We start from the raw sequence: 140,863 nt of genomic DNA on the forward strand, positions 1-140,863 counted from the left end.
TTCCTTCCCACCCGGCGGATCTCGGAGGAGCCGGCGGCCAGGAAGCCGCTCTCCAGCCCATCTTTTCACTGCTTCATCGAAGGACGCAGCCCTTCTCCCCGAATCCGCCCCGCGTGTGCAGCCACGTAGACCCTTCCTCCCTCTGACTCCAGCGGCGGGCCGTCGGGTTCGCTGCTTCCCGGCGGGCGGGTCCGAGGGTACGGCGCCCACGGCTCCTCACCTTCGCGCGCCTGTGGCCCCGGCGCCAGGTGGCTCCCGGGCGGACGCGGAGCTCTGGTTGGTGCAGACCGACCCGCCGCTGTGGGCGAGCCGCCTGGGGACCGCGGCGCCACACAGCGCTTCGCTGCGCCCTGCGGTCTGGTCGCCACCACCTCGAGACCGCACCCACACGGGCCACAAACAGTCGAATAAAACGGTTGCCTCGTGGTGATAACCCCTTTAACCTGGGTTGTAACGATCCCATTCGTGGTCCGAGAGCTCGGGACCACGGCCGTTGCCGAATCCCATCGCCGCGGTGCAATGCCGCGCGGGTGCGGCGCGGAGCCCAGAGCGCCGGCACCGCCTGACGGCCCGCCTGGTGGGTGGAGGGAAAGCGGCAGAGAGCAGGTGGCCGCGGCCGGCGGGGGGACCTGCGCTGGCCCGGAGGCCTCCGCGGTGCGGCCAGCTCTGCCCAGGCCTTCTGGATGCGTCCTTTTGAGGACTGGCAGTGATTCGTCTGCTGACAGCATGAGGTCACCACACAAGCGACGGAGGGTCAGGGTCCCAGGGGAGGCTGAGCCAAGGGTGCTGATGCCTAGAGAGGGCACAGTGGGGAAGAGAGTGGGAGGAGGGAGAGATGGTCTGTGCTGCCCCTTGAGTGGCCTTCCTGGCACTTCACTTCCCCCTGTGGCCGCTGGTCAGGAGCGAAGGCCTTTGGAAAAGGCTAGAGCAAGCTGGCTGTAGAGAAGCAGATCGTAAGTCCCTCCTGGCAAAGTCGAGTGAAACCTACAGGAAAAGCAGTAGCATGGGGCAGGTCCCCCCTCCCTCAGGGAGAGGAGAGCCAACCCTCAAAGGGAAGCAAATGCGGCAACAGGATGGGGGCTTAGTTGGAGGAGGTGCCCCATGAGTCTCTCAGGTTGCCCACCCCTGTTATGCCCTGGGCACTGGGAGCCTGAAGGTGGGGACCTTAGAGCCCAGAGGGGCAAGGACCACCTAGGCCACGGACTGCTCCCCGCTTCCCCAGGAGGGCTGCTGGAGCTTTCCAGGGCCTGGCCTCAGAGCACTGGGAACTGACTGGAGGGGCTGGGGCAGGGGATGATTCCGGGTCACGGAGCTGGATGGCAGGGGCAGACAGATGGACCTCCTGCCTGGGGGAGACCCCCGTGGCGCCTTCTCCTGGGCTGTCTGGCGCCACCGCTGAGAACTCCAAGGACACCGGAGGGTGGCCCAGTTGCTGGGCAGCTCAGCCCGGGAGCGTCTCTTCCACCCAAAGTCCCAAAGGCAGGGGGCAGAGACAGGTTTCCGAGGGGGCTCAATTTTGTTACAGAAGTGACCGTTTCAAGCACCGAATGACCTCTCTCTCTGGGCTCGAGAAGCACACCCAATAAAGTGTCCTTCCCCCATGCAGCAGGCCCCTGTCTTCACCCTGCAACAGGCCGGCTGTAGAGATCCAGCCATTGGAATAAGCTTTCAATAAGCTTTCCTTAAGAGCCCATAAACTTGGGCCCTGAGCTGGCACTTTGCCCACAGGTCCGAGTCCCCCAGCTCAAGAGAGACTGCAGATGGTCCAGGGGATGAGGCCCAGGCCAGAGAGCCCTGTTCCCCACCTGACCTTGCTGGGCTGTCTGGCGCCAGTGTTTTGTTTTGGACAAAAGAAAAAACCCCTATGTTAGAGATGGCTCTCAACTCCAGTGCGGGAAGGGGCAGTGGACGCAGGGGGCCACACAGCTGGCAGCCCCTTGTGCCAAGTGAGTGGCCAGTGGGCTCTGCCTTCCCGACTCCTGGCTTTCGGTTGTCGCGAAGGCCCCAGAACTGAGCGACAGAGGATGCAGAATCCCCTCTTCCACCTTAGGCCCCTCTCCTCCCTGACCTTGACTTCCCCTAAGGTCTTGCTGGGCCTCCCTGTCTGGAGAAAGTGGGGGCTTGAGAGTACAGCTCGCAGACCCCAGCTCCTGCCCACCTGCCCACCTGCCCCTGGCCAGCATTGGAAGGTGATCCAGGAGGGGGGAGACGGTGCCCACCATAGCCCATTACCAGAGGAGAAGCTCGGCCCCAGTGATCACAAAGCAGCAGCAACTGTCCAGAAAACGTCCCTTTTTATTCCATACGCAAATAAGTAGATTCATTAAAAAAAAAAAATGTCTTCGCCAGGATAACCAGGGGCTGCAGCCCAGGAGAGAAGCCCCAGTCTGGCCCCGTCTCCAGAATGGACAATCTGAGAGCAGCGCCACCTGGAAGGATCCTCACCCCTTCCGCTCCACAGGGGCTCTCCTCCTGGGACTCTCTCTCTGCCGGCCCGAGGTTAAGGCCATCAGGCTGATCACCGTGCCCCGGAGGCCTGCTGTCCTGCCCATGCACAGTCCCAGGCAGGGTTGTCCGGGTTGGAGAGTGGTCACCTCCGTGAAGCACCTGGGACAGCCTGGATTTGCTGTGGACTGCGCCCCGCCGCTGGCTCCGGCGGGGCAGGGCTGGATTTGCTCCCAGGTTGAGGCCTGTCCCCGGGGGTGGGGGGCTGGGGGAGGCCCTGGGCTGCATGGCCGACTGTCTCTGTGATGCTCTCTTCCCAGCGGGGATCCAGCCTTGCGACTGTTTGGGGAGCCACAGTCACCTGCGTCTCTGTTACATTCTGGACGATCTTCCGATCTTCGGACAGGGGTTCGGCTCGCCCGGGCGGCAGCCTGCGCTCCCCGAGGCGCAGGAGGGCCAGGGGAGCGTCCCTGCCCTCCCTGACAGACGGCCCCCTGGCGCCACCGCTGCCGCCTCGGCCCGTGTGCGCGTCCGCAGAAGTCCCCACTGGCCACGGGGAGTGGGCCCGGCCGGCCGGGGGCTCACACCAGGCCGGGCATCTGCGCCCGCAGGAAGGGCACGGAGGCGGCGGCTGGGAAGGCGGCCAGCGGGTAGGCGAGGGCCCCGGAGAAGCCGAGCAGCGGCGGGGGCGGTGCGGGCGCGGCGGGCGCCAGCGGGAAGGGCAGCGCGGCGGGAGCTCCGGCGGCGGCGGCGGCCGGGGTGCTTTCGTGGTAGAGCACCGGCACGCGGACCAGGCGCTGCGCGCCCGGCGGGGACAGGCTGGCCGCCTCCAGCTCGGCCGCCAGCTGCCGCTTCCACTTGTTGCGGCGGTTCTGGAACCAGATCTTGACCTGCGTCTCGGTGAGCTGCAGGGAGGCGGCCAGGCCGGCACGCTCGGCGCTGCTCAGGTAGCGCTTCAGGTCGAAGGTCGACTCGAGCTGGAAGACCTGGCTGCGCGAGAAGACCGTGCGCGTCTTCTTCTTGCGGCCGCCGCCCCCGCCGCCGCCGCGCGCCTCCCCCGCCGCCGCCGCCCGGGCCTCGGCCAGCTCCGCCGCCTCCTCCGCGCCGGCTGCCGGGCCCCTCGCCGCCAGCTCCGCCGCCTCCCGCTGCACCGCTCCCGGCCCGGGGCCCCGCGGCCAGGCGCCCTCTGCACGGCCCATCTCCTCGCCCGTCTCCGGTGAGTCCCGGTCGCTGGCTGCAGGGGGAAGAGGAGGAACGTGGGTTGGTTCTGGAGGCTGATCCCCCGGCCCTGTCGCTGAGGCCAGCTGCTTCCCCCGTGAGGTCACCCACAGCCACAAGCGGGGAAATTGTCCCCACGCAGCCCCACCCACGGCAGATCTCACCCTGGGACCGGAGAAAGGCAGAGCATCTGGAGGTGAACTTGAAGACCTGAGCGATGCTCCAAACCAACACGCTGGCCACACACTCACGCCCAGAACCGCGCATCCACACGGAGGGCGACAGAGGGAAGACGGAAGAAAAGGAACACAAAAACACAAACAGAAACACAGAAAGAAGACTGACTCCCTTAAACAGTGACTTCGAATCAACACACACAAAAGCCCCGGAGGTACACCTCGTGGAGAAAAGGATGGTCCTTCTGAGAAACGTACACACCAGAAACCAGCACAGAGCGGGCCTCATCCCTAGCACTCAGCCCTAGGCCAAGTCCCCCAGACACAGAAATAAAGACTTGCCATGACCTCTCCCCACTCGCGCTCAGGAGCAGATGCGGAATGCCCGCTTGCATAGAAATATTCCCACTGATGGAGAATAAGCAAATGCAAACAATTCCCCAAGCCAAACTCCAACCGGATGACACTGCGAACCTATTCTCCCCCATTTCCTGTGCCCCTAATTCAAACGTCCATGGAGACGTGCCCTCTCTACCCAAAATCACACTCAGAGGGAGCGCAGACAAGGGCAGCTCTGGCTCCGTAGAAACACGCGGCAGCCGCATCTCACCCCAGACACATTGGGCCCGTGGTTGAGCCTGTGGGTTTGGGGCTACAAAAGCCCACAGAGGGTCCCTGAGCTCGTGTTCCAAGTACCAAGCTCCACACAATCTCCCAGAGGAGACGCCTCCCCCTCCCCAGGGCTGGCAAGGGATGATGACTCCAGGTGAAAGGGTCTGCCCAGGACCCAGGTGCTGGTCCAGATTCCAGGCCCAGCTCGAAAAGGGCAGCCGCCTGACTTCCGGGCTCAGCAGGCCAACTCAGGCCAGTTTCCCTTGTGCCTCAGGCTGAGGCTGCTGGACACAGGCCGCAGGTCAGCATTGCGGCCGTCGAGTAGAGCTTGGCCCGGCCAGCCCTCAGAAGGCAGCGGTGAGCCCGCGGTGTGAGCAGCCCGCAAGGTGTGCAAACACCGGCAGGCTTGTGTCTGTAGCTTGGTCCCTGCGCTCCGCCGCTCCCGTGGAGGTGTGCAGATTTGCGGATGTCCCTGCCCAACCCTGGTGGCATGAGCCCTCATGGTGTCCAAAGAGGGGTCAGGTTCCAGGCTGGCATGTGTGCGACCAGACATGGGGGGCCCCCAGACTCACAGAGGCCCACGTGCTGCCACACGAAGCCAAGCCAGGCCTGCCAGCTCTGGTACAAAACAGGGACCCCTAACCCGCATTATACGAAAGAAGGACCGGCTCTTTGGCGGCTGACTGTGGGGCTGCAGCTGGAGAAGAACCCCAGGGACAAGAGGGGAACACATCCCCCCCCCCCGGGAGACCCTTTTCAGAAACACCCCCAGAAGGGCACTACGTCTGATCACTCAATTTCGGGGCAAACACTGAGGCCTGCTCGAACTTCCCGGAAGGGAAGGGGGCAGGGGCCTGGGACCTTCTGGGTGTAGGCTCTGAGATGCGGGTCCCTTTGCGAGGGGCTCAATCCCACACCAGAGAATGGGTTATCCAAGAGGTGAGAGGGGTCTGACCCACCTACTACCCCCCACCCGCCCCCCAGCACTCGTTAACTTTCGCTTGGAGCTGAAAGTATTTCAGAGCAAGAGCCTGGAAGAGTCTTCAGCTGGCCTCACAGTGTGCGCTTGGGGCGGGGGGAGCTGGCAAAGCCTGGGGGCTGAGGTTAGAATAGCTTCCTAGTCCTCTTGCCCGGGGGCTTCCTCCAAACGGCAGGTCCCCAAGGGAGGCAGTGACCCTGGGGAGGGGGAGCAGAACTCAGGGACTGGAATGCCCAGTCAAGAGGGGAGATCGATCCGGTTCCGGGGCTGAGAACCCCCCACCCCCAGACTCGGAGCCCTCAGCAGGGAACAAAGGCAGGGGAGGGGGAGGGGCAGAAAAGAGAGAGAGAGGGGTGGGACTGGGGGCTTCTTGCCTTGCACAGCCACAGCCAAGGGGCTTGAGAGGCCCAAGAGGGAGACCCAGGCCCCTGCCCCAGGCCCTGGCTGCAGCTTGTAGGGGAGATGGGACTTTGGGGACACGGCTGCTGGGGAAAACCGCTGTCCCCCCATCCAGGCCTCCACAACAGCGGCTCCCTCTACTCAACGCCCCCTTCATTTTGCTGAGTCTGACTCTGTCTTCTGACCCTCTCTCTTTCCTTCCTTTATCTTTTCTCTGTTCTCTCCATCACTTATGGGTTTCTTTTTGCTTTTTGTTTGTTTTTCATCTTCTCTTCCCCCCTCTCTCCTTTCTCCGCCCCCAACATCTCTCTCTTTCTTCTCTGTCCTTTTCTCTTCTTTTCTGCCCCTCCCCCCGTGCCCCCTCCCATGGCCTGCCTTTCCCTGTTGTATTCCCCACCCCCCCTTCCTTTTCTCTTCTTAGCTGTCTGTTGTCCCCTGTCCCCAAGTTCCTCTCCAAGGGCTCTCCAGAGCCTGGTGATGGGTGAAGCCCAGAGCCTGCGAAACCTTCTCCCTGCATGGGGACGCTGTCCTGGAGAGTGGGCCTCCAAACCTGCTCAACCCGGGGCTCTGCGGGGGCCCGACACGACCCAGAGCCCCCTACAGACGAGGAGGATGGCCCAGAAAGGGCGCCAACGAACCCAAAGTCCCCGAGCAAACGCTCGGGGAGGAAGCCCGGCCCCCCCCCGGCCCCCGCCTTCCCCGCGCCCTCACTCACTGTCAGGGCTGAGGCCGCCTCCGTAGCCTCCGTGCGACCGCGAGTACCAGCGCGTGGCGCCTCCGCAGCCCAGAGCGTAGGGCGGCCCGGGACCCGGGGGCGGCCGGGGACCGAGGCCCAGCGCGCCCGGCCCAAGCAGCGCCCGGGCCCGCGCGTCCCCGCTCGGCCCGGAGCCCGCGCGCAGCTGTCTCCGCCGCTGCAGCCGCCGCCGCCGCCGCGCCTGCTCCGCGTCCTCGTCCTCAGGGTCGTCTTCGTCCTCCTCCTCGTCCTCGCGGCCGCCGCCGCCCTGGGCCGCGCGCCCAGCGCCCTTGGCCTCGGCTGCCAGCAGGTTCTCTATGAGGAAGGAGGAGGCGCGGGCCGGCGTGGCGCGCCCGGGCTCCGTCAGCTCGTCCGGCATCGCGGCCGCCGGTCCGTCGGGCTCTGCCGGGCTCCTCGGGGTTCCGGGAGCCCGGGGTGCGGCCGGTCCCGGTCCCCGCTGGGGACGCTGGCGCGCGGCTCCCTGGCGCACGCGCGGGCCGGCCCTGGAGCCGCTGCCCGGAGCGCTGGCGTCGGGCCCCGCGGGGCAGGCAGCGGCCTCCGCGCCGGACTGGGCTGGGCCGGGAGCGGGTGCGCGCCGACAGCTGGCCGGGCAGCCGCCTCGCTCGCCTTTCACGTCGCCGCTCTGGTCGCCGCCCGGGCCGGCCCCGCTGGGGGCGGGGAGGGCAGGGGAGGGGCCAGCAGGGGCGGGGCGGCGCGGGCCGGGCGGGCAGCCAGCTCAGCCCGAGGATGCCGCGCCGGCCCCGAGTGCGGCCGCTGCTCGGAGACGCCGCCCGGATCCGGGCGCGCAGGCGGTCGCGCGTCCGAGGGCGGGCGGCCGGCGGCCGAGGCGGGGGGTCGCGGCCAGTCCGGCCCCGCGTGATTCATTCCCCCGGCCCGAGCCACCCGAGCCGGGGGTTGGAGAGGTGGGGCCTCGGCCGCGGGGCCGCCTATTGGCTGCGGGGCTCCGATGAGAAACAGACTGGCCAATCAGTGTCCGGCAAGGGCAGTAATTACCTCGCCGAGGGGAGAGTGTTGGACCGAGAGTAAGGAACTGCGTGTGTGCGCGCGCACGAGTGTGGTGTGTGTGCGTGTGTGCACGTGTGTGTGTGCTTGTATGTATCTGTGTGCGTGTGTATACCGTGGCAGGAAGACCCCGGGGCTTCCAAGAAACAGCAAGAGAATGGGTTAGTCGTTTTTTTAGACTCCGGGTGTCAAGGCTGCAAAATTGTGGCATATTTTTAATATTTACACTTAATGAAATATGCTTTTAATGCCAAATGTAGTGCGACAGAACTCTCTAGTTCTCAGATTCAGGCTCAAAATGTAAGAAAATGCTAGCCCCCTCCCCTATCTCCGGGGCCCTGCCGGCAGCACGCCCGATGTCACACCCGCTGAGCGAGAGCGGGTCGCCACCGTCCCGCTCCCTAGGAGGCCCGGGCCTTAGTGGCGGGCCGGGAGCCACTGCCCCGGCCGCGTAGGTCTTGGGGGCAGGTCCCGACTGTAAAGCGGTGGGGAGTCCCCTCCCACTTCTGCAGCAGGGAGTGCGGTGACCAAAGCGCATCCCGGCCCACGCCGTCGCCCTCGGAGCTGTGGCCACTCAAGAGTAACCTTCTGACCGGCTTCCTCTGGGAGCGGGTGACGGCCGAGTCACCGGACGGCAGCGCGGATGCGCGGGCGCAACAGGCTTCACCGGACGCGGGTTATCGCGGAGAGGTACATCCAGCCCCCCAGTGCCAGCCGAGGGCCGCGACCAACCGAGTGCCGCCCGCCGCCTCGCTTTAATTTTCAGAACAACCACGGTGGAGGGAGCATCAACCCCATCTTCCAGAGGGATAAACAGAGCCGAGGAGAGACCATTCCAGATGGTAAGTGGCTCTGGCAGGCCTGGAATTCCGACACTCCGGGCCTGGGGCCCTTCTGGCACCGACAGCCCCAGAGTCGGATGGGGATGGGAGCGAGAAGCAGCCGAGCAGCGGGGTGGGGCTGAGGCCTAGGGGAGGGACCTTGCCGGCCTGTGGCGCGGAGACAAAACGGTGAGCGCTTCGGGTGCGTCTTCTGGCTGCACAGGGAGCCGGTCACCACCACGCCCCCGTTATCAGCTTACCACCCTGAGCTACCTACCCGCGGCTGCCGGGAGGGACCTCTGGTGCCCAGTGGCCTGGAGACCTTGGGTGGGAGGCGGGCTTTTCTGCAGACTCGAGGACAAGATGCTCGACCCATCTCCTCGCCCTCACATCCCGCCCCAGGAGGGACAAAGATGATCAACGACAGTGACTCACCGGGTGGTTTAACTCCAGCCTGGAGGCGGACGGAGATGGGGCTTTTCCCCCACTGCATGGGTGAGGACGCTGAGCCAAAGTGGGTGAGCCGGGGTCTCAGGGAAGAGCTGTGGTCTCCCAAGTACTGCTCCCTGGGGGTGCCCACAGTCAAAGAGACTCCAAGGCAGAGGTACCCCAGCCAGAGGAGGGCGGGTCAAGGGAAGAAATGACTGCCCCAGTCGGTCTGGGGGAGAAGCACCAGCCTCTGGCTAATCGCAGCATCTAATTCGAGGGTGCTTCTAAGAGATGGAGAAACTGAGACCGGAGAGGGACCCGGATGAAAAGACAAGTGGTGGAGAGGGTGCCTTCCGGATGACCACCTACTACGACATGCAGGTTTCCCTGGGCCTGCCTGTGAGTGGCTCCTGAGCACGTTTCTGGAACCACAAGCCTGCTGTCACTCCCATGGTTTCTGAGCACTTTGAGTGGGGGCTTCCTCAGAGTCTGGGTTCTAATTCTTTCTACTCTGGGCTGTGTGGCCCTGGGCAGGGGGCCTCGCCTCTCTGATCCTCAGTTTCCTCTCCTGTAAACCGCGGGTAGTAAGCACCCCTGCCTGTGCCAGGCTGTTGGGAGTGGAGGCCGGCTGGGCATCGGGCACTGCTGGAACGTCTCCCACTGCCTCTGGGGAGCATGTGAGGGATGGGAGGCGAGGGCATAGGCCGGACCGGGCCGAAGGAGAGTAGGCCTTCCTCCCAAGCACCGGTCTTTGGGGGCTTGGAGGGCGTGTCTCCTCCCCGGGGCTCCAGGGTCCTGGCACTGCTGTCCTCAGGAGGCTCCTGGCAACTGTGGCAGCAGAACTCGAGTGCGTGGCGCGGGGCCTCGCCGAGCAGGCAGAGGGTTGCTGCGGGGAAGCAGGATCACTTAGGGGGGCGTGAAATAGCCGCCCTGGTGCTCACCCAGGCGGCCACCTCTGTGCTCCGTGCGTCCCGGAGCCGGATCGCCACTCTGCTTGGAGGCGACAGGAGGCCGAGTTCTCAGTGGGGATGGTCGGCAGAGGCTTGTCACGTTCAGACCCGGAAGCAGCTCCAGGATAGTATCTGGCAGTCAGGGTGCTCTCTGGAGACTGCCTGTGAAGCCCCACGGCCCTGAGAGGGCTTCTGGTGCTCCCAGGGCCAGAGCCCAAGTTTCTGGTCACCTTCGGGCAGCAGGTCTCCCCAGGCAGAAAAGTGGAGCCATGAAGTCAGCAGGTTGTCACCTCTGTGTCTGTCTCTGAGGCACCCCACACCCCCCAAGCCACAGCCGCCCTTCCTCACTGCCCGTCCACTCTCGTCTGTCCTAATGTTTCGTCCACCGCCACCCCTCCCCTCTGCGGCGGGGCCACCAGAGAACCCCCAGCAAACGGGCTCTTCACAACCACACGGTGAGAACCTTGTTACCTCCTAGCTCCGTGCTGGTGTCCAAAGATGCCCCATGAGCCGGGGGAAGCAGGTTAGTGGGAATACTCCCAAGAGCGTAGATCAGAAGTCAGCAAACTGCAGCAGCCACTGCCTGTTGTGTTTTGTTTTAATAAACTTTTTTCTCTGGGAATAATTTTAGAGAATTCCCGCTTTAAAATTTAAATTTGATCTTCCCTTCATCCTTCATCCCAATTCCATTTGTCCTTACCTCGCCCCCATGCCACCCCACGTACCTGCTCTTGCGTATGAATTTACAGAAGCAGTATTGCTTTATACACCTCTTCCATCTCGCATTTTTTTCACCTTAATGTAGGAATTTGATACTGATAAATGAAGCAATGATTTTCTAACCACCGTGCACTAACCCAACAGTCACAGATGCCTTTTTCTCAGTTACTATGGTCGAATCACACGTTTCCCCCAAACTCAGGGTGTAAAATAACCATTTCTCAGTATCCTCATGGGGTGTATGGATTCGGGTGGCTTTTCTCCACTGCACGGTGTCTGGCCCTCCGCTGCGCGGTGGGGCAGGACTTACCTGAAGGCACTTTGGCTCCTAAATCTGGGGGCTGATGGTGATGTCAGCAGAGGGACCCCTGCCTGGGGCTTCTCTGTGTGACCTGGGCTTTCTCACAACATGGGTTCCCCAGTACGAGTGGGTGTGGGGGGGGGGGGTGTCAGAGGGGGGCGTGGAACGTCGCCTGGGATTTCCGAACCTTACTCCGCTCCACTTCGTTGAGTATATGAAGCAGCCACTGTCCCATTGGGGTGCAAGGGGAGGAACTTGGACCCCATCGCTCCGTAGGCGGATCATCAGATCGTAGGATGAGAAATCCAGGAAAAGACATGTGCCCCAAGGGTAGCTGATCCCCTGTTAGGGGACGTTCAGGACGCTGCCAGCTCTCCACCACTGCAGATCATGTCGGGATGAACAGACCTGCCCATCTTTCCTTGTGGGCCGGAGAGTCGTCTGGGGGTGCGTGCCCCCAGAATGGGACTTCTGGGGGGAAGGGTCTATACGGACTCCGCGTCACTAGTGCTTCAGAAAGTCTCTCCAGAGCAGCTGCATCAGTTTCCCTTTCCTCACGTCTTCGTGGGCACCTGGTCTTATCGGACCTTCGTCTGTGGCGCTGTGATGCACGTGAGAAGGAAATCAGGTGTTTCCGGTGATGATTCTCCGGTTGCTAAGAGGGCGAGGCGGCTGCGCTGTGTGGGCAGATGCAGGCGATGAAGGGGCGGGGATAGTGTTCCTGAGTGGCAGCCCATGGCGGGGGGCGGGGGCTCGAGATCTGGATTCTATTGGATTGTGAAGCCTTCAAGCTAAAGAATAGGGTTCTTAGTTGGCAAAGCAGTGGGGAGCCACTGAAGGTTTTTGAGCTGGGGAAGTGCCAGGACTAGAGCTGGGCCGTGGGAGGAGTAACCTGAAAGCACTAGCGTGTGCAGGGTGAAGGGGCATGAGTCAGGTCCAAGGAGGGTCTCACCACCATCCTAGCGGTAAGCAGCAAAGCCCCAGGAGGATAGTGGCCATGCAAAGGGACCACAGCTCAGGTGTCCACCTGGTGGCGCACAGGCCTGGGCAGGGGGTGGGGTGGGTAGGCAGGGTGGGAGGGAGTCTCAGAACGTTCTTATTGGCTTGTCAGATGGTCCACTCCCCACGTCACAGCCACGTGAAGTGTCCTTGCAGCTGTCCAGATGTGCAGTCAGGCACCAGGCTCCGTTCTCAGCACAGTTGCTGCATCCACTGTGGTCATGAGCAAGTCATCACCCTCTGGGGACCTCAGTGTCCTCAGTGGTAAAGTGGGAATAACAATCCCACCCAGCGCACAGGGCTGGTGTGGGCTTGAGTGGACATAACCATGCAGGCAAGTCTTTGGCATAGATTTAAAATGTTGGCTTTGAAAAAGACCAAATGTTTGGAATTATTTTGGCTGCCTTTTGAGGGTCTACCCACTTCCTTCCTTGTGCGTCTGCCTTTAAACCCTGAAAAGGGGAGGAAGATCTTCACAAAGTGTTCAGTGGATGCTTCCCAGAGTTCCACTCCCTGGGATGTAGTGGGTGGAGGAGGCAGGGGATGGAGAAGGAGGAGGGGGGAGAGGGGGGAGGGGAGGAGGGGAAGGGGAGGGGAGGAGGGGGAGAGGGGAGGAAGGGGGAGGGGGGAGGGGAGGGGGGAGAAGAGGAGGGGGAGGGGAGAGGGGAGGGGGGAGGAGGGGGGAGAGGAGGGAGAGGAGGGAGGAGGGGAGGAGGGAGGAGGGGGAGGGGGGAGAGAGGAGGAGGGGGAAGAGAGAGGAGAAGGGAGGGAGAGCAAGGAAGGGAAGGTGAGCCGTGGGGCAGGGAGATGGATTCGAAGGAGAACAGGAGTGGGGAGGATGGGGGGAGAGGGGAGGGGAGGGGAGGGAGGGAGGGGGGAAGAGGAGGAGGGTGGAGTGGGAGGAGGAAGATGAAGTCCTAGGCGTCCCTGGCGCGCAGGAGGGAGGATCAGAGCCGGCCCAGGGGAGCCCACGGTTCTCAAGGACCCGGGCCGGCGCAGCATGTGCGCGTGGCCAGAACCACGTTCCCGAAGCGCAGGTGACCCCTCCCCAGCCAGTAAGGCCGGGCCAGCCAAGAAGCCCCCTCCCCCGCGGGCTCAGAGCCGCCGCCAGGAGGCTGGGGCGGACAAGAAGACATGGTAACCCCTGTCCCCTGACAAAGCCGTCCCCAGGAGCAGGAAGCTGGGTTGGGGAGGCTAATCCCGCTCCAGCGCTCAGGGCCTTTGCCGGGAGCCCCTGCCCTGGGCCAGAGCCCATCCCCAGCCCTCTGCTCGCCGCCACCCCAGGCTTAATGGGTGTATCGTGTCTTGTCCCTGCTTGGGGGAGGCACCCACCAGACCCCTGTGCCCGCGTGCTCAGCAAACCTTGGCCCTAGCCAGGGGCTCTCATTGGTGGAGGGAACCTTTCTTTCTCTGCAGGTATGTTCCCTGCTCCAACATTTTATTTGGAAAGAATTGGCCACTGAACACCCACACACCCACCATCTAGATACTTCCTTGAGCGTGTTGCTTTCCTTGCTTTGTCACACCTGCCCATCCCTCCATCCATCACAGTAATGTGTGCATTTGGGTCCCAGCCCTGCCACCTGCCAGCAGTGAGACTCGGCGCTGTTCCCTGTCCCCAGGCACCACCTCCTCCTCTGGAAATGGGCGTCATAGGGCTTCTTGCGCTGGAAGCAGTGCCCAAGAAAACTGTGCCACGGATGGACGCTCTCAAGATTGTTTTTTAATGTGACGATACAATCACACACTTGATTTCTTCGTGTGACATCTGTACACTGACTCTGCATTCTGGATGCCGTGTTTTCCTGTCTCAGTAAAGATATGCGAAGCTGTGGTCTCTGAGGCTGGAGTGCAGGAATGTCTGGCTATAATGTGAAGGGCACCGCGAGGTGGGGGCAGGTTTTGGTTTCCACAATGGAGTGCAGATTTATGCTCGGAGTTATCCAAACCACTGAGGACCTTCAGACAGCTCAGGCCGCCCCTGACCTTGATTGGAAGTGAATCGGGGTTGGAGAAATGAGGCTGGAACAAAGTGCTGGGGTGAACACAGTGCAGGGGACCTCTTCCCAGGAGCCGGAGGGAAGTTTCTGGAAACCTAGTCTGGCCGTAATGGGAACCCTGCCAGTCTGGCCGGCTCACCCCTCCAGGTTTTGGAATGGATACCTGTGGCCTAGCGGGGCGTGTTTGTGGAGGGCCCCCAGCTCAGGGTGCCAGCAGGGATGTTTGGCGTGGGAATGGTACTTACACTGCTCAGTTACCCCTGCCAGGGGCGGGGCACATGGGGGCCGGGCGAGGAAGCCCCCTCCTCACCCTCCCCCCAGAAGCAGCTGAGTCCGGACTCCAACAGGTTTGGCCAGCACTTCCCGGCCCGGGGCTTGCCCACGTGAGTTCATCACACTCAGAAACCCTGAAAGGACTTGTGGAGAATGATGGCACTGAACAGATTCACTGCAGCAGGACTCGTGACTGCAAAAACTGAACCACCCTCCCTGAAGGCAGAGGGGAGCGGGTTATGTAAATAGTGGCCCATCTTCATAGTGTCCTGTCATGCAGCTGGGGAAAGAATGGGGTGCTCTTGATAGGGGGCCCTCCAAAGGATGGACTGGGAAAAGCAAACAAACAAGGGTACAGGATGTGCGTCAAAGGTGTGCAAGGGGCGGGGGGTGAATACAAGCAAGTGTATTTATACACATACATGTTATACTAGTTCATTCATCTATGGTTGTGTATGTCCATATCTGTGATGGACAGAATTGTGTCTCCCCAAAATTCATATGTTGGAGCCCTAACCCCCAGTGCCTCCGAATGTGACCTTATCTGGAGATAGGGTCACTGCAGATGTAATGAATTACTACAGTGAGATCACCCTGGAGTGGGTGGGCCCTGATCCAAAATGACTGGTGTCCTTATACAAGGAACGCCCTGCAAAGAGACAGCATCGCGGGGGAGAACGCAGGGCAGGGCTGGGGAGGTGCTGCCACGTGACCCCACAAGACTGGAGCTGACCCCCGACGCTGGGAGAGAGCCTGGGACAGACTTACCCAGCACCTTCAGGGGAGTGCCGCCCTGCCCACGCCTTGGTCTTGGACTTCTGGCCTCCGGACTGTGAGACACTTAGCTTCTGCTGTTCTGAGCCCCCTGGAATGTAGTGCAGCTTCTGGGTCTGTGGGAGGAGGCCTGGGGGCCTGGTGGGAGGCGCCCTCCCAGGAGACCTGGGCGCTGGGACAGGGGCGAGAGGACGTCTCAGGTCCACAGTTTTCACCATTCAGGTTTTGTACCAGGTGCAAGCACTACTTAATTTTTTTAAACAAAGTGGACAAAGTTAAAAGTCTTCAGAGGGATGCCCTGGGAGAGGGGAACTTGAAGGGCATTTGGCAGAGAAGCTGACTGAGGCTGGGGGACCCGAGGCGGCCGGGCTGTGGGACGAAAGCAGAGGATGTGGGGGAGAAGTTCGGGGATCCCAGGGGTCCTCCCGGGCTCAGGTATGCGTGTGATCAAGGCATGGGTGGGGAGAGCAGGTGGAGAGGGGCTGGCTGACCCTCTGAAGTGGGGGATGGAGGGGAGGTCCACGTGGGCGGGTGGTCCCCTGAGGCCGGCATGTTGCCAGGGGTTGCCGCCTTCCTTACCCGAGGCGGCAGGGAAGCTGGGCTCTGCCTCAGGTCCACCCGCAGCCCCTGGACCACTCTCCGCCTCGACTTCCTCATCTGATGGAGGAATAAACGGCACCCAGGCCAGAGAAAGATGTTCAGGGACCACGCTGGCGACTGGCATCCTCCGAGGGCACCCCTGCCCAGCCCCCAGCCCAGGGCTCAGCTCAGAGTGGGCAGAGGCAGCTGGCACCCAGTGGACCCACGTCTTGTGGGGACCGTCACCTCCCTGCCACGGAATTCTTTGCCCGTTGGAGGGGTGAATTTAAAGCAGCAGATCATCTGCACAGAAACCTTCTCCAGAGCTGCTCAGCCGTGGAGGGTTGGCCTGGGGAAGACCCAACAGTCCAACGTGCCTGCACCCCAAGGCCCTCGCCCACCAGCCCATTTCTCATCACAGGGCCTGCAGGAAACATCTATTCTGGCATTTGCAGGGTAAGTTTGATAACTGAAGTGGGAGAAAGATGTTGAGCGGGACTAGGCAAGGCGCAAACTTTGGCTTCCTCCCTGCCCCGTGTGTTTGTGTGCAGACCGGTGGGAGGGGAGCACTCCTGCAGGGGGCCCCCAGATCCCAGCGGGGACTCAGCGGCATCAGACCAAAGGCCCTTCTGCTGGGTCCCCCGCAGCTGCGGCCTGGGCTCTGAGTGTCTCCAGGACACTGAGTTTTGTCTGTGAAACACCAGGGACCAATCCATGGGTGCCTGGCCCTAGCACTAATAAATCAGCACACACTTGGGGGCTCAAAACCACAGAAATTTATTCTCTCACAGTTCTGGAGGCCAGAAGTCCTCAATCAGTATCACTGGATTGGAATCAAGTGTCTGCAGGGCCGGGCTCCCTCTGGAGGCTCTGGGGGAGGATCCTTTCTGCCTCTTCCAGCCCCTCGTGGCCCCAGGCATTCCTGGGCTTGTGGCCTCTGTCTCTGTCTTCACGTGGCCTCCTCCTCTGTGTCTGTGTCAAATCTCCCTTGATCTCCAGCTTGTTGGCATACCTATGATGGCAGTTAGGGCCCCTTGGATAATCCAGGATCTTCTCAAGATCCTTAACTAATCCCATCTACAAAGGTCACATATCAGGTCACATTTATAGGTTCCAGGGATTAGGACCTGTTATCCTTGGGGACATTATTCAGCCCATGACACCACTAAGTCCTCATCAGGCTCCAGTGCAGTAGCTCGGGCCCGGGTCCCTCTATACTTGTTGGGGGCCATCAGTCGTGTGCTCTTTGGGCCTGGGTGAGGCAACCCCAGTGTCTGCAGAAAGTGAGATTTTAAGCCACAACTAAAGTGTTAGCGCACCTGGAAATCAATCTGGGAAATTAATTCAAAGGGAGGGTCCCAAACAATGACTCAGTGTAGAAACCTCCTAACAGGGGGTCATCTAGCTGCTGCTTGCACACCTCTCCTAACAGGGAACTCACTACCATACAAGGTAGCTCATCACATCTTTTCCCGCTCCTACCACTCCCTCCCTTTACTTACACGTGTAATGATGTGCAGAAAGATTGCACTTCTGAGCAGCTAAGATTCCAGCTGTGGGAGAGGCTGGTCAGAGCCTCCTTTGTGCGGTCAGGGACAGGCAGGGGCCAGCAGGGTGGGAGACCCTTAGTGGAGGAGGTGGCCAGACCTGACACATTTGTCACCCAACTCCACACACACCCCAAACCTGTGCCATTGAAGAGGGTGGGGTCGGGTGGTGGCAGCTCTTCTGAATGCTCCACCCATGAGGGGCTGGGTGAGTGGTAGTCTCACTGCCAGATTCCGGGCCGCCTGAACCCCTCAGAGAGAGGCTTCTGGCTACATGTGTCCCTTTGCACGGACAACAAGCCAAGAAGCCCAGCCCCCCACGCCACCCTCTGCTCTTTCGCCCACTGTAGAGCCCCTTAGGGAGCGGATCCTGCATGCTGGCCCGGACTCTGACTCCACTTGACCCCTCGCGGCCTGAGTGGCCACTGTGCTTGCGATTCCTAGCCGCCGGTGAGGTTTCTCTTTGCACTCACCAGCCTGTTCTAGGCACCCCGAAAGGAATCACCTGGCCAGAGTCACGGGGTAGGGGCACGATTGACTGTCCTGTGTCGTAATAAGGCAAAAATCGCTGGAAGCGCTTTGCCAGGTGCGGCCTAGCTCTCTCTGCACGTGCCCCCAGCCGACCCCCAGCACGGAGGTGGCGAATACAGACAGCAGCTGTATATCGCTCTTGAGTAACACTCCAAAAACATTTAGTGTTCAAGGTATCCAACGCTCCCTTCTCGGGACCAGGGGAAGATGTGCTAAAACAAAACATCTTCTTGGACCTGAATCTATAAATAAGCCAGATTCTGCTGGAACGTGTTTGCCTCTTTAGCTGGGAGCACAGTGGAAGTATTCATCTAAGGCTGATTCATTCTGAAGGTTTGAAAAAGCAAAAGCGATTCGGGTCCTGGACGAAAGGTCCTGTCTCAAGAGCGCCACCGTGCGGAGACTTCGGAACTGACTTAAAGGAACAACCCAACACCCCTCTTGGGCAGAGAAGTGGAAACATGGGTTTTGCCCCTCGAAACTCCCCTGCGTCCTCACACCCCGCACATTTTATACGACAAACGTGACATCCTAAAATGACATCTCCAGTATGCTTTTAGGCCCACCACGAGGCAGAACTGAAGTGAGGTTTAAAGATGCCTCTTCTCCCCCTCCCCAGAATGCTTGTTAGACTGTCTCCAGGAGAATTTTACACTCACAGCCAGTCCCCCGGATGCCCAGATGTGCCACCGACGCCGGACAGCGGAAGCTCAGGAAGACCCTCAAGTGGTGGGGGCAGTGCGGTTGCCTGTCCTGGTACTGGACCTGGCCCTCATCCCCCCCACCCCCCGCCTGGTTATCCTCTGCCCACGGACTGTGGACTCAGGCTCGGAGACGTGCAGGCGCTTCATTTATTCACTCAGTCATTTGTTCAGCCGCTACTAATGTGACGCAGTCGAGCATCCAGGCCCTGCTCTGGACAGGAGAGAGCCCAGACAGAGCCAGACCCACCCTTGCCCGCAGGGAAGATAGACCAGACCCTGTGCCATATCACTGTGTAACTGCACCCGAATGAAGGCTGAGATGGACAAGCTCAGGGCACGGGACGGGACCTACCTCCACGTCTCCTCTGGTCCATGCTTTGTGGTCCCGCAGAGCCGGGGAGGAGAAGGGTGCCCTAGCCCCCAGGAGCTAAGGCGGCCTTGAGAATCCATCAAGGATGATATTTATTACCACATCAGACCCAAGTTCAAGAGGCAATGCCCAGCCTGGCCTCTCACATGGCCATCTAGGTGGAATTAGCTCACTTCCTTCCCCCCTCCTTTCTATATCTGGAATATTTCCCTGTTGCCCTCACGGGTGTGAGGATAATCTGGGCCCCAGCAGTCAGGGTCCATTGGAAGGAAGGTGGAGGGAGGTACAGACAAGAATACTCTTCCTAAAACAAGAAACACATGCAGAGGCCAGAGGACTAAAATGTTTTCCCACCAGGGCCTAACTAGCCAGGAGTCATTTGCTGGGGCCCTGGAGCACCACTTTCCTGAATTCCACTCTTTCCCCTTTGTATGTAAGGGGAGTATTACTTAATGAAACGGCAAATGAGAAGGCAGGGGCTGGATGAGGCTGAGAATCAGCAAGGGTAGGAGATTGCAGGGGTCACTGAGAATTTAGTCCAACACAATCCCTCTACGGGAGGGGAAAACGGGTCAGGGAGGAGCAGGGGATGACCTGCCAGTGCCCTGGAGGGCAGACCCCCTATCCTGGCTGGGAAGCAGCCACTCACTCTACCTTGGACACCCGTGGGCCCACAACAGACAGCTGATGCCTTGACTGAATCCAACTGTAAAGTGTAATTCCCATCACAACATTGCAAATTAACTATACTTCAACTATAAAGAAAGAAAGAAAAGAAAAGAAAGAAAGGAAGGAAAGAAGAAAGAAAGAAAGAAGAAAGAAAGAAAAGAAAGGAAAGAAAGAAAGGAAGAAAGAGAAAGAAAGGAAGGAAGGAAAGAAAGGAAGGAAGGAAGGAAAGAAAGGAAAGAAAGGAAGAAAGAAGAAAGGAAGGAAGGAAAGAAAGAAAGGAAGGAAGGAAGGAAGGAAAGAAAGAAAGAAAGAAAGAAAAAAGGAAGGAAGGAAGGAAGGAAGAAAGAAAGAAAGAAAAAAAAGGAAGGAAGGAAGAAAAAGAAAGAAAGAAAGGAAGGAAGGAAGGAATAAAGAAAAGAAAGAAAGAAAGAAAGAAAAAGGAAGGAAGGAAGGAAGGAAGAAAGAAAGAAAGAAAGAAAGAAAGAAAGAAAGAAATTAAAGAAAGAAAGTAATTCCCAGACCGGAAATGTCATCAGATCCCCGCCTCCTGGGCGGTCCCTTCTGGTCTGAGCGCTGATGGGGCGGGGCTTCCAACTAGGGGCGGGGCTTCCACCTGGGGGATCAGCCTCCTCTGGACCTTGCCCCATTCTTCTTCATTTAATGCCCCAGGACTACACCAGGAAGTAGGTGTCCTGAGGGGTGTGCTGAGCTGCCAGTGGGTCACAGCCCCACACCGCATCACAAGGCCAACTCAAGGTCTCTGAAAGCAGCTCAGGTCCCCGCCCCTGCCTGCAAGAAGTCTCTGTCCTTGACGGGAGATACGATGCCATAAGCTACCAAACCACCATCCATCCCCTCGGCCCCCCCCCCCCCCCCCCGCTGCCCGGACTGCGTGTCAGTCTCTGGCTTCAGGATACCCCAGGTTGGTAAACTCCACGCCCAATCGCCACTTTAAGCCTCAGTTTTCTTAATGGAGAAATGGACATGATAACAGAACCGACCTAGCCAAGTTGCTGTGAGAGTGATAGCGCGGGGTGCAGGAGGGAGCCTGAATCCCCACGAGGAGCCAAGATGAGGCCCCGCGTCCGCCCCCTCGCCGGCCCCCGACCCACCAGCAAGGACAGCCCGGATCGCCCGCGCACTGCGGGCTGCACACCTCCGCTCCCCGCCGCAGCTCACGGGGGACCCCGCCAGATGACTCTCCCGCTATTGAGATGTCAATTTGATCCGTGTGGCTGAAAAGTCGTTTCCCAGAGAGAGCAGGGCACCTCTCCCCTAATCCCAAAGGGAGAGAGAGCAACAGAAATCCCGGGGCGGCCGGCCCTCGGGCGCTCGGGCGCGGAGATGCGCGCCCATCCTCGCTCTGCGCAGCGCGGAGGAGCCCAAGGCGCCAGGGAGCGCGCTTTGCCTGGCGGGACCCACCCGGTTTCCTGCCCGACCCCGCGGACACTGGGGAACCCGACTCCTTCCCGCGCCTTCTCCTGGCCGGGCTGACACAAAATGATCCAAGCCAATCGCCATCTCCAGGAAGCAGCTGGAGAGCTGGCTCGTCTGAGCGAAGGACTAGGGGCAGGGAACTTCCATCACCCAGCCCCGCCGCCTGGACCCTCAGTCCCAGGCACCCCTCCCCCCACAGCACCTCGGGGAAAGCTGAGCCCCTGAAAGGAGCTGGTGGCCCCAAGGTGGAGGCAGAGCTGGGCTGACCTCACACCGCTGCAAAGTCACCTAGAGGAGGGACCGCAGGTTCCTCAGGCCACAGTGGGGTGCACCCTGCCTTTCCTCATGGGGTTTCATTTAGCATTTCAAGGGAGACAGCTCTGCAGAGCAGAGTGGAGAAGGTGGGGAAATAAACCAGAAAGGCAAGCCCAGCAGCGGGCCCTTGACTGGGGACCGGCAGTATCCACTTCCTTGGCTCCAAGATGCTTGTCTTGGGCCACTTACTCTGTCCCGCCTGAGGGAACAATGGCGTTTATTAAATTCCTAGGAACACTCCCTGCTTGTGAGGGATCCGGGAGCCCCTCCATCGCTTCTCAGATGCACTTGCTTCTTGCTGCTGTGGGGTCTGGACCCCCATCAACTTGCCTCTATTCTGAGCCCTGTGGCACAAAGCGGGCGCAGGGAGTGGGTGTGGACGCAGCCCCTGTCCGCAGGACCTAGAGCCCCCAGTATCCTGGTGAACACCTGGCTGCTGGGTGTACCAGCCGTGGGGCCCCTGTTGAGTTCAGTTTTCCTTGAACCCTCTGCTGGGTCTAGAGGGAGGTAGGGGTCCTCCCCACCCCTTCCTTCATCCCTTCCTTCCTCCTTCCCTCCCTCCTTTCCTTCCTTCCTTCCTCCCTCCCTCCCTCCCTTCCCAACTTGTCAGAGCCAGGCCAAGTGTAAGCTTTGGGGCTTTAGCTGTGTACGGGCAGGAGGGTCTGCAGACCTGAAACGGAAAAAGAAGTAAGCACACAGGATCCGGATACCTGTGGTTGACACGCAGTCTTGGGCCAAGCCCAGGCTTTGCCAGGAGGAAGCAGAGGTCTGCAGGGTGGTGACACTCACTCATCCAGGGCCACCTGCTGGAGGTGGCAGAGTTAGGATTTACCTCAGGGGACTCTGAGGCCATCCTCCCGACAGCTTCCAGGACCAGACTGTTCATCCCCCTTAAAAGTAAAGGTTGACAGCCACTCCCTGGGGGAAAGGAGGCCGTGGAGGCCAAGAGGACAGGGCCAGCCCCACCCCAAATGTCCACCAAAACGGGAGGGGAACAGATGAGCAAACCCCAGCCAAGCACCCCCTCTGCCTGCGCACTCCACACAGGACCTAACTGGCTAGATGGCCCAACAGAACTCCCTCCCCACAAAAATCCTGTCCCCGCTCCCACTTTACCGGGCAGGGAGTCCAGGTGAGGGGCTCACAAAATGCCCAGACAGGGCTGGAGCCCAGAGGAGGGAGGGTTATCTGGAACTCCACACACTCCCACTGTCTTAATTCAACAGGGTTTGCCAGACTCGCCAGGCCAATTCTGCGTCTCACCACTGGTACCTGTGGCTCCAATTCTGGTCCGGGGCCAATCTGAGGGCTGCCCCAGCGTGGGCCAGGTGCCCTGCCAAGTACGCTGCAAACTCCCCTCCCTGGACCTGACCGTGGGCCCGGCCAGTAGAGGTGTGGGATCCTGGGCTTCCCCAGCCTCCCTAGTGCCGGGGCTGCGCGCGGGGGTTTTTTCCAGGCCGTGCCCAGCGGCAGCGGTGGCCTATCGTCCTGCACCTCCCCTTCCCTTCCCACCACACCGCCAGGCTGCACCAGGGCAGAGGCCAGTCTCAAGCTCGCTTTGGGCAAATGCTGGCCCTGGATGGGGTTCAGTTTCCCCAATGTCAAGCTGTCCCTTGGATTAGGAGGCCTGTTCCTAGTGGTTCTGACTCTCTTGTCGACCCCAAGTTGGGTGTACCCCCTTCTGTTGTGTTTAAGGCTATTTTGCTGAGTGACTGGAGCCTCAGTTTCCTCATTGGGAAATGGGTACAACAATGATCCTTCCCAGGGCTGCTGTGGGGACCAAGTTACCCACCCTCTGCCCGCACGGACCTAGGGGAGGTGGTGGTCAAGGGAAGGGCGAGGCCTGGCCACCGCAAAGCGACAGCCTCACTGGCACCTCCCTCTAGGTGGTGGTGGGGAGCAGGACCTCAGCTTGGAGGGAAGATCCTGCAGCAGAGGCATTCCAGAATCTGAGTCTCAACCTGCCCCTGAAGCCCGGCACCCACACATCCCTGTCACGGTGTCCACTGTCCCTTCCTAGGCACTGTGACCCCAAACCCTGCACCTCCCCAACTCCTGTCCTGCAAACCCCACATCCTGTGGTTGCAGAAAGTGTCATGTCTCCCTTCCCCCCACCCCAAGCAAGAAGAGGATGGTTTTCTTGTCACTCAGGCCCAGCTTGAATGCCTCCTCCTCCCAGCCGCCTTCCCTGACCTCAGAGCGCACAGTGTACATTCACCGAAGTGCTAACTGCCCACCCAGCCCACCCGGCCCACCCCCAAGCTCCCTGGTGGCCACCCTTTAGCTCACCGCCTATCCCCAGGGCCTAGAACCCTGGCCCGCACAGAGAAGACACTCAAAAAATATTTGCTGACGGAGTGAATCTCGGTTGGCGGCTGCACACGTTAATCCCGCAAAGCCGTTTCCCCGTTGGGGGACCCCGGAGCGGGTGGATGGCAGGAGGAGACACTGTCGGCACCGCGATTAACCTTCACAGAGCAGTTTGTGTGTCACCTCCTCCGGGCAGCCCTCCGCCCTGCGCCCCAGCTCTAGCTCTTCCTTCCCAGTTTCCTTTGCCGCCACGCACCGGGCTGCGCCCTCCTCCAGAGTCGGGTTTGAGCTGTTCCCGCAGCGCCCGGCGCGGAGAGCGCAGGCCTGTCTGGGCGAGCGAACCGGAAGTCTGCGGGTCGGGGTGCGGGTTTGGGTCTCAGGCCCTCCTGGGGCTGCGGGCGGCTCAGCAAGAAGCCCAGCGAGGCCTCTGCGCCCCGCGGGCCACCCGGTTTATCGCCCGGGAGGCTGAGGCTCGGCCGGTGCACCGGGGCCCGCGGTCACCCCGCAAGCGCAGGCGCCTTCGGAAGGAGCTGTCCCTTGCCCGGCAGAGGCTGCAGCGGGGCGACCGTGCGTCACTCGCCCTCCCCCGACAACAGCCCGCTCGCGGAGAAGGAAGGCGGGCGGCCGTCAGCCGGAGACTGGCGGGGCCCCGGGGCGGGAAACCAGGCCTAGCAGACCCACGCCGTCCTCCCGCCCCCTCCCGGCCCGGGTCCCGCGCTGGGCGCCGCTGCCTGGGTGCCCAGGGCGGCGGTGGTCCCACTGCGCGGCATCTGCCGGGGCTTCCGTAGCCTCATCTTCCTACCCGTCCTGCCCGCAGCTTCTGCGCATTTTAAGCCAGATGAAGCGCCTCTCTCTGGGTGGTCTGAGTTTCTTCCCCGGTTTCCCTGGGCTTCGGTTTTCTCTCTCCCGCGGGGACACCTATGGCCGCGCGCCACTCCCGGACGCTGCGGGCACGGGCAGGCTGCTCCGGGCTGGCGAACCAAGAACGACCCCAACTCCGTAGGAAATGCTTCCTTCCGACTCTGAGCAGATCGTGTTAGCGAGGGGCACCGGGCAATTTGCTGATGGGACGCATCCGCGGGGACGCAGGCCGGTGACCTCGCGCTGCGGACACGCACTTCCGTGGAAAGCTCCCGGGGGGACACAGCGCCCGCTCCGAGACCGCCCGTCCTGGTGGGAATCAAGGTCCCTAGGCCCGAAGCCCCCGGCCTCACCTGCCGTCCTGTATGAGGCCGGGAAGAGAAGGCGCGGGACCGAGCGAGTAGCCCCCGCGGCGGGGGAGGGAGCGAGATGACTTTTAAGCGCGTGGAAGGAAACCACGCGAGCCGCGTGCGGCCCCCGAGCCAGCGCCTCGGTTCCCGCCGCCGCCGCCGCTCTTCAGGGCCGCTGGTTTCGAGGTATCCACGGTCCGCGGGAGATCTCCTGCCCCTGGCGCCGCCCTCCCCGCCAGCACTGGAGGACCCGGTGCCCCCAGTGACGCAGCCGCTGCCCCACGCCTTGGCCCGCAGCCTATTCCTGTCCCAAGAATGGGTGCTCCCCTAGCATCCTGGGCCTTTAAAATTGGGGTGCGAGGCCAGAGCCGCTTCTGAAACTGGGCATTAGCGCTCTCGCCCTTCCCCACTACCTCCCCACCCCGCGGCCTCCGGGAGGGCTCGCAGCAGCTCTGCCAGGAGCCGCCTTGGGTCCCCATTTCCCTGACGGAGAAACTGAGTCTTAGCAGAGGGGAGGCTGAGCGGTGAGCACCACAAGGCTGCAAGTGCAGGCAGACCGCCCGCCTCAGTTTCCCTCAAGGACCTCAGGTAATAATACCGTTTCTAAAACGGGCCCAGGGTACGTCGCCCGCCGACCACAGCCTCCGCTGCCCGGCACAACCGGAGCGCGGTGGGCAAACCCGCAAGTGTGCCCTGAAGCCCAGGTGGCGGGGAGCCCGGGTCACCCCGACACGGACAATCTGTGCGACGCGAGCCCCCCTCGCCCAACGTGGGCCGAATGTGTTACCAGCGAGAACAGAGTCCGACCTTAACTCCCTACCCCCTACTTGCGTCGTGGCTGTTGACTCAGGGCTCAGGGGCTTCTGCTTCTCCCCTTGGTTTTCAATCCCCCAAATGAAGCCACCATCTCCCACCCTGGCGACCCCGCAGCTTCTCCGCGCTGCCTCAGCTCTGCGGGCCCTGGTCCCTTTCCGCCCGGCCTGCCTTCTGCGGCAGCCGCCTCCTCCCACCCCCGGCCCGACCCGGCCCGGGTGGTCCAGGTCTTACCGCTGCCCGCCCGGCTCTGCGCTCCTGCCACCCTGCGCTCCCGCTCTGGTTTCATCACCCCGGGGCGCCGGGGGCAGGCGGCCAACCCGGGCCTCCGGGCGCGCTTCTGCTCCGGCGGATTATCTCCCTTCCCCCATTAGGCCCCGGCGGGGGGCACCGACTCGCCCTGAAAGCTGGGAACGCTGGATCTCCCCCACCCAGCGCCAGCTGCCTCCGCCACCACGACTGCTTGTTTAACCTTCCCACCGAGCCGTGACCCCGCACCCTGCCAGGCGCTGCCAGCCGGGTCAGGCGGGGGTTGGGGCACCGCAGGCCGAGTCCCCGCGGTGAGTGACAGACCCTCCTGGCGTCCATCCTGCTCCACCTCTGAAGCGCAGGGACCTGGTCGAGGCCCGGGGGTGCCCCAGGCTCGGGGCACCTACAGCAGGGCGGCAGTCTCTCCCCTTTGACATCTTCCCAGGGAACTGAGGCTCCCTCCCCATCTCACTGCCCACAGGGGTGCCCAGATCCAGGCAGCTCTGGCTACAGAGTTCTGTGGCCCAAAGTGAAAATGTGGCCTCTTATTCACAAATTAAGAAGCATTAAGACTTTCAAGGCGGCGAGAGTCAAGAGAAGCCTTCCTGAGCACGGGGCCCCGTGTGGCTGGACAGATCCCCATAAATGCACGAAGCCAGCCCTGCCTCCAGGACCCGGGCCCTCACCAGAGCCCCGCCTGGGGCCTCTCTCAAAGCTTTTCCCTCTCCCTGCACCACAGGGGGCGCGCTGAAAGTGGGGTGGGAAGAGGCAGGGCAGGCGGGTGGGCTGGAGAGAAGCTTGGAGGCCAGGCCAAAGATGCGCCAGCAAGCTCTCTCATGCCTCTGGCATGCGGCCACCACCAAGTCACCCCCAGGTCTCCCCCAGCCAGAGCCGAGGAGGGTGGCAGCTTGGCTGAGCACAGACTGGGGAGTTCGGTCTTAAGGGAGAACCCACTACACACATGGGGTGCGGGGCAGGGCTGGGGACCCAGGGGCTGTGGTCGCGGCCGGCCCTAGAGCCCTGGGCAGCTCCGGGTCCAGCCTGCTTGCTCTGAAACCCCAGTGACCTCAGAGTGCAGAGGGCTTGCCAGGCGGGGTCTGGCAACCTGAATTCAAGGGCAGATTCACTGTGGTCACCAAGGCCCTGGGGAGGTCCGAGCCGCATGTTGACCAGGGCCTACAGTGTGTCAAAAGAAAGTGCTATATTCCTATATTTTTCAAACAAGAGCCCAATGATTGTATAAATGTTAGGACCACCGGAGTCCAGCCACTCCTGTGCATTTCTGGGTGTGTTTCTCCCACGCTCGGAGTTTCACCCTCTGGACGACGGGGACGATAACGTGGCCTCCAGGTGTGGAGTGACAGGCGGGGCTGGGGACACTGGGACCTCGCATCCCCCGGGGCAGCCCATGCTCAATCGTGTATCGATTTTCCCATTTTAACCTCACAGTACCATCATGTCCTTTCAGGAGACCAGGAAATGGAGGCCCAAAGGAGCTGGGTAACTCGCCCCAAATCACTCAGCTGATGCTGGGCCCTAGCTCCATGGACCACACCAGCGAGCGGGTGGGTGCTGGGTTGCGTTCAGGCTGGACATCTTGGACCTGGGGACCCAGTGGGGCTCGAGAGGCCTGAGGGACCCAGGGCAGGGTCTGTAGAGACCCATGGCCAGACCCCTTTAACAGCCTGGGTGGAAGCACCCATTTCTTCTCTCTGCAGACAAGCCTGCCTCAAAGACAGAACCTTGGCGGCAGCTGAGGCCCCGGAGCTCACCCCGACCCCCGGCTGTGCCCGCAGAGCTTGCGCTGCTCCCACACCGGGAGATGCTTCTCTTCTCCGGACTGGGGGATCTCATCCCAGCTCTGCGGGGGGAAAACCTGGCCCAAGAGTTGGCCCCTCTGGGCCTCGGTTTCCCTCCCTGTGAAGGAGTGGGCGGGGCTGTCAGCTTTTCTGACAGCCACAGGATGAAGCAGATGTTTTCCCTGAGATGTTTCCCAAACTCCTCCATCCCCAGGGAAAGGGCGTTGGTGTGCGGTGAACCTTCCACACACCACACCGCCGTGTACAATGCTCCCCTGATGGATGTGGACGTGGAAAGAGTCTCCGGGTTCATGGCGGTTCCAGGAAGCACTAGGGGCATTTGACAGCTGTGTGTCGGGGCTGACAGGGCCTGGGGGTCTTGGAGTCCACTAGCCCAGCCTGATACTCCATCCTTGCCTCCAGGAACCTCGGGAAAAGCTGGGTCCCCACTGGCGGCTGGCCCCTGACCCACCCAGCTCTCCCAGCCCGCGGCTGGGCCACAGGAGGTTGACGGGACAGGAAGCTGGGGTCGTGTGTGCACCTGGGCCTGGACCCCATCGGGGACACCAGTTAGGGATGGAAAGTCCCAGGATGAGCCCCCAAGATAAGCCATCCTTTTCCCGCTCCGCATGGGGCGGTGGAATGGGGTCGGGCGGGGTGAGAAGGATGCTTCTGCAAATCTGGTAACTGAGTTTTCTCAACAACCTCGTGAGAGGTTTAACAGGCCACTCTCCATCCACTGAGCAGGAAACAGAGGCGCAGAGAGGTTAGGGAACTCACTAAGGCCACACAGCAGCGGGGAGACTGGATTTGAATCCAGGACAATGAACTGCTTTCAGCCGCCAGCCTCTGTGCGGGTGCACAAACCCAAGGAGCTTGGAGGTGCGGGGCAGAAAGCCCACCCCAGAAGATGTGAATACAAACCCATTTCCTTCGCGCTTTGATTGATTTCCCTTCAAGAGCTCCTGCGTTATGCAAGGCCTGGGCTCTGAAGGGCAGCCGATTTAAATGGAAATAAGTCCGGGAAAAACAAATCAACACAGCCCCAGCTTCAATTCCCTGGAAAAGCACATCCTAAACTCTGATTAAGTCAGGGCATAATAGGACCGATTTAGAGACAACTTTGCAAAGCTGTCAACCCTTCTCTCAGGGGTCTCAGCTTCGGATGGTGTCTCCAGCATCTCTGGGTCCTTCATAAGATCACTTCCTATTCTGGATGAAAGCAGGTGTTACCAGGGAAACTGGAGGGTTTTTACCTTTTCCCCCTAAGGAGTCTGGTTTTTTTCAAATGAGCACTTTTAGGGATAGTTCACCCAGAAGTGGCTTGGAGGTTTGGAATCTCAGGGGGTTTGAAATCTCAGGCACCAATTTCCAAGTAGCTCCATATTCTCTGCAAAAAGCAACATATATGCCCCTCCGCCCCCCTCCATACATCCCTTCCTTCCTTCCTTCCTCTTTCCCTTTCCTCCTTCCTCCTTCCTTTCCTCCTTCCTTCTCTCAAAGAATCTTTACTGGGTGCCTGGGATACGCCAATCTTTAGTCTAGTTCCTGGGCAGTGGGCAAGCAACCAGGGTCCTGCCCTTGTGGAACTCATGGCCTTTAGATGACTAGCTCACCTCAGGTGGCAGCTTGTTCACTGTGTTCATTTTAGAAACGCAGAAGCTGAGGCCCAGAGAGGTGAAGCGATCTGCCCAAGGTCGCCCAGCAAGTGGGTAGGTTCCTTAACCTGACACCAAACCCTCCCCACCAGGTCCTCCTCTCCAGCTCCTCTTGCAAGGCTCCCCTCCCCCAACTCTGTGCTCCAGCAGGTCCGCAACCGGGCCAGGCTGCCTTTGCACTTGCGGCTCCCCTTCCCCCTCCGTCCTTGGAATTCGACACATTGTTAAAAATCCCAGCCTCACTGAGAGTGTGCGCATCTTCTGTGTGTGGAGATTCTCCAGCCTCGCCCCTGCTCTGTCCCATCAGGGCCTTGGTGTGTCCCTCCCTCCCTCCCACTAACCTGCCCACGGCCCGAGGGCTGACCCAACTCTGTGCTGGACCCCAGCCCCGCGCGAGCACTGCGCCAGGCCCATGAGGCCGTCTTCACTGTAGCCTGGCCAGATGAATGACAGGCCTTTGAAGCAGAAAGGGACAGGTAAGGAAGAGGAGGCATGTCTGGTGTCCCGTGCGGACCAGGATGGCATTTAGGGGTCTCAGGAGAAGATGACCGTGGGAAGGCATTGGGGCCACCTGAGGAAGGCGGTTGACTGGCTGAGGAAGGGAGGGCAGTGGGAGCCAAAGGCAGAGTTTTAGCAGAATGACATTCCCCTCTGCCGACATCATCACCCACCGTGGTTTTAATTAGATTCTGGCACTTCCCAGCGCCTCTTAGGAGCTAAAAGTACTTTGGTTTACATCTGCTGATCAAATGCGGGAGGAAACCCAGAAAAAATAACATCCATATTGTTGTCAGAGCACGTTCTTGGCTCTCGATTTGAGATTAGCATAATATTTGTCTAAGGCTAACAACAGTAAATTTTTCCTGTCTGGAAATGTGTTAATGATATTTAGGAGAAAGTATCTTTTGATGGAGGTGAAGCTGGTTCCTGAATTAAGGTTAGGCTTGCTCAGAGCGATTTTATTTTTCATGTGTTTTCTTGGAGGAATCACAGGAAGACATCTGGGTACTGTTTATCATCATTTTTTTATATTTTAAAAATATGTGCTCCCCCATCCGCAGAGCCACTGAATTATGAGGAGAGTATAGAGCCAGAACCTCAAAGGCTGGTGACATCTTTCTCATCATGGGCCCTTAAAATCCAGTGTTCAATGACTTAGTTCTTTGCTTTCCCACAGGTGAGGAATTACTGAACCCATTTTACAGCTGGGAAGATCGAGCCTGAGGCAGAGTGGCCGGTGGACCCAAGAACGGGACCCAGGTCCCTGCTCTGTCTTGACTTTACTTTCTAAACCAGTGTTGAGCATTTCCTGTCTTCGCTGGAAGGGGGCCCAGCTCTGCTGGGACCGCGGGGCGGTCGTCCAGGCTGGCCGGACTAACAGACACCAGGTCTAGAGCTGGAGTTTTGTCTTCGTGAAATCAGCCGCCGTGAGTGTGTTGGTGTCCAGCTTTTCTGGACCTCACCATTTTCGCTTGGAAATCTTGCCCTGTTCACTCTGATTCAGAAAGAGGGGAAGGGGAGACCAGTCTGACCGTAGCTGAACTTGTCCTCCCCCTTGGCCCCAGAAGGAGCCCTGGGCTGGGGGTCGGTGTAGAGCCCGGTCCCTCCCTCCCTCCCTCTCCCCCTCCCTGTCGTGGGCCTCAGCTTCTATTTCCTCATCATCCGAGGGATGGAACAGGCGTCCAAGATGAAGCTGGCCCCGCGGGCATCCAGTCAACAAGCCCCAAGACAGCGCCAGGGTCCAGGCACCTCACAGGTGGACAGAGGTCTCAGAGAGAAGGACCCTGAGAAGCCTCTCTCCTCACAGATGTGAGATGTCGGCTGGTCGAGTGACCCCTGCCGTGGACTCAAGGCTGAACCCTCAGAGCTGAGATTCTCATTGCTTCCCGACTCACCCCAAACTCAGAGTGGCCCCCTTGACACACCGAGTCTCGCTTTGTGGAGTCTCAGTCTGCAGGACTCCTCGGAAAGTGGGTCTGCTAGGTGCGGGATGCTGGACGCGGCCCCCGCAGAGCGTCCGTGTGACGTAGGCTAAGCCGGTGCTTCCTGAACTCCCCACGCACGGAGACCCCTTGTCTCCGACAGGGGCAGAAACCACACAGGTTTTTTAACAGAGAATTTCCTAGAAAGAACTGCTAACCACGTATCAGAGAACTGAAAGGGCAAAAAGAGACTCCAGGATGCCAGGAGGGGAAACCGCAAACTGGCCTCGGGAGCAGCAGGGGGAGGAGCTTCAGGGCAGGGGTGCGGGAGCAGGGTGACCACACGGGGCAGGTTTCCTCTGCTTGGGTGTCTTCCCTGCAAATTCCACCTAGAAGCTTCCATCACACTGTGAGCTGCCCAGCACGCACCTGGCACAGACCCAGCATTTGCCAGGTGCGTACGGTTCCTGAGGCTGTGGTCGCAAATTACCCCAGACTCGGTGCCTGAAACAACACAATTTTCTTCTCTAGCAGCTCTGGAGCCAGAAGTCTGGAATCCGAGTGTGGGCAGGGCCGAACTCCCTCCAGGAGTGCTGGGGGAGGAATCTTCCTGCTTCTTCCAGCGCCTGGCGACTCCAGGTGTGCCTGGGCTCATGGCCACGTCGCTCCAATCTCTGCTTCCGTCACAGGCCTTCTCCCCTGTGTGTCTGTGTCCAAATCTCTCTTTCTCTTCTCTTAGAAAGACACCAGCCATTGGGTTTAGGTCACACCTTACTCAAGGATGACTTCATCTCGAGATCCTTAATCACATCTGCAAAGACCCTTTTTCCAAGTAAGGTCTCATTCACAGGTTCTGGGGGTTAGGATGTGGACCTATCTCTTTTAGGGGCACCAGTGAACCCCCAAAGGAGTGCAAAGGGACCAATGTGTGATGGCTGCTGAACTTGAGACCCAACTCGGAAGTCATCTCCACCGTGAAGCCTCCCCTCACTCCCACTAACCCCAGTCCCCCTCTCCGCACTTCTTTAGAGCACAGCACACACCTCTGTGATGATATTCATTCATCTACCCATCCATCCATTCTTTCATCCACCCTTCCTTCCATGCATCATCCTTCCATCCATTCACCCCTCCTTCCTTCCATCCCTCCTTCTATCCATCCATCCATCCTTCCATCCACCCTTCCTTCCACCCATTTACCCCTCCTTCCTTCCATCCCTCCTTCCATCCATCATTCCATCCATCCATCCTTCCATCCACCCTTCCTTCCATCCATTCACCCCTCCTTCCTTCCATCCCTCCTTCCCTTCCTCCATCCATCCATCCACCTTTCCTTCCATCCATCCACCCATCCATCCATCTACCCATCCTTTCATTCATCCATCCATCTTTCCTTCCATCCATTCACCCCTCCTTCCTCCCATCCATCCATCCATCTATCCATCCACCCTTCCTTCCATCCATCATCCTTCCATCCATTCACCCCCTTCCTTCCATCCCTGCTTCCATCCATCCCTGCTTCCATCCACCTTTCCTTCCATCCATTCACCCCTCCTTCCTTCCACCCCTCCTTCCATCCATCCATCCATCCTTCCATCCATCCATCCATCCTTCCATCCATCCATCCATCCATCATCCTTCCTTCCATCCATCCATCCATCCATCCATCCTTCCATCCATGCATTCACCCATGCAGTAGCCTCCATTCCACACTTACTAAGCTCAGTCTTTGCCAGGCACCCAGCTGCTGCCGGCCTGGGCCAGGAGCCAATGAGGCAGGATGCCTTAGGAGTTCAGGGTCGGGGGCACCACCAGATCTCTGGCTGTTGGCTATAGACTGTTGCCCGCTCCCCATCTCCCAGCTGTAATTGTTCAGCTTCTCTGGGCTTCTTTCCTTTTCTGTGAAATGGGTTGATAATGCCACCCCTCCTGGTTGCTAGTGACCCCCAGGGCGGTAGTGGCTGATCCCAGGTGCTCAGCAGGAGGCCCCCGTGCTCAGCCTCACCCCCACACCTTTCTGCTCCCTGCAGCGCACCCAGGGCTGGTGCCTGTGTGCCAGCGGGGCTTCCAGGATGCGCCTGGTGGGAGCTGCGGCCAGAGAAGGGGGGACAAGGAGGGCGATGCCAGAGAGCGGCCGCTCTCCTCGGACCTAAGGGAAAATCTCAGACACCCCCAAGTTTCTCTCTGTCTCAATTTCGAAAGGCATCAAGGCTTCAGGCGTCTGCAGCCATTTCAGCCCTAACGGCCCCTCCCATCCCAGGGGCTGCTCGGAGAGAGGCCTCTCCTCTCTGCGGGTGAGCGGTCTGGGCTATTCAGAAACAAATGGCCCGGAGCGAGAATCCCTGCTGTCCGAGGGCTTTAGGATCAGCCGAGAGCGGTGCCCAGTCACGGAGCCCGAGGGGCCAGGTGGGGGGCACGGCTGCCGGCACAGAGGCTGGGCTGGCCTCGGGCCAGCACCCCACCCCGCCCAGTGACCTCAGGGGCTGAGCCAGGGGCTGCTGGAGGGTTCTGGGGGAGGGGAGGGCTCCCCGCTGAACTGCGCTCCAGCTTTCTTTCCCAAAGGCCCGGGCGGGGGCTGCTGATGGATGGCGACGTAATCTGTCCTGAATGGAGTGGAGGGGACCCAGTGGCCCGTGAAGAGTCCCTTTCCGCACCCCGTCCTCCCCACCCTCCCCGGAGTTTTCTTTACAAATTAGAGAAGGGCATCGGGGTCACATCCGAGAAGCCAGCTCAGGGTCAGAGCAACCCATGGGAGCAGGACACGGGGCTCAGTCCCTGGTCAGATGACCTGGGCCAGCTAGGACCCAACCCCTGCAGAAGGATGGGAGCAAGAAGGGGAGAGAGTGCATGGTGGCGGGATTGGGGGTGCAGAGCCAGGATGCGGGTGGGTCTTCCCCAGGGTCCCGCTGAGCGGGACTGGAGAGAGGGCTGGTCTGACCCCAAGGCCCCTGGGCTCCTCCCCCTGGGCAGCAGCTATCTAAAGACAGGAGGATCTAAATGCTAGAACTTTGAAGCAGACTCTTGCGCTAGATTTCCTTGAATCTGGCCTAGTGACTTGCTTTGACCGACAGGCTACAGAGGATGTGGTGATGTTGGGGTCCTGGCCCTCTTGGATGCTGAGACCGCCACGTGCAGGAGCCTGGCCAGCCCCCATCGTGGAGGAGAAGCAAGACTCTTGGACGCTCAGACGGCGCCTGGGGAGACGGCCCCACCAAGACCACGGACCGTGAGTCACTGCGATCACAGCCTCCTGGCACCAGGTGTAGGTAGGTGAGGGTGGTTCTCCCGCAGCAGTAGTTGACTGATAGCTCTCACCTCTTGGTCCTGAAGACTGGGTACGCTTTCCTCCTGTTCCAGGGGCTCAAGGAGCCCTTTGGACTGGAAGAGAAATGTCACAGGTGGAATTGTGTCTCCCCCAAATTCTTGTTGAAGTCCTAACCCCCAGTATCTCAGAAGTGACCTTATTTGGAAATAGGGTCGTTGCCAGGTCATCAGTTAACACGAGGTCATCCTGGAGCAGGTGGGCCCCTACCCAGTATGACTGGTGTCCTTATAAAAGGGGAAATCGGGACACAGACACGACTACAGGGAGGAGGCCATGTGGAGATGAAGGTGGAGGCCTAGGGTGACACAGCAGAAGCCAAGGAAGCCAAAGACTGCCAGCAACCACAGACGCCCGGGCAGAGGCCTCGAAGGTTCTCCCTCACAGCCTCAGAAGGAACCAGCCCTGCCAACTCCTTGACCTCTGACTTCTGGTCTCCAGAATCACATTTCTGCTGTTGAAGCCGCCCAGCTTGTAGCTCGTTGTTACAGCAGCTCTAGGAAACTGATGCGAGAAAACTCAAGTGACCGAGGACGCTTCCAGGCCCCGGCTTCCTGGCATGCCTGTTCGTATTCCCACTGTCCTAAAGAAACAGTCAGGAGAGGGATCTCCGTTCTGAGACACTGTCTCATGGCCAACCACAGGATACTAGGTGAATCAGAGTAGAGATGCCCTTAAATGCATTGCCGAATTTCCAGCAAAATCACAAATGCGTTTACACTTTCACTCTGCAAGGCCGCTTCCAGGGATCTACTCCAGAGGCACACGGCAGTTACAGGAAGATTCGTGCGCACGGCTGTTCTTCGCAGGATGCGTCTTGGTGTCCCGGCAGAGGACTGTTTAATGTTTCCTCCTGAGTTCTTACGTCATTGGCAGGAAAATCACAGAAGTGTTGTTTCTGTGTCGTCATCGCATCTGACCGCATCCATCACTGGGGGGACACCAGCTTTGATCGCTTGATTAAGATGGGGTCTGCCAGGGGTCTCCACTGTAGAGTGACTCCTTTTCCTTTGGAAATCAGGAAGTATTTTGTCGGAGGTACGTGGAGACTTTGTAAATAACCACTCTTGTCATGCTTACAATTAACCATTCATTGCACTATAAAAGCATGGGCCTGCAGATTCTTGTTTTATTTGATAGGTTACAATCTGTCACTAACATAGCTTATTTTGCTGCTCAGATCATCCCATATCTGGCTTCCTTACCCTCCTGGGCTGTGACTTCCCACACTGGGCCCCGGCGCCGCTCCCACCTCGGAGCTGAATCGTTCAGGGCGGATGGGAAGAAGGGCAGGCTTTACCGGCCGGTTCTGTACACTTCCAGCCATCAAAGCCAGCCCCGGCCAGCCCAGCTTCAGCGGAGGGGAGTGGACTTCAACCCGCCTCTCCGTTGGAGAAGCTGCAAGGTCCTGTGGCCACGTTGCCCCACCCTGTAGCCACCAAAGCTAGAGAGTGAGGGGGAAATGAAACACTTTCAGGCAAATAACAACTGAGAAAGTAGCCGCTGACATCATGAATAACACCATCACCAGCCCCTCTCTCAGGGGGCCAAAAGGATACGGTCCAGGAAGAGGCAGTGCCCCCGGCCGGGGCTGGGAGGCTATAATGCTGGGAGCTGGAGCAGCTGCTGGGTTTACGGAGGTGACATTCACATAATGTACAAGTGACCATTCCAGGGTGTACAATTCAGTGGCATTTAGGACATTCACAATGTCGTGCCACCTCCACTTCTGTCTCGTCCTGGAACATTCTCATCATCGCAAAGAAACCAGCACCTATTAGCCGTCACCTCCACCCCCTCCCCCAGCCCCTGGCAACCACTAATCTACTTTCTGTCTCTACGGATTTGTCTATTCTGGACAGTTCACGCTGTAAATGGAATCGTACACCATGTGACCATTCATGATTGGCTTCTCTTACTTGGCAAAATGTTTTCGAGTTTCATCCATATGGTAGCATGAATCAGTACTTCGTTCCTTTTTAAGACCGAATAACATTCCATAGATACGGTATATGGATATACCACATTTTATGGGTCCATTCATCTCTTTCTCCCCCAGATTTACTGAGGTTTAATTCACAAGTAAAATTGTATATACCTAAAGTGTACAAAGTGATGATTTGATATATGAATACATTGTGAAATGATGCCTGCAATCAAGTTAATTAACACATAGGTCACCTCACATGGTTACCTTTAAAAACAATTTTCTTTTGGTGAGGACGTTTAAGACCTACCCTTCTAGCAAATTTCAAGTGTACAATACAATATTAATAACTGTAGTCACCATACTGTACATTAGATCCCTAGAACTTATTCATCTTAGAACTGAAAGTCTGTACCCTTTGACCTGCATCTCCCCAATTGGTCCCACCCCCAGCCTCTGGCAACTACCATTCTCCTCTCTGATGCTATGAGTTTGACCATTTTTTTTTTAGAATTCACATATAAGTGATACCATACACAGAAAAGTATTTGTCTTGTTCGGTCTGGCTTATTTCACTTAGCATAATGCCCTCCAAGTTTGTTCATGTCGCAAATGGCAAGATTTCCTTCCATTTTATGGCTGAGTAATATTCTATTATATATATAATATACATATATATATATATACAATATTTTATTTATCCATTCACCCTTTGACAGACGCTTAGGTTGTTTCCACATCTTGACTATTCTAATATGCTAATGCTACAACAAACATGAGGATGTGGATATCTCTGCGAGATACTGATTTTGTTTCCTTTGGATACATACCCAGAAGTGGGATTGCTGGATCATATATATGGTAGCTCTACTTTTAGTTTTTTGAGGAACCTCCATATTGTTTTCTATGGTAGCTGCACCAATTTACATTCCCACCGACAGTGCGTGAGGGTTCCCTTTTCTCCACATCCTTACCAATACTTGCTATCTCTTGTCTTTTTAATAATAGCCATCCTTACAGGAGTGAGGTGATATTTCCTTATAATTTTGATTTGCATTTCTCTGATGATTAGTAATGTTGAGCACCTTTTCATGTACCTGTTGGCCATTTTATATCTTCTTTGGAAAAATGTTTACTCAGGTCCTTTACCCATTTAAAAATTAGATTATTTGGTTTTTTGATATTGAGTTATATGAGTTCCTTATATATTTTATATATTAACCCCTTATCAGATATATAGTTTGGAAATAATTTCTCCAATTCCATAGGGAGAAATGAAATGCCTTTTCATTTTGTTGATGGTTCCCTTTGCTGGGCAGAAGCTTCTTAGTTTCATGCAATCCCACTTGTTTATTATTGCTTTTGTTGCCTGTGCTTTTGGTGTCAGATTCAAAAAATCTTTGCCAAGACCAATGTAAAGGAGCTGTTTCCCTATGTTTTCTTCTAGGAGTTTTACAGTTTCAGGTCTTACATTTAAATCTTTAATCCATTTCAAGTTAATTTTTGTAAGTGGTGTAGAAGAGGTGTCCAGTTTCATTCTTTTGCAAGTGGATATACAGTTTTTCCAACACCATTTATTGAAGAGACTATCTTTCCACATTGTGTGTTCTTGGAAGCCTTATCATAAACTAATTGACCATATATGTGTCAAATATGGGTTTATTTCTGGGCTCTCTATTCTGTTCCACTGGTCTATGTGTCTGTTTTTAGGCCGATAGCATACTGTTTTGTAATATATTGTGATGTAGGGTAATGTGTTACTTTACCATAGGTTTGTAAAATACTTTGAAATCAGTAAGCATGATGCCTCCAGTTTCATTCTTCTTTCTCAAGATTGCTTCAGCTGTTTAGGGTCTTTTGTGGTTCCATACACATTTTAGGATTTTTTTTCCTATTTCTGTGAAAAATGCCAGTAGAATTTTGATAAGAATTGTATTGAGTCTGTAGATTGCTTTAGGTAGTGTGGCTATTTTAAGAATATTAATTCTTGCAATCCAAGAACAGAGAATATCTTTCCATTTATTTGTGTCTTCTTCAACTTCTTTCATTACTGTCTTATAGTTTTCAATGAACGGACCTTTCACCTCCTTGGTTAAATGTATTCCTAGGTGCTTTGTTCTTTTCAGTATTATTGTAAATGGGATTGCTTTCTTAATTTCTCTTTCAGGTAATTTATTGTTAGTGTATAGAAATGCAACTGATCTTGTATGTTGATTTTGCATCTTGCAACTTTACTGAATTTGTTTATTAGTTTTAACGTTTTTTTGGTGGAGTCCTTAGGATTTTCTATATATAAAGTCATGTCATCTGCAGAGACAATTTTACTTCTTTTTTTTCCAGTTTGGAAGCCTTTTATTTCTGTTTCTTGCCTGACTGCTCTGTCTAGAATTTCCAATACTATGTTGGATAAGAGTGGTTCGAGTGGGCATCCTTGTCTTGTTTCTTTTTTTTTTAATCTTTTTTTTTTTGGCTGCGTTGGGTCTTCGTTGCTGCGCGTGGGCTTTCTCTAGTTGCGGCGAGCGGGGGTTACTCTTCATTGCAGCGCAGCGGCTTCTCACTGCGGTGGCTTCTCTTCTTGCGGAGCATGGGCTCTAGGCGCGGGCTTCAGTAATTGCAGCACGCAGGCTTAGCAGTTGTGGCACACGGGATTAGTTGCTTTGCGGCATGTGGGATCTTCCTGGACCAGGGGTCAAACCCGTGTCCCCTGCATTGGCAGGAGGATTCTTAACCACTGCGCCACCAGAGAAGTCCCTCTTGTTTCTGATCTTAGAGAAAAAGCTTTCAGCCTTTCACCATTGCGTATGATTTTAGCTCGGGGCTTGTATATGTAGTAAAGGCCATATATATATTATTTATATATATGGCCTTTATTATGTTTAGGTACATTCTTTCTACACCTAATTTGTCAAGGGTTTTTTTTTTTTATCATGAAAAGATGTTGAATTTTGTCAGATGCTTTTTCTGCAACTATTGAGCTGATCATATGATTTTTATCCTTCATTCTGTTAATGCTGTGTATCACATAGATTGATTTGCATATGTTGAACCATCCTTGCAGCCCAAGGATAAATCCCACTTAACCATGGTGTATGATCTTTCTAATGTGCTACTGAGTTTGGTTTGCTAGTATTTTGTTGAAGAATTTTGCATCTATATTCATTGGGAATGCTGGCCTGTAATTTTCTTTTCTTGTGGTGATCTTGTCTGGATCTGGTTTCAAGGTAATGCTGGCCTCATAGAATGACTTTGGAAGTGTTTCCTTCTCTTTGTTTTTTTTTTTTTAGAACAGTTTGAGAAGGATTGGCATCAATTCTTTTTTAAACGTTTGGTAGAATTCACCAATGAAGCCATCTGGTCCTGGGCTTCTCTTTGCTGGGGGATTTTTGATTACTGATTCCATCTCCTTACTAGTTATAGGTCTATTCAGATTTGTTTTTTCTTCATGGTCCAGTCTTATTAGTTGTATGTTTCTAGGAATTTATCCATTTGTTCTAGGTTGTTTAATCTGTTGGCATATAATTGTTTAGTAGTTTCTTAATGAACCTTTTTATTTCTGGGATTTCAGTTGTAATTTCTCCTCTTTCATTTCTGATTTTATGTAGGTATGTACATATATGTGTTTGAGTTCCTGCCACATAAACTTTTGAGCTTTAGTTTCTGCCCAAGTAATACAGAGGTGTTAATGTCACCAGCTGTCACAGGGCAACTGGGGCAATAAAATCAAATGCAGAGTGCTTGACTTAGAGAAAGCAACTGGTAAAAGTTGCTATTCACAACTGATGGTATTTCCCACTAACATAAATTGGACACTTAAAATGTGCTCAATATTCTACATGCATTTGTCTGTTTAATCTTTTTTTAAAAAAGCTTTTTTTAAAAAATTAATTTATTTTATTTATTTTTGGCTGTGTTGGGTCTTTGTTGCTGTGCGTGGGCTTTCTCTAGTTGCAGCGAGCGAGGGCCACTCTTCGTCGCGGTGCGCGGGTTTCCCATCGCGGTGGCTTCCCTTGTTGTAGAGCACGGGCTCTAGGCATGTGGGCTTCAGTAGTTGTGGCATGCAGGCTCAGTAGTTGTGGCATGCGGGCTCTGTAGTTGTGGCATGTGGGCTCTGTAGTTGTGGCGCACGGGCTTAGTGACTCCGTGGCATGTGGGATCTTCCCAGACCAAGGTTCGAACCCGTGACCCCTGCGTTGGCAGACGGATTCTTAACCACTGCGTCACCAGGGAGGCCCTGTTCGTTTAATCTTTAGGGCAACCTCATGGGGGTAGATGCTGTCAAGACTCACATTTTGAAGACAAGGAAACTGAGGCTCAGAGTGGGTAAGCGACTCGCTCGAGACCGTACAGCCAGTGAGTGGCCAAGGCAGGACTCAAGGTAGGCAGTGTGGAGCCCAGGCCATGACCACTGTGCTGTTAACCGAAGTCTGAGCGGAAGACGCAGAAGTGAAGTTTCGCACAGCAGCTGCTGGACGAGGCAGCCGAGCCCTGCCGGTAACGCAGCTTTTGCTCATCGGCGTTGCTCAGACGAGGCCTGGAACGCCTCAGTAGTTATAACGGCCACTTGCTTTTTCCACTTACGGCATCTCCAGGAGAGCCTGCCTTGCCGGGGCTTGTGGGGCTGGCACATCTCTGGGGCAGGTACTTTGGGCCACGGTTCTGGGGAACTGTATTGGCCCAGGAAGTGAGGTTCTGGCCAGTCCTAGGACCAGGTCCCTTCTCAGAGCTGCGTCCCCACTCCACACCAGTTTGCTCTCCATCTTGCCCTCTTGGATCTCCACCATCTGTTCCCTCCCCAAGGCGCCAGGTGAGCTGGTGCTCCTCTTGGTGGGGGGGAGGGGGACGGGGGGAGGGGGTAGCCTCAGAGGGGCTGGGGCTGGAGAGACAGCTAGACAGCCCCGCACCCGCCGAGGCTCGCCAGGCAGGAGGGCCTGTCTTGCGCCCACAGACGGCCTGTGGACGCTACCCCAAATGTTTGAGGCCTCCATCCTCAATGGGGCCACAGCCCAGGCTAGTGCTCTCTGAGGCCCATGGGGGTCTGCAGCGTGTCTCTGCTGGGCTGTGTTTGTTCTTTGTCTGATGCTGAAAGGAGCTTGGGGTGAAGAGCCCAGGACATCTGCCTCGCTCTGGACACCTGAGAGGCTGACGGCTAATAATTCCCACATCCCTCTTTTCCACGTCAGAGACTCTGAAAGACCAGCCCACGCTGTTTGAAAGGAACCTGCTGGAACTGGGCAGGTCCACGCCCCGCCGAGACCGCGCCTCCTCCCCCTGGGCAGATGCTCCTGGGGCATCCTGGGCCCTCTGCACCTCAGCCCCTGCGCCCCTGGGCTGTTCCTCCTTCCCAAGGGCGCCATGCCCCCGCAACCCTTTCTTCCATCCTCCTTCCCCCTTCGTTCCTTCCTTGTTTTGCTTTCAATGTGTAATGCTTATCAAAATGTGGCCTGCGTGAGGCTGAGCATCCGTTCTAAAGGCTCAGAAGGAGAAACAGAGCGTGTTTGCTGGGGTTTCCTTCGGTATTTAGTATTTTCATCCTTTCGACTCTCCTCTCACCTCCTATCCTACACATCTTTCCTTCCAATCTCTGCTCAATGCTCACCGCCTCCAGGAAGTCTTCCTGACCCTTCTCACATCCTGGGAGCCCTACTTCCTGCTACGGTTCCACGTGCATTTAGGGGATTGTTTGGTCCGTGTCTGACTCCTGTCCTGGACACTGAGCCTCAGAATGGGGGAGGGGGTGCCCGCTTGGTACCCTTGTATCCTTAGCGCCCGGCCTGGGAGGGGCCCAAGAAAACATCGAAAACATCTGTGATCGATAGACACGGGACAGCTTCCTTGCCGGCCCCGGCTCCCCACAGGGTCGCCGCCCCCCTGTGGCCGGGGCAGTTTGCTGAAATCCTTTCTTACTAGGCGATTTCTCTTCATCAAACTCACCAACACTCCCCATGGCCTTGGGGCCGCGTTCAAACCCCTCTGTGCCCTGGGTCCGACTCTCGGGGATCAGAGCAGGTGTCCAGCCTTGGTGGTGAGCGGGCACCACCGCCCCAAACACATTTTGTAACTGGATGTGGACGGCACCGCCGTTTCCATTCACTTGGGCCTTTCCTGGGGACCCTCACGTGGGAATTTCTGCGCTCACCCTGCTGGGGCCTGGAAGCAGCCTCTGGGTGCTGGGCCCTCCCGGGTCCTTGGTGGTGGGGCGATGCGCCTGGCCAGGCCCCCCATAGACAGGAGGACGAGTCAGGGCAGCCGGGTCTGGCAGGGAAACCTCACTAGAGACTGTAAAGGGAGGGCTGTGCTGTACTGAATGAGAGACGGACGGATGGCAGGACGCGGGGAGAGGGGGGAGGAGCACGGGGAGGGCCTGGGCCCAGCCTTCCTCCCCGGGAGGGTCTCTGGGTCCTGTGCCCTCAGCCCGGCCTCCTTGAAGGCCTTCCCGGCTCCGGACCTGGCTCAGTTCCTCCAGCACGAAGGCCCCCGCCCCCCTGAGCTTGTGTGAACCCCGCATCGCTCTCACCCCCCCCAACCCCACCCCAGCCTCGGTGCCCCCGCCTGTGACGCAGGCTCTGCCCTGCAGGGTGGGCTGAGGACCACGTGTGCCCAGCTGGCATCTGGCGCTCTGACACCACTGGTTCTTCCCCTTTTAAAGGACCCTCTCTGGGGTTAGCTGACTTTTCAGCAGAACAGATCTTGACCATCCAACGTGACCACAAGCTCCAAGGGCAAAGCTTGGGTGTCCCCGGGACCAGGGTGAAGGAAGGGAGGAGCAGTAAACACGTTGGTGGGTGTATTTGCTTCGTGCAGCTGCTGTAGCAAATCACCACGAATGTAGTGGCTTCAAGTAACACAAGCGACATCTCGTACAGCCTGGAGGCCAGGAGTCCTGAAGTGAAGGGGTGGGCAGGGCTGATCCCTCCTGGAGGCTCCAGGGGAGAATCGTCTCCTTTTCGTCTCTAGAGGCGCCTGCATCCCTTGGCTCACGGCCCCTCCTCCGTCTTCAGAGCCAGCAGCGCAACGTCTTCTCTCCTCTGGCCCTCCTGCCTCCTTCTATGAGGACCCCGTGATTACTCGGGACCCACCCGGATCATCCAGATACTCTCCCCATCGTGAGATCCTTCCCTTGATCACACCTGCACAGTCTCTTTTGCCCTGACAGGTAACAGGTCACGGGTTCCAGGGACTGGGGCATGGACAGCACAGGGGCGGCATTGTTCAGCCTCCGCGGCTGGACAAACACACACTTGCCTGCAGGAATGAGTGATGGATGGTGACACGGGGGCTGTTTTCTCCTCCTTCCCTTCCTTCGAGTGCCGGGAGCCCGGCTCTGTGCTGGGGACAGTTGGGACCTCCACGGGGGGGAGGAGGGGGCAGAAGAGGCTCCTCTCTCTCTCTCTGGCTGCAGCCTCCCCCCAACTCCCATTCCCAGCCAGTGGAGGCTGACGATTCAGGCAACCTGCATGCAGAGCCCTGCACCGCTGGCTTCTCCCAGGGCCCAGGGCGGCAGGCCTGGTGGGTCCGGTCCTCCGGCCACGATGTGACACGACCTGGTGGAGCTGTTCCCGCCAAGCGCCTGCCTTCCTCCTGTGCCCAGGGGCCGGCCGAGCCGAGGGAGGGCGAGAGCTTGGGGCTGGGCTCTCCCAGCCGCTCCGAGAGGCTGAGCGGAGCTCCAGACTGAAGCATCCTCAAGCAATTACAGGCCGAGGGCTGGTGAGCAGCTGCCCCAGCCCTGCCGGGCTGCCAGGAGGCCAGCAGCTGCATGCGGCCCAGACTCGGGCCGGAGGTAGGCTTGCACCATCTGGCGGAACGTAGGGGCAGGCGCTCGGTTATCTGCTCTCCGTGCGAGCGTTCAGGACGCAAACCAGTGGCCTCGGTTTGGCAGCCCCCTGGCCGGCCCCTTGGCCTGCTTTCTCACCGGGGCTCTGCCTTGCCGGACACGCGCCCTCAGCTGCCCTTCCACACCAGAGGGCATCCGAGGATGGAGAGGTGATGCAACCTGCCTGGCGTCCCCCAGCCGAGAGTCACCCAGGGAGATTAGGACCCACACCTGTTTGTTCTCAAAGCCGTGCTCATACATCCTGCCGGAGCTGCTCCGTGCTGCTTAGAGAAATCTGCTGCAGGCTGTCCACACCCCCGCCCCCGCCCCAGTCCCCCACGGCAGAGACGCAACCTGCCCACGAACACCCTGGTCCCCCTGCCCAGAGACGAGGGGCCCGGGCTCCCTGACGTTCCTGGTCCCCTGGGCAGCAGGAGAAGTGCCCCGGCTTAGAGGGTGGCCCCTTCCCCTCCCGGGCAGACCTGGTCGCTCTAGGGGGGCAGGGACGGGCAGTGGCCGTGACGTGAGTCATAGGGAAGGTCCCGTGAGGGTTCACGTTCTGCCAGGTGGCCCCAGCTGGCTCACTGAGCAAAGCGAAGTGGGTCCTGGCTGGGCCCGAGGTCAGTGGCTCATCCACTGCATGGGGTGGGGAAGGCCTCCTAGAAACACCAGGGGCAGGGGTTTGGGGACGGGGGCCCGGGGAGCTCTACAGGGTCCAAAGCCTCCAGGACTCGAAGAGAAATGCTCAAACACCTGGAAGAGGCATGAACACAAACGAGACGGCAAAGCTTTCTCCAGAAAGTCGGTAGAACTCCAATGTGTTGTTTAAACTATAATTTGCCAAGACAGCTTGGAACGATTCAATAAAACAAGTGAGAAATTGCAGATTCCCGGTTTGGATTGACATCAAAAGGTGCCGTATTGTCAACTTTGAATTTATCTCTTAAGGAACTGAGAAAAAAACTCAGCTAAAATGGCCGGAATGTAAAATAAGGGCCACGAAGGCCAGCGGTGAAGCCCATAGAAGCTGCTCTGACGCTGAGAAGCAAATTAGACCCAAGAATGTGCTCAGACCAGGTCCAGAGCAGCGGTTCTGAAGAGGAGGTGCATTCTGAATAGAAGCAGCAAACCGCTCTTGGACTATTGAATAATCCAATTAGCAACGAGGAGTGAGTCGTGGGAATGCCCTGGAAGAAACTCAACGATTTTTTGTGGTTAGACAACTTTTCTAAGCCAGCAATTATCAAAAACAAATTTAAATCTCACTTGATGGCGGGAAGCTAGAGTTATCTTTCTGGTCTTTACGTAGAAAATGAGGTTACAGGATTGTCATGTGAAGAGGTCATAACGGAGCAGATATAGAAAGCATAGGTGAAAGTATCATTCGTGCCTTCAGGCAGGTAATAAAAATCATGTTATTTTTCTGGATTTCTTAGTACCCATGGTATCTGTCCATTTGAGAAAAAGGATGACTTTCTGTGATTCTTTCTATTTGTAACTTAATACTCACCTTTGTTCTTATTTTTTGCATTCATAATTTTGTGTCTTTTTCCTTAAAAAGGGCCTCCAAATTGCATCTGGGCCAGGCCTGCGATTCATGGTCCCACCTCGTCCGCACGGGTGTTTGTAGGGCTGACACGGGAAGCTCGGTGGGAAGCAGGACTCGATCGCTCACCTTATTCACCTACTGCCATCAGTTTTGTTTTCTGGCGACTAGACCCGCCCACCACTCCGTCCCCTGGGCTGGGGATCAGGGGCCACCCGGCCGCCGTTGTGCGGTGGTGTCACTCACCAGGGGACCCCGACATCAGTGACAGTGACCCCAGCCCCCCAGCCGGTCCTGCCCAGGACCTGCTCCAGCCTCACATCACCTTACAGAGGAGAGAGGTGCAGGGGGAGGAGGTGACCTTGGGGCCACAGTGTGAGCTGGCGGTGGACGGCGGCCCCTGGCTGCCGAGCAGGCAGGAGTGCGGTGACCGTCTGGGGACAAGTGTCCGCGACCCTCCAGCCTGCGGGCCCTCCTGTGCCGGCTGGGCCACACTCTCACTCACCAAGCCCCTTCTGCTCGTCACAAGGGGGACCTGGCCCTGCCCCTGGTGCGTCATCTGAAAATGGCCCCGTTCAGAGGCGTCCGCGTTCTATCCCTGGACCCTGTAAATGTGGCCTTATTTATTATTTTTTTTTAAAAAGTTCTTTTAAGGACGTTGAGATGGGGAGGGTGTCCTGGATTATCAGCCCGAGGCCGAGGGAGGTTACAGACAGGTGCAGAGAAGGCCGCGTGAAGACGGAGGTAGAGGCTGAAGCCCAGGACGCTGGCGGCCACCAGGAGCCGGAAGAGTCAGGCAACAGACGCCCCCGAACCACCCGAGGGGGCGAGGCCCCCCTAACAGCTTGGTTTTGACCTCTGGCCCCCAGGACTGTGAGAGAATAAATTTCTGTTGCTTTAAGCCCCCAGTTTGCGGTCATTTGTCACAGCAGCCTCAGGACACTAAGACACCATCTAGACGTCTGGACAGGGCGAGAGGGCACGTTCCTGGGCTTGTCCTCAAACACATCAGGTGGCTCCTGCCTCGGGGCCTTTGCACTGGCCGTGCCCTGCGCTGAGGCTCTCGGCTCGCCCCTCGTGCCCCTAGGTCTTCGTGCAAGCGTCCCTCTCCCCTGATCACCCCATCTGTAATGTCAGCTTCCCCGCCCACACCCCCATACTCCCTCCCATTTCACTTTCCTCCATAGCACCGATCCCCCGCCTCCACGCCGCGCAATCTGCCCGTGTGTCATGGTCACTCGTTGCCTTGCTCACCCCGCCCAGCCCCCTCCACGAGGGCAGGACCCAGCCTGGTCCGGGGATGGAGGCGCTCAGTCAACCGACTGTCCAATGAACTGAACTGGGAAGGTTAGGGTCCCTCGCCCGCCCGGGGGGACATGAGAGGGTCCCGCTGTGTTTCCGGGGCTGCAGCCTCTGCGCTCAGACCTGAGACAGGTGACGTTGCAGCCGGAGGGAGCGAAGGAAACAGGAAGCTGCCGCCTCCAGACTGACCAGGTACCTCTGTCCACCAGCCAGGATGGGACCCGCCCAGGTGATGCTGCATCACGGGACGGAGGGCGTGCGCCCTCGGGAGGGCAGTGGTGGGTGGCCACCTGGGGGACTTGCACAGGTCTTAGACCCCAGGACCCGAGTTCAGGTCTGTCCTGCCTCCCAGCAGCAGTGTCCCGACCGCTCCCGTTTCCTCTGCCACCGAAGGGACACGGCGTTCCCCTTGCTCAGCTGCGGTGGGGTCAGCAGCGGCGAGCCCCGAGGGTCTAGCAGAGAGCCTGGCAGCACACGGAAGTTTCTAGTAAGTGGCAGTATTGCTGCGCTTGCAGCTCCGTGTTCACTGACTGGATCCTGGAAGCCGTCGCCAGCCCCTGCAGGCAGCCCTCCCCGCTGGGGCCCCTCTGGGAGCATCTGTTCCCCATTATATTGCGGGGGGGGGGGCGGGCTGACAGGACGTATGGACACAGCCCCATGATCTCACCGCTGGAGGGTGGAGGCTGGCGGCTAATCCGGAGCCCAGACCCATCCGCGCTGCACGCTGCCGAGAGGAGAGGGGAGGGGAGAGGGGCGCTGGGGAGCTTCGGAACGCTGCCACCCCGCCCACAGGCTGAAGCAATCATCATTCCTGGGATTTTTATAACACCTTGCCTCAGACCAGCCTGCGTCCTCCCCCAGCTCCCCCTACTTGCGGGGCTGGTCCGCAGGCCTGACTGGGGGGCTATGGATTCCCACTGGGCATCTCTGCCCCGGAGACAGAGTCCTGGAGAGTGAGGGCCAGGATCCCCGATGGAGCTTCACCCCGTGCTCTCTCAGGAACTCAGCTTTCTCTTACGTGAAGTAGAAAAAGTGCTGCCTGCCACCTAGGAAGCGTGACTGTGAGTCTCCAGTGGGAAACGGTCATCAGGGCGGTGCCCCGCCGCGGGAGCCGAGAGCTGCACCCGCAGCGACCCTCCTCCTCAGCCTCCCACCATCCGGTTCTCGCTTTACATGGCCCCCAGTCCAACTTTGTATCCATTGGTGCTTTTCACTATATTTCCACTGGACGGCTGATCAGATTCAGCTTGCATGCCTCTGGGCATGGTGAGCTCACTACCTCCCGAAGATGCCCTTCCCACACTCGGTCGGGGTTGACTGTTATCTGCCTCCCTAGAGCCTCCACGTACCAGTTCTAGCTGTGTCCCCGAGACAGAGCACACACGACATGCTTGGACCCCCCCTGTCCCTGTGGCAGCCCATCAGATGGGTGGCGCAGTCACCCCGTCCCCCAGACCTCCTTTCCTTGGTCCCTCTGGTGACAGGGCGTGTTGGCTTCTACACCGTCACCTCCCCCTGGCTGTGCTCTGGTCCCACAGAAGACGTTGCTGGAAAAAGCAGAATAAAATTGACTGCTTCCTATAGCGAGTTAGTGCAAAGACACCGCGTTGCCCTGGGCCGTTCCCAGTGGAGTTGTCCAGTGCATCAGAATATCCTGGAATACCAGGACTGAATGATGAGGCGACCAGTGCAGTCCCCGTGGGGTCTGGACCTGGACCACATACCTCCATGCATTCGTTCACTTATGCACCACTCGTGCAGCAAATGTTACTGGGTCCCTCCTAAGTGCCAGGCAGTTACCTGTTGTGAGTGTAATTCCAGACCCGACAAAATACATGGGGGAACCCAAAGCTAATTGCACTCTTTGTGGGGCATTGTTTTCTTAGCTGAGTGGGTAGGTCTCAGCAGTAAATGCCATAAAAAAATCATTTTTCTATTTCTGAGCACACTTGTCAGCTTAATGGGGGTTGTAAGTGGTTTGCTGCACTTGCACCGTGCAGAGGAGAACAGAACTTAGAAAGCCACGCTCTCGCGCTACATTGATTCCCTTTCTCTCATTTTACCCCTCAGAGAAATCCATCATCCACAGCACAGAATTTACCAAACCACCTTGCCAAGACCTTTGTTCCTAACACACTTGGGATGTATCTGGGGGGTCTCCCTCTCTTGCCGCGGACAGTGGTCGCCACAGAAAATCCACTCGTGCCATCATCCCAAAGAGAGGAGCACCTGCCAAGCGGTCAGGTGTGTGGACCTGTCGGTGGTGGGTTGAGCTGTGTCCCCCACATCCTAACCCCAGTACCTTATAACGTGGCCTTACTTGGAAACAGGGTTGTTGCAGACGTCATGAGTTAGATGAAGGGCACATTTAACTGTCCTGTGGACGGTCCACCGGGCAGAATGTTATGGTGCCTCAGCCCATTACTCAGAGCACATCGGAACGTGTGGAATGCTTCCGCCGTCCTGCTCAGGTAGCAAGGCCTAAAGGCTCGCATGTGCAATGTGAGTGAGGTTATTATAAAAAATCCAACCTCATGGATAGAATAATCAGACTATGGAGAGGAACAGACAAAAAATGTTTCAGAACAAGGGAACCCAAGATGCTGCCCTCTTTCCGGCAGGGAGTGGAGCTCTTGCAGATGCTTCCTTCGGAAGACAGGTGCCCACCGGTCAGGCTCCAAACCTGAGCGCCCCGGGGTGGGAGGCCCTCTCGGTCTCCAGCTCTCCCAGGGCCCTCAAGCTGCCCCAACTTCCCCTGCGCACAGGCTCCCCGGCCCCAGGAAGATCTGTCTGTCTGCCTCTCGGCTTCCCATGCACTGGGGTCCCCCGAGCCTGTCTCTGGGGTCTCCGCACAGTGGCCCCCGCCCGCCCCAAGCCCTCTGAGGTCGGCCCCGTCCTGTGCATCTCGATGACTGTGGTTCCCCTCGCCAGGGGATTCCAGGCCGTGTGGCCCCCTTCTCTGCCCTCGCGCCTTTTCAGGGTCCCTGACTTTCTCAGGTGGAGCCTCAGAGGACCCTGACCATGGGATGTGGGTGTGCCCCGGGCCGACGCAGAGCAGCCGTGGTTTGTAATTAAACAGCCTCCGTGTTTACGTCTCTGTGATGAATTGTCTTCAAGTGGAGTTTAATGGAAACCAGGCCGCCCCTCGTGTGATATCCACTGAGGACTGTCCAGGGAAGGGAGCAGATCCTGAGTCCCAGGACAGCTCAGAAATGGGACGCAGGATGGCTCCCTGATCAGTGCGTGGCCTCTGGGACCAGCCCAGGTTCGAATCCCAGCTCTGCCGCCTCCTGGCCATGGGACGCGGGACGAGCCACCATGACTGTCTGGGCCTCGGTTTCTCCCTCTGTGAGATGAGGACAGCGCGCAGGCTTGGGTGGATGGTGCGAGGGCAGCGCTCAGGGCAGGACCGCACAGCCGCGGACCCGGGCAGGGCGAGCGGTACCCACCCGTGACGTCTCAGAGGCATCGGGGCAGGAGGACGGAGTGCGGCGGGATGGGGCAGGGGTGTGGCTGGGGCCACGTCACCGCTGCGGAGGGTCTTCCTCTGAGTCCCGCAGGACCTCGGAGCCCCTGCCGAGGCCCACGGGGAGACTGACAACAGCGGTCACATCCACGGTGGCCACTCTCCGTCCTTTGGCCCTGCTGTGTGCTGGGCCCTGCCTGGCCACATGGGGTGCTGCCGTGGGGACCCACAGGTGTGACACGGATGGAGACCCTGGCCGAATCCCGGGCAAGGAAGTCGGTGTAACCCCACAGCCTGGGGCTACCCGAGGAGAGGCTGGGGCCCCGAGGAAGCAAGCTGGAGATGGGGGGCTTCACAGCCTCCCGATCAGGGGGATTTCGACGCGCAAGATGGAGGAGCATAGAGGAAGGGGGACAGAAGCGGGGTGGGGCGGCGTCAGGAAGGTTGACCTGGAGACAGGGTGCAGAGCTGTTGGGGGCACAGAACTTTCCATGTGGGGCTCCAGTTTGGGGCACACCTGGCTGCTGTTAGGGGCCCAGCTTGGATACATGCCCGGTGGCTGGACTCTGGACCCCGGAGATGCTCAGGTCTGCTGGGGGTTGGCCCCACGCTGCACGCCCAGACAGTCAGCCCACGGAGAAGGCCACCGGCCACTGGGCCACGGGGATGCCGCTGAGCTTCTCGGGCTGGAGGCTGGCCCCACCCCCTCCCGGATACACGCACAGGTCACTGGTCCCTCCAGCCCAGCCCCTTGGCAGTGGTGCTGCCCTGACCTCCTCCATGGCCCGCCCCGTCTTTCCGGGGACGGGGAGCTCCCTGCTCCTGGAAGGCCCCAGCTCCAGCTCTGCGAGCCAGCGCTCTTCTCAAGCCGGCGCGGGTCCCCCCACCCTGTACCAGCCCACTTCTCTGCCTCCGCTGCTGGGGACTTTCAGGGGAAGATGAAAACACTCATAGCGGCGTTTCCTGGTTGGGTGATAGGCAGCTCAGCCCTGCACTACTCACGCTGCTGCAAAGTCTCCGAGTCTGACACTCCATTAAGGAAACGGGTGTTTAACGTGGCCGTGTGTGCAGGTACTTTCAGCCACAGAGGCTCTGGCCCAGGCCGGCCGACTGGAGGGCACCCAGACCCCTGGACACAGGCGGGCCTCCTGGAGGCTCCTGCAGGCGCGGCAGCGGCAGGCCGGCAGAACCCTCGTATTGGGGCACTGTGATGGGAAGTGGCCTTGACGGGAGCCGAGAGGGCGTCCTCTGGGCCCCCAGGCCCCGGCCGTCTGGGCCTGGGCAGAGCTCGGGGGTCACACGCAGAGAGAAGGCCGAGGGTCCACCTGCAGGGCTTGCTGGGAAACGCTGCACGCGTGCCCTGTTCGCAGCACTTCACAGTGTACGGAGCCGGGAAAAGGGCTCATCTCCCTGCAGCTGGGGAACTGGGTCCTGGGGTCATTTGTCCGGATTGTGCCGATCAAGCTGGTCCTTTTCCCATGACCTCCACGGTCAAAGTTGGCAGGGACCACACCAGTAGCTGGCATCTCTCTGGCCCATGCTGAGAAGTCCGGACAATACCATTCATTCATTCATTCACGCATGCATGCATTCACTGGTTCCCAGGTCAGGGTCACTGACTCAGCTTCCGTGAGCCTCGAGCTCCATCCTGTGAAACAGAGCATGGCTCCAGGCTCACGTTTGCCATGAAGGGCAGCTGGGCCAGTGCCTAAAGGACCTGCAGCCTCCCCGGGACACGGCCGGCGCTCAGGGAGGGAAGGCCAGTGCGTTACGGGGGTCTCCCCCCAACCAAGCCCCCTGGGCCCCGGCCCCTGCCAGACCCAGGCTCAGTCGTACCAGTGAACCATCACAGGGAGGGACGGGGTCGGGGAAGCTGTGTCCCTGCCCAGGTCACAGGGCTGGGGACCCACATCACAGGTACCAGAGGAATGGAGGCTGGATGGAGGGAGAGACCCACAGACAGATAGACAGGTTGCTGTACCAGAGGAGCAGAGGCGAGAGAAGCGGGGAGAGAGGAGGGAGCGGCATTCTTCTGGGGGTGGCGTGTTGGGACCTGCCCTGCTCTTCCCCTTCCTCTAGCTCCTCAGTGCCTGGACCCCCGCACCCTGACCTGGTGTGTCGAGGAGACAATGTCTGGCCCAGGAGGGCTCCACCTGCCCAGGTGAGGGGCTGTGCGTCAGGGGAGCCCAGGCGGCCCTGTGGGAGCCTCGGAACGCACACCGCCACCTGTTGTGATGCCCACAGGGACCCGAGGCCCAGAGAGGGTGCCTGGCCCCAGACCCCAGAGAGGTGGTGGAGAGTTGGGACTTGATGGCAGGAAACACGGAGGACCAGCACCTATGGCCCAATGGTGCCACCTCGTGGCCACCTTCCAAACTGCCTGTATCTGACACTCGGGGTCCCACGATGGGGCCCCATCCCAACACCACACTCCCAAGGTGGGCTTTCTGGGCTGGGGGTGGGGTCTGAACCTGTGAAGGCCACCAAGCAGGGCTGACAGACAATAAAAACAGAGGACGCCCCGCTGAAGGTGAATTTCAGATGAATGAGGGATACTTTTCCTAGTATGATTACACCCTAAATATTAGGGGCACACTTATGCTAAAAATGGTTCCTCCGTTGTCTGAAATTCACAGGTAACTGGGCTTCCTGTAGCTTATCTGTCAACCCCAGTCCTGAGTGATTTCTACAACGACAAAGGTTTCCTACTTTGGGGTAAATGCAGTTGGGGCTTTGGGGCTGGGGGGTTCTATAGTCTCCTGCCTATCACCCCTCGGGCTTCAGAGCACAGAGAACAGCAATGCATCTCCCGGCCCTGAGAGCTTCCTGCGTGCCAGATGCTCACGCATGCTTTCATTTAATCCTCATATGCAACTCTGTGAGGAGCAAGTACCATCACTGTTGTCACCTCTCAGATGGGGAAACTGAGGCTCGGACAGGCGAAACAACTTGTTCTCAGCTGGGAAGTGCTCCAGGGCCCCTGTCCCCTCCCTGGCACAGTAGATTGACATCTCGGGCCCAGAGAGGCGAGGGGACCAGCACCAGGTCACACAGCAGTCTCAGAGCCGAGACGGGGACACAGCATGGAATGGACCCTTTCGGAGGACGGTGGGGCACACCCATCTTACAATGAGAACAAGTCAGAGAGGTGTGGAGACTTGCTGAGGTCACACAGCTCATGGACAAGACAGCAGACCCGGACTGGGCCTCGGCTTGGCTCCTTCAAGAGCCCCTGCACTTTCCACCCACATCGTCCCCAGGCGGCAGGCCCTGGAGTCCCCGGGAAACAAGCAGACACCTGTGGGGAAGCTGGTCCTGGGTCCCAGCGTGCAGAGAGCTGGCTGCCCAGGGCGGGGCCTCAGCTCTGGGCTGGGCCCCCAGGACGCGGGGAGAGGTGGTCTGGGGCATCGGCCCCCTTGCTCCTCCTCCCAGGGTTGGGGGGGCTTTCATTCTTTCTTCCATCCAGGGGTGGCTTCGTGAGCACCTGCTCTTCCAGGTGCTGGGGATAAGGGGTCCAGGCAGGTGTGAGCCAGCCTTTGGGAGCGGACCTGGCCGTGACTGTCTGTACTGATCACGAGCGGGGTCCAGGGCCTCTGAGGAGGGCAAGTGGTGCCGGTGCAGTAGGTGGTCATGGAAGACACGGATGATGGGACTCCGGGAGGGAGAAGGGTTCCTAGGCAGCGGGCGCAGCAAGTGCAAAGGCCCAGGGCTCGGAGAGCTTGCGGCATTCCCTGGGGCAGCCCAGTGGGCTTGGGCGGAGGCACGGTCGGGGAGAAGTGGGTCAGAGGGGCCCAGGTGTCATCTCAGAGCCCAGCTGGGGTAGTGGGCAGGGAGCCGATCCCACTCATTTGTGGGCAGAAACAGGGAGAACTCGTGAAGAAGCTGCTGGAAGAGTCTGTGGCTGGCATGGGAGGGTGGAGGTGGGGAGTTGATCAGGTCCAAGGTCTGCCTCAAAGATCGCCATCAGGTGTTTCTGATGGGTTGGCGTGGGGGCCGGAGAAGGTGAGGAGCAGAGGCCGATGGGAGGGTTGGAGCTGCCCACACAGGGTGTGTCTTTGCCAACATCGAGTTTGAGAAGCTCCTTAGACACCCCACGTGAAGGCATCGGGTGTCAGCTGGATACACCTGGCGGAGTGCGGGGGGGCCGGGGGTGCGGCTGGGGCAGCACACTTGGACTTGTCAGGAGAGGCGGGTGCACCCACTTCAAGGCCGATCTCCTTTCCCTGAGCTCCAGCCCTTGGTGAGGCCAGTGCTGTGGTCACCACTTCTTGCCAGGATGACCCCTCCCCCATCCCGGCCCAGCCAGGCCTGAAGATGGTTGCCATGGCAGCCAAGGCCGAACACTGAGCCCAGAGACATCTGCTACCCCTCACAGCATCCCTACGCCAGCTGGTGACTCCGAGGAAAGAGAAATGAGCCTCTAAATGGGTACATGACTCTCTTCTTAAAGATGGGACGACTGAGGCACCAGGAGGTGAAGAGAGCTGCCTGAAGTCCACGGGAGTGCTTTCTGGTTCTCCAGAATAAAGTGCTAGTTTCCTGTGGCTGCTATAACCTATCACCAGAAACCTGGTGCCCTAAAGCAACACAGATGTATTATCTTGCCATTCTGGAGATCAGAAGTCTGACGGTGTTTCCCTGGGCTACACTCAAGGTGTGGGCAGGCCCCTGCTCCCTCTGGAGGCGCCAGGGGAGAATCCATCTCCTTGCTTCTCCAGCTTCTAGAGGCGCCCACACTTCCCAGCTCGTGGCCTCTTCCTCCATCTCCAAAGCCAGCAGTGTCTGGTCACGTTGTCACATTATTCTGGCCTTCTCCACTGCACCCCGATTCTACTTTTAAGGAGCCTCGTGAATGGAGGCGTTGATACCGGTGAGAAGGTGTGATTCTCACACAAGAGAAGGAAATTCTCCATCTCAGAGAGACATGATCTTCTGGCCTCCCGCCAACGTCCCTACACTTCAGCATGAAGCGTGGAGGTGGAATCTGGAAGCAGACCCTGCAGAGACAGCCCGGGGCTCAGGCGGTGTGCTTGGGATCCACATCTTGGGAAGCAGGGGCACAGCCAGAGCTGCAACGTGGGACCAAGTCCCTCGGACCCCACGGGAGCTTGAGCTGGCGGTCCTTCAAGTCGAGCAGACTCGGGCCAAGCGGGGCCAGACCAGCGCACTCCCACATTGACTGGTTGCTGGCCGCCCTGGGGGAGGAGTGACAGGGTGAGGCAGTGTCCTTGGACCCACAGAGAAGGCAGAGAGCCGAGGGCCGTGCGGATGGGGAATAAGCCCCTCATCCCTGGGGGCCCGGGTGGTACAGCGAGGTGTCCCCAGGTGTCCAAATCCACAGTGGACAGAGGAGCAGGAAGCATCCTGGGGGGTGGACGGGGAGCCCCGGGGAGCGTGTAGAGCAGGATGGAGGCCTTCTCCCACCGCCCCTCCTATGTGAGCCGGGCCTGGGGGTGAAGCCGAGGCAGCCCAGCTCCGGCGGCTCCCTAGATGACCCAGGACAAGTTGTCGTGTGTCTCTGGGTGTTGGTTTGATTACATCTCTTGATTCCAAACATATGCTGTCCCCACCTGTTTGGGCGTCGGGGTTTTGAGATGTCCTTTTGTCTCTCCACACTACGATTGCATGATTCCTACACAGTGAAGCACTGGGCCTCGGCCGCATGTGCGGCCTGAGGGGAGGAGCCAGCTGGGACCGCCCCACCCCCAGCAGGAGCTCAGGTGTCCAGGGACACAGACGGGTTAGCGGTGATGCAGCCCCCAAAGCAGGCTGGGCAGGTCCAGGGCTTGCAGCCCTCCTGGGGTGAAAGGCCCCTTTCCCTCCTGGCTCCTGGAGATGCCAGCCCCAGCTGGATCCCCTCCTTTCCAGCATCTGGATTCTGTCTTGGGCCACCAAGCCAGAAGGCAGGTCCTGGCCGGGCACCTGGGGCCCGTCACCCTGCTCGGCTGCAGGATAGGGTTGGCGATGCCACTGTGGGCCCTCCGCCCTCACACACAGCCCCGTCCTCGGAAGTGAACTCCTCCAGGCAGGGCAGGATAGATGCACCCTCCACCCACCCCCAGATCCCCCAGGACCTGCCGTGCCCGGGTACTCTCACCAACCACACTTTCCCCTCCCTCCTGGCCCCCGAGGGCACTGCTGCTTCTCACCGCACGGACCCCGGGTCCCCTGGTCCCTGAAGCTCAGCTGGGAACAGGCCGGAGCAACTGAACAAAACTTCTTGAGGGCACAGAAGTAACCCCGAGGGAAGAAGGCACAGCGGGGGGAAACCTGGGTGACAGAGTGAACTCCCCGCTCCGTGGACCCCTGCCCAATGCCCCCACCCCGAGAAGTGTGTCCCCTGTCATTCTGGGCTGTGTCCTGGGGCCCACCTTTCCCGAGGGCTTCCTGGGACCTTATCCCTGCTCCACCCAGCACCGTTCAGGGCAACCCTGGCCTCCGAGGGTAACACAGGGACATGAGGCAGCGTCACCAGGCCTCCTCCATGAGGCCTTCAAAGGGCAAAGTGCGGGGACAGTAAATATGGACTGGGGAAGAGGGTCTGTGGTGTTCTTGAGCAGTCCCGGGTCAGTGCCTAGGGCTGACCTAGCTAATTACACAGACCGGCGTGGTGGGGGGGGCGGGATGGGCAGGGCCGGCTTAAAGCACAAGGTGGGCAGGGCTGCATCCCTCCAGAGGCTCCGGGGGAGGGTCCTTCCCGCCTCTTCCGGCTCCGGGGGCCCCAGGTGTTCCTGGGCTGTGGCCGCATCCCCCAGTCTCCTCTGTCCTCACATGGCCTCCTTTGTTCTCTGTGTGTCTGTCTCCTCTCCTCCCCCTGTAAGGACACCGGTCACTGGACTTAGGGCCCCCGGATAAGCCAGGAGCAGCTCTTCATCCCAAGGTCGTTAACCTACATCTGCAGAGACCCTTTTCCCGATAAAGGCACAGTCATCCGTTCTGGGGTTAGGATGCGGACATACCTTCCGGGGGGAGTCAGTCACCCCTCCGAAGCCCCTAACTCGCTTGCCTGCTTCTTTCCTGCTCCAAGTCTCTCTCTCCCTCCTCCTTCCCAGACATTCTCTGAGTATCTAAGTCTATACTCAGTGCAGGGGACGCTCAGAGGAACCAGACCCCTCCCTCATGGAGGCATAAGGGCCTCCCGCTGCATGGAGGGGGCACAGGCGACGGGCTTGACGCATCCACACCCGGAGCTCCCTTCTGCCCCACCTGGGGAGCCACGGGGCCTCGGGCTCTGACCCCGCTGGTGCAGCAGGTACACAGCTCGGCCCCCACCCCACCCCCACGCGGTCCCAGTTGACCAGGTCCCTCGGAGTCCTCAGTTTTCCCATCTGTGAAATGGACTTGGTCTCCAGTGACACTCTTGGAATTCTGGAGGGCAGAGTGACACGGTGGTCACTCTATCTACTATGTGACCACTTTACGCTATCCTGAAGGGAGTACGTCAGGCTGAGGAGCTGGCGAGCGCCGGGTCACCGCGTCCCGCAGAGGCCATTGCTTCTCACCGTGTCCCCCCCCCCCTTCCACGCTCAGGGCTGTAAGCCTGAAGCTTGACCTGTGCGTGGGCTGACTCTCCAACTGACCCACAGGGTCTTGGGTGAACTGCTCCATCCACTTTAAGGCCGGAGTGAGAACCGGAAGACTTCTAGCCTCTAAGGGAAGCCTGCCTGGGATCGGCAGCCCCTCACCGCACGGCCCCCGGGCAGGGGCGCGGGCATTGTGATACTCTGCGGTTGCTACCCTTCCGAGGTAAGCTTTGTCATCTTAGTTTTGTAGATAAAGGAAATGAGGCCCAGAGATGCTGAGTAACCTACCCGAGGTCACACAGCCAGAATCCAAGCCCATGTCTCTCCAAGTCATGACCAGCCCTTTCCTTCAAGAATCCCTTCCCCACCTTCCCTCTCGTCCCCCCTCCTCCCTCCCCCTTCCCCTTCCCTTCCCTGCCCCCTTCCATCTCCTATCTCCTCCTTTCCTATCCTCTCCTCTACCCCCCACCTCCCCGCTCCCATGCCCTCCCCTCCCCTTCCTGCCCCCCACCCACAGGTTCTTAGGTGAAAGCAGGTCCCACCTCTTTGGCAAATGGCCGGCAGATGGCAGCAAAACACTTCCTTCCTGCGCAGGGAGCCAGCGCCGACTTATTAAATGGTAATAACTGAGCAGGAAGCCGGATTGGATAGGGCAGGGGTGGCGTGAGTCTGCAGATCTGTGGGAAGAGCCACCTGTGGGTGCCTTGCGGTGGGGGTCCGGGTGATGTGGGGATGCAACAGGTCGGCTCCGCCTGTGCCCAGGCCTAGGGGGCGGGGTCTCCTGCAGGCTTGTGGTCCTCCAATCCAGCCCTGGATGGGAGGGACCCAGCTCAGTCCCCCCTGGCTCTTCCCACCACACGGCCCGGAGTTTCTGGATTGGGAAAGATTCTGGGCTGCACCCCATCTTCCTAAACAGTTGGCAAAGGCCCCCTGCGTGCCCCAAAGGGGGAGAGGGAGCTTCTGGGGCTCTAGCCCTCCCCACAGACTACATCATCACAGATCCCCTGCAGCCCAGGAGCCTGAGGTCTCAGCAGACCAGGGCCCTGGGTGCCTCAGGTTCCCCATCTGTGAAATAGGACAATTGCTACCCCTGCTCTGCTAGGGCCCTGAACCAGGGGCTGGGGACCCCGAGATGGGGCTCCTGCCCGTGTATATGAGTGGCCTGAGAGCGGCCTGCCCATGCCGGGATGTGGAGGGTGGGGAACCTTCCTGACTGTCCTGGGGTCGCCTTACCTGGGTGTGTCTTGGAGGAAGGTAGGAGGGAGGGAACAAAGCATGGCCTGGAAGAGCAGCGTCCCAGGCCCAGGGGACAGGGACCCAGCCTGTGGGATGGAGGGTCTGCCCGTGGATGGTGGTCTTGGCCTGCTTCTTAGCTGGATGGTTATTATCAGCCAGCGAACTCTTGGACATGGCTGACCGTGAGCTGGCAGTAAGATGCAGAGCAACCGTAGACCAAGAGGGGCCTGCTGAGTGGCCCAGCCGCCCATCATGCTGCTACCCAGAGGCCGCAGACCCCCATCATGGTGCTGGCTCCTTGGTGTTTAACCTCAGCTTCAAATCATAAGCCCACCCTCCGATTTCCACTGAAGCTTTTGGTGGAACTTGAGGGACGGGCCCCTGACAAGGATCCTCTGCTCCCAGACCAAACTTCAGCCAGGCCCCTCAGGGCCTCTTCCTGACCCAGCCTCAACCTGGAAGGGTCCCTGGACCCTGGACATCTCCTCTTAGTATTTCCATCCGCCCCGTCCTTGGCTACAGATCCCCCCGCCGCCCCCCCCGTCCTTGTCGAATTTGGCACCAGTCATATCCCCCTCCCCTACTGCCATGTCCTGAATAACACCTTCCTACCATTTTAACAAGTGTCAGAATAATCTTCCTTCAACCCCTCGGCACCACTTCCCCTCTCCTGGTCACCCCAGTCTGTGTTTTCACTGTGAGTTTCAATCACCGGTCAGTGATTAAGACAAAATACTCTACCTAAAATAAATAAGCAAAAAGGATCTACCATATAGCCCAGGGAACTGTATTCAATATCCTGTAATAACCTATAGTGGAAAATTATCTGAGAAAGATATACATACAACTGAATCACTTTGCTGTACACCGGAAACTAACATGATATTGTAAATCAGCTATACTCCAATAAAAACCAAGACCCCGGAAATGCCATGCGTCGCTGAGCCAGGGTGTAAGATCCGAGGCCTCCCCATCTTCAGGTAACTTTCCTCTCTTTGGCTCAAGCGTTACCTTGGAGTTTTATTTCCCTGGCCTATGGGCTGATGTGTGGTTATAAATGGCATAGCTTATATTCTCATAATTCAGGATACTGGGCTACTTTACCAAACATCGGTAGTTTTGTTGGTGTCGTGCCATTGTTTCAGTCCTTTAAGTTCTGAGGCCTGATTCCACTCCATAAGCCCAAGAACATGCAGAATCACCCTGTGGTGTTGGAGGACCTCCCGGGGCAGCAGTCACGCTCTGTCTGTATCTTGATCAGGGCTCTGGTTACTTGCAAGTGCTCACTCTGTCATCTTCATTGAGCGAACGCTCAGGCGAGCAATGTGTCTCGTCATACGATCCCTCCGCCTGATACTGTCTTTCTGCCCCAAATGCTCCAGCAGATCTGAGTAACCTGCCCACGGTCACCCAGCAATGCTTCTCCAGGTGCCCAGACACAGCTCCCAGCCCGTCGTATGTTTGGTCTCTGTTGAATCTCTAATTGTTTTAAAATATTTTCTTTCCTATTTTTGATTGCTCTTTTTGTCTTATCTTCTAAGGGATCCCCTCACATTTTTCTTCCAACCCTTCCACTAATTTAAATTTTGCTTATCATATATATTTAAAATTTTTTTAACAGCCCACGTGTATTCTCTGGCTTTTTCGTTTTTTAGAGCAGCCGCTCTTGTTTTAAGGAAGCAACCTCTCTCTTCCTGAAGCTGTCTTTTCTCCCCGTGTTCATTTGTTCTGGTCTCTGTCCTCCAGGGTGTAGTCGTCGCTCAAAAGTCCAACAGGCACCCAACGGCTGAGAGGAAGTCGGGTGAAGGAAGACACCTGAGCAGGTGCGAAGGCAGCTGGGTCAGGCGTGAGGAAGTGGGTCAACCAACAATCTGAGCGCAACCTAGGAGGTGGGTTGTGCTCCTCCATTTTACAGACGTGAAGACTGAGGCTGAAAGCCCAGGAGTGACCCCGCCCGATGTCCCGCCACACACGTCACAGGTTGTGCTCGTCCCACGGGTCCCCAGAGAGCCCTGGTCAGCCCTCACGTCCCTGAGTCTCTGCCTGGAATTCAGGGACATTCCAGGTCTGCACGGTTCAGAGCTGCAGCCGGCTTGAGTCTTCTTGTCTGTCGCACTTTCTAGGGATCTGTTGTTTTCTCTGTCCTCGGGAGACCCGGCGGCCAGCACGGCTTTATCCGCTGTGGTTGGGACCCCACAAGGAAGGGCATCACGGCAGCAAGTGCTCCCAGGGTGCTACCGCGTGTGCAGAGGTTTTCTGTTCGCGCCCTGGCGGTTCCTGCAGGCGCCTTTGTCACCAGAACCTTGTTTCGTGGTTCTTTCCACTCTCCTCCCGCTCTCCATCCCGTGCACAGTCTAAGGCCGTCCTTCTACCCCTGTGCCCCGTGGCCCTCTCCATCTCTCTGCGGGCTGTCTTCCCACCTCTCCTGCTTCTCCATCCTCTCCTGCCCAGCCCCGCCCCTCTGCCACCCCCGCCCCCAACCGACCATCCCCAGAGGTGGTTCCCACCCTGGCCGGGCACTGGAGGAAGCCACGGTGCCTCGCCGCCGGGGTCCCCTGGAGCCAGCCCTCCTTCCTCGGGGACCCATTCACAGTCAGCGTGGGAAGCAGCCTCAGGACACACACTTACACAGAACGCCGACTGGCCTCCACTACAGTGTTTCAAGCAAGTGCATTAACTGGGCAGTAGCAGGATCCGGGGTGGGAGGTGGTTAGTTCTGCCTCTGGCTGGCCTGGCTCGGAGTACAAAGGGGAGGGCAGGAAGGGAGGGCAGAGGGTCAGGGACTCCCCGCCTGGCTCCTATAAGGGGGTGGCCACCTGTCATTTACAGGAAGGGTGGGACCTGGACTTGTTGGGAGGCTGTCCCAGAGCGGACCCTTCCCCCCACCGCTCAGCAGGGCCGCTCTGAGTCCTAGGGCAGCAGCAGGACAGTGAACAAGGGGGAAGAGTGTACCCTCCCCGTCTGCTGCCCGGCAGGGCCCCACTTACCCTCTGATTCAGGGTTTGCGATGCCTCCTCCGTGAAGCCCTCCCTGATAGCCCCGGCTTGGGCCACTGCCGCCCTGGAACTTCTACAGTCTTTGGGGCCACTGTGCACATTAGGGAAAGGTGCGCTTTCCTCCAAACTGTTCGCTGCTCTCTGCTGGGGAGCGCTCCACTACACCCAGACCTGCCTGCGCCCTCGGGCAGCCCACTGCCCCACAGAGAAGGAACAGCCCAGGCTCCGAAGCCCACTGCCAGGTGGGCTCCAAGCTCAGGGTCCACACTTGGAGGCCTGGGCGACTCAGACAAGGTGGGCTGGGCCTCTGTTTCTTCACTGGTAAATGGGCAGCATCATTCCTCACCGGCTGCCTTTTGTCCAGCTGTGTGGGAGCAGGCTTCCCTCCTCCCCAGACCTGCTGAGGGCCCCCTGCCCCCCAGCCCAGCCCATCGGCTCTGCAGGGGGGAGGCCCACAGTGGGTGCTTACTGAGTAAGCGTGCCCTCGTGGCCATGCTTGTTCCAGGCCAGTGAGGAGGTGGGGGCCATCCCCGGGGGGCGCCCACCACTGCGGTCTGTCCCCCGGACCCTGTGCCTCTCCCCCTGCGTCCCGCACCCCACGCCCCCGCCCTCCCAGGTCCTTAGGATCCCACCCCCTGATTTTGGAGAGCCTGTTAAGGGGCACATCCAAGTGCCCAGGCTTCTCTCTCAGGCTGGGCTCTCGGTCTCCATGGCAACCCAGGGGTCCACCCTCTCCCGGGGTGACCTGGCTCCTCTCCAGCCGTCCCCACCCCACTCCGGCCACGCCTTCCCAGCTTTCTCTGCAGAGGGCTTGGCTGGAGGTGGGCAGGGGACCCCCAGACCAGGCGCCCCCCACAGACTGCTGACAGCTACCCTGCAGAGCCCCCCACCCCCCTCAGCTACCATACAGGGCAGGTGTGGGCCCAGGTGGGGCCTGGGGGTGCTGTCCTGCCAAGGGCCCCCACCCCGGAGCCCCGTTCTCTAAACCGCGGGGACAGCGCCTCCCAGGGGGTGAGGCTGGTCTCTCCCACCCCAGCCCACCCCCCGGAGGCCCGGGCCGTGAGCGGGCGTGGACGGGGCAGGCTGCTCCCGCCCTGATGCCTCCATGGCCAAGGGCATTTTCTGTCTCCGCCCCCTGGCTTACCTCTGTCTCGTCCGGTCTGAGTCTTTCTCGTCAGCTTCTCTGTGTCCTCACCGCTCTTGACTTCCTCGTTCTCCCTGTGTCTCTCCGTCTCTCTCTCTTGGTGTGTCTCTCTCGGTCCCTATAACTCTCGCTGTCTTCCTGTCTCTCCCTCTGCGTATCTTTCGCTCTGTCTCTGTCTGTCTCTCTGCATCTCTGGGTCTCTCTTTATTTCTGGGTCTTTCCTCTGTGTGTGTGTGTGTCTCTCTCTCTGTCTCTCAGTGTCTCTGCCTTCGTCCCCTCCCTCCCTCCCTCCCTTTGCTGATCTCGGTGTCATGTTTGGTGGGAGCCTGGGTGCATGACGTGCCAGGCCTGGGGATGCTGATCTGGGTCACAGGAGAGACCCAGGAACCATAGGGCGGCGGGGCGTGGGGAGGGCACGGGGCCAGGTGGCCCAGAGACCAGAGCGAGCCCCCTGCTTTGGCCGTGGTTCAGGAAGGCTTCTGAGAGGCGGAGCTGGTGAGCGTAGGCTCAAAGTTGGGACCATGGGGAAGAATTCCAGGAGAGGGACGGCAGGCAGGCTTAAAGGCAGGGCAGCGGGGTCATTTGGGGGCCCATAAGTGCTTTGAAGGCGGTGGCGTTAGATGCAAGTGGGGAACATGGGATCGGCCAGCGTGACTCTGATGTTGATGATGACCGTCCCCTGTGCCAGGCCCCAGGCTGGGCGCCTTCGTGGACCAGCCTCACTGACTCTCACCCAGTCCTGTGAGGTTGGAACTGCCGTTGGTCCCAATTTACAGGGGAAGAAACTGAGGCTCAGGAGAGCTGAGTAAGGGGCCCGGGGTCGCACCACTCACAACGGGAAGAGCTGTGCAGGGGGCTGAGAGTTCGTCCGGAGTAAAGGGGAGCCACCGAAGGCTCTTGAGGGCACTGCGCGTGGCGAGGTCAGCATGGAACACCGACGGTCGCGCAGGGAAGGGAGGCTGGCACCCCTCGCTCCCCCGTGAGGGCAGGCGGGGTGGGTGCTGGGACGCCCCCCGTGATGGCACTCAGAAGAGGGTTGGGTGTCAGGGGGCGGTGCTGCCCCTCCCCCACCCTCTCCAGGCTCATCTGCCTCCGGACTGACGGCACCCCCGCTGTCCCCGCCCTGGACCCCCTTCACCTGTTGCCGCCCCACTTCTGGAGCTCCAGAAAGCTCTCTGGGTTAGGATTCCCATAGGCACACCCGCTATATTCAGAAGCGAAACTTGGTTCCATTGGAAAGTCTTGAGCCCTCAATTTTAATTAAAAAGTTAATGTCGTTAAAATAGGCCAAGAAACTGCTGACGGAATCTGTGATATTTTCCCTCCGTCAATATCCTTAACATTTTATGACCTTTCAAGATATTGTCGGTTGTACCGCGATGGTCTCCTAATCCGTGCATCCCCAGGGTGCGGGGGTCAAGGCCGCTGTTCCTGCGGGACACTGGGTGGCCCCAGGGGAGCCCTAGCCTGAACCCACTGCCCTGGGGGTTCCTCATCTCCCTCCACCTCTTGGAGGGAGGGCGAAGACCCTGAGGCCCCATCCCCAGGGGAGCGTGTGACCTGTGCCTGTCACCGCACTGAATCTTCAGCCCCCTGGTGGGGTAGGTGGGCACCAAGGACCCCACAGGGCTCAGAGTCTTCGTACTTGCTGCCCCCTCTGCCTGGAAGGACGGCTCCTCCCCAGAGGTCCCCCCCCTCACATGGGGCAACATCCCTTTAGTGATGAACTTGTAATAGAACAAACGTTCTTCCCTATTGCACTTTGACCAACATCTCCCCTTCTCCCCTCCCCCACCACTGGCAACCTCCATTCTACTCTCTCCTTCTATGAGTTTGAGTATTTTTAGATTCCACGTAGATGTGAGATCACGCAGTGTCTGTCTTTCGGTGTCTGGCTTATTTCACTTAGCATAATCTCCTCAAGGTCCATCTGTGGTGTTGCAAAAGCAAGGTTTCCTTCCTTTTCAAGGCTGACTAATATTCCATTCTACCTATATACCACGTTTTCTTTAGCCACTCGCCTGTCGATGGACACTTCGGTTCTTTCTAGATATTGGCTATTGTGAAAATGCTGCAGTGAACATGGGAGTGCAGATAACTCTTCGAGATGCTGAGTTCATTTCCTTTGGATAAATACCCAGAAGTGGGATTGCTATGTTTACTTTTCTGAGGAACTGCCGTACTATTTTCTATAATGGCTGCACCAATTTACATTCCGACCAACAGTGCACAAGGTTTCCAATGTTTCCACATCCTCACCAATATTCCCTCCCTCTCTCCCTCTCTCTCTCTCTCTCTCTCTCTTTCTGTCTCTCTCTCGTGCATGCGCGTGCGTGCACGTGCAATAATACCCATTCTAACAGGTGTGAGTGAAGTGGTATGTCGTCGTGGTTTTGATTTACATTTCCCTGATGATTACTGATGTTGAAAATGTTTTTATATACCTGTTGACCATTTGTGTGTCTTCTCTGGAGTCATATCTGTTCAAGTCCTTGCATTTTAGTTGGGTTATTTGCTTTGTTGGTGGTGGTGGTGTTTAGCTATTGAATTGTAGGAGTTCCTTGTATGTTTTGGATATTGACTCCTTACCAGATAGGGTGGTTTGCAAATGTTTTCTCCCATTCCATAGGTTGCTTTTTTATTCTGTTGATGATTCCTTTGCTGTGCAGAAGCTTTTTAGTTTGACGTAGTCTCACTTGTCTATTTTTGCTTTTATTGCCTGTGCTTTTGGTGTCAGATCCAAGAAATCATTGCCAAGTCAATTCCTTTCTCCTGTGGGTCTCGGTTTCCCCTTTTGTACATTGAGGGTAAAAATGCCTGCTCTGTTAAAGTGGGTTTGGTTGTGGTAACAGAAAGACCCCAAAACACATAATGTCTCAACCAGGATAGATGTTTATTTCTTGCTCATAAAACCTTCCCGGCCAGGTGGCAGGTGGGCAGTATTCTCCTGCATTGATTCATAGACGCTTACTCTGTCCCCTTGTGCCTCTTCCTTCCTGGGGTCCCATTGTCACCTGCATCCAGCTGGGGGAGGGAAAAAGAGAGTGCAGAGCAGGTGCCCCTGCTTCTTCAAAGCCTCGGCCTGGAAACGGCACCGTTCACTTCCCCTCGCCTCCCTTTGGTCTGAACTCAGTCACGTGGCTGCCACTAACTGCAAGGGAGGCTGGGAAATGTCACAGAGCTGTGTCCCAGGAGGACGAGGAGAACGTGAACTTTGACAGGCAGCTCACCATCTCTGCCACGTGCTTGGGATTGCAGTGGGAGATTAAGTAAATGAATGAATGGAATAAATTACACAGACCCATTTTGTGGTGTGATGCAGAGATCAGTCCTACTGCGTGGATCTCAAATAAATGTTTGTTTTTAAATGAATGCTGATATATACAAAATAGATAAACAATAAGGATTTACTGTATAGCACGGGGAACTATATTCAATATCTTGTAATAGCCTATAACGGAAAAGAATCTGAAAAAGAATATATATATAACTGAATCACTTTGCTGTACACCTGAAACTAATACAATGTTGTAAACCAACTATACCTCAGTTTTAAAAATGAACGCTGAATAAAAGAAGCATTTTTATTGGATGGATGGATGAATGGGTGGATGGATAGTGGATGGGTGGGTGAGTGGGTGGATGGTGGGTGGATGGATGGATATACGGAAGGACGAAAGGAGGAATGGATTAAAGGATGACCCAGCATCCAAAGACGGTAGCGTGGGTTGGTTCCAGAAGAAGTGGCTCGACCTGGACAGTCAGAAGACAGCAGAGTCCCTGGGAGAGGAGGGGACACTGCGAGGGTGAAATATCACCTTGGCCTGCGGGAGTCTGGATGGCCCAGTAGGTGGAAGTTTCCAATGCCCGTTCTTGCTGCCCCCCGCGGGCTGGGCTGTGGCGTGCCCCTCCTTCATCTGCAATCCATGGGTGGTGGGACCCAGACTCCTCAGAGGGCAGAACGCAGGGCCTCGGAGCCAACAATGTGGACAACGGGGCAGCTCCTCTCTCGTCCTGCCGCGCAGCTGGGGACCTACAAGTTAAATATGAAAATGGTGATATTAAGGCCCTGACACGATCTGACAGGAGCCCAGGAAACTGGAAGCTAAAGGTGACATGTTTGTAAAGTCTTCCTTTCCTAGCTCTGGAGCAACACCAGGGCCGCCCTTTCTCCAGGGGAAACAGGCAAAGTTGAAGATTTGATGCTTTTCAAGGCAGAAAGTCCCAGAACGGATTGCAGGTGCCTTGGACACGCTCTCTTTAAACCCAGCGCGTCTGGGCCGGTAGCTGCCCACAGGGTGGATAGCGTCCCGGTACCTGGCCCTGGGCCTCACCTGGGGAGGCACGTCCTCACTGGGTCCTGGTGCGCACGGTGCTCGCGAGGTTTTCCCGACTTCCTGGGGGGATGAGAGCACAGCGCCGCCCCACACCTGCTCCTCTCACCCCCTCACCTTGCGTCACGGGCCGGCCACCCTGTCGCCAGTCTTCATTTCTTCCTTCACTAACGTTTGTTGAGCCCGGCCCGGCGGGCCTGGGCTGCGTGCTCCGGGCTCAGACATGCCCCCGACAGAGCTCAGGCCTCTCTCTTGGCCTCAAGCCCCCGAGGCGTCATCCCCAGGTGTAGTGGTTGACTAGTGCCCACCCCTCAAACTCATGTCTTTCCTGGAAACTTAGAAGGTGACTTTATTTTGAACTAGGGTTTCTGCAGATGTCATAAGTTAAGATCTGGAGATGCTGGATTAGGGCAGGACCTTAGAAGAAGAGGAAACGGAGACACACAGACAGACACACACAGAGAGGAGGCCAAGTGAAGACAGAGGCAGAGATGGGAGGCACGGGTCTACGAGCCAAGGAACGCCAAGGATGGCCAGCCAGCCCCAGGAGCTCAAGGAGACAGAGGGAGGTGGCTCGGCTCCCACCTTGGTCTGGACTTCTGGCCTCCTGAACCAGAGGGAAGGAATTTCTGTTGTTTTAAGCCCTCGTGTGTGGTACCTGTAACGGTGACCCCAGGACACTGGCACAGCCCCGGTCAATTGAAGTGGCTTTATCTGCACAGACAGCGGAGGTTCCAACACTGCTGCCTGGGCTCTTTCCCACGGCTCCCTCTGCCCGTGTCTGCCTCTCCTCCTCCCAGCCCCTCTGGACACTCGCCCGGCCACGCGGTGATGGGGGCATCTCTGCAGGTATACGGCCTCCTCCACCCGGGCCTGCGCTCACCTGTCTCCCCCTGGCCTCCTGCACTCCCTCCCGTCAGCTCAGGGGCCATCGCGAGAGGAATTCTTCCCGTGGGGTTCTCAACCAGCCCTGCAGGCTGCAGTTGCCTGCTGCTTCAGAGAAAGGCCCCACGCGCATCGCTGGTGGGCGCTGGGCAGTGATGGTGGCCATGGCGGACTGTCGGGCTGGGGGTACAGCCAGAGTTGCCCGAGGGGACAGCAGACGGGCAGGGCTGTCAGCGCCCATCGGGGCCCGGGGTCCTTTAGGAGAGGAAGTCCAGGCAGGCCACCGGCTCTGGAACACGGTGCTGGTCCAGGGCCGCCCAGACTGGGGACAGTGCCCAGGATGGACATTGTACCCCAGGGGACAGGCAGGCTCAGGGGAGACGCTCCCTTCCCTTCTCGGCTGGGCGAGGCCTGGCATGGCGGATACTGTGGGTGGGGGGCTTCCAGAGCTGGGACAGGCTGCCGGGGAGGGAAGGGGCCGTGTGCAAAGCTGTCCTTTCGGGCAGGGGGTTCTGGGACGTGGCAGGTGGGAGCTGAGAGCCTTGAGTGTCCTCCCCCGCACCCACGGGGCAACCGCCGATCAAGGGAGCTCGACAGCCAGCCGCATCCCCACTCCCCGCCTGCGTGAGATCACATGAACCCCAAACGAGGACGCAAGGAAAGGGGACCAGGACGCCTGTCACCCTGCAGCCCCTCTGCTCACTGGGGCCCCTGCCAGGCCTCTCCCACCTCAGCTGCAGGAAGAGTCCTGAGACAGTCATGCTGTAAAACCCAGCCTGCTCCCGTTCCGCATATGAGGAAACAAAGGGCACTGTGCTGTATTCCCATTTTAGAGACTCCGAGGTTGGGCAAGGGTGCCTGCGAGTGGGCGAGAGGGGGGACCCCAGCCGGCTGACTCGGGTCAGAAACAAGGTGGTGGGGACCTCCGGGCGGATGCAGCCTGGTCACCTCTGAGGCACGTCACCCATTCTGGGAGGCGGGGCAGGTTTTAGCTTCTTTCCAGGAGAAGCCATGGGGACACAGAGGGGCTGAGTGGCCTGCCCAGGGTCACACAGCAAGGAGGGTGGGACCTGCAGTTCTCCTTCTCAGGCTGGTCCCCCGGCCCCCGCCTCCTCGGTTGTGGGGGGTGGGCATCCCCTTTGCACATGGAGGCCGAGTGTGAACCACTCTGCAGCCCTGCAGGGCTGGTGTGGACACGGCAGGAGGGGGCTGACCTTTTGGGAAAGCAGGAACCAGTCGTTCCAGGCTGCGGATTAATCACAGAAATGAGAAATCGATATCCGGCTGCTCCAGCCTCATTACTCATGTTGGGCCAGCGCAGGGGAGGCTTCTGGCCCCCCTGGAGCTGTGATCGCCACGGCCAGGATGGTGCCCGCCCACCTCACCCATGCCCGGGAGGGGGGTCTGCCACCAGGAAGGCTGAGTGTCAGGGGCCAAGGGACCCCAGGAGTCCTAGTGCACTGGATTTCAGACACCTGGGTGGCCTTGTGCAAACTGCTTCACACACCTGTAGTGGGGATATGATGACGGTCAGCAGGTGGGGCAGGCCTCCCAGGACGATTAGGGTGGGTGTTGAAGGATGAATAGGAGTTCGGCAGGTATGGAGCCAGTAAACATGGTTATGTGGGGCGGTAGTATTGCCAGACATGTGTTCCAGAAGACTGCTGTGTCTGCAGTGACAGGGGGACAGGGAGGTGGGGGAGGCTGGAGACCAGGGATGGGCCACTGCACTGGCCACGGGAAAGCCACGGGGGCCCAGCCAGGGTGGTGGCCACAGGGACAGCGGGAAGTAGGTGGGCTTCCAGGCTGCCAAGGAGGTGGAATCAGGAGGCCGGGAAGATGGGTTGGACGGTGGGGAGAGGGAGGAGGGGACAGGGTGGTGGGGCGAGGGTGTCCCCTGGTCTCCTTGGTGCTCCCCTCCCATAGCACAGTGGGGCTCAGAGCGCTCCCTGAAGTTTCTGTGGCTCCTGGTCATCTATCAGCAGGGGTCCCCGGGGGCCATGGTCACGTCAAGGGATCAGGACTTTCTCTGGAGGAAGCTGGGGGGGGGTGATACACTCCACTTTGAACTGAGAAGGTTCCGTCTCTCTGCCACATCAGGGATGGACCTGGGCGAGGCAGCTGGAGGCAGCGAGGCTGGGTGGAGGCTCTCCCTGACCTCCCACCCCCCCCCAGCAAAGTGAGGGCCTGGCAAGGCTCCCACTGGCCTGGACCTGCCCCACTGGGCCCCTGACCCCTGCTAACCACGTTAACTGCCGCTCTCGGGGCCTGGGAGGCACTGTCCTTTAGAAAAGGTCGGCAGGCCTGGCAAGTCCTACGTCTTGTCCAATCCAGGGCCGATCGATGCAGCTTCCTCCCTGGATGTGTCGGCCCTCCTCAGCCTGTGGTCAGACAGGCGTCACTGGGCGGTGGGTGGCAGGAGGGCAGGGCTGACCCACCGTGACCCTGGGGATGTGAACTGGACACGGGCACAGCCCTGGGAAGCTGTCTGGCTCCCCCCGGCCACGGCCCTGCCCCTTCGGTCCTCTGGGTGAATGCTCCAAATGCAAGCTTGCATCATGTGAGGAGAGAGCTGAGGGCCTGAGGGAGGAGGGGCCTGTCTGTGCAGGTAGCTCGGGGCAAACCAGGCGCGGTCCCAAGCCCCCCACGCCCCTCTCTGGCCCACCCCCTTCTTCACGTTCACTGCCAGCCGCAGCCCCACGCCTGCCCAGCTGCTGACTGCCAACACGGCCTCCGCTACCGCCAAGGTGTCTGCTTGCAGCTCATGGGACGTCTGGTGCAATGGCTAAGTGCGGACCCTCCCGGGGATATTTTCATTTGAAAAGATTAGACCCCATTGTTTTCAAGACGTCAGGAGATGGAGCTGTAATAGGGGGATGACAGGACAGGGAGATCTGTAGGGCGTGACCCCCAGAATGTGCTGCCCGGACCCCCTTCAGGGCTGAGGGTGTCTCCCGTGCCAGCCAGCCCAACTCGGATGTTCGGGGGCCTGCGTAGCTCCAGGCCCCGGGGCCCGGCCAAGGCTGGCGGCCGTGAGGTCTCCCTCTGCGTAATCCTGCTTCCTTCCTGGATTAATAGTGTCCTGGGGTTGCCGTAATAAAGCACCGCAAACCAGGGCCTTCACTGGACAGGAATCCACTCTCGGAAGGTTCTGGAGGCTGGCAGTCCAAGGTCAAGGTGGGGGCAAGGCCCTGCCCCCTGAAGGCAGGATCCTTCCTGCCACTTCCAGCCTCAGGTGGCTCCAGGCGTCCCAGGGCTGTGGCCACACTGCTGGGCTCTCTGCGTCCCCTTCACACGGCGTCTCCTCTGTGTCTCCTCTTCTCTTGTCAGGACACTCGTCACTGAGTTTAGGGCCCACGTGGGTAACCCAGCATGATCTCCTCATCTCAGGATCCTTCCCTCAATCACACCTGCAAGGTCCTTATTTCCACACAAGGTCACGTTCACAGGTTCTGGGTTGAGGACCCGGATACACCTCATATGGGGTCCTCATTCAGCTACACTTTCCCCCTCAGTCTAGACCCCAAACTCATCACCTATTACAGCGGCCCTCAACCTTTCTGGCACCAGGGACCAGTTTCATGAAAGACAATTTTTCCACGGATGGGGGATGAGAAGGTTCAGGCGGCGATGCGAGCAATGGGGAGAGGTGGGGAGTAGCAGGTGGAGCTTCTCTCACTCGTCAGCTGCTCACCTCCTGCTGCGCGGCCCAGTTCCTAACAGGGAAGCCGGGGGTTAGGGACCCCCGCCCTAATAAACATCCTGTTCCTCCAACTCCACCCCAGAGTCTACACTCCAGGGGTCCCACCAGTGACAACGCAGGATGCCAGAAAGCAAGGGGACCCACTTGTCCCAGAGCCTAGACTCCTCGCCGCCGTGGGGAGAGGCCAGCATGACTCAAATACCTCTGGCAAAGCCAAGTGAATGGCCAGGCGGGTGGGTACGGGGTGGACCTGGGAAGTCCTCATGGGCCCCTCTCAAAGAGCTCTTCCCAGCTGGCTTTCCAGGAGAGGCAGGGATCTGGGGCCTGCTACCTGGGACACAGAGTGAGGCAGAGAGCCCAGCTAAAGACACAGAGATGTAGAAGGAGGCAAGGCAGCAAAGCAGGAAAGGAGAGGACCAAGAGGTGAGTGAGTGATGCAGAGGGATGATAGTGAGATAGATAAGCAGATACATAGATGATAGATACATAGATAGATGATAAATGGATGTTAAATAGGTAATAGATGATAGATAGATAGATAGATAGATAGATAGATGATAGAGAGATAGATAGATAGATGGCAGGGATGGAGATACATAGATACATAGAAGATGGATGATAGACAGACAGACAGATGGGTCTCCTGCCACTGCCAATTTTGGGAAGTTCTGGGTTTTATTTTATTTGAAAAGGTGGATTATTGTCCCCTTTTACAGATGAGGGTTCTGAGAACATCGGAATACTTTTGGCTGCAAATAGAAGAAAGTTCATCTCAAAATGGTATAAACGATAAGGTCAAAGTCTTAACTCACTGAACAGGAAGTTCTTGGGGGGGGCTGGGTCCAGAGCTTGAGAATTCAGAGGCACAGAAAGAGCACAAAAACCCAGGTTCTTCCCATCTCTCTGCTCTGGCCTCAGATATGTCCTCCTCATGGCTACAGGGTGGCTGCTGCTGCTCCAGAAGTCACACAGATGTGGCCATGTTTAGTGGAAGAAGAAATCATCTTTTCCTGAGCCTTTCTGAGAGGAAGAAAACATTTCCCTGAAGCCCCCAGTAGCCTCCACTCCCATCTCAGTGCCCAGAACAGTGGACACTACCAGTGTTTCCACTGTGGGGGATTAACCCCTGTAGCTGGGATAGGGTCATCCACCCTTCGCAAAGTCATTGGCACGGGGATGGGGAACACCCAACAAAATCTGGCCCTGCCATCAAGCAAGAAGAGCGGATGTGGACGCTGGGGAGATTATGTCCTGTGCCCAGAACTTCCCAGCTTCGGTGGAGAAGCCAACATTCAGACCCAGCGGGCAGACTCTACTCTGCAGTGCGGGCTGGGGTACACTTGTGCCTGGCTCGCCGAGCAGGGTGGGGTGGCCCCGAGGCCTGGGAACGCTGGTCTCCCACCCTGCCCCTGTCACCTGGGGCTCACAGAGAGCCGTGGTCTGGGCTGCTCTCCGATGCTGGACTCATTAAAGGAAATGTTCTCATCGGCATATTTCCAGCCCAGACGGTGGCAGTTTTAATATCCAGAACCACAGCAAGGGGGAAGGGGTGGCCCACCCCTGCAGGCTGGCCAAGGGCGTTCGTCCTCCTACAATGGAGAGGAAATGAAACATGAAGATGTTTTCATCCCCTGAACAATGCTGATCGGCCTTCGGATCAGGACAGAGGCACAACTGGGCCATGACCCTGGCAAGAGGCGGGGAGCAGGGAGCAGACAGCTGGACCGCAGACCGCACTCACTCCCTCGACGTGGGCAGGCTGCCCCAGCCTCAGTTTTCTATTCTGTGAAATGGGGACAAAAATAGCAAGGGGGCGGTGATGCCCATCAGTGTCTGGTTGTGAACACACACCCGTAAAGGGCACAAGCGTCGTGGGATGGCCCATTCCCCAGGCCTGGGTGGGTGAGGGGAGTTCTTCTGGAACACAGTCTGGCCTCTATCCCATCCCCGCCATAGCTGAAGTACGGGTGTAGCTGGAGTGGGTTCCTGTCCTTGACCAGCTGAGGTTTTGAGTTTAAAGCTTCACGTCCTGAACGGGGGCGGGAGTTGGATCTATTTTTTCTGTGGTTTCTGCCCGAAAGGGCACAGATGGCAATTCAGGCAAGTGGGCCAGCTCTGGCCCGAGACCTAGGGAGGAGGGGCCAGGGCCAGCTGTCCAGCTGGTCGGTTCTGAGCCGTAGGTTCCAATCAACCTGGTCAGAAATAAGGCTTCGGGTCCTGCACTCGTGTCTGATTTCTCAGCTGGTCCCCATCCTCCGAGAGGGAGGTGGAGGGGGCGGTTTATGGTCCCCTAAGTTCAACAGCCCAGGTCCTGCCCATGTGGCTCCAGTCGACCTGGGTGGGCGCCAGCTGGCCGCCTACGTTCATCCAGACCCCAGCAGAGAGCAACCGGGCTGAGTGGGGGCCGTCCTGCTCCCATCGCCGGGACGTGGCTGCGGACAGCATATCAGACGGGACAGGCCCCTCTCGGGAGGGACAGGGGTTACAGGACCTGGATGAACAGAGCCCAAGGTGCAGCCCAGACGGACACCCCCTTGGCTGCTCCCTTCCCCGCCCTCCCGTCAAGCCCCACAGCCAGCACCCCTCCTTCCTGCCGCCCCATATTTCCATCCCAAGGGAACCTTCTATAGGCCAGTGCTGCTCCCCTGGGTCCCTCCCATCCTCACATACCTGTCACAGCCCGTCTTTAAAGGCCAATCAGCGCACCCCTCCTGATTCCTCCTCTCCGCCGGCCACCCTGCAGGTGTCTCCTCTTTGCAGCAAAACTCACCAAGAGCACGCCCTGCGTTTTCTCCTCTCTTAGCCCATGCCGGGCACAGGGGGTCCCACCTCTTCACCAAAACCCACCTGGCGACCCCCGCGCTGCACAGCCTCCCAGCCCGTCTTGCGGGCGCGTCTCTCCCGGGATCCTCCCTCCCTTTGGCTTCCAGGTCCTGGTTTGCTTTGTGCCACCGTTGTCACTACTTCCTCTCCTCTCCTTCCATCCTCTGACCTCTTACCTTTGACCTCTGGGGGCCCAGGGCTCCGTCTTGGACCTGGGCCCCTCTCTCCACAGCCTCTGGCACTCATCCCCTCTTTTTCTCGCACCCTGAAGCCAAGCCATGGTCTAATCCTGTTCGCTTTGCCCCCAGAGTTCAGCCAGCGTCTGGGCCCCTCCCCTCTGCTGTGTCCACCTGGCCCAAGCCCCCTCAGCTCTCACCTGGACCTGCAGACTGCTTCTCGGCTCCTGCCCATCTGTTCTCAGACAGCAGCCAGAGCCTTGGGAAGCAAGTCGCACCAGGGTCCTCCGCTGCACAAGACCCAGAGTAGCCTGGCGTGGGCAGAAGCCGAGAGGTCCTGTCTGGCTTCGCCCGGCCGGCGGTCAGCTGTCGGGCCTCCGACCTTGCCTCCTGCTTCTCGGGGCCCTGGCCCTTCACTCCATCCCCCTGGCGCCTACAGACCCGGCCCTCTCCTCTGTCTGGAGCCCCCCGCGTACATCCACATCCCTTACCTCCTTCAAGTCTCTGCTCAGATGTCACCTCCCGGCCGGCCCACCTCTCCAGCTCGGCAGACGCCTCGCACCGCCGGTCTTACGGGGAGGCCCGACACCCAACAGCCCGGGGGCCCCGCCTCAGACCCTGCAGGGGGCTCAGAGGGCAGGACTGCCGCCCTCCACCAGGACCTGGAGGAATCAGCTTCCAGCAGCATAAAAAGGCAGAGAACAGGGTTAGAACCAGGGAAGAGTGTGCACCCCAGCTGCTGATTCACTTCGGGAGTGGAGCTGCCCTTAGCCCCTCGGCAGCCAGGGTGCCTGGGTGCAAATCCTCGCTCACTTGACACCTGCACGCTTCCTCCTCTGTGCAATGGGCGCCCTGACTGCGCCTCTTTCAGCGCCATTGCGAGGCCTGGACCTGGTCCACACACGTGAAGCGCTCAGAGCCACGAGGGCGCAGGCCACCATCATTCCTCGCCATGAGACCGGGGGATCCGGAAGCCGGGAGGTGGGGCCCGGCCCTCGCTCGGCTCTGGGGAGCTGGCTGGACCCTCCGTCTCCCCTAAGCGGCCAGCCTGGGGCCAGAGCACAGGGTGAAGCCTCCCTTCTGAAGCCAGCTCTTGGTTCCCCCCACGTTCCTCCCCACCCCACCCCCCCGACCGCCTGGAGCCCCCGCTCGTGGAAAGCCCGCCGTGTCCCTGCTGTAGCTGCCAGCAGCCGAAGGAGGCCCCGTCTTCAAGGTCAGTCCTGCTGGACCCCCAGAGAGGCACATAGGGGCGGTGGGAGGGGAGCTCCACGGCTCTCCAGGGGGACAGCTCCAGGCGAGCCTCTGCTGGGGCTTCCCTTGGAGGGCAGGTGGTCACCAAGCGGGTGTGGAGCCCAGAGAGGCCACTGGCCAGGCTGTGACAGCAGCGTGACATCTGTCTGAGTCATTCTGTCAAGTTGGGCCAAAGTTTCCCCAAACGGAGGAGGGATCAAGGGACCCTGCCTAAGTAAGTGCCCACGGGGGCTTCCAGGGGCCACAGACAGACAGACTGCAGTGGGGCTGTGGGGTCGGAGGCTCTGGGCTGCCAGCCCCCCATCGCCCCAGCCCTCCACCCACGTTGTCTCTTTTTGCTGAGCTTCCCGGGCGGGCGACAGATCCTAAGCCCCTTCCGGTGCTCGGGCTGTAACGTCACCTCTCTGAACCCAGCTCCTCGCTGTGGAAAGGGTGGCGATGGGGCCCAGCTCTCAGGGCTTCAGAATTGCCTGTGATTGTAATCAGGTACCGATTCAGTCACTGGCAGAATTAATTTGTTAAATCAGCACAACCTCAGTGTAGCCAAAAAAAAATTTTTTTAAAGGATTGGGTGATGGGCTGAGCAACGCTGCCTAGTGTTCATGGGACAGCCTGGGGGCAGCTGGACCAGGAGGCAGGGAGGATCCCCCCGCTTAAGGCACTGCAGGCCCCAGACCCTGTACAGCTTTAGTGCCTCCTCTTCTGTGTCTCTGCTCAAGTGACAGTCACGTTCTCTGTGATCTGGTGTCTGCGCCAGCCATCCCCATGGTTCTCTGGGCCCCAAGACTCCCCGGGCCCCAAGACTCCCCCTACTTCGTCCCAGTGTTCCTGCTTTCATGCCTGTGCATGTGCCGTTCCCTCTGCTATTCAAGCCCTTCACCTCCAGCCCAAAGAGTGCCACTTCCAGGAAGCCCTCTGGGTTGCTGCTTTCCTCCATCACAGCCTTTTCTGAGTGTGTCTCTTTGTTGCATGTGTGGCTACTTCTCCTTCCACATGTGGGGGCAGGACCGGCCAGGGATGCGTGTGGACTGGCCTGGATTTGGTCAGGGTTGGGGAGAGGCCCTGTCCCCCGTAAGGGAGGATGGAGAGGCCCTGGCACCCACAAACAGTCCAGTCTGCCGCCCACTTGATTCTCCTCACAGTCCTGTGGGCTGAGCTGGGCAGGGATGGGCTCCGAGGGGATCCGGGGGGCATCCCGGTGGGTGACCAAATCAACTAGTGCCCCTGCAGGCGGTGGGGAGGGAGATGGGGAAAGGGGAAGAGTCAGAGAGAAAGAGCCACAGAGGAAGGGAAAAGCTGGGCAGAGGCAGGAAAGCGCTGGCTCAGCCTGGGTCCCTCAGTGCCTCAGGGTCCCCTCCTTGAAGCCTCCAAGCCACTCCTTCCTGCCCTGCACCGGGGATCCTTGCTGGGGGCCACCCTCATGTGTCCCATCCCATCCTCCAGGCAGCCCTGAGAGGCTCCTATCAAGAGACCCGTTTCACAGCGGTGGCTCCGGCTGTTGCTGGACCGATGTGCTCACCTGCAGGGTAATTTCCGCAACAGGAAGACGATGGATCTGGTCCCCCTGCAGGCTGTGGGGTGGCACCTGCCTATTGCTTCCACAAAGCCCAGCACTCAGACCACTGGTTACTCAGGACTCAGGGCCAGTCAGGCGGGGCTTGGCCAGAGGCTCAGGACCTGAGGCTCCTTGACCCGGGAAACAGGAGGAAGAAGCCGTGAGTACCCACAGGGCAGGGCTGGGGGTCATCATGACCCTTCACCACCTGGACTCGGAGAGGTTAAGTGGCTAGGTCAAGGTCACACTGCTGGGACAGGCTGATTCCCGCACTTGCTCTTCCCCAACCGGTCCGCTCTCCAGGGAGGAGTCGTCGGCTCCCGGCCTCAGTTTCCCCATCTGTAGCAGGAGGTCGGGCCAGATGCTTGCTGACGGCTCTTCCCCTCTGACAGCAAGAGCCGGTAATCGCGTAGTTGGAGGGAAGAAAAGAATAAAAGCTGGGGATTCAGTTTCTCCTCCCACCAGTACCAGGGGTGCAGCCCGCCCGCCTGTAATCACACACGATTAAGAGGTGAGGCTGCAGGTACAGTTTGGAGGCCTCGGAGCCTGCAAGATCCTGCAGGGAGCGTCGCAGCACCGAGGGAACCCGTTCTCTCCAACCTCCCACCGGGCGCACGTTTCTATTTTGGTTTGTATCTTACTTATTTCACTAACTCAGCTCCAACTCTGGGAAGCGTGGCGCTGTAGTGTCTCAGCCGTAAGCGCCAGGCCGCTCTGTCCGGCCACAGCAAGGCTAACAGAAGGAATGGAGACCAGCTTCACTCCCACGGCCGGGTGCCCACGGGTGCAGCAGGACGGTCACACTCCTAGTGGCCCCGCTTGGACACCAAGATCCCAGGGGTCGGGGCTGGATCGAGCTGCTCCTGGAGTGCGGTCCCACATCCAGCATCTCTGTGGGTCATCTCGTCCCCTGGTGGGCAAGAGGCCGGATGACCCCCGCATTTCATACCCAGGGCATCTGAGGCTGAAGACGAGCAGACACCTGCCCAGGTCACCTGTCTCAGCGGGATGGAGCCAGGACTGAGTCCTCCACCTTCCGGCCTCTCCACAGCTTTTTCTCGCCCTAAACTTGGGTGCTGTGGCCAGAAGCCTGACTCAAGGACAGACTGGCCTTGGTGCTGACCTCGTCTGACCACGCCCACCAGCCCCTCATCCCCTCCGCAAAAACATAGCTTTGTTTCTGATTGTACAAGCAGTATGTTCATGGTAGAGCATATGGGCAACATGCAAAAATATGAGGAAGAAAATAAAAATCCCCTGGAACTCCCTCTGAGATGCCTCCTGTTACACCTTAGCTTGTACCTTCCGACCTTTCCAGGGGCTCACCTGCCTAAGGAGAGACATCTGTGCACCTGTGAGCTCAGCAGACAGGGGGCGGGGCGTGTATGAGCCACGAGGATGCTTCACACCTGAGGGCCCTCCACCGGATGGTGCCGAGTGAACTGGGTGGGACGCTCATCCCAAGCACACGCCCTTGTCAGCACCTGACATCGTCAACACCTGACCCTGTCAGTACCTGCCGGGCTGGGGTGGCTCGGAGGCCGAGATGAGGAGAAAAAGTGAGAATGCTGCCCTGATCCCACGGACCCCACGGTCATCCTCACTGTCATGAGCATCCAAGTCGGGAGGAAGGACGACGTCCTCGCCGTGACCCTCCACTTGTTCACTGTGTCACAGCGGGGATAAGCCCTCCCGCCCAGGACCGCTGGGCCGTGCAGAGGAAAGTGTCGGCACAGCACCCACATGGTACAGAGAAGGGTTCAGGAAATACGGGAGGGTGGCGAGTGGGCGGCGTTGACATGGCATCCCTGCCCCCGCGGTGGGCAGGCGTGGCTCTGCCTGGGTCTGCATCCTGGGGTGGCAGAGGGGACCCTGCATCAGCTAGCAATGGGCATAATACTGCTGCGTTACAAATGGCCCCAAGCCCTCAGGGCACAATTACATGTTAGCTCGTGTCTGCAGGGTCCAGCCGACCTGGGCTGGAGCAGGTTCCCAGGGGCCCTTTCTGCCTGTGTGTCCCTGAGCCAGACCGACTCCACAACACTGACTGACCTCCAGTTCATGTCCCTGCAGCAGCCTCCCCTCTGAGCTGCCCCCAGGGAGAAAGTGGTCCAGGGGCTCCATCACACACAGGTCCTGGGGCTGATAGGATTAACCAATTCAAAATCTGTATCTAATGTAGAGCCTTATTTCTTTTCATCCAACTTTCTATTTTTGAAAACTTGCAAACCTACAAAATACTGGAAAGAATAGTGTGAAAAACACCCATCGTATAACCTTTCCCCCAATTCACTAACATTAACAATCTGTCACATTCGCACTCCCTCTCTCTCGCTATGTATGTATATATATAAATACATTCTGAAAGGAAGTTACTGGTGAACACAGCATTGAGTGTCCCCTAAAACCCAGCACATTTTCCTACCCTGAAAAATTCCACATCTGAAAATTTAACGTTGATGCTCTGCATTTATTATGGACTGAATGTGTGTGTCCCCAGAATTCATACATCAAAGCCGTAACCCCCAAGTGATGGTGTCAGGAGGTGGGGCTTTTGGAAGATGATAAGATGAGGTCATGGGGCCCCCATGATGGGATTAGTGCCCCAAGAAGAAGAGGAAAAGGCAACCGGAGAGAGCTCTCTCTCTCCACGTGAGCACACAGCGGAGGGTCAGCGCCTGTGAGCCAGGAAGCTCCCGCACCAGAACACCTGATCTCGGACTTCCAGCCTCCAGACTGTAAGGAAGTAAATTCCTGTTGCTTAAGCCCCCTTGCTGTGGGATTTTGTTATGGCAGCCTGAGCTAAGACAGCAAGGATCAATATTAGCCCAAATTCTAATTTCCCTAATTGTCCCAAATTATATATTTTTACCTGTTTTTTTAAAATTGAAGATGTAATTGAGAATCATGCCTTGCATTTACTTGCCATTTCTCTTTCGTCCCCCTTATTCTAGAACATTCCCCGCCACTTTCTAGTCTTCCACGACCTGTCCACTTTTGAAGCGGCCAGGCCAGTGGGGTGCACTCCTGCTCCTAAAGACAAAGCAGAAGGAGCCAGAGGATGGGTTCCCCTCCGCAGCCCTGCCCGCCCAGCGAGGAGGTGGCCCAGACCCTGGAAGGACCGTCTGCAGGAAAGTGGCAGCCCAGAGGGCTGCCCGCCGGCTCCTGAGAAAGGAAAGGCAAAGACAGCAGTCAATTAGGGGGAAATGCAGGCAAATCTCATCTCCTTTCTCTAAAACGTGCTCAGGGCAATATTACAGCCAGTTCCTCTCCTGCTCCCGGCAAACCCAGACACACAAACAACCAGGGGATGAGACCAGGAAGCAGGATGGCAGGCTTCTGGCACCAACCCTTCTGCAGCCACCAGCACCTGGGATGGATTTTAATTGCCTGTTATGCAAATGAGGCTCATTATGCAAATGAGCCATTACTGCTCTCACCTCTCACAGATGTCCAGTGACAGCCTGGGGTCACTGATGTGCTTTAGTCCTCATCCCTTTGTGAATCGGAGGGAGTTTGCACCCCCATTTTGTAGATGAGGAGACTGAGCCTCAGAGAGGGGATGTGACCTGCACAAGGTCACCGGCTTGTAGGCGCTCAGTGTGTCCAGCGGCTGAGCTGCTGGACCTCAGGATTAAGTCCTCAGAAGGGAGGGACAACCTTGGCCCAGGGCTGGGTGATGCCCAAGGGGAGCAGAGACCTTGAGGGGGGGGGTCTCTCTGGAGGAGGGGGGTCTCTCCCAGAGAGAGGGGAGTGGTCAGGCCTTCAGAGGGGGCACCTTGGGAGAGGAGGGGAGGTCTGGACACCACAGGACTGGGGTGCAGATGGGTGGACTGAGTCAGACTGAGCTGTATTGGGTTAAAAGAAACGAGGTTAAATCTACCTTCTGTGTGGCAGTGGCTCTCCCGGGATCACGGCCAATGGTGACATTTCCCACCTGGCCACGAAGGTCCCCTTCCTTGTCTCTGGGGACCAAGGGCCTTCAGGCACAAACACGGTTTCCCCATATTTTGGGAGCCCTGTTGAGACTTTACAGCGGTAACCGCTGTCCTGGGCCCTCCTGCTTGGCTGGCATGGGGGGTGGGCTGCCCCTCACAGTGGGATGGTGGGTGAGGTGTCAGAGAAAAACAGTGCTTAAAGCAGTAAAGACAGATTTTATTCAGGGCTATTGCAATAGAGGAAAAGAGACGTCCGTACAGAAGCAGGCTTAACTCGGATACAGGGTGGAGAGGCGGGGCTTATGGCCCAGGAGCAGGTGGGGTCAGTGGATGGAAAATCACTAAGAGGGAGCATCGGGGGTGAGGGGCGTTCTGGCTAAACCCCCCTGACGGGATCCTTGCTGGAGGCAGGCCAGGCGCCAGGCATCCGCTGGGGGACGGCGGGATGAGGATTTTGATCTGATTTCTAGGCGGGAGATTCTGGCCAAGCTGACCTGGCCAGGTCCTTGCTGAAAGGGGATGTTAGCAGGCACCTCCTCTCAGGGCTTCTGTCTTCTGTCTGTAGCACTGAGGGGGGCAGGATACCCTCGAGGCCCCCTGGGGCTGAGGGATATCTAGGCCACAAAGGCTGCAGGATCCCAGGCTCAGTGTGCAGCCTGGCCCCGCTGCCGCTTTGGGACGGATCCGGGGTTTCTTGTGGATTTCCCAGTGTGGTTCCTCCCACGAAGGTCAATACAAAACGTACTTGGCATGTTTTCTTATCAGCATCGGGATCTGCCCCGCAGAGGGGGAAGCGACCCCCCCAGAGCTGCTGGGAGTGGATGGGACTCAGTCCACAGTCCCCATAGATGGCTGTGCCCCATCCGCGTGTCTGTAGGACCAGTTTTGGCTCTGGGCCGGTGCCAGGAAGGCCAGTTTGGCAAGAACCTGTTGGCGAGTGAGTCCAGGCTCTCCTGAGGGGCCATAATCCCGGCTTTGCTCAGAGGGAGCTCAGACAGGAAACCAGGACCCACAGAGCTTGGAGGGGGCACACCCATCTTTAGCCGCCTTCCTGGTTTGGACGCGGAGGCAGCTTGGAGTTCCCAAGAGCACCCCGGGTCATAAGGCTAGATAGCCCTCCTTGTGGAGGAAGGCTGGGACGTGCAGGGGACAAGGTGACACGTGAGCCTGTCACACGGGGCTTTCGATGAGAATTTGAAAGGAATGATTGGGTGGCACTGGGGAAGGTTGCTGCTGTCACATGTAGGTGCCTGTTGCCCCCCCAGTCGTTAGTAAGGCTTTTTGGGGGTCTCCCCACTCCCACGCCCAGCCTGGGCTCTCCTGGCTGCCAGAAGGGTCAGCAGGACGTCGTGTCCTCCCTAGGTCCCAGCACCAAGAGGGACCTGGTGTGACAGCAGGTGTGATCCGGATGCCCAAGCAGGCGCCCCAGAGGGGGCGGGGATGCGGGGCTTCTCCTCTCCCTGCACCCCACCCGCGAGGGAGGCTGCAGGGCTGCCCGTTGATGTCCTGAACCCACATGGAGGCTCATAAAGCATCCAGTGTTTCTGCTCTTTTCCTGCAGCCGGGGCCCTCCCATCTGCTTGAAATCTTCTTCCTCTGAATTCAAAGAATATGCCTTTTGCAGTACCCCAAAGAGAGACCCGGGGGTGCCCGCTGCTTTGGGAATTCTCCAGTCGATTTTAGGAAAATCTGATCTGTGTTTAGGTCCAATAAAGCCTCTACTCCTCCCTCTTAAGTTATGCAAACCTTATCCCAGCTGCCTGTGTGCCTGGTTCTTCCCCAAAGTGTTGAAAGCACTTTCCTGCACCACATTTTCTTTCCAAGATAACCCATTTGAGGAGCGCTGTGTGCATCCTATTAGGGCCAAGGGGGGTCTGAAGGATATTTTCTTCTTTAGTCAACTAAGTTACAGGTATCCCATCAGATTCGCTCTGCAGACTTCAGGTTGATTTAGGAGTTTCATGGCGTTGACTGAGCACGAGTCCTGCTAATCGGGCCAATTTCTGACCATCACTGGAGTAACTAGCTCCCTGAGAAAGAAAGTCAGAGCAGAGAAGCCAGACGCCTGCTTCCACGTGGGCACGTGGGGCCCAGCGCTTCCCGGGGGCTCTTCTGACGGCAGTCTCCTCACCTCCAAGTCTGCTTGTCATTGGGAGGTGAGAGCAGGTCCCTCTCAGGGTCTCTTCCTCCTCCTGTGACCACCCCGATGGGCAGCAGGTCTGAGTAGCAGGCAGCCACAAACAGGCAGAGAGATGAACAGATTCTGGCACGTTCCGGCCGCGGAGGGATTGCAGAGAGCGCGTGAGCCACCATTTACAACATCCCCAGCTCACTGCCAGGCACGTATGAGGACCCCTGGTCCTAGTCCCCTTGTGCCCCGCTGGGGGGACTGACGGAGGGAAGAAAGTACGCTCCTGGGGGTGAGGGGAGATGGCCCGATTCGCTTTTGCAGCTTCGGTGCCAGCGCAGGGCCTGGCACACAGCAAGTGCTCAGTCAATACTGATTCCTGTGTGACCTCAGACGGGGAGCTTAGCCTCTCTGAGCCTCAGTTTCTTTTTCTGTAGAATGAGGTTGATGGTCCACGTGCCCTCGTGCTCCATCTTACACGGGAGGCAGTTGACAACGGCTCCTGTCACGCAGTGCCCACCAGGTGCCCAGCGCTGCCCTGACTGCTTCCGCTATAAGACCCCACTTCACGCTCACAGACAATGAGGTGGTATCATCGCCTCCCCACGGGAGGGGTGGGGAAGGGGAGCCACTTGGCCAACGTGGTCTGTGGTGCAGCTGTGATTGGAACCCAGGCACCCCCCCCTCCACGAAACCACAGGCTGTCCTTGGGGCGAGAATCCCCAGGTCAGTGCTCGTGACCTCTGCTCGGTGACTAGTCGCTGGACACCTGCCGCGTGCCAGGTACTGCTGGGGAAACAGCCCTGAGCGGTCGGAGCCCGGCCCCCACGGCTGAGTCGTGCTCCCTGAGGCGCCTCCTCCCCGGGTTCTAGTTTCGCCGGCTTCTCCCCATCCAAGCATCCGCGTAGCCAGTCCTTCCCTGAGCATTCGCTGAGCACCTCTTGTGTGCCGGGGCCTAGATCCAGTCAGGGTTTTCTCTGCTCTCCTCTCCCTGCTCAGAGGCTAGGAGAGGGGTGACGCGGGTACAGCGGAAGCAGAACAGGCAGACGTGCTGTGATGAAGCAGCCCAGGTGGTGGTGCCCTTCCCTAGCCAGGCTGCCTGCCCTAGGGCACTCCTGTCTGCCTGTCTCTCTTCTGAACCCACACGGCTCCCACAGCTAAATGCGGAGCCCCAGCTGGGCCAGAGGGCTGTCCAGGGTGTAGGACGGTCCCCTGCCTCACGCCCGGCACCATGTGTCTCTCAGTCTCCAGGATAAAAGGTGGTGGGGGGCTGCCGCTAGCCCTGGTGGGCCCTGCCTGTCGCGTATGGCCTGAGGACGGGGAGGAGGGAGGTGGCCCTGTGCGGAAGGGCACAGGGCCCAAGGTCAGACAAAGACATAAACCTACAGGTTCAAGATGAGTGAACCCCAAACAGGATCAACCCAAATAAATCCATGCCGAGACACATCATAATCAAAGTTTAAAATGAAAGACAAAGAAAAAGATCCTGCAAGCAGCCAGAGAAAAATGATACCTGCCAGGGGAAACAATTTGAATGGAAAGCAGACTTCTCATCACAAACCGTGCTGGGAAAAAAGAATCATCAACCTAGAATTAGAAACTCAGAGAAAATGTTCTTCAGGAATTAAGGGGTGATCAAGGCGTTCTGAGATGAACAAAAACTAGGGATGTTTGTCATCAACAGACCCATCCTTACAGACTGGTTAAAGGAACTTCTCTAAACAGAAAGAAAATGATAAAATAAGGGGCCTTGGAACATCAGGAAGGAAGAGAGAACATGACAAGCAAAAATATGTGTAAATGAAACAGGCCTCCCTTCTCCTGGATTTTCTAAATCACATTTGACTGTTGATGCACAAATTATAACACTGTCTGATGTGATTCTCAATGTATGTGCAAGAGATATTTAAGGCATTTATATTATAAATGTGGGGCAGCAAAAGGACCTAAAGCAAGGAAATGTTTTTTTACATTATTGAAACTGGAAAATAATGACTGCACTGGCCTGTGATAAGTTATGTATATAATGTCATATCTTGAGCAACCATTTAAAAACCTGTACCAAGAGACACAATCAACAACAATAGATAAATCAAAATGGAATTCTAAAAAACGCTCAAGTAACCCAAAGGAAAGTAGAGGGGAAAAGCAGAGGAGGGGAAAACTGAGAAAACAAAGAACAAAAAATAATATGACAACTTAAGCCTTAACTTAATTACAACTGTAGTAAATGCAAATGGCCTAAATACACCAATTAAATGACAGAGTGGACAATAAAAACATGACCCCAATATATGCTGTGTACAAGAAGCTCACTTCATATATAATAAAAAGTATGTTGAAAACAAACGGACGGAGAAAGATAAATCATGGAAACATTAATCAGAAGAAAGCATGAGTGGTCATGTTAATATCACACAATACTGTGTAGACAATATTAATATCAGATAAGGTAGACTTCAGAACAGAGAAAAGCACCAGGGACAGGGACAGACATACAAAATGATGTAATGATGAAAAGATCACTCTGTCAAGAAGACATAGCAATCTTAAATGTGCACGCACCAAACAACAGACCTGCAAAATACGTGAGGCAACAACGGATAGACCGAAAGAACTGGGTGCTGGCTCGGGTGATTGCTTTCTCACGCATGTCTCCAAGGACGCTTTTGACAAGGCCCCATCACAGAGGTAGTTTTTTTGTTTGTTTGTTTGTTTGTTTTTGGCTGTGTTGGGTCTTCGTTTCTGTGCGAGGGCTTTCTCCAGCTGTGGCGAGCGGGGGCCACTCTTCATCACAGTGCGCGGGCCTCTCACTATTGCGGCCTCTCTTGTTGCGGAGCACAGGCTCCAGACGTGCAGGCTCAGTAGTTGTGGCTCACGGGCCCAGTTGCTCTGCGGCATGTGGGATCTTCCCAGACCAGGGCTCGAACCCGTGTCCCCTGCATTGGCAGGCGGATTCTCAACCACTGCACCACCAGGGAAGCGCCGGTAGTTTTGTACGTACCCTTTCCTTACAGACTAAGATAATCTGTTTTTACAAGACAAATACTGTTTGAGGAAAAATAGCAAAGCGTGGCTACAATTCATTTCAGGATGATTCATTATCCCTGAATTTTTTCCATTAGCTTCTATTGTCAGCTGTTCCCAAATGATTTTATTAGATGACATAATAAATATGTGATAGAAAAAAGAAGAAAATGATACGAGGACTCTTGTGGAAAATAACGTTTGTCTCAAAGAGCTGGGTTGGTCACCACGGGCTGGCAGAGGGCCTCCTACGGGCACTGGTCAGTCTGCAGAAGGGGCTAGCGGGGCTGGCGCACGGACTACCAATAGCTGCTTGGGAAGACTGTAGTGGGAGAGAGTCAGAGCGCGTTTAATCTGGCTGGAAAGGTCGGTGGAGCCATTGGAGAGAGGAAATCCAGCCAGGGAACTTCATTATCAAGGGCTGCGAGGTCTCCAGGCCCAGGTGAGTCTCAGTGGCGGAACTTCCTGCGAGAAGGCGTGTTGCTTCTTCTGCTTCACTGTTCACCTATTCGTCAGGCATTCTCACTCCACGAAGCGTGCAGGGCGTCAGGGAGGGATGTTGCCAGCTCAGGACAGTCCTAATTAAACTGTCCTCGGCCTGGTTTCTGCCCTGGGTAGATATATCTTCAGCTGTTACATCACACGTGAGTGTGTTTGGAGGGTCAGTCCTGTAGGACTTCCCCACTTCACCGCTTACCGTGTTTTCTCTCTGCGAGTCTCCATTTTCTCTTTTGTAAACAGGGATGCTGCACCTTCTATTTGCAGGGATTTACAAGGCTGGGCGCCTACCACCTGCCACCGTCCTTGGCACACAGTAGATACTCAGTAAATGGTACTTGATTGGATGTTATAATTATTGATTGTAAAAAATTTTCATACATTTTCTTCCATATTAGATTGTGATCCTAAAATGAAATTAATGGTTTAACCTATCACACAAATAAATTTTGAAGAGCGACATAATGCCCTAACTATAATGCACAGAAGAGGTCAAAGGAAAGAGAGTTATCATTTTTAACAATCTGTGTGCCAGTGTGTGGGTGCTGGTGGGGCCGCAGTGAGACTGGGACTTGGGTGCCGGTAGCAGCGTGGACGTTGGTGACATATTTCCATCTTTGGTGAAATCAGGCTCAACTCCTTATAAAGTGCCAAAATAAGCAAGTTCTATCTGTCCCCAATTTACATAATAGGTGCTTTCCTGGAAAATTCAGCTTGTATTAAAACTATTTTTTTTTGTTTGTTTTTGTTTTTGTTTTTGTTTTTTTTAAACATCTTTATTGGAGCATAATTGCTTTACAATGGTGTGTTAGTTTCTGCTTTATAACAAAGTGAATCAGCTATACATATACATATGTTCCCATATCTCTTCCCTCTTGCATCTCCCTCCCACCCTTCTAGGTGGTCACAAAGCACCGAGCTGATCTCCCTGTGCTATGCGGCTGCTTCCCACTAGCTATCTATTTTACATTTGGTAGTGTATATATGTCCATGACACTCTCTCACCCTGTCACATCTTACCCTTCCCCCTCCCCATATCCTCAAGTCCATTCTCTAGTAGGTCTGTGTCTTTATTCCCGTCTTGCCACTAGGTTCTTCATGACCTTTTTTTTTTCCCTTAGGTTCCATATATATGTGTTAGCATACTGTATTTGTTTTTCTCTTTCTGACTTACTTCACTCTGTAGGACAGACTCTAACTCCATCCACCTCACTACAAATACCTCCATTTCATTTCTTTTTATGGCTGAGTAACATTCCATTGTATATATGTGCCACATCTTCTTTATCCATTCAGCCGATGATGGACACTTAGGTTGCTTCCATGTGCTGGCTATTGTAAATAGAGCTGCAATGAACATTTTGGTACATGACTCTTTTTGAATTATGGTTTTCTCAGGGTATATGCCCAGTAGTGGGATTGCTGGGTCGTATGGTAGTTCTATTTTTAGTTTTTTAAGGAACCTCCATACTGTTCTCCATAGTGGCTGTATCAATTTACATTCCCACCAACAGTGCAAGAGGGTTCCCTTTCCTCCACACCCTCTCCAGCATTTATTGTTTCTAGATTTTTTGATGATGGCCATTCTGACCGGTGTGAGATGATATCTCATTGTAGTTTTGATTTGCATTTCTCTAATGATTAATGATGTTGAGCATTCTTTCATGTGTCTGTTGGCCATCTGTATATCTTCTTTGGAGAAATGTCTATTTAGGTCTTCTGCTTGTTTTTGGATTGGGTTGTTTGTTTTTTTGTTATTGAGCTGCATGAGCTGCTTGTAAATCTTGGAGATTAATCCTTTGTCAGTTGCTTCATTTGCAAATATTTTCTCCCATTCTGAGGGTTGTCTTTTCATCTTGTTTATGGTTTCCTTTGTTGTGCAAAAGCTTTTAAGTTTAATTAGGTCCCATTTGTTTATTTGTGTTTTTATTTCCATTTCTCTAGGAGCTGGGTCAAAAAGGATCTTGCTGTGATTTATGTCATAGAGTGTTCTACCTATGTTTTCCTCTAGGAGTTTGATAGTGTCTGGCCTTACACTTCGGTCTTTAATCCATTTTGAGTTTATTTTTGTGTATGGTGTCAGAGAGTGTTCTAATTTCATACTTTTACATGTACCTGTCCAGTTTTCCCAGCACCACTTATTGAAGAGGCTGTCTTTTCTCCACTGTATATGCTTGCCTCCTTTATCAAAGATTAAAACTATTTTTAAAACCACCTCAGTGTTTGTTTGTAAAATCGCTAGTTTCTAGGTCCAGACATCCATCAACAGGGTTTTCACCCACAAGAAGTGCCCCGTGGTATTTGAGGGGTTTTGGGGAATGAAGCCCACTGCTTCGGTATGGGGCTTGTCCCACATGTTACGGAACCCCCAGCTTCCCTGGACCCTGACCTCCACTTGCCAGTTGAAATCCCATCTTCGGGACCCCCAAGAACACCCTGAAATTCCCCCTGGGGGCAACTGGCCTGCTGACTCAGGGGACAATCCCTGTGGCCCAGAGCCCAGGGGCGCTCACTGAAGGTCTGCCGTTGTAAGCTGGCCGCACGCCCCCTGAACCACTCCTCTGGGTGCTGGCAGCCTGAGGGATGCGTTTGGGAAACGGTCCTCCGTCACCGGGAAGAGACCCGCGCCTGCACAGAGGCTAAACTACGTTCTTTTTTTTTTCCCACGCTACAATCTGGTAGTCTGTGCCACAGCTGTGCTTGCTTAACAGAAAGTAAAGCAGAGGCCACCACATCAGCAAAACCTGGGAACCAGCCCGAGCCAGAAAGGCCCAAGGTGGCAACAGTCACCTGCCCTGAGCCGGGCGCAGCCCCATCACGAGGGTGGCACCTGCGCACAGGAGACCCAAATGCCCAGAAGTTGCCTTTGCCTCCTTCCCACCCCGTGATCCCCGCCCCAAGCGGGTACTTGCACTTTGCTTTGGCACAGCGAGGCCCAAAGGACTGCGCCGGCTCCGGCTATTTCTGGAAATCGCCACTCCTTTCCCCAAGCTCAGGTAGCACAACTACCTCTGACCCCGTAAATGTTTCCTCCCCTGGGGAGAAGAGGTCTTCAGAGTGCGAGCTCTCCGCTCCCCAGTCATGGATCAACGGGCAAAGTTTCTGCTCTCCTTTGCTGAACCTGGGCTCCTTCAATTGGCTCGAGTGGCACCGGGCCAGGGAAGGACCTGGCTGGGGTCCACCCGATCCGAGAGGGGTGGTAACACCTCTGTTCCCGGAGCCCTGCTAACTCGGCGAGGGTGAAACCCACTGGACTCCCCGGATGCTGGGAACGGCTGTTCCAGGAGCGGAACCCCCCTCACAGGTTTTCAGCCAGAGTGTCTCCAGCAGCAAAGGATGGAAAACCACAGGTGGGCAGCCTGTAAAAATACTGAGTCACATCTACACACTTCTATGCATAACACAGATAACAAATGAAAACCTACTGTACGGCACAGGGAACCCTACTCAATGCTCTGTTGTACCTAAGCGGGAAGGAAATCCATAAAAGAGGGAAGGTACGTATACCTAGAGCTGATTCACTTTGCTGTACAGCAGAAACGAACACAACACTGTAAAGTCACTATACTCCAATAAAAATGTTTTTAAAAAAGAAAAGGAAGCAAATATACTCATCCCCTCACTATAATGTCTACAATAAACTGTTATTTTAATATAAAAAAATACTGAGTCACTGTGCTGTACACATGAAATGAATATGATATTACAAATCAACTCTACCTCCATAAAAATATAAATAAGTCATTCATGAAGTCACGTAACACAAGTCCCGGGTGGGAGGCTCCAGGGAGGCCGTCAAGAACAGGGTCCTTCCCCGCTCCGCTCCGCTCCATCCCCGGAGGCCCTCGTGGGCGCAAGGGGCTCTACCCGGGCCGGCGGCCGGTGCACAGATGGCTGCATGTCGGGGAGGAAGATCGTGACTCCAGTGAGCCTCTTTGCAAAGCCCGAAGAGCTCTCCTCACGCGCTGTGGGCCGGAGGGAAGGCTTCCCGGGGAATGTCGCTCCCAGGGCCACCCCTGGGCTGGCATCGTGGACCATGCCCAGGCGAGGGGCTGCACGTCTTACCCGCTGCAGGCCCGGTGGCAGGACCAGGAACGGGGAAGGTGATGGCCTCAGGTACAAAATTTCAGGGGACACCAAAACCCTCCGTGATGGAGGTGAACACTATTTTAATGCAGTATTGTGAAAGACCAGAATGAACGCAAGAAAATCTGCCATGAAGAAAATATCAATATTTTAAGGACAAGATCTGACCTGCACTCATGAGATTCACCCCACTCGCCTCACCCTAATCCTTGCCTGGTCCACTCCTCTGTTCGCTTAAAATCTTGATGTTTTCCTTGTGGATTTTTTTTTTTTTTTTTTTTGCATTCATTTTGGTCTTTAAAATATTGCATTAACATATGATTTGTCTTGAGGACTGAGTTTTTTGAGGTGCCCTTAAATTTTGCCCGTGATGGGGGTGCCTCACCCGCCCCACCCTGGTCTGGCTCCTCCCGGCCCCTGACTTGCAGGAAGGGGGAAGCATCTCAGGTCGTCACTCATCAAGCTCAGGGTTCCTTTGCCAGCCCAGTTTCTGGACCATCTTCGCAGGCTGCTAGTCTGTATGTGCAGTCAATGTCGCCTCAGTCAAAGCTCTTGGCTGGACCTCACCTTGGATCCCAAGCCCTGAAGCCTCCTCGGCAAGGCCCACTCACCCCTCTCACCTCCGCACTCTGATTTGCGCCAACTGGATTGTCCCTGTGTTCACAGAGGATGCCCCGAAGAGACTCCTGGTGGGGGCTTGGAAACCAGGCCCAGTTTCTCCCCCAGTCTTAGCCGCGGTTGCTGAGCCTCTGTTGTCCCCTTAGCGCCAGTGGGCTGTTCCCAGCTCCTTTCTCAGGAGCCCTTAGGGGAGCCCTTAGAAGTAGCCAATCCACACCACCCTGAAATTCCCTACACTTTCCCCCAGAGCCGTAACCTCAGGGCGCATGCAGTGCACACCCCACATTTAAACAGGCAACAAACGCTTTCATCGAGTGGAAGATCCCTTTCCCCATCTTCTGCCACGTCTATGTTTTAGGGTTCACTCCTTTTCCTCCTGGCGCCCCACTTCTGGTACCAAATTCTGTAAGTATTCACAGTTTTCGCCTGAAAGCAATAGAAACCAACTAGGGCCATCTGAGCTGAAGAGGAATTCTTGACGGGGATGTTGAGAGTTCAGAAATTCTCCAGAAGGGCTGGCACCCCTGGTTCAGAGCTGAGCATCCGGGAGCGGCACTCACCTCCCACCCCAGAAAGTTCCAGTGGGCGCCGGGCGATGCCTTCCTGCGGCCGCGGCTCAGGCCCCTTCCTGCCGCGCCTCCCGGCTCACCAGGGACCCAGCGCGTTTGGTCACTGCTCCCGCTGCCAGAACTCTCCTCTGGGCTTCCTTCTTCCCCTTTATTTCTTGCTCCTGATTTAAAGTCTGAGGGTGGAGGCTACCTGGTGCACCTACGATGACGAAGACAGGCTCGTGCCCCCACCAGCGCCGCCTGGGGCGGAGGGACTCCGGTACGAAAGCAGGTTGGAGGCCGGCGCCCCACCCAGAGGAAGGTCAAGCGTCCAGGCCTGTCCCAAGCTTGTCCCAAGATGTGCCCAGCCCCTTCCCAGCCTCCCCGGAGCTGTGGCACCACCACCCCCAGGTCTCTCTTCCTCCGGCTGCAGGTCCACTGCCCCTCCTGGGGCCCGTCCTCCTCCCTGCAGGCTCCCGCAGGGCTCTCATCCTTTCTCGCTGCACACGCACCTCCTGGGGGCTCGCACCGCCCTGACCTCCAGGTCCCGCCTTGACCCTCACTCGAGCCCGAGATCCCCCCTGCCAGCGCCTGCAGGGCGTTCTGCTTGCTGACCCTTGGCTGCCCCCTAAACTTGAACCTGAGCGCGGTTCGTCCTGCAGCAAGGCCTCCCCACACCCGCTCACAAGGCCACAACCTGGGGCCCCCCTCCCACTTCTTTCCTGCTCACGTGACCCGCACCTGGTCAGTTTCTAAGGGCTGTACTCTCGTCCCCACTCATTTCTTCCTGCCGGACCGGGCAAGTCCCCTGTTATCCTGGGAGCACCCGGACCCAGGCGGGAGGGCCTCGGCTCAGTGCCTGGCACGCGGCTTGCCTCTGCCACGTTTGGGATTGCTGTTGTTACGGACCAAGCCACTCCTGGCCTGAAACACCCCGTTCTCCTTCCTTCCTGTAAAGTCCCAACTCTCTTGTAGCGCCATCTCAAGCCCCGTGTCCTTGGCCTTTGGAGGACTCCAGCTGGAAACTTCATCCACAAACTGAACCGGATCTCGACTCCCAGCGCTCTGCCCCGGGCGCTGGGGGCCGAGCTCGTCCTTGCCTCAAAGATCTGAGGAGGAAGTTGTAGGTGAGAACTGGCGCCTGCCAGCCCTGGCGCTTTGAGAATTTTAGGTGAGAGTTAAATGCTACGGTGCCTCAACGCCTGTAAAGCGATTAACCCCCGGGAGAGCGGATGCCGGGAGGGGCCCCCTGCCACCCCTCCCCCTCCCCCCACCCACCATCCCTCTGTCTCATTCCCAGGTCTAAACACCCCGCCGCGCAAACCACTGGGTGTGCGGTGAACGCCCTTCTACTCCCCCCAACCCAAATAGCTTTCTTGCTTCTGCAATTATATAAATAACGCTTGCTCGTTGCGGTTTTTTAATAAGAAAACAATATAAGGAGAAAATTGAAAGTCACCTGAAATTCCACCATCCTGTGACAAGCACCTTTATCATTGGTGACCATGCTTCCATGTCTCTCTTAGGCAGGTGGAATAAAAGCGACCCAAGCCAACGCTTAGAGAGGCCAGACCAAGCCCCAGGCGCCGTTCTAGGTACCAGGCACATGTCAAGCTGAGAAGCACCCGGGCGAAAGGGCCTCCCCCGCCTGCTGCCCTGGGCCTGGGGATGGATGGGGGTCCAGGCAGAGGGTCAGCTGCAGCCCAAGCTCGGCCAGTGGGATCAAGAGAGTCAGAATCAGCTCGTCAGGCTGGGAGAGGGGCGTTCAAGACATCAATATGCTCTTAAAATAAGAAAGCTCAGAGGAGTGGTAAACGAGCTGCCTCGTTATTTTAAGGCCATCAGAGCAGAGGCCGCCAGCCGTGGGGAAGGCAGGCATCACTCTGTACCAGGAGGTTTGGGGACGGCGGGGTGTGGGTGCTGCCCTCGGCCCCCTGGCTGCTGGGAGGGCCAGGGAGGCCCCGAGCCGGGGGTCTGAGACCTCGTTTCCAGGCCAGCTCCATCCACGTGGGGAGGCCCGGGGAAGGCGCCTGGCCCTGCGCACCCTGAATCCTCCTCCTGGAAGCACCTCAGCCCCGCGCCCGAGTCAACTCGGATCTTCATGGGAACGGCAGCGGCCTCTGTGTAGCCCCAGGAGCCAGGCTCTGCGAGGTTCTGCAGACGTTCTCTCTCTTCTTTCACAGGGCAGACCTGGAGCTGCTCTGGGTCTCGGTGCCCTCCTCTCCGAAAGGGGGGTAAGGACTGCACCTTCCTCAGAGGGTCCTGGTGGGGCTTAAACGGGCAACACGCTTACGGTGCTCAGAGCCCCAGTGGGTTCGGAGTCAAGGCTGGGCAGATACAAGCTGTTGTTCTTAGTGATTATCCCCCCCCCCGCATTTGTGCATCAAGAAACAAGGCTCAGAGAGGTTGAGCTACCTGCCCAAAGTCACACAGCCAGGAAGCAGGGAGCCAGGTTTGGACTGGAGGCTGCTCCAGGGCTGGCACCCCCATAACCATGGCACTGATGGCAGGCTGAGAAGTGACACACAGAGAGAAGCGTTGGTGACGAGCAAAGCAGTGGTGGGACCTCCAGCTTCCTTCCTTCCGGAGGCCCGGAGCCCCATGAGTGTTTGCAGGAGAGCATCTGCTCTCCGGGATCATTAGGGGGGACCTCGTCGGGAATCAGCCAGAGCCTTGCTCTGCTGTCTGCTGGGCATGAGACCCTGTGGAGACCCCTGCTCCTGCCCCAAATGAAGGTCTCCGAAGTCAGCAAGGAGACCCAGTGACAGTGCCAGGCGAGTGCCCAGAGGGGCCGGGTCCCTCCTGGCGGGGCTCCAGCAGCCAGGCTCTAGATGGTCCCACCGCCCTCCAGGATCTTGTTTGGCCCTTGGAGCTCCGCTTCTCTATTTCTCTGTGATTTTTAAGCCCCTCCTCATTTCCTCCGGGTGTTGCTGTAAAGCACCATCGGTTGTGCTTCTTCTAGGCGAGTCTTTGTTCCCAGGGTGTGTTTTAAACTCTATTTCCGATCCTTTGCCGAGGGTGGTCACCTTGTGCCTCTGGTCAACTGTGTGTCCATGAGGCGAGCTCCGTCTCTCGAGTGCGTTTTAGCGCGTTTGACGTCGAGGGCGTGGGTTCGAGCTGTCCTGTGGGCGTGTCCCTCGCCCGTGCTCTGTTTGGGGGGATGCGATCCGAGGCCTCCGTTTGCAGGCTTTGGTCCTGGTTCCTTTCTGCTGCCCGCGCTGTTGTGAATCCAGTTTCCTGAGCTCCGCGGGCCACTGGGGACCCAGCTCCGGCCTCCACCCGCTCGGGGCTGCAGCCTGTCTCCCCAACTCTGGCGCCCGCTGGCTCGGTTGTGAGGCCTGCCAGCAGCTTCTGGTCTGCCTGGATCTGTCCCGGAAGGGAGCCTGGGAGACAGTCCCTTTTGTCCCCACGTGGACCCTGAGCCTCACCCGTGCTGGGCCGTGTCCTGCCAGAGCCCCAGCCGTCCATCCAAGGCCTCTCTCCTCCGGCCCGCTGCACCTGCGGACGCCTCTGCAGGCCTTGGGCTGTGGGTGTCGGTCCTCACCCACTGTGTGTGGGGCTTCGTGGGGGTCCCTTGTCACTAGTTCAGGGACAACTGTCCCTGGCTTCTGAGTTTCCCTAACTATGTGCCCTGTTTTCACGTAGGGATTCGGAAGGACTGAAATGCCGTGTGACCCCCGCCATCTGCCTCGTGTGTCACCATGCAGGTAACGAGGAACCCAGGGACGTGGTTCCCGGGGACACAGAAGCAACACAGATGCTGTTAGCAGGTTGATGCTCTGGACACAGCTGTCACCAGCGCTTGATGTCTCTCCCGCTCTCCCTCCCTCCCCTCCTGTCCCCTCCCACTCTCTCTCCCCCTCCCCCTCCCTCCCCTCGCCCTCCCTCCCCTCTCCCCGTCCCCTTTCCTTGGTGGAGGGATAGCATGAGGTGCCTGAGCCACCACGAGCCTACATGGGAGGGGGTGAGGCTGGGTTTGGACAGGACGGAGTCAGGAGCCGCTGACTGACAGACCGCTTCCTGGCTTTGGCTCAGCAATAAGTGCGCTGAGCAGTTTCTGGGCTCTGGAGCCAGAGGTCCAGCCTCCGTCAGCCCCATTCCGGGAGCTGGGGTGCCACATGGGGTGTCCAGGAGACAGCCGAGCAGGGCAGCTTCCTGGTAGGAGCATTTTGGAAGGAGCTCCCTGGCTGGAGAAGGCACGTGAGGAGGGGCGGCGAGAGCAGCTGTGGCTGGGGAGTGGGCAGAGCCGAGGACCCCGCCTGGGGCTCAGCAGGACTCAGGCTGCTGAGACCGTGGGCAGCGAGGGTGGGGAGCACTGTGGAGCTGGCTGAGGAAGGAACTTTGCTAATAGGTCTGTGAGGGAAGAGCGCAGTGGAGTGAGTAACTCAGAGGGGCGGAGGGTGGGCGGGGAGAGGCCCGCACGTGGAGCATCCCCAGATGCTAATGTGGCCAGCGAAGGATCCAGAAGCAGCATGGAAGGCTGTTCCTCGGCAGGGCGCTTAACTCCACTGGTTCCTGGAGGTCCGTCAGTCCGCCAGGAGGACACACCCAGGCCACCGGGGCTCCTCTGGCGCTCACCAACTGGCTCTCACGTTCAGGACGTGTGTCATCACCTGCCAGCAGGCCAGGTCACCTGCAGGAGCCCTTCCTTCATCTGTAGACTGTGCACCTTCCCCACTTCACGGAGTCTCCAGTATCATGCCAGGTTCCCTGAGCACCTACCCCTGCAGACCTAGGCTGCCCTGGGGACACCCAGGGTCCACCCTCAGGACCACATGGTATTGGATAATGCAGAGGACAGAGTTGGAGGGGGTCTGGGAAGGCTTCCTGGAGGAAGTGGCATTTGCATGGAGCTGAAGAGGAGCAAAAACCTGCCTGCTTCAGTGCAGTCATTGCATGTGGGCGAGCACACACACGCACAAGCACACACAGGCACACAAGTGATGCAGCTGCCCCTTCTCTGCAGAAGCTGTGCCCTGTCCCCACCCTGGACAGTCCAGCTCCCTCCCTGTCCCCACCGAGCACTAAAGAACCCAGGCAGCTGAGAGGACATGCCCTGGGGGGGGGGGCACATTATCCTCTCTTGTCCTTGGGTCCCAAATGCAGCAGAGGGGACAAGCTCTCTGTCACCATCAATTCTCCAGTTTTTAAAATCCTCCTGCCTCCCTACTGTGTCTGCCCCCCGACCCTCGCCCAGCTCTCAGAGAATTAGCAGGAGCCCAGGCCCCAGACAGCTGAATGTGAATCCTGGCTTCCTGCTTGACAGCTGTGTGCCCTTGGGCATGCTACCTGACGTCTCTGTGCCCCAGATTCCTCCTTCTTGAAAATGAGGGGACGAGCTCCCCCTCCCTGAGCTCTTCTTGTACAAGTAGATACACTGCTACCTGGGGACGTCCTTGGCATAGATCCTGCCCAGCAGGTGCACAGCAAATATTGGCTTTCATTCTCCCTAACTTCTTACGGGTAGATAACCTTTCTGTCATGCACTCTTTGTGCCAGGCCCCGTGCTAGCTCTTCCTACACTGGGGACACCTTAGTTCTTACAGGCAAGGAAACTGAGGCACAGCAAGCCTGTCAGCCAGAGGGGGTCAGCGTTAGGCTTCAAGCCTGCCCAGCACTGGCCATGCTCCGGCCCTCGGCCGCCTCTGCGGATCCAGAGGCGGGCGGACGGGTCCCTGCCCGTGAGCCTCGGGTCAGGGGTGGAGTGGACACATGTGAGACCCACTCGTGCTTACACACATCCACAGGCAAGTGTGATTTCAACACACCAAGGGTAGGAGAGGGTTTCTCGGCCAAGAGGGTGCTTAGCCAGATTTTGAAGTTGGAACAAACGTTCTGAAGCCAGGAGGTAGGAAAGGGTGTCCAGACAGAGGACACAGCCTGTGCAGAGGCCCAGAGGTGGGGACCCGCCCGAGCCTTGGGCACAGCTGAAGCGGGGGCTGCGGGCAGCAACGTCTGTCTGGAAAGGCAGCCTGGTGGGAGAGGGCTTGCCCATCAGAGTCAGGACCTTGGAGGACACGAGACCCGTCCAAGGCTCTGTGACCTGGATGGGGTCCTCCCCCACCTGCTTCCGCAGAACTGTGGCCTATGGGCTTAGGGCTTCGGGGCAGAAGTTGCCACTGGCTGACCTTCCTGCGATGCTGGGTGGTGCTGGGACCTGCTTCCTGCCACCCCTCCATCTTTGTGTCGGGTGCCCCTGCACCCTGCCCACCCTGCTGCCCACCTGTCCTGCAAGTGCCTGAGGCCCTCCCCCAGGTCCACCCCCAGGACCCCTCTCATGTGAGGAGGGATGGAGGGGCCCAGCAGCCCCTGAGGGTGGGAATTGGAGGAAAGCTCCCAGCATCCCCAAGGCACACGCTCCAGGCTGGGGCGCCCCAGCGGGACAGAGCCCCCATCTCAGGCAGCGGTCGCCCGCGCACAGCACACACCTAGAGTGGCCGGCCCCCTCCTCGCCTCACTCCCCCCTCCCTCCTGGGATCTCCCCCCAGACAAGCTGCTTGCACGAGAATCCTTGTCTCAGGATCTGCTTCTGGGGATCCCAGCCTAAGAGCCCCTCCTGGCAGGTGATGGGTGCGCCAGGTGCTGGGGGCAAGGGTACCCGCAGAGACTGGGAGGCCTGGACAGCTAGGGAGCCCTCAGGACTCAAAGGGGCTCTGTCCTCAGGGCCTGACCTGGCTCCCAAAGGGTCTCTGGTCTCACCGCCAGGTGCCTCTCCTGGCTGCACCTCCTAGCGCACCAGGGCTCAGATGCCGCTGCCTCCTAGAAGCCCACCCAGATTGCACGGTCTCCACCTTGAGCTCCCCCCAGTGAGTTGCCTGTGTTTCCGTCTTTCCTTCCAAGGGCTGAGGTTTGTGTGTTCATGTCTGAGCATCCCCAGCAGTCTCCCCACCTCATCCCTCCCCCTGGACTGTCCTTTGTTTCTCTTCCCTCCTCTACTTCATTTGTCAAACTCAGTGGAGCATCACCTGTTCCTGGGGAATCCCACAGAAGCAACAGTCCTCCTAGGGGCTCCCACAGGCACTGGTGCCTCTGGCTGGTGCAGGGACACGTCCCTGCCGACCCGCTGGCCTGTCTCTTGGTCTCCCGAGGGCAGGGCCATCTCGGACTCCTCCTGAGAGCCATGGGGCCAGGCACAATCAGGAGGGACTCGGGGTGCTTGGGAACAGATAACTGCTTGTCCTCTACCTATGGGCAGGAGGCAGGTGGGGCAGGTGGGGCAGGTGGGCTGTGGCTCTGCTGACCCCTGGCCACACGCTGCCCTTTCCTCCCCGGCTGGCAGGCCGCTGTGCTGATGGGGCAGTTTGCCAGGTGGCCTGTCCTTTCTCTGAGAGGATTAGGACAGGATGGGCCGTCCCTGTCTGGGAGGAGAGGAGGGTGAGCCGGGAGCAGGGCCCGAGGGGAGAAGGGAGCAGGAGGGTGAGACGCCGTTGACCCGGGACTGAGCAGAGCGCCTTATTAGCCACACTCTCTTCTGAAGCTCCACCTGAGGGATTGAAAGGGCAAAGGACACAAGGGCAGGCAGAGGCTGTGCCTGCTGGCCTCCGGGCAGCTCCTCCACGGTGCCCTGTGCAGGGCCTGGTGTGGAGCTGGCAGGCAGCGCCCACCTGCCGAGTCAGCTGAGATGAGGGATTTGCCTTGTCTTTGCAGATCCTGCCCAGGTACTAGGAGAAAACGTGATGGAGGGTCCCGTATCAGCACAAAGCAGGCTGATGGTTGATAGGACCCGCTGCGTGTGCGTGTGCGTGTCCCACGCAGGAGTGCAAATGCCCTTGGGGGTGTGCTGTGCATGCCTGTGCCAGTGCCCTGGGCGCGCAGGTATGCTGCGATGGGCACGTGGGCCGCATGTGTGTACACGTGCACGTCCCTGTGGGCTGCAGGCACACTGCACATGCCTACGTGCGCATGCAGGTTTCACAGTGGCACAAGCAGTCACAGCTCTGCCCACAAATTTCCCTCACTGGGCAGAGGGCCGGGTGGCATAAGGGCCCACTGAAGTTAATACTCTACCCCTGGAAGGTTCTGGGAGTCCCAGTTTTCTGAGTGTGGTCCTCCCAGTTCCCGCTTCCAAATTCCCTGGACCCTGGTTAAAATGCAGCTTGTGGGAGCAGGGCCCTAGGATCTGCACTTTAGCAAGTGGCCCTGGGTGACTCAGAACTTCGCAGGGTCTGAAATTTTCCCGCCTCTTCTGCCCTCCAGCGCCGGTCATTCCCGCGGCGTCCCCATTGACCGCATCAGATGGGAGTGACACATCGTCTCAGGGATTCCAGAGACCTGCCCCGGCTGCGTGCTTTGACTGGTGGGTCCCGCGATGTCCCCAAAGCCCGAGTGTCCTCACGAAGGGGTGGAGGGGGGAACTCTGTCGTCTCCTGGCACCGGTGAGGAAACTGAGTCCGGGAGAGGCGGAGCGCAGGCTGGGAAGGAGCAGGTCCAAACGGCAAGTGCAGCCCGGCAGGCGCCACGCAGGACACAACTCCAGCTGCTGGCATGCCGACCCGCCCCGGGGACGCCCGTGCAGCAGGTCCGCGGGACACACGGGGCTGGGGTGGGGCAGCAGAGCCCTGGGAGGCCTTCTCTGGGGCCTCCCAAGTGCATTCTGCCACTCTCCCCTTTAGCATCCCCTCACCTCAGGTAGAACGGGGATCCGCAGGCCAGGGGTGCAGGGGCTTCACGCCGCGGGGGGTGCCTGAGGGGCGGGGCCGAGTGCCCCTGAGCCCCTCCCCCTCCCTCATCTTCCCTGAGCTGCCCTGGGGGGTTCTGCGGCGCCCGGCCCCCAGGACAGTGCTCAGTCCTCCTGCAAAACACCCCGGTGCGGTTTGCTGCAAGACCAGTACGTCTGATCTCTGAAAGGGAGGTGCCAGAGCCTGGCGCCCGGCCTGACCACCTTCCAGAACAGCCTCTCGGGGTCAGCGGGGCAGCACCCCCGTGGAGCAAGGGCTGGGCCCGCAGCCAGTTCCCTGAGCCGTCCTGCACTCGGCGTCCCTTCCTGGTGGCACGTTGCCACCCAGGGCACTGCCTTCTCGACCTCGGCCCTGCGGCTGAGCCAGGTCCCAGGCAGCCTGGGCCGGCCCCTCTCTGGGTCCCTGGCTGGCTGGGGACCGGCCCAGTCGGTCCTGGACGCGCACCCTGAGCCTGTGCCAGGGCTCCCGTGTCACAGTGGAACGTTTCCTTGAGCGCTGCCAGGCCAGGGAGCAGGGGTGGGGTGGGGTGAGGTAGAGGCCAGCAGTTTGGCACACCCGTGACCAGACCACGCAGGGTGGAGCTCAACCGACCAGACTTTCCTGGATCCCTCTGGGAGTTAGTTTATCGCACGCAGGCGGGTTGTGTAACAGTGTGGAAAGATGCCCACCACCCCGGCCCCCCACATGCACCTGCCGGCTCCCACGGTCTGGGGTGGATGGGACGCAGACGGGCAGGATGAGGCTGGGAGGAGATTGCAGGCCCTCCCTTTGGACCCTCCCCCGACCAAGAACATGTAGACCAGGAAAGGGGGCCACACTAGCCTCCCTGGACAGGTGAGGGATTGGGGGCCCCAGAAGGGTATACTAGGGTGAACCCCCACTTTCCATCCTGAAATTCACATCCACTTGGAACCTCAGAATGTGGCCTCATCTGGAAATAGGGTCTTTGCAGATGTAATCAGTTAAGATGAAGTCAGCCTGGATTTAGGGTGGGCCCTAATCCCATCTGACGGATGTACCTATAAGAAGAGAAGAGACACACAAGGAGAAGGCCATGTGAAGACAGAGGCAGAGACTGGAGTGATGCGGCCACAAGCCAAGGAACGCCAAGGATTTCTGCAGCCACCGGAAGCTGGGAAAGACAAGGAGGGATTCTTCTTTAGAGCCTCCAGATGCAGCCCAGCCCGGGGGACACCTGAATTTCAGACTTCTGGCCTCCAGAGCCGTGAGAGAATCCATTTCTGCTGTTTTAAGCCCCCAGTTTGTGGTACTTTGTCACAACAGTCAAGGAAACTATATAGAGGGGATGTGATTGATCCAAGACACCAGGTCAGGAGTCCTGTGGCTTTTATGTTGCATCAAACCAAACCCTTTGCAATTTGGTAAGGTTTTCCCAAGACCCGTTGGTCAGACAGGGAGGAGGGAGAAATGTGGTCTCCACCTTCAGGCGTCAGTGTGCCTGCAAATAGCTCCCAAGGGGCCAGGGCAGAGGGGCCGGAACAGGGCAGGAGGGAGGTGAATCTGGATCCTGGCTGGGCCTTTCCTGGTCCTGGGAGGGCACAGGGGGCTTGGCCTCTCCGGGTGTCAGTTTCCACACCTGTAAAATGGGGCCGTCATGACAGAGGCTGACAGTAAAGTGTTTCGCCACCACTCCATAAATGTCATCATTTTGCTATTTTCAAACAAGGAAGTGTTTGTAAAGCACTTAAGCCACTATCTGGAGTGATACTGTATCACAAGCAGTATCTGGCTTAAGAGAGTCATCACGTGATGAATAGCACTGTCATTATTACTGCCCTCAACGCTGGCACTATAACCAGGTGTTGAAAGCAGCTTTCCTGTTCTCTCACCACTTCTGCCAAATCCACACCTCCGAGGCAGGTAGGGACCACCTGTGCGGGTCTTGCAGGGGCGTGGCCTGAAGCTGGTTCTGCAGCGTCAGCCCGTGAGCCTCATCCCAGTTCCCTGTTGCTGAGATCTGGTTGTGCAGAACAAGAGTCATTTAATTCTAGCTCACGGCTCCGTGGGTCAGGGATGCAGACAGGGCCCTGCCGGTGGCCTTACTGAGGTCACTCAGTGCCACTCCGCTGGTGGGTGGTCTGGGCTGGAAGGTCCAAGAGGGTGGCACTCATGTCTGGCTCCTTGGCCGAGATGACTGCCAGGCTGGTCTCCACTGAGGGGCTGGCTGCCAGAGCACCTAGGCATGGCCCGGCCGGCATGACAGACTCAGGAAGTCGGACTTCTGCTGGGAGGGTGAGGACACATTCATTCATTCCTTTGCTCATTCAATCATTCAATAGGTTTTGATTGTGCACCTACCCTTTGCCAGGCCCTGTACGGGGGGCTGGGATACCTCCGTGACTGATGCAAATTCCTGTCTGCACCGGTGCTTTCATTCTATGAGTGAAACAGATCCGAACGAGACTGATGACGTAGATGGTTAATTAGATAGTGGGAAGCACTGGAGAAAAAGCAAGGAAGAGAAACTGACATGTAATGGGGAGTGGCTATCAAACTTTTTAGATTCCACGTCTTGAAAGTGGCGTTTGGGTGAGAAGCCGGAGCAAGTGAGGGGGCCCGGCACGACGCAGCACTGCAGGCAGAGGGTACAGCAGGAGCAAGGGCCCCGAGGCAGGCGTGGGCCTGGCAGGTGGACAGGGTCGCCGAGAGCTGGTGTGGCAGGAGCAGCGTGATGGGAGAGGCCACAGGGGGCTGAGGAGCTCGGAGCTGGAGGGGGCCGATCCGGTCCAGCCCTGGAGGCCACAGGAAAGAGTGGGTGGGAGTGCTGGAGGGCCTGGGCGGAGATGTGACGGGACCAGCCTAGAATTGGCCAGGATCCTTCCAGAGGCTCTGTTGGATGGGACTTCAGGGCCAAGGTGGTGGCAGAGAGAGCAGCAAGGGGGCCGATCCAGCCATCCAGGCAGGACGATGGCAGCTGCCGCAGGTGGGACCACTGCGGAGGGAGGCGACAGCCAGCAGGTTTGCTCTGTCCAGACGGGGCGGGGGGGCGGAGAGGACAGAGCCGACCCCCACCCAGGGTTGGCAGGACGGAGCCCCTACATGTGACAGGAAGAAGGCGGAGAAGCAGGTGGGGAGGGAAGATGGGGCCCCAGGGGGCATGTCAGCTTCGGAAGCCTGCGTGTCGGAGCCCCCGATGGAGGTGCTGCTGAGGGGGCTGGCTATACGCCTTGGGGGTCCAGGAGGGGGACCCAGAATGGAGACACGGTTCAAGACAGACTGCATAGCCCTGAGCCTGAGTGAGGCCACCGTGGGAGAGAGGGCACCAAGGCGAGAGCCCCGGGCACCCCGGCGCTGAGAGGACAGGAGGGGACGGGCAAGGCACCCACAATCAACCCAGTGAGGTTGTTTTACTCCCACCCACTCTTTCCTGTGGCCTCCAGGGCTGGACCGGATCGGCCCCCTCCAGCTCCGAGCTCCTCAGCCCCCTGTGGCCTCTCCCATCACGCTGCTCCTGCCACACCAGCTCTCGGCGACTCTGTGCACCTGCCAGGCCCACGCCTGCCTCGGGGCCCTTGCTCCTGCTGTGCCCTCTGCCTGCAGTGCTGGGTCGTGCCGGGCCCCCTCACTTGCTCCGGGGCTAGGGGGAGGCGGGGCATCCCCGAAGCCAGGTGGGAAAGCACATCAAGGAGGAGGGCGAAATCAGCCCTGAGAAGAGCTGATGGGGCTTCCCTGGCGGTGCGGTGGTAAAGAATCCGCCTGCCAATGCAGGGGATGTGCATTCGATCCCTGGTCAGGGAGCTAAGATCCCACAGGCCGCGGGGCAACTAAGCCCACGTGCCACAACGACTGAGCACGCACGCCGCAACTACAGAGCCCACACGCTCTGGAGCCCGCGCCACAACTTGAGAGAAGCCTGTGTGCTGCAACAAAGATCCCACATGCCGCAATGCGTGCTCCTGGGCCACAAGTGGAACCCCCAGAAGGGGCCAGACGGGGGTCCTCTTAAAAGGGTCCCCTCTGAGGAGGCACCTGGAAGGGCAAGGCAACCCGCACCGAGGGTGGACGGCCAGAAACGGGTGCTGAAGGGAGTGAGGGACCCCACATGTGCTGGTGAGGGGCCGGCTCTGGGTGTCACCCCCAGGACCTCACTGCCCAGGCCGGGTCCGGGCCCTCACCCTCCCACCGCCTGCACCGAGCTCCGCAGGCAGGTGTGGGCCTAAGGAGTCGTCTCAGATGCACGTGGGGGGAACAAAGGAGAGAGCTGCTGACGTGCCCCTCCCCGGTGCGTGTGGGGGACACTTCAGGCCCAGGCTGGGGACAGGGAGGTGTTTCAGACAGGGCCAAGGTCTGCAGTTACCATCCTAGACCCGCCTGGACTCCTTACCTGAGCATCGTGGGAGGAGCCAGCATCACCTGAGATGTGCCAGAGAGTTCACCAGCTCGGGAAGAGCGGGTTCCAGGGGGTGAACGTGTGCTTGCGTGCAAGTGCGTGCCTGCAAGTGTGTGCTCGTGTATGTGTGTGTATACGTGTGTGCGTATGTGTGTACAGTGTCGGGGGTGATGAGAGAATAAAGGTGTTTCTCACCTGCCTCTGACTTGTTCAGCTTTTCCATAAGCCGTGATAGCCTCAGAGGAGGCAGTTGGATGCTGACCAAAGGAGTGGGATGGGGGGGCCCCGTGGGGAGGGAGCTTCTTGGCAAATGGGCGTTAGAGGTGAGCCTCGGTCAACAGCTGCGATTTGCAGAGATGGGGAGGGCAAGCCGGCAGCCCGTGGGGCAGGAGCACAGGGCGCGGGGGTCAGGGCACAGGGCGCCGGCTGGGGGTAGAGGCCCGGGCAGCGCTCTTGGCCTCGGCCCGTGAGGCTGAGGAGGTGGGCGGAGTCAGATCCTGGGTGCTGGCCGGGAGGGGGGAGCTCTCGGAGGGTCTCCTGGGGTGATGGGGGGCGAGAAGGGCACGGGCTCCCTTCCCTGGCTCTCAGGCTTCAGAGGGCGTTGCTGCCCCCCAGGCACGAGGGTCTGCCCCTTTGCCTGCAGAGCTGCCGGGGGTGACGGGGCTTGGCACCTGCCCGAACCCCGCGGGCCTGCTCCGTGTGAGGGCGATAATTACGGCTGGTGTCAGGCGGCTTCCTCACCAGCCTTCAAGTCACTTAAAAATAACTTGCACAGAATGAGTCACCTGATCTGCCTCGCCAAGAAGCAGATCTGGTCTGACGGTGTCCCTGCACCCCGAGGCTGGTGGGGTCTCCACGAACGGAGCGCGCCACGGCCTGATGCAGGCGCTCCGGAGCCAGCGCCAGGACCCTGCTTCTGTCCGCACCCTGCCCTGCTCCCAGGACTGGAGGGGGATGTGAGTGGCCCCCGCTGCCCACATAGGACACCTCCCACGGTCAGCAGACCGGCAGCATCCCCGGGCTTCGTCCTGCAGCCGGGTGGGATCACTGTCTCCGTCTTGCAGACGAGGTTAACTTGTGATTCAGAGCCAGAGGCGGGGCATTCAAGTCTGATTCCAGAGCAGGACACTTGGTGACAAAGTCAGCGGGGTCAGCTGGGCAGAGTAATCCACATGACGGACACAAAGTACCCCTTTCCACCCACATGACATCAAAGTGACACAACACAACACTCCATGCTAGGGTCTGACTGTGTCTCCCCAGAATTCATTTGTTGAAATCCTACCCCCCAGTGATGGTGTTAGGAGGGGGCCTTTGGGTCATGAGGGCGGTGTCCCTGTGAATCCGATTCATGCTCTTATAAAAGAGGCCCCAGGCATGTAAATCAATGAAGTTAGAACACTACCTCTCACCATACACACAAAAAAACTCAAAATGGCTTGAAGACTTAAATATAAGACATGACACTCTAAAACTCCTGGAAGAGAACATAGCCAAAGCATTCTCTGACAAAAGTTCTACCAATGTTTTCTTAGGTCAGTCTCCCGCAAAGCAAAAGAAATAAAAGCAAAATATAAACAAATGGGACCTAATCAAGCTTATAAGGTTTTGCACAGCAAAGGAAACCATAAACAAAACGAAAAGATGACCTGTGGACTGGGAGAAAATATTTGCAAATGATGTAACCAACAAGGGCTTAATTTCCAATATATATAAATAGCTCATACAGCTCAATATCAAAAAACAAACAACCTGATCAAAAAATGGACAGAAGACCTAAATAGACATTTCTTCAAAGAAGACATACAGACGGCCAACAGACACATGAAAAGATGCTCAACATTGCTAATTATTAGAGAAATACAAATCAAAACTACGATGAGGTACCACCTCACACAGATCAGAATGGCCATCATTAAAAAGTCTACAGGGACTTCCCTGGCGGTCCAGTGGTTAGGACTTCACCTTCCAATGCAGCGGGTGTGAGTTCAATCCCTGGTTGGGGAGCTAAGATCCCACATGCCTCGTGGCCAAAAATCCAAAACATAAAACAGAAACAATATTGTAACAAATTCAATAAAGACTTTTAAAATGGTCCACGTCAAAAAAATCTTTTAAAAAAAAGTCTACAAATAATAAATGCTGGAGAGGGTGTGGAGAAAAGGGTACCCTCCTACACTGCTGGTGGGATTGTAAAGTGGTGCAGCCACTGTGGAAAACAGTATGGAGGTTCCTTAAAAAACTAAAAATAGTGTTATCATATGATACAGCAATCCCACTCCTGGGTATAAATCTGGAAAAGATGAAAACTCTAATTTGAAAAGATAAATGCACCCCAATGTTCACTGCAGCGCTACTTACAATAGCCAAGACATGGAAGCAACCTAAATGTCCATCAACAGACGAATGGATAAAGACGTGGTATATATACACAGTGGAATACTACTCGGTCACAAAAAAGCATGAAATATGCCATTTGCAGCAGCATGGATGGACCTAGAGATGATCATACTAAGTGAAGTAAGTCAGACAAAGACAAATATTATATGATATCACTTATGTACAGAATCTAAAAAAAAATGATACAAATGAACTTATTTACAAAACAGAAATAGGCTCACAGATTTAGAGACCAAATGTATGGTTACCAGGGGGGAAGGGTGATGGGGAGAGATAGATTGGGAGTTTGGGATTAACATATACACACTACTATATATAAAATAGATAAACAACAAGGACCTACTGTATAGCACAGGGAACTATACTCAGTATCTTGTAATAACCTATAATGGAAAAGAATCTGAAAGACTATGTATATATATATATATATATATATATATATATATATATATATCTGAATCACTTTGCTGTACACCTGAAACTAACACAACATTGTAAATCAACTATACCTCAATTAAAATAAAATAAAATAGAAGAGGCCCCTAGGGAGCTCCCAGGCCCCTTCCACCAGGTCCCAGGGAGCCACAGCCACCAGCAGTCTGCCACCAGGAGGTGGCCCTCACCAGAACCGGACCACGCTGGCACCCTAGTCTTGGACGTCCAGCCTACAGAACTGTAAGCAATAAACATCTCTTGCTGCTAAGGCCCCCAGTCGGTGGTGTTTTGTTACAGCAGCCTGGATGGACTTAGACACCGGTTGATCCCAAGTGCAGTGATAGCAAAGGAAGTGCCAGCTCTGCAGCCTTTGAGGAAAGAAATTGGCAAAACATATTTTCAAACCTTAGAATTCTTTATTCCTTTTAACTCAGAACTTCCACATGTTAGGGTTTCACTGAGGAAGCCACCCTGGGCGGACGTCAAATTAACCACAGGCTAGTTTTCTCGCTAAAGCCTTCTTGGCGAGAGTGAGAGGTTGGAAACCACCTGACTGTCCAACAACACAGATTAGCTAAATGACCTGCAGCGCTTGTGGTAGGATGAATACGGTCCCCAAAAATGCCCACGTCCCAGTCCTCAGATTCTGTGTACATGTTACTTTACACGGTTAAGAAAGACTTCGCAGATGTGATGGAGATGAGGACCTGGAGATGGGAAGATAGTTCTGGATTATCCAGGTGTGCCCAGTGTCATCGCTAGGACCCAGGGTCCTTGCAAGAGGGAGGGAGGAGGCTGAGCGAGAGAAGATACAATTTGACAATGTGGTACTGCTGGCTTTGAAGACAGAGGAGGGGCCGCAAGCCAGGGAAGGCGGGCGCCCTCTAGAAGCGGGAAGAGGCAGGAAACGGATTCTCCCCTAGAGGGGAGAGAGAGAAGGAACCGGAAGACACCAGCCCTGCTGATACTTGATTTCAGGACTCCCGGCCTCCAGGCTGTAAGAGATTACGCTTGTGTTGCTTTAAGCCTCTAGGTGTGCAGTGATTTATTACCACGGCCATGGGAAGCTCAGACGATGCTCAAGTGTGGCGGGTACGGGCCATACAGGCGGGTCCAGGGCATGGTCACTGGAAGCGGAAAAGGAGGCGTGCAGTCCAGGGCACACGGTGACTTCGTTTCTGGTTGTTCGTTCGGTATCAGCCGAGCGTTACTCCAAGAGGGACCAAGGGGGAGGGAGGGGAGGTCGGGGGTGGGCACTGAGCCAGGCCCTGATGTCTGGGGGGCAGGGTGCTGGCGGGGACACCTGAGGGCAGCCCCTGCCAGGCGCGGAGCCTGGAGGGATGAGAGTACAGGCTGGAGAAGGGGGCGTGGGCAGCATGGGAGAGGCTGCAGCAGCTTCCCGAAGGACCAAGGACCAAGGGGACACGGGATAGCCAGGCCCCGAGAGGTCACGTCCAGGCTGAGGGCAGCAGGCTTCAGGGCAAATCAGGTTTGCCTTTTTACTTAATTGCTTCACTCTGCTTAGTCCTGTAGCCCCTGAAAGACCAGGGGGTTCTGCACAGCGGCCGGGGGCCTGATTTGCTATGTCTCCCTTGCCCGACACAGAGCCAGGCTCGCAGGAGTCAGAGAAAGAAGAGTGGCTTTGTGGCGTGGATTTGGGGGAGAGATGATGAGATGGGGCAAAAGGCCCCTTATACTCCAGCACCCCAAAGCCCAGCCCGTTGGCTGTGTCCTACCTTCATCCTCCCCAGAGACCCTGGGCCACCAGGCGGGATGCCACCGGGTCCCCACCGCAGCCTGCCAGCCGGCCCTGCTGGGGTCGGGCCCAGAGACCTCGGCGAGATGGCAGCTGCCTACAAGCCAGGAAGAGGCCAGAACCCAACCATTCTGGCCTCTCTGGGCCTCCGTTTCCCTGTCTGTGATGGGACTGGGCTGGATTGGGTATACCTTGATTGTGAACTTCCAGCATCTAGGACTGAGGGAGATAAATACATGTTGTTTATACGCCTTCTCTCCTCCGGAGCTGCACGTAGCCGAGGTCTGCCCTTCGTCTTTCAGCGGGTCAGGGTGTTCTGTCCCACCACCCAAGGGCCTTCGAATCTTATAAAACAGACCTCACGTGGCCTAAGCAAGTCCAAGGACGGCCATCAACTGGGTGGGACAACCAGGGCTTGCGGGCTGGGGTCTGAGATGCCCCTGGGGCATCCGTGGGCGCGGGTCTGGAGCTGGGGCAGCGACCCACATGGACATGCGCACTGGGGAGTCCTTGACCACAGGTATTAAAACTCTGAGGCCGGGAGTGCAGACAGCTCGAAGGAGGGGTGTGATCCGAGGTGAGGACCGAGGAGGAAGAAGAGGGAGACACTGGAGGAGCAGCTGGAGGGAGAGGGGAGAGCCAGGGAGCTGGGGCAGGGACCGCAGCTGGGGGTCCTGGGAACCAAGAGAAGAGGGTTTCGGGGGTGAGCAGCTGCATCCTTGGATGCTAAACCGGCAGGTGCTCAGTGGACGGGGAGCTGACCTGGCTCCTTGCCCAGGGCGGTTTAGGAGCGAGGAGACAGGAGGACACGCAGGCGACCCCGGCCCCTGCGCGTCTCGGCGTGTTGAACTGGGTGTTTTCCCAACAAGCGTGACCTTTCGGCCTCGGCATCGTGTCACATTCTAATAATAATTATTATCAGAACATTAATGAACACTCTCTAGGCACCCTCCGCAGGGCTCCGACATCTCCATGGGTTGAATATCTTTCTGATGAGCGTTGAGCATCTCCCCGAGCTGGTGTGAGCACGCGGCAATGGCTAGGAATCCCACGTGGGGCTTTGGGCTCCGGCCTGGCCGCATGCCGTGTGTTGAGCGGCCAAGGGAGCGGTGAAGCTCAGGGGACCTGCCAGTGTGAGACCGCAGCCCACGCCCCGCCACGGGGATCCCTGGTGGTCAGGGCAGGTCCCACTCCTCACGCCCCACAGGGGCCGAGCCCAGGGCAGGCAGAACCATTACAGTGGGTTATGTGGTCCGGAGGCAGAGCTAGATGGAGCAGGGCACTGGGTTTCTATTTCTAATACCTCCGGTGGCTTTGAGAAAATTTTCTCATTTGCATTAAAAACGCCGGTGCCCAGGACGCATCGTTACCCCCTCCCGCGCTCCCCAGCCTGACTTCCCACTTCCTCTGTGTGTGAGTTTCCTATGGCTCTTCTAACAAATCGCCTCCTAGGTAGTGGATTGAAACAACACAGATTTAATCTCTAACAGTTCTGGGCGTCAGAAGTCTGAAATCCAGGTGTCTGGGGCCCTGGGCAAGCATCCACTTCCTGGCCTCTTCCAGCTTCTGGAGGCCGCCTGCGTTCCCGGGCTGCCGGCCAGCGGCTCCCCGGCCTCTTGCTTCCGTGGTCACCTCCCCGCCTCTGGCACGTGTCCACTCTCCCACCTCCCTCTCACCCACCTGGATAGTCCCCATCTCAAGGTCCTTAATCACATCTGCAGAGTCTTGCCCTGTAAGGTGACATGTTCACAGGTTTTAGGGACCAGGACCTGGGCTTCTGTGGGACCGTTATTCAGCCCACCCCACTCCTCGGCCAGGACCCATGTGTCTGAAGGGCCGCTGTCCTGCCAGCTGCCCACATGCAAGTTCTGGATCCATGAAAACACGAGAGCTGCTGCCTGGCCTCAGCTTTCCCAGCCTTCAAATGGGACTGACCAAAACAGCGTGTCTTGGTGTTACCACGGGAATCAGAGGCGGTGGAGACTTGAAAATGGGGAATACGGGTCTCACCCCCAGACGCCAGCTCCTGCGGGCAATGACACCAGGTCTGTGCAGGTGTCCCTGGGGTATGGGGCTCAGGCATGGGCAGAGGGTGACCGCTGAACCCCAGCAGAGCCTCAGGAAGGCGCGTGCCTTGCGGGGAGCGGGGGTGCGGCTCGTCTGATGCCGCGTGCCGTGAGAGACCCTTTCTCCGAAATTCTGGATCTAAGGAGGCCCCCCCCCGTAAATGTCAGGCCCTTGATCAGAGAGCCCATCACGGCATCAAATCAGCTGGGCACCTGAGGGCACTGAGCAGTGCTTCCAGCCTGACCCTCCGCTCGTCCCAGGGCTCCTGCGCTGACGGGGACGCCATCCAGGTGAGGCCGGTGCCTCATGGGATCCAGGTTCAGCCATGGACGAGGTGACCTCGGAGCACATCCACGTGGCCAGTCCGGCCAACCCGGTGTTTTCACCAGAGACGGATTGGGCTCAAACTCAAAGCAAATTAATCAGACCTTTATTCCAGAACAAATCGGGGGGGGGGGCACTTCTCCCCTTAAACTTCCAAATGCTCCTTGTCACTCTCAGAAAAAAATTCCCAAACCCCTTGACGGGAACCCAGTGTTCCCCTACCGCATGTCCCACCTCTGCCCTGAGCTCGTGCCCGGGTGACCATCACTGCTGGGCCACCAGCTTCCGGAAATGCTCTCCCTTTGGCCTGGACTGACCAGCTCTGGCCCCCTGGCCGCTCCTCATACACCCTCCGGAGGCCATGTCTGACGTGAGAAACCCTGCGAGAAGACCCCTGCTGGGCTCCCCCACCCCTGGGTGCACCTCAAGGAAGGCTGTGCTGTGTGAGCTTGAGGTCACCCACCTGCATCTTCCCGAACACGCCAGGAGCCCCCGCGACGTCCACCCAGGGCTGGCACAGGGCCGGTGTCCCTGGAATGCTCCTTAAACACCACCCGCGCTACAGAATCGAGACCCCGTGCTCCCAGCCCTGGGCTCCGCGTGTTACGGGCACCACTTGCTCTATCCTCTCAACGGCCCCATAGGGTACTAACATCCCCCCATTCCACAGACGGGAAAGCAGAGGCTCAGGGGAGCCTTGCTTGGGCCACAGTCAGGAAACCGCAAGCCAGGGTGTGACGTGTGTCTCGGGAATTGGCCCATGCCCCGTGCCAGCCCTGTGTCGGGTCGATGGTCCTCACGAGGTACCGATGGTGCTGAGCACAGTCTGTAGAGGGGGGCAGAGAAGGGAGCAAGCTCGGAGGCTGCTCCATCCGCAGGGAGGCAGGGAGGACCACACGGGCTGGGGCCGTACCCTTGACTTGGTGACATCCCTGCGTCAGCCCTGTTCACTCATCAGTCGTCCCTGGAGTGAGCAACTCCTGGGCTCCTGGCCCCCTTTGGGGTACGGGGGACACAGAGGGGGCAGGTGAGCATCCCTTCCAGTAGGGACCGGAGAAAGCGAGACAGGCTGGGGCCGACAGGGGCAATCAGGGAGGCCTGCTGGAGGAGGTGCTGGAGGAGGGTGGGAGGGAGGGGAAGGCAGGTGGGAGGGAGGGGAAGTCAAGGAGGAGGGGGCAGCGCACCAGGTGGAGCAAGCAGTGAGCAAGGCTTGGGTTGCACACCCACGGGCCCGGGACCCTTGTCGTCACTACAGAACCGGGGCACACGGGCCCTTGGGGCGCGGCCCTCACGCTCACGTGTGTTCATTTGATCCTCACAGTAACCCTGTGGGGTACATGCCCATCTTCCAATAGAAACAACCAGACTCAGGGTCTCTCCAGGTCCCACAGCTGGGAGGGTGGAGCCAAGGCTTAGGCAATGAAGACATGGGCAAGGCGGGCGGGTCAGCACAGGGCAGGAGAACCCTGCCGGCCCGGCCCAGGCACTACGGTAGGGTTGGCCGCCCTCCACAGGTACCTGGAAGGTTCCGCACTGCACCCAACCCCGCATACCGGCGAGGAGGGCAGACTTGCCCAGGACCACCTCGCTGGCATGAGCCGTCGGCTCTCGGGCAGGCGTTCCCACCAGGACCCACGCTGCCTCCCAGGGGTCCTGCAGTCTGGGATGGATTGGGTGGGCTTCCCAGATGCAGCAGGAGCCTGGTAGGTCCCAGGGGCCCTGGGTTCCAGGGCACCTGGACAGGCCCCACACCCAGACTCTGTTTCCTTGCCTGTGATTGGGAGTCAGCGTGCCCACAGGCAGAATGACGTGTGAAGTCATCTGTCTGTGACTCCCACCAGGCTGGGCACACAGTAGGTGCTTAATGGCCGGGGACTTTCCAGGGTGGGCTCCTCACAGGCCCTGGGTTCCATCCTGGGAGATGCTGACCTGTGTTATATACTGTTGCTATATTTGTTCACTGTGTGACCTTGGGAAAGTTACTTAACCTCTCTGAGCCTCTATTCCAAGATCTGTTCAGATCTGTTCAGTATCCCATCTCTGCTTCGCAACCCTCAATGTGAGGGTCACATGAGATGACCATGCCCCCAAATCCCACGTGAATGGTCACAAGAGAACCACGTGAGAGATGATGGCTGAGACTGGGACGGGGTGGGCAGGATCAAGGCTCAAGGGCCATCAGAGCGATGAACCCATTACCCTGACTCAGCCATCAAGTTGGCAGCAGGCACTGGGCACTCAGCACATGCCAGGTTTGAAGAGCGAGATCCAGCTGGCCTTGTCACTCCCACACTGGACACCTAAGCCCCAGAGGCGTGGTCTGGCAGTCAACTTGGCCTCTGACCAGTCCTGCTGGCCCCCATCACACCCCGGGCCTCTGCCCTCAGACCCTCTGATATGCCTCGCTGGCCCCAGACGTGCTCTGACTCCAGGGTGCCTTGTGCCTTCCCTTCCTTCCAAGCTGCTTGTGAGACCCCTGCGCACTTCCACGAAGTTTCCAGACCCTCCCAGCAGGGAGAACTGGAATGCACCAGCCAGGGATGACAAACAGCGCTCCCTGCATGCAGGTCGCTACGCCCCCTCGTCCTCATGCACAGTGAGGCACGTGCTACCCCATTGTACCCCATTTCAAGCTGGGGAAGCAGAGGCTGAGAGAGGCTGAGTCCCAGGCCTCTATTGTTCCTTAGCTGCACCAGCTTCTGCCCCAGGGCCTTTGCACTTCCCAGGTAGGAGGTGGCAAAACTCAGGCAAACCCAGGCTCACTGATCCCAGCGTCTGAGCTCTTAACCCCTTCACTCCATCCTGGCTTGTCTACATGGGCTCGTCTCCCACGCACCCAGCTGCCCTTGGCCAGGCTCCTGGGTGTATGCATTCCGTCCACCCTGAATTGCCCCTCCAGCCTGGACCTTGCCCAGAAACACCAGGCCTGCATATCTGGCTATCTCCCCTTGGTGGTCTAAGAAGCATCCCTTAAAATAGTCAAACCTTTTAATTCCCAACTCAAACCTGACCCAGTCTACCTCATCTGAGCCTGTGTCATCTCTGTTCTTCTACGTCCTGAAGCCACCCTTGATTCCTCTGTCTCTCACCCCACTTTCAAGCTGCCGCTAAATCCAACTGGCTCTGCCTTCAATACATATCTAGGGTCGACCGTCTCTGCTTCCCCCAGCCAGGTCCAAGCCACCTCCATCATGCCCCCCTGGTCTCCTCACCTGTGCCCTGATCAGCTCTTCTCCATGCTGCACCACAGGGAGGCAGAAAGCAGAAACGTGCCACTCCTCTGCTCAGAACCTCCCATCCCACTCAGAGCCAGGTCCAAAGTCCCTACCGCGGCCCCGAGGTCCCGCAGGACATGACCCTGCCCCTTCTTCTCCTCCCCTGTTCACGCCTGCTATTTCTTGACTGCACAGCTTCTGCCCCAGGGCCTTTGCACCTGCTCTTCCCTCTGTCTGGCCCTCTCCTGTGATGTCACCATAGCTCACCATCACTTCCTTTAATTCTCTGCTCGAGTGACCCTCCACAGGGAAGGGACTGCCCCTGACCCCACTTTGCCCGGCGCTGGTTACTCCCTTAGCACGCAGCTCCTCCTGGCACACGCTTTGTGGGCTTATGGTCAGCCTCTCTTCCATTCCTCTCTCCAGCTGGAATGGAAGCTCCAGGGTGCAGGTATATGGCCCTTTGTTTCCTGCTGCACAGGACGTACAGACATAGTACCGGCTCAAAACACATCTGTGGCACGAATCCTCCTGTCCATCCTTCTCTTGAATGCTTCCCGAGGGTCTTGCTAGGGACTGATGAACTTAGTGACAATTCATTTCACGTTTGAAATTTGCATCAAGGATAAATCTCCAGGGTTACAAAAAGAACAGTAAAATTCATTCTCAAGGACTCAGATTAAATTTAAATAGAAAAGCACTATTTATCCAACCCAGGAAAACATTTATATAAACGTGCTTATATAATGCATTAAAACGTCCAGAAAAGCCGCCTGTGGGGTCACATTCATATTTCTCACACGGATAGCGGCATATGCTAAAACCAATTAAATCCACGCTGGACCTCCTCTCTTAAAGCTCTGAGATTAAACCGACATGCTTTTGCCCTTAAAAACATGTCCTTTCTTTGTCTTACTAAGTGGCTGGAGGTTTTGCAATTCCAAAATGAAGCCATCACAGGAGGTGGTGAGCCTAGATCTTTACGATAAACATCCTTCTTTCATTTCTCTCAAACTTGTGAAGACTTGGGCTCCACAGGGCTGGGGACACGGGGTCCCCAGAGGTCAATCCAATTAGTCGGGTAGTCTCTGTGCCAGGAGCCGTGCGCAGGGGGACTTGCGCAAGCCCGCGGCCGTGCTGCTTCCACAGGGCGAGGTTCTGACCCTGGCGACAGCGCCCAGAGCTCCCTCAGCATCTTCCATAGGAGCTTCTGTTCTCGAAATAGCATGTGACTGACAATTTCTTCCTCCAGGATGAAAAATAGTTAAATGAATGAGACATTCTCAGAAAACCCACATTTGAGTTGGGGAGTGGTGATTCAAACCCTGGAAGAGAAAGTAGTTTGATTTTTAAATGGTGAAATCTGTATATTCTTTCTTTTTCTCTGGTATTTTTAAGATGGGTGACAGAAAATCAGTGATTTTTTTTAAAAACTGAAATTGTTTTAAAAATGTACATCACTCGGGGGCTCCCCTGGTGGCGCGGTGGTTGAGAATCCGCCTGCCAATGCAGGGGACACAGGTTCGAGCCCTGGTCCGGGAGGATCCCTCATGCCGCAGAGCAACTAAGCCTGTGTGCCACAACTACTGAGCCTGCGCTCTAGAGCCCACGAGCCACAACTACTGAGCCCGCGTGCCACAGCTACTGAAGCCTGCGTGCCTAGAGCCCGTGCTCCACAAGAGAAGCCACCGCAGTGAGAAGCCCGCACACAGCAAAGAAGAGTAGCCCCCGCTCGCTGCAACTAGAGAAAGCCCGTGCGCAGCAACGAAGACCCAACGCAGCCAAAAATAAATAAATTAATTAATTTTTAAAAATGTACATCACTCTGTGTGACAAATTGCTTTGTCTCTGGTTGCGTCAGGTTTTATTTGGGGGGGATTTTCGAAAGCATAAATCCCGTGTCTTCCTACTCACTCTTTGGTGCCTCCCTGCTGGCAGAGGGAACTCTTCTGCCCTGGATCATCCAGGGACCCGCTTACCTTGGGCTCCTGGAACTCTGTGTTTGTGACTTCTATGTGAGGGATCAGCTGTTCTCCTGGTGCTCCCGGGAAAAGTGTGGAAACTGCCTTGGGGCCTGCTTGGTTAAAAAGGATCCAGAGGGCATAAATGACACAAGGTTCATTTAAGCAGGTGATAAGGTGGGGTTGATTAGAAAGAAATTTTAATCTTCGGTTATAATAATAGGACCAGAGTGTCTGGAATAAAGGAGGGGATCGTTCTGTTGCATCCTGGGTTGTTCATACATTCCTGGCAGTGTTGTAGTTGGTTGGGGGTCCCTTTGGGTAATCTGGGCCTTGGCAGGTTGAGCAGGTTGGAAAGGGGACCTGAGGCTGGGTCCTTGGAGGAAGGCATCCAGGAATCAGGGCTGTTTCACCAGGGCTCTGGGGACCTGGCCACTGTCTGTGATTTCTGAAGGGCTGTCGGGGCCACAGGGATTGGGTTTGTGTGGCCCCAAAGGCGGAGCCAGGACCACTTGGGGGTACTTTGGTTATCTACTGCTGCGTACCAACCACCCCCAAAATCATTGGCTTAAAACACCAATTTAGGGGGCTTCCCTGGTGGCACAGTGGTTGAGAATCTGCCTGCCAATGCAGGGGACGCAGGTTCGAGCCCTGGTCCGGGAAGATCCCACGTGCTGCGGAGCAACTAAGCCCTTGAGCCACAACTACTGAGCCTGCATGCCACAACTACTGAAGCCCGCGCAACTAGAGCCCGTGCTCCTCAACGAGAAGCCACCAAAGTGAGAAGCCTGCGCACTGCAACGAAGAGTAGCCCCCGCTCGCCGCAACTAGAGAAAGCCCGCACGCAGCAACAAAGACCCAACGCAGCCAAAAATAAATAAACAAATTTATTTTTAAAAAACCCAGAACACCAATTTATCCCTATCTCCCAGTGTTCTGTAGGCTGAGTGGGGTCGGCTGCGAGGCTCTCCCTCGTGGTACTGTGGGAGGTTGGCTGGGCGGTGGCGTCTGAAACCTCGGCTGCCCTGGACGCCCAGGTTAGTCCCTTGCATGGCTGGCAGCTGGTGCCGGGGCTGCTGACCACAGAGCCTCCACGTGGCCTCTCCGTGTGGCTCGGGCTTCCCTCGGATGGCGCCTGGGTTCTGAGAGCAAGTGCTCCAAGACATCGGGTGGGAGGTGCACGGCTTCTTATGACCCGGCTTGGGGGTCCCAGGAAGTCACCACCACCTCATTCCACCGGGCGGGCTTGGATGGAAAGGAGGGGGGCGCTGCGATGGGACAGTGGCGTGCACATGCCAACGCCAGCTTTCGCAACGACGTTCCCCAAGCGGAACCCCGGAGGAGTCCTGCCCCAGGCTGCCAACTGTGCCAGCCTGTGGGCCACACAACAAAACACCGGACCAGCGGCTTCAACAGCAAAAACTGTTGGGCCCAGCGTAAGTGAAAGTACAGGTCCTTCTCTCAAAAGGCAGGAAGATGGGGGGCCTTGAGGGCATCACGCTAAGTGGAATGTAGTAAGTCAGATGGAGAAAGACGAACGCCGTAGGATTTCACTCACGTGTGGAAGCTAAAATAATAAACAATCAAATCAACGAAAACAGAATAAATGAACAAACCAAACCAAACAAAGACACAAACACATAGATCGAGAACAGAGTAGCGGTTGCCAGAGGGGAGGGCTCAGGGGAGGGTGAAATGGGTTCGGGGGTCAGCTATACACATGGTGATGGATGGAAACTATGTTGGTGGTGAACACTCTGTCATGTATACAGAAGTAGAAATATAATGTTGTAACGTGAACATACAACGTTATAAATCAGTGTTACTTCAATTAAAGAAGAAATAGGCAGGAAGAAACATGTCTCCTTTGCCTGCCTCTCTCTTGACCTGTCTAGATGTTTCCTATGCGCCGCTCAACATGATCCCTGGGGCAGGGGCCTCTGAGGGGTGCGTGCGGACCCCAGAGCCCCACCCCAATACTGGGGACAACCAGACCCTGCCCAGGGGGGATGGGGGATGAGGGGTGGGGGGTGGGGGAGGGGGAGGGGATCACTGGGCAGGGCAGAGGGAGGGCCTCCAGAACCCATCCCTGTGAGTCCCAATCCAGGGGTGATGGGAGACAGGACCCCTGTGAACTGTCCCCACGCATGCTCCAGGTGCCGGGGGACTTCATTCACAGAACCACAATACTCTGTAATGGCATGTATGGGAAAAGAATCTAAAGAAGAGTGGATATATGTATATGTATAACGGATTCACTTTGCTATACACAACATTGTAAGTCAACTATACCCCAATAAAAATTATATATTAGAAAAAGATAAAACCGTTAGGACCGCAGAGCGTGGAGCCCCAGGCGTGGGCCCTGCGAGCTTGGGGACTGCACCGTCCCCCAGAGCTTCCCCCCAGGGCGTCCAAAGCCGAGAAGCTGGAGGACCTATTCTGCACCCACGAGTCCTGGATGTCGGCCGCCTGGTGAGTGGGCTGCGGGAGCTGGCGGGCCCTCCCAGGCACTGCACAGACCAAGAAGGCCTCAGCAGCCTGAGGGCCACCCTCCAACCAGGACACAGAGCCGCTGGCTCTTGAGAGGGACAGCGGGCCTGAAACCGAGTGCACCAAGTGGTCCAGGATCCCGGGGTGTGGGTGGAGCTGAGGCGCGTCGGTCGAGGGGGAGGCGCAGTAGAGTTGGCAGAAGGGCTAGGCTGTAGCTCGGCGGGAGGGACCCTGCCTTCCTCCCCTGCCCCGGAGAACCCCGAGTCCGTGCACGAGGAGGGCTGAGGCGGAGGGGAGCCGCTATTCTTCCATTACTGCCCGTGGGCGTCTGTTTTGTAGAATTAAGCGCTGGAAAGCCTCCCTTGCTGCTCTGTTTGCCCACCTCTCTCTCTGGCTGTGGAGACGGCAACCTTCCCCGTCAGAGCCGGGTTTCATTGTGGAACACAGAGCAGCCCCGGGGGTGCGTCCCAGGAGCTCCCCAACTCCACCACACACACCCCCGCCCAGTCAGCAGGCGGGGAGGGGAGTTTCCCCAGGACTCGGGGACCCCAGAAGACGACGGCTCCGCGAATGTGCCACCAACCTAGCCCCCCAACCCTGCCCAGCCAAGGTGCCCCTCCCCAAGGCCTGGGCTCGGGGGGCACAGCTGGGTGCCCCCTCCCTGCTGGGGGTTGTCGGGTGAGCCACGTCCCCCACCTCTGAGCGGCGGCGTCCTGTCTGTACAAAAGGAGGATGAGAATAACAGTGACAATAAAAACTGTCCTCCCTGGGTCATCCTGGGCTAAAAGAGGTGACGTGGAAACAAGGACATTCCGGCAGATCCGTGGCAGGCACTCCAGGAGGGAGGGGCTCTTCATCCCATCCGCATCCTGTAGACGGGGTGGGGCCAGCAGCCTGGAGCCGGACACAGCGCCGCGGGGACAAAGCCTGCCTTACATGCAGTCCTCCAGCTGCCCGGAGGATTTCGTGCCACCCTGAAAACAGTCCCTTCGTAGATGCTCACTCCAGCCTCTCTCCTAACAGGGCCGCCAGATGAAAAGGGACTCCCAGTTAAATTTTAATTTCAGATAAGCAAGGAAGACATTTTTAGTGTATTTCCTAATATTGCATGGAATATACTTAAGATTTAGTCATTGTTCATTTGAAATTGGAATTTGACTGGGTGTCCTATATCTTCATCTGGTAAATCTGGCTTATTCCATTGTCCTGCTGGAAACTCAGGGTATCGGCAGGCTCAGTCTCTGGTTCCCAGGGCGCCAGTGCTGACCAGGGTCTCCATCTGGTGGGCAGCAGGGAGGTAGTGTTATCCTGGACCCCCTTCTCTTGTTTGGACTAAATTCAAAGGCTGAGTGCAGGTTTGGGGGTGACACAGTCTTTGGATTGAATCCTGGGTTGGCCATTTTTGCTGTGGGTCTTTGGGCAGGTGATTCAACCTCTCTGGGCCCCAGTTTCCTCATCTCTAAAAAGGAGCACTGTTGGCATGAGCAGTGATGCAAGGACTGTTGGTGGGACCCAGCACTTGGCACTTGACACATCTGAGGGCCCCTCAGGTGGCCCTTCCCATCCTGGTCTCGACTTTTCCTTGTCTCTCTGAAAATCCGGCATGATGATGTGAGCTATCTGTGGGACCCTTCTAAGGATGAAATAAAGACATGTGGGTAATTACTATGTCACAGTTTTGAATTGTCACCTCCAGAAAAAGAATGACATTTATTATGCATCTTTCATGCCCAGTTCCAGGTGGCAAGCATCTTCCACTCCTGATCATTTTTTTTTAATTGTCTCCTCTTCTGGAAACTCATTCCTGGTTTTTCCCTGTGAGAGTAACTCCCTGCCTGTCCTGTCTCTGCCGTTCCCACCTGCACCCTCGCAGCCCCCGATGGGGTGGGTCTTCCCAGCCCAGGGGCGGTTCTCCCCCAGGAGGAACCCCCTCAGCTCCTGAGCCCGCAGCTCAGCTCAGACAGCTCTGCAATGAGGCTTCCCATCCCTTCTATGGAAACACACACACCCCACCCCGCTGCTGTGTCCCTCGTTGGCGGGAGAAGATGGTGGGGCTGGGGAGGAGGTGAGAAAGAAGGTGGCTGTGGTCTCACCACCCCAGCTCGGCTTTTAGAAACATCACTTTCTAGTCTTTGCTGTGTGCCATGTGCATTTCTATGAGTTTCTCCTCTTATCGACTCAAATTCCATTTTTCTGATTGGTCGTCTCAGGTGCTTCTCCGTGGTTGTGGTTACTGACACCCCGATTCCTCTGTGTGGCAGCCCCATCACTTCCTAAGCTGTCCTGCTGGAGCCGAGGGGACCAGGAGCTCCTGCGGGTCAGGACCAGGCTCTGCGCTCAGCGGAGGCAGCGTGGCCGGAACGAAGGAATAAATGAGCGGGTGATCTAAAGCCATTCTCTCATTCCTGGGATAAGCCCCACTTGATCATGGTGTATGATCCTTTTAATGTGCCGTTGGATTCTGTCTGCTAGTATTTTGTTGAGGATTTTCACATCTATGTTCATCAGTGATATTGGCCTGTAGTTTTCTCTCTTTGTGACATCTTTGTCTGGTTTTGGTATCAGGGTGATGATGGCCTCGTAGAATGAGTTTGGGAGTGTTCCTCCCTCTGCTACATTTTGGAAGAGTTTGAGAAGGATGGGTGTTAGCTCTTCTCTAAATGTTTGATAGAATTCGCCTGTGAAGCCATCTGGTCCTGGGCTTTTGTTTGTTGGAAGATTTTTAATCACAGTCTCAATTTCAGTGCTTGTGATTGGTTTGTTTATATTTTCTATTGCTTCCTGGTTCAGTCTTGGAAGGTTGTGCTTTTCTAAGAATTTGTCCATTTCTTCCAGGTTGTCCATTTTATTGGCATATAGTTGCTTGTAGTAATCTCTCATGATCCTTTGTATTTCTGCAGTGTCAGTTGTTACTTCTCCTTTTTCATTTCTAATTCTATTGATTTGAATCTTCTCCCTTTTTTTCTTGATGAGTCTGGCTAATAGTTTATCAATTTTGTTTGTCTTCTCAAAGAACCAGCTTTTAGTTTTATTGATCTTTACTCTTGTTTCTTTCATTTCTTTTTCATTTATTTCTGATCTGATCTTTATGATTTCTTTCCTTCTGCTAACTTTGGGGGTTTTTTGTTCTTCTTTCTCTAATTGCTTTAGGTGTAAGGTTAGGTTGTTTATTTGAGATGTTTCTTGTTTCTTGAGGTAGGATTTTATTGCTATAAACTTCCCTCTTAGAACTGATTTTGCTGCATCTCATAGGTTTTGGGTCGTCGTGTTTTCATTTTCATTTGTTTCTAGGTATTTTTTGATTTCCTCTTTGATTTCTTCAATGATCTCTTGGTTATTAAGTAGTGTATTGTTTAGGCTCCACGTGTTTGTATTTTTTACAGATTTTTTCCTGTAATTGATATCTAGTCTCATAGCGTTGTGGTTGGAAAAGATACTTGATACGATTAAAATTTTCTTAAATTTGCCAAGGCTTGATCTGTGACCCAAGATATGATCTATCCTGGAGAATGTTCCATGAGCACTTGAGAAGAAAGTGTGTTCTGTTGTTTTTGGATGGCATGTCCTATAAATATCAATTAAGTCCATCTTTTTTAATGTATCATTTAAAGCTTGTGTTTCCTTATTTATTTTCATTTTGGATGATCTGTCCATTGGTGAAAGGATTCTTCAGTATATGCAAATCAATCAATGTGAAAAACCATACTAACAAATTGAAGGAGGAAAACCATGTAATCATCTCAATAGATGCAGAAAAAGCTTTCAACAAAATTCAACACCCATTTATGATAATATCCTTCCAGAAAGTAGGCATAGAGGGAACTTACCTCAACATAATAAAGGCCATATATGACAAACCTACAGTCAACATAGTTCTCAATGGTGAAAAACTGAAACCATTTCCACTAAGATCAGGAATAAGACAAGGTTGTCCACTCTCACCACTATTATTCAACAGAGTTTTGGAAGTTTTAGCCACAGCAATCAGAGAAGAAAAAGAAATAAAAGGAATCCAAATTGGAAAAGAAGAAGTAAAGTTGTCACTGTTTGCAGATGACATGATACTATACATAGAGAATCCTAAAGAAGCTACCAGAAAACTACTAGAGCTAATCAATAAATTTGGTAAAGTAGCAGGATACAAAATTAATGCACAGAAATCTCTTGCATTACTATACACTAATGATGAAAAATCTGAAAGGGAAATTAAGAAAACTCTCCCACTTACCATTGCAACAAAAATAATAAAATACCTAGGAATAAACCTACCTAAGGAGACAGAAGAACTGTATGCAGTAAACTATAAGACACTGATGAAAGAAATTAAAGATGATACCAACAGATGGAGAGATATAGCATGTTCTTGGATTGGAAGAATCAACATTGTGAAAATGACTATACTACCCAAAGCAATCTACAGACTCAGTGCAATCCCTGTCAAACTACCAATGGCATTTTTCACAGAACTAGAACAAAAAATTTCACAATTTGTATGGAAACACAAAAGACCCCTAATAGCCAAAGCAATCTTGATAAAGAAAAACGGAGCTGGACAAATCAGGCTCCCGGACTTCAGGCCATACCACAAAGCTACAGTAATCAAGACAGTATGGTACTGGCACAAAAAACAGAAATATAGATCAATGGTACAGGATAGAAAGCCCAGAGATAAACCCATGCACATATGCTCACCTTATCTTTGATAAAGGAGGCAAGAATATACAATGGAGAAAGACAGCCTCTTCAATAAGTGGTGCTGGGAAAACTGGACAGCTACATGTAAAAGAATGAAATTAGAACACTCCCTAACACCATATGCAAAAATAAACTCAAAATGGATTAAAGACCTAAATGTAAAGCCAGACACTATAAAACTCTTAGAGGAAAACATAGACAGAAGACTCTTTGACATAAATCACAGCAAGATCCTTTTTGACCCACCTCCTAGAGAAATGGAAATAGAAGCAAAAATAAACAAATGGAACCTAATGAAACTTAAAAGCTTTTGCACAGCAAAGGAAACCATAAACAAGATGAAAAGACAACCCTCAGAATGGGAGAAAATATTTGCAAATGAAGAAACTGACAAAGGATTAATCTCCAAAATTTACAAGCAGCTCATGCAGCTCAATATCAAAAAAACAAACAACCCAATCCAAAAACGGGCAGAAGACCTAAATAGACATTTCTCCAAAGAAGATATACAGATTGCCAACAAACACATGAAAAAATGCTCAACATCACTAATCATTAGAGAAATGCAAATAAAAACTACAATGAGGTATCACCTCACACCAGCCAGAATGGCCATCATCAAAAAATCTAGAAACAATAAATGCTGGAGAGGGTGTGGAGAAAAGGGAACCCTCTTGCACTGTTGGTGGGAATGTAAATTGATACAGCCACTATGGAGAACAGTATGGAGGTTCCCTAAAAAACTAAAAATAGAACTACCATACGACCCAGCAATCCCACTACTGGGCATATACCCTGAGAAAACCATAATTCAAAAAGAGTCATGTACCACAATGTTCATTGCAGCTGTATTTACAATAGCCAGGTCATGGGAGCAACCTAAGTGTGCATCGACAGATGAATGGATAAAGAAGATGTGGCACATATATACAATGGAATGTTACTCAGCCATAAAAAGGAATGAAACTGAGTTATTTGTAGTGAGGTAGATGGACCTAGAGTCTGTCATACAGAGTGAAGTAAGTCAGAAAGAGAAAAACAAATACCGTATGCTAACACATATATATGGAATCAAAAAAAAAAATGGTTCTGAAGAACCTAAGGGCAGGACAGGAATAAAGACGCAGATGTAGAGAATGGACTTGAGGACATGGGAGGGGGAAGGGTAAGCTGGGACGAAGTGAGAGAGTGGCATGGACATATATACACTACCAAATGTAAAACAGATAGCTAGTGGGAAGCAGCCGCATAGCACAGGGACATCAGCTCGGTGCTTTGTGACCACTTAGAGGGGTGGGATAGGGAGGGTGGGAGGGAGACACAAGAGGGAGGAGATATGGGGATATATGTATACGTATAGCTGATTCACTTTGTTATAAAGCAGAAACCAACACACCATTGTAAAGCATTTATACTCCAAAAAAGATGTTAAAAATAAATAAATAAATAAAAATAAAGCCATTCTCTCCATAGAGCCCGTCTTGCCGACACAACAGGTAGGGGAGAAACTGCGGGCACATTGAAGTGGCCATTCCCACCGATCCTGCACCTCAACTGCATTCCTCTCTCCTCGCAGCTGAACCTGAGCCTGGCAGTTAGGCAGGCACATTCTCCTGTGCCCCAAACTTCATCCCCTGTAACAACAGGAGACCCTTGAGGGCTGCCAGGGAGGCCCTCTGCTCCTGGCTTCCGGCCGAACCCTGGGCAAACTGTAGGTGCTTAGCAGATGGCAACCTTGATGGGGATACGCAAAGGCCCGCCCTTCACGTTCCTGGCCTGTCTGGTTTCCAGCGTCTTTTCTCAGATGCTTGTTGCTGTCGCCAGCCCTGTGGGGAACGCTCTGAAGCTTGGTCTGCGGAGAAGTCAGGGAGGTAAAGCGACTTGTCCCCAGATTCGATGATTTGAGGCTCTGGCCGCAAAGTAAAGCTAATCATATTAATAGAGCCATTGCACATTTGCATAATTCCGGCTGGCACGCAATGCCCTTGCACTGCGCATGTGTGTGTAAACGACTGCATCTGAGCATGTCCCGGGGATGAGCCCGGGCAGGCCTTGGGGTCTGGTCCCCGCCACGACCCTGTCCCCTGAGCCACGTCACTGTCTACTCAGTGTTTGCACCTGGGAGGTGGGGCTGCAGAGCCCTCTGCACAAAGGTGCCTGTGGACGGAGCAGGGGCGGGCCCAGTGGGAGCAAAGCCGGCTGCTGGGGTAGCTGGGAGGCCCCTGGGGCAGGGAGCTCGCCCTGCTGCTGCTGATCGATGGCCTTGGCCAAACCTTCTCCTTCCTGGGCCTCAGTTTCCTCCCTTTCCAAACGGAGTCATAGAACATACCTTGCTGGAACTTCCTCACGGAAGCTGGGAGAGTGTGGCCAGGCCTCGCCCTCCAGGCAGGCAGTGGAGTCCTGCTCTTCCCCTTCTCTTTCTTTTCCCCATCCATTCAAGCCCCTATTCTCCCTGGAGAACCCCTCTCTGCCTCTCTTGGCTCAAGGAGGGTTTCCAGAGAGATAGAGGGGTCTCCACCCGGGAAGAGGGTCCCAATGACCCTCGGGACACTCTCATACTTGAGATGAGAAAGGCATCCCCGGGCAGCCTGTGTCTGAGTCAGTGAGTGGTCCCAATGGGGACAGGTCAGAGAAGAGAGAAAACTCATGGAGGGCTTCCTGAAGGAGGCGGCCTCTCAGCTTGAAATGGGAAAGAACAGGGCAGGCACACGATCACAGTCCAAGAGTCTCACATGGAGTTCAAATGGTCTCCAGAACTTCAGCTGGCACATTTAAAGCGTCTTTGCCAAGACTAACTTCCCAGGGACCTTTATGGGTTTCTGTGAAGAAACCATCCTTCCTCCAAGGGTCCCATCTGTCAGCTCAGTCCACAGAGGTCTGCCCCATGGGGTCTCCCAGACCCATACGTACAACCCAAGTCTAGTGTTCATATTGGGGAAAATTCATATGGGGGATAATTGTCTGATGACCGCCAGATTTGGACCAGCCTGGAGCCCAGTGGCTCATGTAAACAAAATGGATTTGTTTAGAGATGAGAGATGCTGGACAGCCCAAGCCCCTGGCACCGACCTGGCCTGAACTGGGTATTAAATGGATGCATAATTTATCATCTGCCCCGGACGGAGGCCGCTGCCCGAGCCCCCCTCACGCAGGCAGGATGGGAGTCCGGAATCAGGGAGCATCTTTAAGCCAGGAGCCTGAAATCCAATTTCCACCCTGTCCTGGGGACTAAAAGCTTTCTGTAAACAGCCGCACCAAATTCACAGATCCAATTATCTACTGCCTGAGCCACTTGCCAAGAGCAAGGGAACAAGCCAGACTTTGCGCGTCCACGGCCTCAGGCTCTGGGAAGCAGAAGCTGGACCACCACCCAGAGGCGGGAACCAGCCCTGCACCGCCCCCTGCAGCCGCCTGGCCTGGCGAGCATCTGGCAGGTCCAAACCCCGAGCGCCCATGCCATCCTGTCTTCCAGACACACGCCCACCCGGTGCCCAAGGTGTCCCCCAAGCCGTACCTTGGCACTCCTGGTTGCCCTCAATCGTCCACTCCTTCTTTAAAGACAAAGGCTCAGGTCTCCCAGCCCTGGAACATTCTCTGCTCGGCTACTCCCTGCCACTCCCTCAAGCACCCCCTTCCTCCCTCCTCCCCCCACCTCTGTCTCCTCCTCCCTCTTTCCTCCCTTGGGTCAGAATTTGAGGCTCCCTCCCACCCCCGAGGGCTCGCCCACTCCCCCAGCCCCTGAGTCCGGTGTTCTCAGACACCGCTCCCTCCCTGCCTGGCTTCCAGGATCCCTCTCTCCCTCCCTCCAAGGTTGCCGCAGCCCCTGCCTGGCCCTGAACTTGGGGAGGGTTCAGTGGGGCTCTCACCCGACTCCTCTTCCTGTGGCATTTCTCCCCCTTCAAAGTCCAGGTAACTTAGAGCTGCAACCACTGTTCTGTACAGACCCGTCTGAGTTTCTCTAACGCTGGCCCCTCCCCCAGTGTCCTGGCATCCTTGGACAGCCCCCTGAGCTGACTAAAGGACCCCCCACGAGGCAGTGCCAGAAAGCCCACCTTTCCCAAACTCGTTCCACGGAACACAGTCCTGGGCGAAGTTAATCAATGTGACGCACATATGTGTGTGCACACGTGCACACACATGCATGCACACACGTGCACACAAGCACACACACGCCCACACGTATATTCACACATTCATGATCACATATTGAGGAAATAGTCTCTTGGAAATTCAAAGGTGCATTAGCATATTAAAGGTTCCAAGAAGCCTGGCAATTAAAATCAACAATTTAATTTGGCTTAACTCAAAATTTTCCAAATTATTGAACGCAGATACATTTTTCATGGCACATCTATTAACATCCTAAAGAAGAGTATTCTATGGTACTCCACAGCTTGGAAAGTTATTGTGTGGATGGGTCTCTGGACTGAGGTGACCCAAATTGAGGCTGAGCTCTTGACAGAAAAGAGAAATTTTCTTGCTCTTATTTCTTGCTAAGAGCGTTTAGTTCACGCGGGGCACCACACTAAGTGCTTTACATATAAGAAGTCATTCATCCTCACGCTCACCCCCGGAGGTGGGTCTGTTATTACCCCATTTTACAGTTGGGAAAGCTGAGGCCAGACTGCTTATGTAACTGTGAAGCCTGGTGTCTCAGGCAGCAAAGGCTGAGTCAAGCTGCAATGGCAAACAGTCCCCCACTCCCGGTGGCCCGGAGCAATAAAAGTCTATCTCTTGCTCTGGCTGCACCTCTGTCCCCTCCGTTCCAGCTCCCAGGCAGCTGGGCAGGCACATGGGGGGGTGTTGCTGAGGCAAAGAGAGAAATTCAAGCTTCTGCTCCAAGTGGGACGCGTCCAATTCACCCGCCTTTCATAGGCCACAGGAAGCTGTGCCGCACTCCTGAGTGGGAGGGACGACCGGAGAGTGAGCATTTGAACAATAATAGCCACGTGGGGATGTGAGCATGGCCTCCTGGCTCCACCATGCTACGTGGCCCTTGGGTGAAGGATGCTGCTCTTCCCCACAGTTGGACGACCCTGGTGAGTAACACTTGCCCCTTTGCCTCGGGGAGGGCGCCAGCCTTGGCCGTGCCGTTCCCTCTGTGGGGCTTGGCCACGTGTTCCATTTACACGCCTCCCCCCCTTAGAATGCACCCCTGCAACCTGCTGGATCACAAGCCCCCTCTCCAGTCAGTGTCAGCGTTGCCCCTTCCGTGCAGCGCTGCTCGGTCCCCCTGTGGAAGACACTTCCTACCCGAACTCTGCCCGGACTCTCCACTGCACTCAGGCCACTGGTGGTCCCTGATTGTCCCCTGGCCCCACCCCCACTTTCGCCATCCCTGCCCAGCAGGCTGCGGTCAGGAATCCTCCTGCATCTCAAAGCCCAGGGGCGTGACCATGGCCTCGCAAGGCCAGAGGAGTTTGCCCACGGGTTCAGTGCGCCCCTGTGAATTGCGAAATCAGTCATGACTGGGCACCTGCCTGCCCAGAGCTTTCTTTTAAAAACTTACAACCTAGTTGAAGTGATTCTCAAATATCCAGAAATGATTGATCAATTTAATAGAGACCCCAGAGTGAGATGCGGTTCATCTGAGGCAAGTCGGGGGCTCTGGGGAGCCAAGGAAGGCTGCCTGCCTGGAGCCAGAGCTGGAAGTCAGGGCCAGCTGCAGAAGGTGGGCACCCGTGGTTGGTGCTGGTGCCAGACTCCTTGGAGGGCACTGGGCACCAAGACGTACCAATAGGGCCCCTGTCCTGCAGGGGTATAGGGCAGACACAGTGGAGACAGAACAGTAAGGGTCCAGGGGCCTGGTGTCTTCCGGGGATGGGATGGTTGAGGCGGTGGCAGGTGGAAGAACCCACCTGAGCTTCACAGTGAAGGATGAGTGAGGTCACAGGGTGAGGGACAGAGCTCCAGGTGGAGGGAGCAGCAAGTGCAAAGGCACTGAGGCACAGCAGTGCTCTAGTAATAATCTAGAGAACTGGGATGTCACCAGGAACCAGGGCTGCCTTCACTCCTCATAGCCACACCCATAATGCCCAACTCAGTCTTGCTCAGCACATAGCACCTCTGCCCCCACTTCCTACCCCTGCCCTTGGCAGACATCACTAGTCGATTACGATCACGTTCCCCCACAGACCCCAGATGCAACCTCAGATTCCTTGGCGTGGAATTGGAAACCTACTGAACAACCCGGCCTAACTCCTCTTCCATCACAGCGGCCCGTGACATTACTGTTATTATTTTTAATCTTTTGGCCACGCCGCGCGGCATGTGGGATCTTAGTTCCCCGACCAGGGATCAAACGTGCGTCCCCTGCATTGGAAGCGTGGACTCAACCACTGGACCGCCAGGGAAGTCCCCGTGACATTATTTTTAAACTGATTGTACGGCCATGAAAAGTCAGGGACAAAGGGAACGGTTTTCTCTGGATCTTCTCACCGCGCAGAGGTGGCGCTGGCCCAGCTGGTCTCAGGAGAGGGGTTGATCTGACACTGCTTCTCTGTAAACCAAAGAAACAAAAAATTCATCCATATACAGGGAAAGGAGAGGGACGAGGAGGGCGGGAGGCGAGAATGGAGAGCATCACGGGGTGCCTGTGGACGCAGATGCCAGACACTCGGGAAAAATCAGGAAAATTGGGAGAGCGCACATTCGCCGGCAGAGGGCAGTTGGCTCTACTGCGCTGGGAAGTTAGTGAGATCCCCGTCGTGGTCGGTGGGGCTCCGTTTTGCCGGTGCAAGCACTCTGCAGTTGGTTGGCAGAGGACAGAAGTGTTTGTTTTGGTCTTTTTGAGAAAAGAGAAACTTAAAATGCTGCCTGCATCTTACCTCTGGATACGTAACCTAAGGAAACGCTTCATTGATATGAACGTATCAAAAGGTGTGTCTGCATCCACATGCACGCCCACCGGGACACCATGCACACGCACGTGAGAGGCCCGCATGCCTGCACAGGCTCTCCAGCACACGCGTGCACGTGCATTCAGGCCTCATCTGAGCTGAAACCCACAGCTACCATCCTGTATGTCCTGTAACAGTCTCATTTCCTGTTGAAATTGGAGAGGCGGGATGTCCGAGAAAGAACCGCCCCCCAAACCACCACCGAGGCCTGGCCCGGGCTGGATGAAGGCAGGATCAGGTGCTCTTCAGAAAGGCTTGTTCTGAGACCTTGAGGTCAAGAGGGGCCCAGCCGCCCTGCTGCCCCCTCACACCTATTTTTGGGGGGCTTCTCCTTTCATCCTAGTTAACTGGTCCACATGTTTGGGGTCCCCTGCGTGCACAGGCAGCTCCTGTAAAGGGCGCTGGGAAGTCCCGGGGTCTGGGACCCCTCGCTCGGTGACAATGAGAAGGCACATCCCATCTCCCGGCCTCAGTGTCCACACTGGTCAACAGTGCTGGCCTCACAGGCTCGTGTGGTCACGGGCGTTCGGACCCTCCAGGTCACCGTCCGGCTGAGCCCCGAGGTGCGGCGCCTGTGCTGCCCTGTCTGCCGGGACCCCCGCTGCCCGCCGTGCCTGCGGCTCCCACAGGTGCGCGTGCAGCCCACCCCTTCCTCGCATGATCCTTGCGCGCCTGGCGGCCACCTCCTGCTGGCATGCCAGACGAGTCTGCCCGCGTCCCACTGGCCAGCCTGCCCTCCACGAGACCCCTCCACACTGCTCTCAGACCCATGTCCGACCCGTTGGCAAAGCCCTGCGCTGTCCCCCCACATCGCTGTTAGGACCGGGGACTGGACACGAGGGCAGTGAGAGGAAGGGGACACACCGCGCGCTGGGGCCGCAGCTGCTGGGGGTGGGGGGAACCAAGAGCTCCGTCTAGGGCCTAACCCGTCGGGGGGCCCTAGACACCCAAGAGGGGTGCCCAGAAGGTGAGGATGGGGAGGGGGCGGGGCACCCGGTGTAGGGAGGCTCTCGGAGGGGCAGGACCCACCACGGGAGAGCCAGCACTGGGGGCAGGGGGCTGCGTCAAACACCCCTGGGGAGGGCAGGAGCCCAGCCTGCGAGGGGCGAGGGGGGAGGGGTCGGTGCTGCGCTGTCTCCGCCTCCCCCCTGCTCCCAGGACGGACCCAGCCTGTCCGGCGCAGCACACCCACCACGGATGTGTCCACCACGGGCGTGTCCACCACGGAGGCTGCAGGGTGCTGACCGGCCTGCCCTCTGGGACCCCCCAGACGTCCTTCCCGGGAGACCCAGCAGCCTGCAGACTAATGCTTCCCAGAGACGTTCGCACATTTTGCAAAGCTCAGGCCAAACGCCACCGTTTCTAGGAAGGCTCGGCAGAGCCCCTGACCAATCTCCGGCCCCCCAGGCCTCCACGGTGGCTGTGCGGTCCAGGGGTAGGCCCCACAGGCCTAGAGATGGGTGGTTTCGCCCCCAGCGGGGCTGCCCACCACCGGCTCCGGCACCTGTTGGTGTGTCTGCTTCCCGCGGCCTCCGAGAGCTCCCTGGAGCGGAGGGACCACGGTGTCTCCCCGTCCCCAGCGTGGCCGGGAGCACGTACGAGGCACTCAGTCACCAAGCTGGGCCCTGGATGCGTCCACGGCCCACGGTGACCCGAGTGCCAGCAGGGGAGCCGAGCAAGAAGCAGAGTGGAGCGGCGGGCATCAGGCCCCGGCCCCTACCAGCGCCGCCCACCGACCTTCGGGGCAGGGAGGGGGCTGAGGATTCGCCAAAGCCTCAGAGGCCATAGCACAGCCCCCAGGGAGTGGCTCGTCTACACGGCCTGCTCGGATCCGCCCTCAGCCGGCCTGGCCCTCGGAAGCCCACGTGGGTCTCGTCTCAACCCCTTGCCTTTGCCGAAGCCCGGAGTGGGGCCCTGTGCACGGGGGGCTTCCCAGCACTTCCAGACTTGGCCCCCAGCCCTGAGCCGGAGCCCAGACCAAACTTTGAAGTTGTGCTAGAAATCTCAGAGGTCAGCTGTTCTCATGTTTCCAGAATTTACTGATTTTGTCTGGGCTGGAAAGGCAACAAAAAGGCTTTTACTGTTCACTTCTGAGCTGCATCAGGGGAGCTGGGAGCGCGGTACTGCCCCCCGGGCCCATCCCAGGGGCTGCGGACCAACATCGGGCCAGCGCTGCCCCGAGGGGCCGCCTGCCCCAGACTCTCCCTCCTCCTCCCAACACGCTGTCCCGTGAGGCCTGGGTCCCCACGTGCCCGCTCCCCGCCGTGTCCGAGAGCTGAAGACAGGCCCCCCAGGCTTTACCCAGCGGGGGTGTGCATGCTCTCTGCCCCGCGCCTGCCTGGGCGAGTGCGCGGCAAATTCAGACAGAACCGGGCTTGCCTCTCCACGCTCCCGTGGGCCGCATCTCCCTGCAGTGAGGGAGGCCCAGGACACCCCGGGCCCCTGGGAAGAGGTAGAAATGAGGGAAGGGGGCAGAGGGAGGGCAAGCAGGGAGCTCAGCCGGAGGCCGGCATGTCTCTAACCACAGGCCCTGAAGTGTCCCTCAGTCACTCATTCATTCGCTCACTCACTCATTCTTTCACATGTTTACCTTTTATTCTTTGGTCTATCCCCGGCCGCACGGAACTCCCATCCGCCTGCAGCCCTGGGCTGGCCCTGTGCACTCTGAGAACCATCTGACCAGGGCAGCCCTCTTCGAGCCTCTGGTCCATCAGGTGGGTTCCTCGGGCCCCGTCCTTCCGGGAGCCGGGCAGGGAGGTGCCGACTTGCTGCACCAGAGCCATATATGCTCCTCGTGTTTGTTTAATGGGGCCTTTTCTCGTTAAACCCAGAGCTGGGTGGTCCTGACACGGCGCAGTATGGGCACGCTCAGTGGGCCCAGCGCTCTGTGCTGCCGTGGACGTGCGTGGTGTTGAAGGAGGTTCCCACCCCCGTGTCTGTGTCCCAGCTGGAGCAGGACCTGCCTCCTGATTCCCACTCTTCTGTAAAGTGGGGACTTTGGTCCCGCTCTCGTGCAGGGTTCCCCCGGGTCCCTGAGATCCTGATTCCTTTGAGCCACCGCATCTGAAGCACTGATCCCGATCTGGGTGTCGTGCTGGTGGTTCCAGAGCCAGCCCTGCCCGGTGCGTGTCCCCTGTCCGCAGTCTTCGCTCAAGCCACCCATCACCTGCTCCCTCCCCTCCATCAGCGACTCCCTCAATCCCACACATGGAATGCCCCCTCCCATGTGCTTCTCGGAGGACCAGAAGTGACCCAGCACTCCTGAGAAATGACCAGAATCGACAAGTGGGCCGTGGAATAGTGCCCACAGTGGGCAAGTCAGAGCCCAGCAGCCCGGGCCCCTGAGTGGGTGCTGCTCGCTCCCTGCCGCGGGCCAGACCCCTCCCCAAAAGCGGTTGCCTTGAGCTCATGTGTCCCAGCCTTGGCGCAGGGCCTGGCACGTCATAGGAGCTCAGCAAACGCTTGTTGGATCCGTGAAGAGAAGGAGGGGAGCCCGTCGTCTTGACCCTCGCTGTTTCCTCTCCTTCAGTCTCAGCGATGGGCCGCGCCAGGACGGAGTGAGCACCCTGTCACTGGAGGTAAGCAAGAGCACCTGGAAACCTTCCGGCGGGGACACTGCAAGAACAGCTGTGACATATGGATCGGCACAAATTTTGGCTTCTTGGAACTCTCCTCCTTGGCTCAAAACAACAACAACAAAACCTTAGCCTTGCTTAGAATAGAATCATAAAGACAGAAGTTATCAGGTGGTTGCCAGGGATGGCTGGAGGGGGAGTCAGAGTTGGAGGGGGGCAGAGTTTCAGTTTTCCAAGATGAAAAGAGTTCTGGGGACGGATGGTGGTGATGGCCACACAACGATGTGAATGCACTTAATGCCACTGAACTATCACTTAAAAATGATGAGGACAGGACTTCCCTGGTGGTCCAGTGGTTAAGACTTCGCTTTCCAATGCAGGGGTTGTGGGTTCGATCTCTGGTCGGGGAGCTAAGATCCCACACTCCTCGCGGCCAAAAAACCAAAACATAAAAAAAACCCAAAAACAAACCAGAAGCAATATTGTAACACATTCAATAAAGACTTTAAAAACGGTCCATGTCAAAAAATATCTTTAAAAAAAAATGTTGAAGACTGTAAATTTTATGTTATGTGTATTTTACCATAATTAACAAAAATAGTTGAAAAAGTGCTCTGCTGGGCACACAGGGTTCCAGGGAACGTAGATGCTCGGCACGGGGTGGGGGTGGGGGCGGCAGGGCATCGACTCTGGCGCCTTCTCAGAGTTTAAACGAAAGCTGTTCATTAGGGACGAACACGAACCGTTGGGCAGTGGTTACGGCCCCACCAGGATGCAGCTGCTCAGAGCCGTGCATCGTCCGGGGACCTGGGGTTAGCAGCCCAGCGGGGGCTCATTCAGGGTGGTCTGGATTTTCCCAGACTGGGGACTGGGGACTGGGGACAGCGTGGGCCTCCGACAGGCTTTGTGGCTGGGACCCCAGCCTCCAGCAGCTTGAGTCCCCTCCCAGGGCCAAGCAAAGCCTCGGCCCCTGTGCGGAGAGATATCAGAGTGGGGAGCTGGGGCGCGGGCCCAGCCCTGGGAAGGGGTCACTCCAGGAGGGGCCTCAGGCGGGGATCTTGGGCAGGGGACAGCCCTGCCACCAGGGACCCACCAGTGTGGTCTAAGGAAGGACTTTCTCCAGGTGAAGACGCAAAGCGGACCAGAGGCTGGCTTACCTGTCATCACCCCAGAAACAGCTCAATACTCCCAGGGGCGCAGATGCCTGCCCTTGAGGGGTGCCTCAGCTGGGGGGGCAGGAAGAGAGCTCTCTGCAGGACAAGGACATCTAAGGTCCAGCCAGTGACCAGCCTGCTGCTGCCCAGAGGCCAGAGGGGCGTCAGGGAGAAAGTGGCAAAGCAGGGGCCCCCGTGGGGCTGCCTTCCATCCCCACACTGCCCATTGCCCTCCCGGCCAGAACACCTGACTTTTTTGGGCAGGATTATCTCCATTCCCACCTTGGGTCTAGGTGGTCAAGTGGAGCTGACCCCCTTCCGGGCTTCTGGGCTAGGCATATGGGACCTGATCCAGAACCCACCGTCCCGGGGCTGCTGAGCTGGGAGGACATCCCGTCACCCAGGGGGGACTCTCAGGTGAAGGCAGGCAAGCAGCGAGGGGGATGGGAAGAGACAGGCCTGGTGGCATCCACACCTGATGCGGGTACACCCCTCCGCTCGAGCTTTCTCCTCTTAAGCTGACGTGAATGGGTTTCACTCTGGTTGCTGGCGGGTGCTGTTTTGTCTGGTAGTGTCCTCAGCTACACCCACCCCCCCACCACTCACCCTCCAATGATCTCCCCTCCCCCAGCCTGCTGCACAGCAGAGGCCTGAGGAAACGTCTGCCGAGCCGCGGCTCACACCGAAATGTGTTTCCCAGCTGGCGGTCAGTCACGTGTTCAGCGGGCCCCAGTGCAGGCCCAGAGCACCGGAAGTGTGTGCCCCTGGAAGGAACTGTGTCACCAGCTCTTCATCCCCGTGCCCTGCCTGTGCCTGAGACACCCCAGTGCTGAGGCCCCAACTCTGAGCCGCAGGTGGCGTGAGACTCAGGGATGCGGATCTGTGGGACAGAAATCCCTGCGGCATCCGCCCGGGGCCCCCCAAAGCCAGTAGCTCCGCTGGGAGCTGGGAGACTGAGGGAGCCAGGGGAAGGGGCGTCTCCTGCTTCTCGAGCAGATCATCCCGATCGGCAGGGATCCAGGTGCAGCTTACACAGGAGCACAGGCCCTGGGATCGGGGTTCAAACCCCAGCTTCAGAGTCGAGCAGCCCTGGGTGGGCCCCTCATTTGTTCAGGTCTCAGCCTCCCTGGCACCTGGGGGAGTTGTTGGTCTCTATGCCACTGGCAGCTGGTAGGTGCTCAAGAAACACCCTAGTTGGAGAGCTTCGTTCGGAGAGGTGAAGGAAGGTACCAACGTCACACAGCGGGGAGGTGTCAGCCAGGACTTGAGCCCCATCCCTGAGGACAGGCCATCCCACGCTCCAGGCTCCTGGCATCTGCCTGCAGCCCAGCTGGGTGGGGACCTGGCAAGAGTCTAGCCCTTACGGATGGTGGCAGCCGCCAGGGGTCATGTGCAGCAACGCCGCCCTGGTTCTCCAGGAGCGGAAAGGGCCCCATCTTCTAGCCAAGCTCTCCTGGCCTCGCCGGTTGCTGATGGGAGATAAGAGCCTGGCTCCTGCTGGAGCCTTGAGGACAAGCTGGTAGTTTTCCTTCATTATAACAAATGATCAACCTCGCAGGAGGCCAAGTAGGGCTGAAGGATCCCTCCTCCTCGGCTCTGAGCAACCTGGCTTGGGGCACCTTTCCAGAACCCACGGGAGCCTGCCTCTTCCACCATCTATAAGCCCTGGGGACCGGCCAGCCAGCCACCTCCACTAAGTGTTTATTGAGCCTCTGAGAACTACCCTGGTCCTGGGCGTGGCACTTGTAAGTTTCCAAAGACTACGTGGTGGGATTCCCACTCTCCCTGCTGGATCCACGTCCGTCTCTCCTCTTACAGATGGAGACCCTACCCTGGAGAAGTCAGCCGGTGCTCAAGGGGCGTCTGGGAACTCGCTGTGCTTTCTGCTCAATCGTGTTATGAACCTAAAACTGCTCTAGAATATAAAGTCTAGTTAGAAAAATCGTGTGAATGTGAACCCTAGAGTCTGGCCTTTTGAGTCTGCCTTCCTTCTCTTACATAAGGCGTTAGAGAGCCACCTTGTTCTGCACACGTCCGGAGCTTGTCCCTTTGTACTGCTGAATAGTTTTCCACTGCTTGGATGCAACACAGTTTATTTATCCACTTACCAGCGGCTGGATTTTGGAGTAGTTTCCAGTTTTGGGTTATTACGAATAAAGCTGTTATAAACATTTCTTTTTAACCGCCTGGGGGTCACAGAGGTGGTGGGCTGCAGAGCCCAGCTCCACACACAACGAGCCTCTTTGGCTTGGTGGCCATTTCCGAGGCCCGCCGGTTTCCTACCAACCCAGGAATGTGAACGTGGGATTTCCCGGCCCAGCCTCGATCCAGCTGCGAGCCCCTGGGGGGTTGCCTGAAGCGCTCCAAGGACCCCACCCATTCAGGGTTGGTGTGCAGACTGAGAACAGCCGCCCTGGGAGCCTGACCTCCCCTGAGGGCAGACCAAGCCCCAGGCACTCTTCCTGTGCTTTCTGGGACCCCCCATGGGACGGGGGTAAACAGTCCTTGGGCTACAAGAGGGGAAACCAAGGCAGGAGAGCACGGGAACTTGCCCACGTCACATGCCACGTGTGCAGTCCGGAAATGGACTCAGGAGCTGTGTCCCCTCGAATTCATTTGTTGAAGTCCCAGCCCCCAGTACCTCGGAATGTGACTGTATTTGGAGAGAAGGACTTTACAGAGCTAATGAAGGTAAAATGAGGGCTTTAGGGTGAGCCCTGATGCAATTTGACTGGTGCCCTCATAAGAAGAGGAGATTAGGACACAAAGGGATGACCACGTGAGGACACAGGGAGAAGACGGCCGTATACACGCCAAAGAGAGAGGCCTCAGGAGGAGTCCGTCATGCGGACACCTTGATCCCAGACTCCCAGCCTCCAGGACTGTGAGGAAATACACTTCTGCTGTTTAAGCCCCCGCCTGGGGTGCCGAGTTATGGCAGCCCCAGGACATTGATACAGGCCCAACCCCAGAGCCCGTGCTCCAGCTGCTACATCTACAGGTAAGACTGTGTCCCAAACAGACATGCCAGGAGGATGTTGCTTGCCCTCAGCTGGTCCCCCAGCCCCACCGCTCTCCCAGTGTCAGGTCACCGGCACACCGCACAGCACAGTTTGTAACGGTATATTTGCTTGAGTGGTTCTGTGGCCTCTGTCCTCGCAAAGACTGCAAACTCCATGGCGGCAGGGGGGTATCTTTATTTTGCTAACCTGGTTCCAGGTGGGCTGTGGGCTCTCAGCAGATGTTTTTTAAAGGAATGATGATCAGTGTGCGTTGTTTTTGCCATAATGACAATCATCGTTACAGGAGGGCACTGAGTTCTTATAGGATCTCACTGGCGTTTCCCACATGCCCACGTGCAGCTGGGGTCGCATATATGCTTCTTGAATGAGTGAAGTGGGCGACTGGATGGACCAACAAATGAATGAATGAATGAATGCCCCTCCACCCCCAGTGACCTCAGCCAGAGCACCAGAGGCAGAGTGACTGCGGGCGCCTCACAGATCTGGGTCATTTGAGACAAAGTCCTGCTGGAATTAGCGTCAGATCTGGATTTTCTGCCGCCTTCAGAGAAAAGCCGTTATGCTCCTGTCGTGTGACCAGCATGTCCCACTGGGCCTGAGCTTGGAGGGCCCCAAAGGGCCCAGCTGGGGGCTCAATGCTCTGTGGTTGCCGTCTTGAACTTCTCAACCTTCTCCACAACTGTCTTTGACGTTGCATTTGTGTGAGGTCCACTGGGATGATGGGGGCTCCGTGCCCGCGTGTGCCCCCTCCCTCCGTCTCCCCAGGATGGGTTCCTGCTGCCCACTCCCCTCTCCCACCCTGTCACCCTCCAGCCCTGGAGGGGCTCTGGGTGAGGGCACTGGGAGGGCGATGGCTGCTGGGTGTCCTGCAGCATCTCAGGGCAGGCAGGGAGAGGTCACCCTGTCCTGGCTGGCAAAGGGTGCCTTGGTGAGGGCCCCTGCCCGCCCCCGTACGGGTACTGAGCATACCAAGCTTTGAGGTCACAATTCCTTAAGGGGTGGCCTCCCCATCCCCCAGTTGGGACTCCA

General features: G+C 57.1%; 1 protein-coding gene across 1 annotated transcript; it reads right to left on the reverse strand.

The window, feature by feature from the left end:
* Positions 1 to 2,284: 2,284 nt before the first annotated feature.
* Positions 2,285 to 7,038, reverse strand: HMX1 (H6 family homeobox 1). The gene is made up of 2 exons (XM_059923670.1): positions 6,545 to 7,038; positions 2,285 to 3,679 (listed from the first exon to the last, which is right to left on the reverse strand). The coding sequence occupies exons 1-2, from the start codon at positions 6,939 to 6,941 to the stop codon at positions 3,027 to 3,029; spliced, it is 1,050 nt and encodes a 349-aa protein (XP_059779653.1). The 5' UTR covers positions 6,942 to 7,038; the 3' UTR covers positions 2,285 to 3,026.
* Between the last annotated feature and the right edge of the window lie 133,825 nt (positions 7,039 to 140,863).

This window comes from Balaenoptera ricei, chromosome 5, assembly GCF_028023285.1.
Source record: "Balaenoptera ricei isolate mBalRic1 chromosome 5, mBalRic1.hap2, whole genome shotgun sequence".
Lineage (NCBI taxonomy): Eukaryota > Metazoa > Chordata > Mammalia > Artiodactyla > Balaenopteridae > Balaenoptera > Balaenoptera ricei.

Bases quoted from the DNA above. Each gene is read 5' to 3' on its own strand.
- HMX1 (XM_059923670.1), bottom strand. From the start codon at position 6,941: ATGCCGGACGAGCTGACGGAGCCCGGGCGCGCCACGCCGGCCCGCGCC. The intron at 3,680-6,544 runs GTGAGTGAGGGC...TTCCCCCTGCAG, and splicing joins AGGCGGCCTCAGCCCTGACA to CCAGCGACCGGGACTCACCG.